This window comes from Leishmania martiniquensis, chromosome 18, assembly GCF_017916325.1.
Source record: "Leishmania martiniquensis isolate LSCM1 chromosome 18, whole genome shotgun sequence".
NCBI lineage: Eukaryota > Euglenozoa > Kinetoplastea > Trypanosomatida > Trypanosomatidae > Leishmania > Leishmania martiniquensis.
This window is the reverse complement of record NC_090153.1, coordinates 352,250-486,409: the sequence shown is the minus strand read 5'-3', so window position 1 is coordinate 486,409 and position 134,160 is coordinate 352,250. Positions and strand designations below refer to the sequence as shown.

Sequence of the window (134,160 nt, the reverse complement as noted above, 5' to 3'; positions counted from 1 at the left end):
TGGCAATGGACGGTGCGGGAGGAATGCGCGACGGCCCGACCTCGAGAGGAAAAAAAGGAGGACGAAAGCGAAGCGCTGCCCGCACGCTCTACTCGCTTCCTTAGCTGCGCACACCCGCAAGGGCTGCAACTCTGATCAAGGGCACCGAGCGGGGAGAAAGGGCTGGGCTACGCCCACGCAAAAGTGGCAGGGGCAGTCTCGCCCGCTTGCGGGAGCAGACGCGTGTGTTCCAGAGAATGCGTGAGGAGGAGGCGGAGAGGAGTGGCGCTCCCCATAAAAGTACTGCCAAACGACAGCGGTTTTGGCGCGACGTGCTGCAGAGAAAGGAAGAGAGAGGAGGCGGCGGTGCTGATGCGTCCCCTCCCCCGCCACACACACACGCGCGGATAAAAAGACTCTATCGGCCCTTCCCCCCTCGCCTGTCCTCTTCAAGAGGCCAAAGTCCCTCCGCGTTTGCCTTTTGTGGGTGTGAATGCGTACTTGTGTAGCTGTCGTGTTGTGTAGCGGACCAGATGCGCAGGCGTGCACCTCTTCGACGCCGGATGCAATAGGGAAGCGCGAAGTGGGAGAGTGAAGATTATGGTGAGTCGTGAAAGGCGCGGCAGTCGTGGATGAGTTGATGGGAAAAGGATGGGAGGTGGTGAAAAAGGTGAAGGTGAGGTGGGGAGAGACGAACTTCAGAGCCACACCCACATCAGAGGAGGACTGCGCGAATGCAGGCAAAATGTTCAGGAGAGGTCCGGTGCAAGCTGCTCGAACAGAGGAGGGCACGCAGAACGCACGCGCACGCGCGCACTACGGCTACAGCTCGCACTGTCATGCATGTGCCCCCGTGAGCACTACCGACTTCTGGACCGCTCTGCGCGAAGAACGCGAGTGAAGAGAGGAAGCAACAAAAAAGTGAAGAGCGCGCGACGGCTAAGGGCAAATCGAACCATCTCTGCGGCTGCGCCGGCGTGTGGCAATCGGCTCGCCCCTCTCTTCCTTGGTCAATGCGGGACCTAGAGGTGAGATTGCGCGTGCGCTTTCGTGTATCCAGGCAACAGGAAAGTGGGACGAAGGGCCCCCTACTCGCAACGTCGCCTCCCCCATCCCCTGCAGGCCTCGATGCCCGCCCCTACACCGCCTTCGCGCTTTTCCCTTATTCGTTCACTCGCCTTTGATATTTCGATCTGTCGACGCGCTCAGCCTCGCCGATTTGCTTTGGAGAGTCATATGTGGAGGAACAGAGCCGAACGGCACAAACACACTCACACATGTAAGAGGGAGGACGAGAGTGGCGGCAAGAGGTCGCTCGCCCGGGGCGTTGTCAGCATGTACGTCGGCATCGAACACAATGAGATCAAAGATGCCCAAGCCGCCGCCGTCACAGCAGCACCGCACAGACAGCCGGCTCTCTCTCTCTCCCGCTCCCCCTCCTCCTACTCCCTTCTTATCTGCCCCCTCAGGCGAAGGCACGCCTCCACAAAAGGGCGCAGCACACGCAAGCGGCAACACTAGGCAGACAACCGGCATACAAACAGAGACGCAGGTGGGCAGACACCCGCAGGTGTGTCCTGTCGCCTGTCGCCATTGACGGTCATTGCCTCTGCCGCTCCGTCCCCCATCCTCATCTTTCCGCCGCAAACAGAACACCATCGACCCCCCCTCCAACCCTCCTGGAGAGAGAAAGAGGGCGGGCGGCATAAGCTAATCACTGCCTCACTGAGAAGCGCCTGCGCAGAGAAGCGCTCCCGCATTCATCAAGACAACTGAGTCCAGACAAGGAAAGAGTGAGAGGAGAGAGCCCCAAAAAGCAGGGCGAAGACATGCGAACACACTGGCATTGGAAGAGGAAACCTCACCGATGCACGCACGCGCACATCTACGCAAGCCCTCCCTCGCTTGTTCCGCCCTCTCTGTCGCCCCCAAGAAAAGGCCGTCGCTTCCAACTCTCCACGGGAGAGGTCATAGAAGAAAAGGGCACATAACCGCGAGACAAGGAAAGGGCAGAGCGCATAGAGAAAAAAGGGGGAGAGCAGGCGGCGAAGGACAGCGCTAAACGAATGCGTGCCCCCTCTCCCGCCCACTCAGCACAGGGCCAGTAGGCTGGTGAATGCGAGGAGAGGGAGTAGAGGGCGATTGCAATGCAGAGGGAGGGGGAGAGACGCGCAGAGCCCTTTTCTTATTCTTCGCGCACGGGTTCAGGACTCGATGAGCCGTCTTACGTTTTCCCTTCGCCCTTCTCACATCCATACACACACACATGCGCACAGACGCACACTCAGAGAAGAAAAAAGGGGGTGCAGAGGGCAGCTGCACGCCCACATCCGCCAGCGCACCCGTCCTTGGGTTTCTCGTGCTGATAATTCTCTTCGTCTAAATCGCTCACAGATGACATGGAGGGGGGAAGGATGAGTCTACGAAAAAAAAAATCAAGTGCATGTGTGTGTTGTGCGTGTGTGTGTGTGTGTGCGGATCTGCGCTCGGTCACACATTGTTCGCTTGCTTATTCGCTGTCCACTTCCCTCTCTGCGTTTCCTTAAATTCAGTGACGCCCTTTTTTCTCCTCTTCAGTTTGGTGTGGAGCCTGTCGACGCGGTTGGTGGCACGAGGAGCCCCTGTATTTCCTCCACATGCTGAGCGTGAAGCAGCGCGACCTTGGCGGCGTCATTACGGCGGAAGTACACGCGGGCGAGGACGGACAAAAAGAGCGTCACCGTGTAGATAATGGCCCCGTTGTAGCACGCCTTTGCCTTCTCTTCTCCGTCCCAGCCGTTCTCTACGGACATAATGGCAAACGAAACAGCCTTCTCGCTGAACATGCGGCCAAACAGCACGAGGTGTACGATGCCCAACAGCGAGAAGATCGCGCAACAAGTGGCACACGAGTCGTACCCCATCTTCGCAGCGATCGCGGTCACCGGTGACTACTGGTCCTCTGTTCCCGCCCGCCAAGACGCAGAGCTTCGACTGCTGTAATACTGTGCTGCCGAAGCGGCGAAACGCCTCGTGGAAGAGTGCGAGATGGCCACGGCAGTGTAAAAGCTGCGCTGGTGCGCACTGCTAGCAGCACAACTGCACAGCAGTGAGACAAGAAAGTAGCGCCACAGGTCAAGAGACAGCCGCAGAGGCGCCCTCCAAGACTCGCTGAAGAGGAAACGAGTATTTCTCCTTTGTTGAGTCGCCCACTCGTTCTCAATTGAGAGACTCCGTGCAATGCGCCGCGAGGGCAAGTCTGCCCCAATTTTCCCCCAAAATGTTTAAAAGAGGCGAAGCAAGTTGTGACGTATTGGCGCCAGTGACGAACACCACAGCATGAGTGCGTGGGTGTGCGAGGCTCCGAGGAGAAGCTGCCGATGACGATATGAAGCGCCATACAGAGAGAAATGGTGGGTGGGACAAAGGAACTGATCAAGGAGTGTTGCGAAGAAGTGTGCAAGGTGCAACGGTAGCGTGCGCTGCGGCCAGCGCGTACATTTCAAGCACGGGATTTCAGGGCAGTGGTCAGGGCCCCACGGCGAGAGTGTACAGCACACACAAAGCATGCAAGGAGCCTGCGTGTTACACCTAGCTGCTTCCCTGAGGTGCCTTGCTTGCCTGCCAGAGCCCCGCCTTTTCTTCCTGTGGGTGGCATCGCCACACTTGGCGCGGCCCACTGCGCTTTAGACACCCTCACCTCTCTCTCCCCAATGCACCTCAAGGGAGAGCGGGTACGCTCGCCGGGTAAATGCGGTGGGCGCCGTTTCCCCCGTCTTTCCGGCGATCAATTTTCAGGCACTTTCAGGAAAAAGGTTGCCACTTGCTCGAGCCTCAGTGCGCTCTTGTTCACGAGCAGCAGAGGCACAGACACATACAGCGTCAGCCCCATCAAGAATGAGCGAACACTATCGTGAGACGAGAGGCAGAGATGCAGAGGCAGAAGCCGGACGAGGACGACCTCAAAAATATCGGAGGAAAACTCACGAGGGCAACGTTCACCCTGCAGAGAGCTGACGGCGTTGATGCAGCATCTCAAATAACACCCTCTTATGCCCAGCCGTACAAGCCGTGAAGAAAAAAAAGGCCTTCGTATCGCATGTATCTCTCGCTGGGTAGGTAGGGCGACCATACAGAGAAAGGACTCGCATTCTTACCCTCTTTCAGTTTCGTGGCTGCCCCTCTACACCTGCTTTCATATGTCAATGGCCACTCTACTCACAGCTCGCCCTCCTGACCCACAACACCACACACAAAATCGCCCGCCTCCCCCCTCCTTAGCCTTGCGTCCCTCTCTCCCTTTGCTCCTGAGAGCCGAAGTTGGCCTCCTCCTCATCCCCGATCTGCACGCACACGCCCACACAGCCCACCCACCCCTCTCGAGGACAACAGCTCAGCCCTACGCCCATCGAGAACGAGCCGCCGAGTCGGCCCATGCGCCACACAGGCCCTTCTCGCACTCCTAGCCCTTCCCCCACATACGCGCCGCGCCATCGGCGCCAGACCGACACAGGCAGACCTCACCCCGCCAACCAGCGCAGGGCAGCACCCAGGGCCCCTCCCGTACGGGTGGCAGGGCAAGGCGCCGGCGCATGCCGCACGAGCCCAGGAAGGACGCGGACCAGCCGCACGCAGGCGACCCCCCTCGCGCATGGTCGCCTCCCGCCCCTGCCGCCATCACCTCCCAGCGCCGAGCGCCGCGCACAGTGCTCGCATTCTGCCGTTGCGGGGCCCGCCTCACGACAACCCGGCTGCCCCGGCAGCTCGCAGGCCTCATCCGCCACCCCCGTCGGCGCCACGCGGGGCGCGTCAGCTGTGCCCTGCACCCCAGCACACAACGGGCCGGCAGCGCCCGTGCGCACATACGCCGCCACGCGCCACCCTCCGTCGCGGCAGGGCCCATGCGCAGCAGCACTCGGGGGGAGGAAGGGGAGGGGAGGGGGGAGCGCGTGGGCCCGCTGCAGCGGCAGTGGCGCTCGCTTTTCGCACGCCACGCGCGCTCCAGCGGCCCCCGCCAGCGCCACCATCGTGCGGCGCCCGTCCTGCGCGCTTTGAAGAGCACGGAGCCCGCTCCACGGGAAGGGCGGCGGGGCTACCGGATGCCGCGCTGGCTTCTGCTGGTGCGCCTGCATGGGCGGCCCGCCATCCCGCCGCGACGCCCACGCCCCGGCCCCTCGCCGATGCAGCGGTGCGCGCAGTCGTTGAAGGCCGGCTGCGCAACTACGGCGCGGCGCGGTTTCCCGTTCGCTTTGTGGAAAGGGCGCGGCCGGTGCCGGTCATCGCTGGCGGCGCCCGGCGGCGAGGCGCCCCCGCCCAGTAGGGACGCCGCGTCACCGCCGCGCCGCGTTCGCCCTCCCAGGCGCTGCCTCCGGGGGGCCCGGGGGTGGGGGCCACACGCCCTATAGGCCCCTGTGGCGGAACAAATCCCTTGTGACATGCGGCGCTGTGTGTGAGAGTCGCCGGGAAAGGCGGCTAGCCAGCACCGCCTGGCTAGCCACCCAGTCGATAGGCGCTTCCCCGCGCGCAGCGGAGGCCGCGGCCCAGGGCTGTTCTCCACCTCGCTGCGGCAAAGTTAGGGTGAAGAAAAAAGAAAGTGGAGCTGCATGTGCACTGGATGGTCGGTGCGATTCGTCATGGGCCGGCGCGGGTGCCATCATGGGCGCGTGCTTCCCCGGTGCGGCACCGACTCGGACCTGCCCAGCCGACGCCGAAAAGCTCTCAGGTCGCGTCTGAGAGCGGTCAACAAGCTGCATGCCGCTCTGCTCACAAAGAGTGTGTGGGCACTGAGCCCCTAGATCCCAGGGTGTCAGTAGCGGCATCATGCAAAGCCCAGAAGCACATAAGCTGGGGAGAGGGGAGGTGTGCATCCTAGAACAGGTCGAGGAGAGGAGGGTTGTGTGTTGATGCTCGGGGGGAAGGATGGCTGGTTGTTTCGTTGGTTGAGGAGGGGAACATCATGTTCACACCGCAGGCACACTTAAACAAGTGCATGCGATATCAGGCTGGCCACTCGCCCCCATATGCACACTTACGCGCTGCCCGTTGGACGATGAGCACAGCAACGGCCACACAAAAAGAAGGCAATAATAAAAACGGGGGGAGAGAGGAGAACGGCACCGGCGAGAAAGGGAACGAAAAGCATCTCTGAAACAAGGGCGAAAGCGAAACACAACAATCGGCTCACACACACACACAGAGGAGAGGAGAGGAGGGGGTGGGAGGGGTGCTGACATATGCGGGTCGTTGGCTAAGGGGCATATGATGGCCGGAGTCATGAGTTGTAGGTACATCACGACACAACTCCTTTTTCCAAACCTCTCTGTTTCCTCTGCATCCCTTTGACCGAGAGGCCCGGCTCAAGTCCTTATGGCTCTTCGTCCGTCACACACACACACGCTCACACGCACGCTCACGTCCCTGTCTGGTCATACCCCTCGCAGTATTGGCGGGGCGTGTGGTGCGCCCGCGTGTGCGTATCCGTGCCTGAGAGTGTGGGCGAAGAAGGATGAAACGAAAAAAAGACAGAGAACAGAAACATCGATAAAGCAATGGCAGCAGCAGCAGCAGCGTCACACATACACGCGCGCTGACAGAGCAACCAGGACAGTCTGGGTGGACGGGGAGCGGGGAACAAGAGGTAAAGAGGGAGAGCAAAGAGGTCACGAAAAGCGAACGCACCTTTCATGTTGTTCTCCCAAACCTGCTTTAGTGTGTGTGTGTGTGTGTGTGTGCATGTATGTGTGTGTCTGTGTCTGTGTGATGATAGTGTGACGAGGCAAGGCTGCAGCAGACACGAAAAAAGGGGAAAGGGGAGCAACAGCAGAACACATCGAGGCTCAACACAGATCCGCAAACAAGCAGCGAGACAACAAAACAGCCGCGAACATTTGCAGAAGCAATAAGGAGAAACAGCGGAGAGGGGCGAGCACAGAATGAAGAGACAGCAAGCACCAGGGAGGGAAGAAGGGAGGGGAGGGGGTGAGAGTTCAACGCAGCACACAGAAAGGGTCAGAAAGGGGGCGAGTGAGGAGGACCCTCGCCACAAAAACACAAGCGCAGAATATTGTACGTCAACACGTGAAAGAGGTATAGAGAGAGAGGCGCACCCGCATGCACACACAAGAAGAGGCAAGCACCTCCGCGAAGCACAAAGGTAACACGAGGAGTTGACCTTCAGCCATTGCCGCGCGCACGCGCACAAGACGCTAGACCGAACGTGTGCACACGTTTGGAAATCGAGGCTTCCGTCGATCCTATTCCTTCTTCTCGGCCACCCAACCCCTTCCCTCTACAGGAGGAGTGCGAGGCTCACCTTTTTTTACGCCGCCTCTACCGCTGCCGCGACCTTTGCGCGGTCCGCGCATCTGTCACGGAAGCCCGAGCCAAGCCGCTTTTTCAGCTCCCGCCCCATCGGCTTCTCTCTCTGTGTGTGTGTGCTTAAGTGCGGTTTGTTTGGTTCGCGCCACCCCTCGAGCCGCTCCAAAGGCAAAGCCGACGGAGGGCATACGGTGGGCAGACAGAGAGAGAAAAAGGACGGGCACAGGGAGAGAGGAAATGTCAAAAAAAAAAAGAGCTGGTGCGCGTGGGACACATGCATACGGGGGCACACACACACACACATGCACACGCACACGCAGAGACAGGTGAGAGAAAGAGAGCCACATATATGGAGTCCTTCACCACAGCACACTGACGCACATACACACGCACACGCGCAGACAAAAAAGAGAAGGCAAACGTTTAGCAAAGCGACAGAGAAGAAACCTAAACACACACACACACACACCATTCTTAGTACACAACAGAAACCCCCAGCACACACACACACATACACACACACACATACACACACACACATATGCAAACGCACTCCGAGAGAGTGCGGCAATGCGGCTAACCCTAAACATAAGCGAAGAGAGCAACGGAAAAAAAACGAGGGAGAGAGAGGGGGAGAGGGAGAGCGAAAAAGTGAAAGAGACCAGAGGAGTGCGTGAGTGGGTATTTGTGTGCTCGTGGGTGGTGATATCGGTCCATCAACAACAACAGGTTGGACAGAGAGACAAAGGGAGAGAGACAGAGAGACGGAAACAAAAACAGAAAGGTAGGGGAAACGAACAGCAATGAAGAGAGAACAACGTAACGTCAGAGATGGGAAAGTACTGGCAGAATGGCGGAAGGGCATCGATGCCTGAAGATCGCACTTGGGGGGAGGGGTCACAAGCACACACAACAAAGAGGCACACAACCGTACACAGTCACAGAGACGCATACACGCAGGACAGAGGAAGGGGAAGAGGGAAAACCCAAAGAGAAAGAGTTTATGTTTGTGTGTGTGAGGGGGGAGACACCGATTTGCCTGATGCGCCAATCTGAGAAAAGATGACGAGGCAGAAAGGTGGCGGACAGAATGCGGCTTCAGCTCAGCTCAGCTAGCCAGTCATGACAGATGCCCTCCTCACCCCACCACCACACGTCCCTCCTCATCATCAATCCTTCCTCATCGTTTCCCTTCTTCGACACCCGCATGCTGGAGCCCGCTGCGAGACGCCCTTGGACTTTCCTCCTTTGTGCGCATGGCACAGGTCTTCACCATACCACGGAGGTCATTTCAGGAGGAAGCAAGGGAAAAGGAAAGGACAGAAGGGGGAGTGAGGTGAGTTGAACAGCGCCCACTGGAATGAAGAGACCATTCCTGTATGTGTGTGGGGGGTCTTTTCCGCTTTGCCCTGCTTTGCTCCCCTCCTCCTCTCGCCTGCCGAGTATTCGTCACATACGGCCGGGTACCAGCAGCGCGTACGTGCGAGCAGCTGGTGAGGGAGCTGGCTGAGAGGTAGGCCTCAGTGTAGGTGTGTCGGTGAGCAGAGCAGCTGACCCTCTCTCCCCTTCCCTGTGGGCGACTTAAGCTGGTGCGAGAGCAGAATGTATGTGGCTGCGTTGGTGCGCGTGGGTGGGTGGGTGTACGAATGCTGCGACGATTATTTTTTTCCTCCAATCAGCACGAACGCGCACACCCAAGCCCTTTGCGCAACCTGCACCGTCTAAATAGAAGGAGGGCCGGCTGCCAGAGAGAGCGAGCGAGGGACCCGGCAGTAGAGGGGCATAACGAAGGGTCTCCAATGGGAATGTATAACAATCTACACCGGTGGCGGAGGGAAGGGAGGGGAGACGAGACGATAGGCGACTTCAGCAGAAGCAAGAGAAACACATGACAGAAATAGAAGCAAAACGTACGCAGGCAAAATTTCGCATGCACGCGAGCCCCCCTCCCTGCCGCATCCCACAAGCACCGAAAAGAGCTGAAAAATGCAAAGTAGCACGTGAAGGAGCGCATGGGAGATGAAGGGCAACGCACGCACACAAATGCAACGTGAAGCGTTCGAGAAGCAGCGAAAAGGGCGAAAACGTAGAGCTCTGAAAAGGGAAAGGAAAGGGGAGGGGGCGCATGCGTGTGTGCATGTGCGCGCCCCGGTAGAGAAGTGAGGCGCTGCTGAAGTCTCGCAGGGCCACCCCCAATCCTCAGCCTCTCCCACTCTCACGCCTTATTTCCCTCTCGCCTTTCCCATGAAGAAAAAAAAGAAAGCCTCGCCCTCGTCCTTACTGTGCGTTACGCCGCCGGTCACCCCCCTTCCCTTCTTCTCTTGCACTATCTCAATCCTATGCCGCCGCAGCAGTGGCGTTGTTGCTCATCGAGGGCATATGCAGCAGCGTCGAAATTGGTGCACGACACACAGGGCATACAGGCTTGTGCTTCAACAGCTGCTCGCCACAGTCCTTGCACATGCACATATGGCGGCACGGCATCACGGCTGTATCCTTGGCGTTTGTCAGGCATATCACGCACAGCCCGTCCTCGTCATCCTCGATTGTCGAGCCGATCATCACGGCACCACCGCTGTTGCCGCTCGCCTGCGCCATACCGTCGTTGTCTGCACCGTAAAGGTTCTCTACTGTGAAGGCACTGCCACCCGCCGTCACAATCTGGCTGATGACGCGACGCTTCGGATTCTCTGCGAGGTCAACAGAGGTGTGCTCCGTGTGCTCCACTTGTATCTCCTCCTCGGCGTTGTTGTCGCGACCGTCGCCATTCCTGCGCAACTCAGTGGCCCTATAGCGGAGCACGATAACGCACGGCATCTGCTTCGGATAGTGCTTGTTGTACACTTTCTCCTTCTCCTCCAGAGAGCTGATGTCAAGCTTCAAGGTAATCTTGCGGTTCTCCTGCGGCCCACGGATTGCCGTCTTGATAGGCTCCAGCTTTGGCTTGTTGGGCCTGTAACACACGCTACCGCCCTGCACGAACTCCTTCACGCCGGTGTGGATCTCGTAGGTCAGTGCGTCGCACAGGCTCGTGATGTAGAACGTGAGCACCTGTGTGGCCGGCACATAGCTCACCGTGGACGCCTCTACAGTGGCCAGCATTTTGACCATCTGACCCTCCTGCACGCCTCCACGCTCGTTGCCGCTGTTGCTGCAGCTGCCGTTGTTCCTCGTGGGGCTGCTGTTCCTATTCGGCTGCTGAGCCTGCTGCGGTGGTGGCGGCGCGCTCTGCGGAGGCTGCACAGCGCTGTTGGTGTTGCCAGACGTCATCATGTTGCGCTGGCGAGGGTTATTACCGTCGTACTGATCCGCTAAATGTGGTGGCATGTTACTAGGAGCCTGCCGCCCTGCTGTCGTGCTGCGCCCGCCAACGCCATTGCGCACCTGCGCTCCCTGGCGCTGCGTGGAGTTCTTTGCTCCCATGGCGCCAATACGTGTGGGCAGTGGCGATGATGCGTGCGATGTGGGGTGTTGGCTGTCCCCGTGGATGATATAGGGCGTGGCGCACCTCGAGCTGCGTGTGCCTCACACACACACACACACAGTCGCAGGGTTGGTGTTGCCACACCGGCAGTTTTGCGTTGGGCTGTGTTGTGAAGGAATGTCGGCGTGGGAGAGGAATTTTCGACGACGGCGACGGTTGCTATGAGGTAAGAGTGGGCGTGATGGTCTCTGTGTGCGTGCGCGCGTGTGCACGTTTAAGCGGCACACCCCGCGTTCAGCGGAAAGGCAATGCGCAGCAAAGGGGAGAAGTATGAAGGAGTAAAGCGAAGCCGAGAGAGAAGGCACGAAGAAGAATGGTCAGCGAAAGGCATACGGCAACGCTCGACTTCGCCCTCCTTTTTTTCTGTTACGTTACCTCCCTTCGTCTCTCGCCATGTACTTCACAGCAGCCCCGCAGTCGCCACCACTCGAGCGCGACAGGGAAAGAAGTCGGTGGCGGCGCCCGCGCCAGCCTTCCAGGTCCGTCCCTTTATGGCTTTTCGTCAGCCCGCCCACAGTGAGGGCACCTCGAGAGAAGCGCAGGGGAGGTCGAATGCGACAGAGAAAATACAAAGAGCACTACGGGGGAAAAAGTACGGCACGGCGCGCCACCCGTCCCCCCTCCCACACGCACACAAGCACACCACCACCACCACAGCCCTTCTTGCAGAACGTTCCAAACGTGGTCCTAGTCACTCAGGCCGTAGTGCCGCACACCCGCGTTGCCCCGGCGAATCACCGCCTGGCCATGTTGGCGCTGTGGCGGCAGCGGCACGCTAGAGGCAGTGCTGAGATGCTTACGAACTGCCTCGATCTCATGCTCTAAAGCAGTCAAGCGGTCCTGTGCCTGCTGCGCCGAGCTAGACTGCAAAGCGGCAGACGAGGAGTGTGGTCCAACGTATCCGCGGGTGGAGTGCACGACAGGCGACTCATTCAGTGCCGATGCCTCGTCGGTGCGTGAGCGGGGCCGCGTCGCGGTCACCGCTGCACCTGCCGCACTCCGCTTGCGAGGCCTCTCTGCTGTATCGTCACCGACAGGAGTGCCCTCCTCTAACGCTTGGAGAGCGGCCGCCAACAGTTGAGGAGATATGCGCACATCATGTGCACTCGCAGCGGGGGCGGTCATCTCGGGCCCGCGCCCCAGACACGCGCTACCGTCGCCGAGACGCAACCGATATGCCTCACGCAGTTGGGCCTTCAGAAGGGAATTGAGGTCTACCAGAGAAGCCTTCTCGGCGCCGAGAGCCACGACGTCCTGTTTGGCGAGCTGCAGCTCCTTCTGGAGGCGGTCGCGCTCACGGAGCACAGCGAGCAGTTGCTGCTCCAGCTGCATGCATCGCTGGCGCCACACCTCCGACTCCTGCAATAGATGCGCAGTCTTGGAGTCGGGAAGTTGCGGCGGCACGGAGGCGGCGGGGGCAGCCGGTCGCTCCACATCTCCTTGTTTGTGATGGTGCTTGGGCTCTTTGGCGTCTTGAGCTGACAAGGAGCCCGCGGATGACGACGAGGTCGCTGACGCAGTGCGCGAACGGCGAGCCGACCTGCGCCGGCGACGCCGCTGTCGGTCCAGCTCGCGCACCATCTCCTCGTATGATTCGCGCATGCGGCTGTACTCCGAGCGCATCTGCTGCTGCTGTCGGTGCAACGCGCGCGAGACATGGTCGCTGAGGGTGGCGGCCCCGATGGCAAGGTGGGTATGCGCGTCCACAGGGGGCGACTCTGTTCCGTCGTTGGCAACGAGCACCTGGACGCGCAGCATTTCGGTTTGCAGCCGCCCCAGCTCCTCCTCTTTGGTCCTCAATGAATCCTGCAACAGCTGCGCCTCTGCCCTGGCATGTGCCAGTTCCTGCTGCAGCGCGACAGCGCGCTGCTGTGTCTCCTTGGCCGCCTTTATGACCGGGTCGTTCTGCAACTCAGCAGCGAAGTTCGCCACCTGCAACCTCACCTCTGCGTTGGTGTGCTCGAGCTCCGCCACGCGCTTCTGCAGCTGCTCCCTCTCCATACGCAGCATCTGAAGCTCATCTCGTTCCTCCCTGAAGTCTTTCTGCAGGTGAAGTCGGTCGTCCAGAGCACGACGCGACGCCTCGCTGGCGTGAAGCTCGCGCGTAAGTCGTATTACCTCGGCCTGTGCCTGCTCCACCGCGGCTTGCTGGGTCTTCTTTGTCTGCTGGACCTCCTCCTGGAGGAGCTGCGCCTGAAGCTCAGCCTGCCGGTACTTCTCCTCCCACGCGGAGCACTCCTGTCGCCCACTCGTCGCCGTCTTGCCTTCCTCAGCCTTCCAGCGATGCACCTCGGACTCGAGGCGCTGCGCCTCTACCCTCCAGTTGCTACACTTCTCATTGGCGGCCACGAGCTCCTTGTGGGCCACCTCTGACGCTTCCTGCGCGCGCTCCACCTCGCGGCGCAGACGCGTTGACTCCTCCGAAGCCAGGCGGCGCTGCTGCTCCAGCTCCCGCTTTGTGTCGTGCAATTCCTGTTCTACCGTGGCAGTGGCCGCCATCGCCTCGTCGCTGCTCTTGAGAAGCTGCTGCCGCTCCTTGGTGAAGCGCGCGACATCCTCGTCGTAGCGTGTGGTGAGATGCTGCAAACGCTCCTGCGCCTCCGCCAACATCGACTGGAGGCGAGTGCGCTCTAACTCCGTGCGCGAAGCACGGCCCGCTTCCTCCCGTGCAGTCGCTTCCGCTGCGAGTACGCGCTTTTCAGCATCGCCGACGACTCGCACAAGTCGCTCCTCCAATTCCTTCTTGGCCAGTGCGGCCTCCTGTACGAAAGCTTCGTGGCGCTGCTGTGACATGGTAGACTCGTGCGCGAGGGCCGAGTTCGCCTCTTCTGCCGCCGCAATACGCCTGTCAGCGTCTGCCTTCTGCTGGCGTGCGTCCTTCAACGCCTGCTGCAGTCCCGATACCTCCGTCTGGAGTCGGGCGATCTGCTGCTTGAAGCGGTCCTCTGCCTCCATGGACACCAAAGCGCTGCGGTCAGCCATGACGGCGCGCTCCTCCTCCAACGCCTTGGCCCGCTCCTTGTACCAAGCGTGCTGCTCCGCCTGCTCCTCCTCGAGCGCCTCCTCCTTTGCGCGCAACGCCTCCGTTAGGTGACGCTCCTTTATCGCGAAGTCTCTCTGCACTTGTCGCACCGCAGAGTCACGCTCTTCCTCCACCTCGCGCACACGCTGTCGAGCTGCCTTGGCATCTTTCTCTGCTGTGTCGATTCTCTTCTCCATGCGGGTCGACTCCTCCGTCAGGCGCTTCAGCTCGCGGTAGAGCCGCTGCAGCTGCCCCGACGCCTCCTCCAACGCGGCATCCCGCTCCGCTATTAGATTGTAGTTGAACTGGTAGTCCTCCTCAAGCTTGCGCAGCCGCGACGAAAGAGTGGCCACCTCCTCATCTCTCAAGGCGAGAGAGCGCTCCAAAGACTGAACGTGGTGCTCCACCGCGTCACGCAGCTCCTTCTGCTTGTGTTCGATCTCGATGAAGTCCACCGTCGAGGTCGGAGAGACGCTGCGGAGTCCCCCAAGCGCAGCAGTCGGCATCGCCGCAGAGGAAGGTGCGGAGGAATCACGCTGAGGAGTGGGATAGGCGTACGGGTATGGGCCGCACGGGGGTGCTGCAGCAGTGGTCGCAGAGACTTGCGGTGCCGGCGGAGGGCGGCCAAGAATGGAGTAGATCGGCCCTTGCGTGCGCCGAGACTGCGTATCGCTCCCAACGGGACATGGATGCGGCGGCGGCGGCTCCGCTGAGGGTTGTTGCTGCTGGACACGTGCAAGCAACGCTTCTGTCGCAACTGCGGTGTCGAAGAGCAGTGAAGCCCGCTGCTGCGCCGGCGGAGACCGCGCAGCTGCGAGAGTGGAAGCACTACCCTTCTGCAATGTAAAGGCGTCACCTGCAAGTGGAAGGGCTTCCTCGTCCTCCTGTCGCCCCGTCCACGAGTGCAGCTCGCCGCCTACGCTGTACAAGGAACAGCCGTCACGATTGTTGGCCGCACTCCCCTTGTCATCATCTGCCGGCGCAACGGCGGCGTCAGCGACTGATGTAATGCGCAAAGACGGTACTGTTGCCTCCGGAGGGGGCGCGCTAGCCCCTGGCTGCTGTGCTACCCGCGCTGCGCTAGCGTCAGGTGCGTCACCAAGACTGGATATCGCAGCACTCGGTGGTGGTCGCTCAGATGCGCTCATTTGGAGGCGCCGTCCTCCAAAGCGGGAGATCGCGGCAGACGACTCCGGGAAGGTGGAAGAGCCTGCGATGGGGTATCGTGTAAGCTCTGCCTATCGCAGTTTGTCGATGCATACGCAAAAAAAAAACGAAGCGCACTGGGAGAGGAGAGGTGCAGATGGAGGGAGAGGGAGCAGAAGTACGCACGTCTGTGAGGTGAAGCAACAAAAGACTACAGAGAAGCAGAAACAACTCTCATCAAAAAGAAAAAAAGGTTAGTTTGCCTTCTCGGCTCCTCTCCTGCTGCCCTCCCTCTTTGTTGCTGATGCCGTTACTTGGCCACTGAAAACTCTCCCAGGTCGTCTTACAGGGGGGCTACAGCAATCTATGTTTCTATCTACGTGACTGGTCAGCAGAGAAGCCAAAAAGAAAAAGGAGCCTGCATGTATGCATGTACGTGTGTGTGTGTATGCCTTAACGATAAGCAGCTCTGCTCCAGTGCGAATCCTCGAGCAATGTGTATAGGGTAGGCCGTGTGAACGTTACCTCACTCTCGAGCGACTCTGTCGGCACGGCCCCTCGCCGTTTCCATTCAAAATCAACGTCGCCCCTGTGCGTATATATATATGTGTGTGTGTGTTTGTGCACAGCCTGAGCTCGGCAACTTGGGTGCATGCCTCAGAGAAGCCCGTGACGGTTTCCCGCGAGTACAAGAGAAAGAGAGCGAAGAAAAAAAGACAAAGCACGTTGGGAAAGCGTCGAAAGAAATCCATGAGCTCCTCTGTACAACACTGCAGAGCGCGCGGAGAAGTGCAGCGCGGCGGCTCTCATCAGCTTCGGTGCAGCGTGCCGTACCGCATCGCTTCCCTCCACCCGCGTGACGCCTTCCGACGTCGCAGCGCACGCGAGAATTATCGGGAAGCGAAAAAAAAGAGGAGACGAGCGAAAGACTGTCTCCTCGACCGGGAAGCAGACGTCGGAGTGCATGAGAGGTACTCAGACGTTTAGCTCCACCACCACCCCCTCTCCTTTCCACTTCTCTACCGCCCTGGCACACTCTTTCCTCAGGGAACGGCTGACAAGTGCTCCCCCGGCAGTGGAGGTGCCTCTTCGCACCCTCTTCCTCCATCGCCTGCTCACGACAGGAGCACGCATGCGCTCCTAGACAGTGTGGAGCCTTGGGGCTTCCTTGCAACTGTCTTCACATTCTACGGCATGGTCACTTCGCCTGTCACACAAACAAAGAAGGCCGCCAACGCAGTACCACCAAGGCACACTCCAAAGCAGTCAGTACGAGAGGAGCAACGCGATGCAGGCGCAAGCACGACAGTCAGCAGAGAGGTGCGCGTCATACTCCATGAATAAAACACTAAAACCAAACGGCAACGAAACGTGAAAACAAGAAAAAACTGAGTTCCCTCGCGCATGCGCCACCGAACAAGCTCGCAGCGCCGGCGACGACGCCAAAGACCCCAAACAGTGCCGCTAAGCACAGAGAACACTTTCGCCCTCACCCAAACACACTCACTGCCCACACATCCAGCCCCCACCACCATCACCGCGTGTGTCCATGCAACTCCACCAGCACCACAGCAAGCGTGTACGCACACACCCACACAGCCCACCCACCCCTCTCGAGGACAACAGCTCAGCCCTACGCCCATCGAGAACGAGCCGCCGAGTCGGCCCATGCGCCACACAGGCCCTTCTCGCACTCCTAGCCCTTCCCCCACATACGCGCCGCGCCATCGGCGCCAGACCGACACAGGCAGACCTCACCCCGCCAACCAGCGCAGGGCAGCACCCAGGGCCCCTCCCGTACGGGTGGCAGGGCAAGGCGCCGGCGCATGCCGCACGAGCCCAGGAAGGACGCGGACCAGCCGCACGCAGGCGACCCCCCTCGCGCATGGTCGCCTCCCGCCCCTGCCGCCATCACCTCCCAGCGCCGAGCGCCGCGCACAGTGCTCGCATTCTGCCGTTGCGGGGCCCGCCTCACGACAACCCGGCTGCCCCGGCAGCTCGCAGGCCTCATCCGCCACCCCCGTCGGCGCCACGCGGGGCGCGTCAGCTGTGCCCTGCACCCCAGCACACAACGGGCCGGCAGCGCCCGTGCGCACATACGCCGCCACGCGCCACCCTCCGTCGCGGCAGGGCCCATGCGCAGCAGCACTCGGGGGGAGGAAGGGGAGGGGAGGGGGGAGCGCGTGGGCCCGCTGCAGCGGCAGTGGCGCTCGCTTTTCGCACGCCACGCGCGCTCCAGCGGCCCCCGCCAGCGCCACCATCGTGCGCCACCGACAACCCGTCCGGTTCCACATCTGTACCACACTGTTTGGGCGCAGCGGCTAACGGTGCTGCGTCAGGAAGGAGGCTCGTCGCACGCCTACCGCAAGCCTCTCTTTGCCGAGAAAGCCGCCCAGCAGCCCAGCCACGAGCGGCTTGCGGAAGTGTGCGCCAGCGCTGGGCCAGAGGTGTGTGTGTGCGGCCTGCCGGGAGGCGCGGAGGCCCACATATATAACTGTGACGCTCAGCAGAGCCGGCTAAAGAACGAAGCCGGGACACCGCCGAATCACCGACACCACAGCACAGGACGAGACGGAGACGAAAGAAGCGCAACGAAAGAACTTCGATAGAGGATCGCCTCTCCGCCATGCAGCGGACGAGCTCAGCTGTACGCCGCTCCCGGCCCTTTCGCAGGCCCATATCGCGCGCTGCGCAGCAGCCCTGCAGAGACGCATGAGAGCCATGCGGCGGCGCAGCATCCACAGCGCGGCACCCGGCTGCCGCTTCCCCCTCCCCCCTCCTCAGGGGGGCCTCAGGCTCCCTACACCACTGGGTGCTGGTCAGGCCCGGGCGAGATGCGTCCGAGCCACGCTGAAGCTCAGCCCGCTATATGTATAGTGTGAGCTTCCTCACTGTCGCAGGTCACTCCAGCGCAGCGCCGCCCAGGGCCTGGCCAACAGCACCCCTAGCGCTGCATCACGTTGCCCCCACACGACCACACGCTGGAGGGCTCGGCTCCGTCACCGGCAGAGGTGCCTCACCTTTGGCAGGGGCACGCGGCCTTGCTTGGCTGCCCCACAGCCCAGGGGACTGCTTCCGATGCAACGCGCCGGGTGCCTCCCTCCCTGCCATCTGACGAGAAAAAGAAGAGAGAGGCGAGAAAGCAGAGAAAGGGCAACTTAAAAGCACACACACGGGCAAGTAGGGGAGCAGAGGCCGAAAGGATGGTGCGCAGATACCCCACAGACGGAGAGACTGAGAATGGGGGGCGAACCCGCAGCTCGCTATTCCCTCAGTCTGCGTGCGGAGAGGAAGGCCGAAGGAGCAGTAGATGCGAGGGCGAAATAAAAGGGGAAAAGCAAACGAAGAAAAGGACCACCGGACATGAACCGGGAGGGGGGTTCGACCAGACCACAGGGCCGCCACATTGGGAGGGAAGCACATACGCACGGAAGCGTTTTGTTTTCTGCATGATCGTTAGGCGTGTATGCCTCCTCTCCACTGTGCGCGCATGCATGCAGAGGCTCACCGTCGAACACCGAAGCCTCTTAATGACGCAGGGAGGAGAAAGGACGAGTCCATACAGCTCTTCGAAGAAAGGTAGTATCGCCAAAAGGAAAAACTAGGGAGAGTGAGACAAAACGAGAAACAGTTTCGTGTGAGCATCACAGAGAGAAGGGTGGGGCAGGAAAGGGCCGATCAAACGAATCAATAGCAGCGCCAGAGGGGAAAAGGTACCAAGCAACAAATCAGCAAGGGCGACTGTAGGAGAATGAATAATAGGTGGGATTGTTCCTTCTTTTCCCCATCGCATCCAGCACCCCCCCCTTCACCCGTCCCACAGCTCCCTCTCTTGCGTGATGGCGGTAACGCTGGGATTGATGTGTGTTTTCGAGCTGCTGCGTGTGTGTGTGTGTGCCGTAATCGTCTCGGTAGCGCGGCGGTCACACTCATAAAATGACAGGAAACACCTCATTGCTTTCTCTTTCTTTTTTGAGCGGCCGTGGAAAACAGAACATAGCGCAAGCATAGACAATACGCCCAGGATCGAGTGGGCAGTGCGTCCTAATCGGAAAGGTGACGTGGGGGAGAAGAAAAGCGGGAAGGAACCGACGGTACGCTTACCACTATCCATCTTGAGCTTTCCCCCACACACCCCACTCAGCCCCTTTGCCTTCCTCTCTCTCTCTCATCTCTGTTTCCCGAGACGCGTGAATGAGTGGAGGGTGGTGGTTCTTCGTTGGATAATGTCGGATGTGATCTGTCTTCATTTGTACTGAACACACGGAATAGCAGTCAAACCTCGGAGACTATCGGTCAGAGGGAAGCCCTACACGCGCGAGACAGAGCACAAGTGCGCAAGAGAGCCTCGGCTCTCCAGTTCGGAAGCCAAGCTCCATTGATACTGGAGACCCCTTTGCTGACAAAACCTCGTGCACGCGCGATGAGATTACCGACGTGTGGCTGCGCGCATGTGGTTCCCTATCTCTAGCGTGGAATCGAGATGGACGAGCACAACTGGAGCGGCAGGGGGGAGACAACAAAAGGAAGCAAAGAGGCGCAAGAGGGGGTCAAGGGGCTGTTCATTTCGTTCTTTTTTCTTGTTTTGAGGGGGAGGAGAGGGGAAGGGGCGCGCCTGTGTGGACGTGTGGCGGTGGCATCGGCACCACAAAGGCGTGACTTCAGAAAAAAAAAGGAGGGAAAAAAAGCACCGCCGTCGCGGCCATCGACAACGTGAGAAAAGCTGAACGCAAAGAGCAAAGCGAAAAAAGGCTAGAGGCAATAAAAGGGAAAAATAAAACGGCTCTCGGCCCGTGGAGTGTGCAGCAGCAAAGCCCACGTCGAGCCGCATGCAGTTGTAACGGGCCCGACGGACGACTCCTCTGCCGTACACCGCTCTCTCTTCCTCCTTCGTTATCTGCATAGGCGCAGGGATCCTCCCACGTCTCTTCGGGCACCGGAGACGAGGAAACGCCCACGAGAAGGAGAGGACGACGGCAACGCAAACATTGTCACCAAGGGGGACAGTCAACAGCACGTGGACTGTGCGGCTGGCTCGTTACCCTGCTCTAAGTGCTCGCCACGCGGTGCAAGCACACCGCCCCGCGCACCTCCAGCAGCCCCGCCCCGGTTGCCCAAGCCTTGATCGAGAAGTTTGCCAGCTAAATCGAGAAACGCCTGCTCGACATTGCTGTTGTCCTTCGCTGAAGTCTCGTAGAAAGCGGCGAGCTGCTCCTCGGCTGCGAGACGCTGGCCATCCTCGAAGGACACCTGGCGCAGAGACTCCAAATCCTTCTTGTTTCCGACGAGCACGATAATGAGCGACGGGTCTGCGTTAGCGCGGAGCTCCTTGATCCAAGTCTGCGCCTTCTTGAGGCTCTCGCTATTCGTGATATCATAAACGACAAGGGCACCGCAGGCGCCGCGGTAGTAAATCGGGGCGAGAGAGCGGAAGCGTTCCTGCCCCGCCGTATCCCAAATTTCATACTTGAGGGCGCGCATCTGCTGCTGAAGAGCGTGGGCAGAGGCGGTACCGCCCGGGGCAGCCGCGGCGCCGCGCGAAGGCGGTATCACCACGGTCTTGGACAGAAAGGCAGCACCAATGGTGGTCTCCTGGTTGGCTAAGAACTCATTGCGCGCAAAGCGCAGCGCGATGGAGCTCTTGCCGGCACCAGACTCACCGAGCATTACTATCTTAGCGGACGTAGCCTCCATCAACTGGGGTGGATGGGCGTTCATTGTGTAGGTGCCACTGTAGTCTGATATCGCGAGTGTGTTTATATGCTCTTTCGAAGCGCGTGGGAACAGCAGAGGGCGTGTATGCGTAAAGAACGCCTCTCCTATATGTGGCGTCCCCTCCTTTGTTATCAGCTGTGTCGCAACGAAGAGTGCAGCGCTGAGTGCCCGCTCAACGAGAATGTCAGCGTCTGTCTGTCTGGCCGTGAGTGTGTGTTGGGGGGGGCGGAGGGGGGGTTAAGAGTCCCTTGGACGAAGCGCGACTTGGTGTACACAGCGCAAAGGAGAGGAGAAGGTCAGCAAATACTGTAAAGCAAAGTTTGGGTGCGCGTGCACCGATGGCGTACAGGAAACACGAACAGAAGAGAAGCGGAGGAAAACGGAAGGCGCCTGCAGAAGTTGCTTGATGGACTAAGTTTTTTTTTCTTGGAGGGAGAGAGGGAGGGAGGGTGCGTGTAAAGGTCGAGGGTGGAAGGATGTGAAACGTTTGCTTTTGAAGCTGGCTGGGCTATTTCCCGAAGCGAGGGCATTCAGCCCCATAAGCGGGAGGCGGGGACGTAAGGAAGGGGAGGAGAGAGAGGGAAAGAGAGAGCGTGAAGTAGAGTGGATCACCTCAGAGGGGACAGTAGCTGAATGCTATCCGAGCACGTCCTTCGAGGCAGGGCAGAGAGGGGCATCCAGCTGCAACAATAAGGATCAATTCAATTCGAGGGTAACCACAAGAGCAGTAAACGAGAGGTTTGCGCCTGGCGAAATGGACGGAGGTGAGCATTTCCTGACGCATGCGATGGATGTCCTGGCAGGTCAGCGAGTGCTCTTTCCTTTTTCTTCTTTAGAGGGAGCAGGCTGGGAAAGGGAGGCGAGGAAAGAAGTGGGAAGCCGAAGTGGGAAGAGGGAGGCGACGATAGGAGGGGGAGCGGCCCGTGCTCTCGGTATAGAAACCAACAGGACTGAGGAAGAGAGTGGATGGCATGCCTCATTCCCCACCCCAGCCCTCACCTCCCCCCTCCCCCTCCCTGCAAACTTTACCCACAACCGCATAGTGACAATAAGAGGTGCCGTTCAATTCGCTTTGTTTCTCTGGGTGAACAGATGTGACCATTAAAGAGCGGGAAGGTATGAAAGAGATTGAGAGAGTACCGCCCCAGGCCTCCCCTTCCCCACCCTCTCCCGGCAATGTCGCTTCCCATGAAGCTGCATCGCCTCCATCGCCCAAAAGAAGGGAGGAGGGAAGGGTGTTGTAGAGAAAATAAAGAGAGCGGGGACAAGTTGGCTTGACCGAAAGCCGACGCCTGCGACGGAGGTCGTGAAGGAAGAAAAAGAGGGGGGAAGGGCGGGACACTGGCCACAGCAGCGAGAGGACGCGCGCGGCGGTGACAGGGAGACGTCAAAGGGGTAAGAAAGGAAACGGACGATCCTGCACGCATTCAAGGGAGCGAAGGGTGGGCAGCCCACAACGAAACGAGCCAGCAAAGGAGGAGGGAGATGAGGGGGGCACCACACACACACGCACACACACAAAGATGAGAACGAAAGAGAAGCAGCGGCAGCACATATACGCCCATACAGATGCCCTCCTCATCTGTCACTCCTTCCCTCTCTCCTCCTCGTCGCTTTCGTTGTCTCATTAAAGCACTTGACACCCTTTACTGGACGATGACGACGGCAGTGCCCCCTTCCTCTCCAAGCTCTGCACCGTCTCCACTACGCATTTGGGCAAGGCTGGAAGCGGCGAGAGGAACAGAATCGCACGCTCCGCCCTGCTAATGACACTTTTTCCTACGACTGTCGAGAGTGGAAGAGGAGGATAGTAGGCGGATTCGGCCTCAGCGTGGATGGGAAATGTAACGGCGAACGAGTTCCATCGCTTTTCGGCGCGCACCGCGGGTGAGTTAATGGCTGCACGATCCACAGCCATGTCGAGGAGGCGGCCTAGTGCCGTGTTCTTGGGCATGAACATGAAGAACGAAGGCACCGGTTCAAACTTGTCGCAGACGATGCTGCCGCCCTGCTGGAAGGCAGGGGTGGGTATGAGGAAACACAGGAGGCACGTCACCATGTCAGAAGGCAGCTCTGTCGCCTTGCCCACCGCCTTTTCTGGGGTGTTGGTGGGGTGGGTGAGCAGGCGTGCTACAGAAGCTGCGCTGCCACCCAGCGGAGACACCAGCGCGCCTGCATTACGCTCTGAAGGAAGGGATGCGAGGGTGATGCGCGTGGCGGCTGCGGCGCGGCAGTTGTGCTGCAGAGGCCCACGGTGCTGAAGGCAGAACATCTGGCCGCACTGCTCACATTTTACCCTCATCTCGGAGGGCTCGTGACAATCTTGAATGCTGCACGGCCGTACCGAGCCGCCCAAGCGGCGACCACCGGGCCGGCCGGGCTGCCCCTTCGACCAGGTGCCCCCGTACAACGAGCCGCTCTGCGGGACATCGCGGCATGCGCGATCAATGTGCCGGGACACTGCCTCGTCCACGTTTTGGCGCGGATACTCCAACGGCACCACGCGATGGCATATGGGGCACGTCCCTACCCGCACATCTGTCACGGCCGTACAGCGATGTGCGCTGTGGGAGAGGTGGTGTGAGCAGAATCGCTTATGGCAATGGGAACACAGGGCAGGCAGTAGATCAATCTCTGTGCACCCCTCATACTGGCACATTTGATCATCTCTGTCATACATGCCAACCTGCATGATGCTGATTACAAAAAGAGCTCAAGGGGAAAAAGGGGGGAGAAAGAGTGGGGGAGGGGGGGCGTAAAGTGGAAGCGCGCAGCTATAGAAGAAAAAGAGAGTCTGCACACCGGATCGGCCTCACCTTTGGACACACGGTCAGACGAGGACGCGAGGAGTAAGGCGGGAATACGCACGAGGCAGCCTCGGGCAGAAGTAAGGAGCAACAATGCAATGTCCAGAGATCAAGAAATTAGTCAAGGAAAAAGCGCCCCGGGAAAAAAGAGCAACAACGACGCGAGACGAAAGGCACGCAGCGGCCCTTTTTTTTTTGCGCAGACTGAAACAGTACAACCGTAGCGAAGGGGGAAAACCAAGAGGAGGAGGCCGACAACCGAGAAGGAACGCCAATAGCAGTGTACAACAATAAATGACGCAGATCCACGAAGATGGTTAAGGCTGGTGCCTCTGCAGATGCTGCTGTGCGCTACAGCTCGATTTCTTTTCGAAGTGGAAAAAAAAGGTGGGCAAAGACAAGATGCCAAGACAGAACCAAACGGGAATCTCGAGAGAAAGAGGGGACGAGAAGAAGAGCGAATTGTCGAAGGTAGTTAGCCTCAAGTACTCACGACTCCGCTCGTCAAGCGTACCGGGAACATGTTCTGGTGCGATGAGGTTCACCTCCACCTCAACCGGCCGTTCGAAGATTAGCCATTGCACGGGGGGGGGAGGCAAAATTGGCCGCGCACTCCGATGCGCGCGTACTCCGCGACGCATACCCTCTCCGAGGTGACCAGATCGGTGAATCGGGCGCACACAGGCATTACGACTCGTCCCAGTGGCTAAAAATTCAGATTGCGCCTCACCTCTCTTTTTTTCGCCCTTAAACACGTAATAGGAGGCTCGTCCGCGGGTCTGCTGCTATTGCTGCTGTGGCGATTGAGCGGCTTAGGTCAGTGAATATGCGCTGTTACTCGCTTCGGAAAGTACGCCAGCAAAACGGAAAAAAATGGCAATGATATCAGTGCGGACTGGCTTCATGACCGTTTCTATGGGCATCGAGCCTGACGTGCGTCTCAATACACCACCACCTCAGTCAAAGCTCAGGAGCCGCGCGACACCACACCATGTGAGGCTTACTGGGCTCATCCCTCCTTTCCTTGATCCTCAGGCGGCTCATCCGCGACCGCACTGCCAGCGTTGTTGCCCGCCTGAGAGGCACGCTCAACATCGTGGATGCCGAAGTATGTCATCAACCCGAAGGCGCGCAGAGAGCCATCAATGGCGAGCTCTAGCTTGTGCCCGCTCAGCGTCGCGCTCATGTACCACGGGCCAGCGGCTGCATCGGCCGGCTCGTCAGATATCACGCCCACTAACACGCACCCCACCTCGACCTGGCTGGTCAGTAGCTCTGCCACATCGGCAGAGGTGGTGGAGACAGGAGTGTCTTGCGCCAGTAACGCCTCGAGCCGGCCGCCAGGCTTGACCAGCGCCTTCGGATTCGCGTTAGCGGCTACAACGGCAGAGTCTCCACCCAACACTGCCCTCCAGTGATCTCGCGTGTAAACGTAACCGTTTCGAAGCAGATCCTCGAGTAGCTGTTTGTGCGTCGAGACGCGGAAGTGCAGCCTTCGGGCAGTAAAACGCGGTGCCAGGAAGGACGCGGACTCGACCACGGCGCGCCACCGGCAGGTCGCGGTGGGCAAGAACTTCCCGTCGTATGCCTCGAAGGCGCGCACACCGACAGACACCACTTCCACCCCAGGGCCCTTGTACGGGTGCGTGCGCAGCACCATATCTGCCAGCGCAGGAGTCGCGAGCACAATGCGGCGCGCAGGCCTACCGTTCGGATTGAGGTGGTACAGAGGCGTGAGGCCCTTCCCGGCCGAAGAGGCAGCGGCGTCATAGTACGCAAAGGTCGCTTCGTTGTGGCGGTCGAATCCGTAGAACGATGATATGTTGGCCCACACCTCATCCTCAACGCCAACCGGTGCCCACAGCTTGCCTTTCGTCCACTGATTCAGCTTGTGGCGGACCACCATCGGCGGCGTCCAGTCTGACGACTTTACTTTTCGGAGCGCCGCCACAAAGAAGCCGCCCGTGTCATCACGATGTGGCAGAACACGCAGAACCTTGTTGCCGTCGTAGGCCGGTGGCAGGGCCGGCTGTTGCAGCCCTTCCAGATTGGGGGAGCGAATGCCTCCTGTGGAGTGCAGGTGAAACCCTTTCTGCTGTAGCACCGCGTTGACGTCGATAAGCTCAACACTGTCGCCGAATAGCTCCAACGCAGCGCAAACCACCTCCTCGTCCTCCTTCGGATTCATACTGCATGTGCTGTACACGAGAATGCCCCCTGTGGCCAAGAGGTCGAGGCCGCGGCATAGCAAGGCACGTTGAGTCGGCACAAGGGACTTCACATAACCCGCCGACCATGTTGCGGAGATGGAACGCTCCTTGCGAATGGTGCCGTCGCCACTGCAAGGGACGTCGCAGATGATGCGGTCAAACTGCCGTTCTTGCGGCTCGCTGCTCGGGTTCGTGGGATCGACGGAGTACAAGCGCGGCCACTGCACACCATCGCAGCGGGTGGTCATCACGTTTGGGGCATGGTAGCGCTTTAACCGCGCCGGCAGCGTCTGCGTCGCCTTCACTCGGTCCTTTTCATTTGCAATGAGTACCCCTCGACAGACGTCTGCAGACCACCCGCCGCTCAGCATGGCGTCGAGCGCCTGCACTGTTTTGCTGCCGGGCGCCGCGCAGAGATCCACAAGACTGTGTTGCGGCTGCACATCCAGCGCGCACACCGGTATTGCCGACACCACCTCCTGAAAGGATACTGCGCTAGCAGTGTGCAGGGTGCGGCAGACGTACTCGACGCGTTTGTGAGTGTGGTAGTCACTATTGCTGCAGGAGTAGAGGCCACAACTGGCCGGAAAAGCAGCCACAGGACGCACGACGGCAGCAATATCAGGAGTGGTGAGCATGCGGGTTGCAATGACTTCCAAAGCACGCTCGCTGCGATGCAGGCGGAGCGCCATAGGGAGTGGCGTGGACATGCTTTGCACGAACGCTGCCCATTCCGAGTCGACACTCTTACTGATGCCGTTGCTTGTAGAGGCAGTCTCAGTATGCCCGCTGTGTTCCGTCGATGCCGCTTTGGCAGCGGCATGCCGAGCTGCAGGAGAGGACGGGTCCTCGCCACGTATAATGGCGTTAAATCGACTGCCCCGGTAGTACTGCAAAAGGGGCGTTTTCTCGTCTAGCGGGCCGAACGCCGCGGCGGCCATGCGACGTCTCTCGTGGACATCAACAGGACCCGAGGCCTGGGAAAGAGCAAAGCACAACTCGGCAACGTTGATTCTATCAGCCGTAGATTGGCTTCGCGGCACGCGGCGAGTGATGCGAAGGACATCGAAAGCTCCATCAGGGCATGCCTCCTCCCCTAGAGCAGCCAGCAGCTTCTCGAGTCCGCTGCCATAGATCCACGCGTCACTCGCATCAGCACCATGCCCATCCCCCTCCGCGGCACACGCTGCATTTGACCCTGCTTCTTCCTTTGCGGTATGGGCAAACTCCCTTGTGAGGTAGCGGCGCACATCTTCGTCGGATGGAATAAGTTTGAGAAGCCTTACCAAGGTGGCGGGTAGCTGCTCGCGTTCCCGCTGCCGGCGCTTCTCGCGACGCTTCATCAAAGGCTACTTTCCAAGGTAAGGTGGTCGGCAGGTAACGCAAAAGTGAAGTGTTGGCGGTAGGGAACAGAGAGTCCATAGGGCGCAACATGGAAAAGAGACGAAGAAAAGGAGGGGGAGGGGGGCGCGCGCACGCAAGAGGAAAACACGTCGATACGGAGATGCACGCAGCGTGTTCGAGTAGGCGTATCATTCAGCAAAGCAACAGGCCGTAGCTTGCAGCAGGGACTTCGAGCAATGCGCAGTGCAGCCACAAGTGGCCGGAGGAGTCTCGCGGCGTAGTTGCGCAAAGAGCATTAGCAAGCACTAAGCTTTCGGAAGCGTGCTGACGCTTTGCCTTTTTTCTCGTGTGTGTGTGTGCGTGGGGGGGGGGGGGCAAACAGCCTCAAAGCGGCAAATCGCATGCGCATGCGCTGCCTTCCCGAGCCTCCTTCCCGACCCACTTCCTTCACTCCCTTCCACGACGCTTATGGGGACCACGTGGGCCATGGCCGCGACGTCGGCTCCTCTCCCTCTTTTTAAGAGGTAGAGGGAAGACGGAGGGGTATCAGAATATGTGATTCAGACCAAAAAGATCCCTGTGTGCTGAAAGTAATGTACGCACCTTCCTCGGGAAGCAGCGACATCTAGGGGGGAGGAAAGAGGGTAAGGAGTGTACGCATTGGGTGATGCTGGGTGGATGCCGCCTGTCGCAAAGCAGCCACGCACAGTAAGCCAAGTCGCTGCCCACCCACCCCCTGGAGAGCAGCAGTGACCCTCTCCCCAGATACTCGACGAGGGCTGCAGCTGGCGACTATCTTTTTCGCTCGCCACCTCTCGTCTGTTCGTCTGCAATGCCTATACCTCCCAGAACGCTTTGCCGTCTGCGTTGCGCAGCTCACGGTCGGCCCCATGGCGCAGGAGGTACCGCCCGATCTCCTCATTGTTATCCATGGAAGCGTAGAAGAGCGCAGAGTCGCCGTGCTTGTCTCGCAGGTCCATCCATGCCCGATGGGCGGCCTTGTTTGTCGCGTTGCTCTTTTCACTTGTCGAGACCAGAAGCTCGACGAGCTCCATGTTACCACGGTTCACCGCGCGATGCAGCGGCGACTGACCCCTACGATTCTGATGCGTCAAATTCGCACCGCTCTCTAGCAGGAAGCGCACAATGTCCAAGTGCCCACGTCCCACAGCCAGAAGCAGGGGTGTTTGCCCCGTCGCATCTTCGGCTTCGAAAAGCATGGCGCTGATAGATGCCGGAGTAGTATTGCCTGGATCTGAAACGCCCAGCATGCCTGACAAGAACGTCGCCGACTTTCCGCCGTTTCTCCCCTGAGAAGGCCCATTCGGGACAACACTACTGCTGTTCTGTCCCTCGGCAGCGGCATGTAGCTGAACCTCCTTTTCCCTCATGTACGAAGAATACTCAGCCACACTTCGGTTCAGAATCTCTCTCAGCAAATCCAGCGGTGCCCCAACGCTGCAGGCGGTAGCAAATGGCGTGCTGCGCTCCTCATCTTCTGTCAGCACAGGTGAACTGTACGGCGCCTGCATCAGTTTGCAAGCTAGGTCAAAGTTCTTCAGCGCAATAGTCCAATGGAGGGCTGTGCGCCCGTCATTGTCCCGATAACTCCACAGTCCATGAAGGCTCGATGGTTCAGTGGCGGCAATCGTGTCGTCGTCCTCGGCTCCCTCCGAATAAGGGGGAGTCGGAGAGGGCTCTAGCGGTGCTACTTGTCGAAGGAAAGCAATAATCGCATCGATATCAGAGTCCCGGCAAAGCTCAGAAAGATGCATGGCTGATGTTTGATTACGTGCGCCTCCGTGCGGGACTGTGAGTCGCCTTGCAGACTCGCCCCCAAGGAAGCCTTAGAAATAATAGAGCTAAACGGGAAAAAAACCAACACGCCGACGAAAGAGACAGTCGCGTGTGCAGAGTGCAGCTCGGCGCTGGAAGGCGCACTATGTAACCGTGTAGTGGCAATCTACTACTGAAACAAAGACGATTGCACTGGCAGAGGCCTGTGGCGAGAGGTGCCCATTAGATGAAAAGCTTGATGCGGATGAAAGCGAAGACAACAGCGGAAAGGACAGCAAAGAAAGCAGCAGGCAGTCAACAGCGATAAACAAATCTTAATAGGGAGGGAATCCCGTGCTCCACGAAGAGAAACTGAAATAGGCAGATATTGGGCCTGGGCACTTGGCAGTGGTGTCAGGGGCGGAGGTGAGTGAGCACCGTCGTGTGCGCCGCGTGGAAATCGGATAACGCGCCGAGGGCAGGCACTGGCGACCTTTGTTGGCGTGCAGATGCTTGAGGCCCTGTTGCTCTGTTTCTTTTACATGTTGTAAAAAGGGGGGAATGGATCAAAGACGAGAAACACCGATGATCACGGGCGGTGACAGAGGAGAAGTTAGAGGGAGAGCTGTTGAAATTGAAAAGGTTACATAGGGAGCGAGCTGTCATTAAGAAGCACGAGATGGGAGCCGTTGCCTGGCTGACGAGTACCATCGGCAGTAGCAAGACCCTTTCGCAGAGGCGCCGTTCGGACATCAGTAAAGCCTCCCATCGGAAAGCATGGGCTCAGCGATAGAAGGCGCAGAGGGAGATGCCACCAATGCTCATCGCTACCTTCACTAGCCCACTCTTTCGCGCTGGCGACGTCTTCCTGCTCACAAGGTAGCAGCCTTTCGCCCCACCACCACCACCACCGCCCTACACACATATACGCACACCATACAGAAACGTAGTAGAGTCCTTGTCGTGAAAACGAGGGGCAGAAGGGTGAAAGCATGTAAGCCCTACTTGCTACCCCACCTCCAAATAACGATCGCCATCTAAGGGGGAGAGGGGGAAAAAAGAAGAGAAGCGCAGGACATGAGCCGTGAACTTCCCTTCTGTTCCACAGAAAGAAGAGGGGCAATATCTCGCGGAGAGGGGGATGGAGTGGGGGTTGGCCGAGAAACTAAAGCCTAGGAGGGAAATAGAAGAGCTATAAATTGTTGAGGTGAAGCAATTAGGCGGGTAAAACAGCAATTTGGACAACAACGTCAACACCAGCGGGAGGGGGAGAAACGCTGGAAGAATCAGCACGAGAGGTTGAAGCAGGCGCACAGTGAGAAAATGAGGTGGCCATGAAGAAAAGGCACAAGCGAAAAAAGAACAACAGAGGCGAACAAGCATATGCGACAGGCTTGTTACGCAGAGAGGCCCACAAACACACACGTACCAGATGGATGTGAGATGGAAAGGCGGAAGCTGAGAAAAGAAAGTGGAAAGGAAGCGGGAGGTGTGGAGTTCATCGTACACCTGGGGTGAACGGTCGCCAACAGGGATACACGAGTCCACCGCTCATGAAGGCAGTCACTCAACAACTTCATGCGAGCGGAAAGGGGAAGGGAAATGAAGTAAACAGAGCAGATGGTTGTCAAAAAAATAAGAGGTAAAGTACATGAATGAGGGTTCCAGTGGATGTTCATCCTTTTTCCTTCTGCTCCATCGCCCCCCTCGTCCTGCGCCCTTTTTTCCTGCTTTCGTTGTGGAAGATGCTGAAAAGGTGCATCAGCAAAACGGGGAATAGCGACAGAGAGAGAGGGATACGCCTTGATACAAGAAACACATCAATACATCGTGGTCCCGTTTCTGGTGAAAACAGCCGGAGTGACTCGGCACGAAGAGGAAACTGTGTGTGTGTGTGTGTGTTTCCCCGCAAAGAGAAAAAAGAGAAAGAGGGCCTTCCAACACAAAAAAGGCGGCGGTGAGGAGACGGGCGGGAAACGAAAGGGGGTCGATGGATTCCCTCTACGAGTCATCGTGGCTAGCCCAGTACGCTTTGTTTTCCTCCACCAGGCCCACCGCGAAGCGCATATCAGGCAGAAGCTCGGCTACCTGTTCAAAGAAGGGGATGATGATGTAATTCATGAAGGCAATCTGGCTCTTCGCAAGGCTTGGTTGCAGGCGATTCATGAAGGGACTGCATTCAAGGCCCAGGTTCCTTTCGCGGTCGCCCTGCTGGTAGAACTCATCCGACACCTTCCATCCCCAACGCAGGTAAATGTCGAGCGGGCGCCCGCAATTTGAAATGTCGGCCACCTTCAGAGCTATGGAAAGGCAGAGAGCCTGCTCGTCGGGTTGGGTGAGGCTGGAGCGCTCCTGCATCTTGCTCTTCAGGCTCGCCACATACTTTCCGTGAGAGCCCATGTCCGTCGCCAACACCATCTCTATCATCGTCTCGCGGATCTCATGGCGCTGCTCATCGCTAAAGTTAGCTAGGATGTTGAAGGTTGGATTCTTCATGAGCTCGAAGGTACTGCTCACATGCAGGTTCTCCAGGACACTTCGATCATTGTACAACGTAGCAAGGTAGCTACGCGTCTTAATATGGAAGTTGTTGTTGATGCCAGGGTGGTCGAAGTCGTGGATCGAGGCAGCCAGCATGGCAGAGAAGACCTGGAGGTCGCTGAGCGCGCACCGCTTCGCCAGGCCTCCCTGTGTGATGATGAAGTGCGTAATCTGCAGCACATCCGCCGCGTGCATCGAGTTGTGATACGGATTGCCGTGGTAGCCCGCCTCCACTGCGCTGATCCAGTTGAGCGCGATTCGCTCGTCGATATTGAACTTCTGCAAGAAGTCGTGCATACACAGCAGTGCATACATGGTAACCAGGAGAGACCCGCCGTGTTTTTGTGTTGCGAGCGACAGGTAGTCGTCGCCGCTCATGGCTTCCTGAACATCAAACACGCGGTAGTTCCATGAGTCGACAAGGTCAAGCGCCTTCCACACAACAGCCCGGCTACCTGAGAGTTGACTTACCTGAATGGCAAGCTCGGTCTTGGAGAACGGCTTCACAACGCGATTTGCAGGCGACAATGGGTCGCACTTCTCCGGAGATAGCCACCGACTCTTGATCATGCGAAACAGCACAAGATCAAAGTCCTTGCAGGTGCGATCCCCGAGCGGGTTCGGTAGCCGCGACTCGTTGTCCTCACCGGCTTCTTTCTGCTGCTTTCTGTGAATCAGCAGCCACGGATTCCCCGTGTTCTCTGTATTGTAACCGCCCAGCTTCTGCAGAAGCTCTGCTTTGCGCTCATTGTACACTTTTTGCTTGTGCTTGTTGCGTGTGAGGTTGTCGCGCAGCGCGACCAGCTCAAGGTCAAGTGCCTCGCGCTTCGTAAGCGCTAGATCCTTGGCCTCGACGGCGTGAGACAACTTCTGCTCGTACTCCTTCGGTTGGTAATACATGTGATGTGCCTGCAGCATGTGCTCCAGAATGTATGTCTGTTGGTCCTCCGTGGTGCGCTTGAGCACAAAGGTGGCACGCCTCCCACCTGACTCCACTACACACTGCACCTCCATTGAGTATGCTAGGCCTTCGGAGTTGGAGGGCGCCGGCGCAGTGGCCGTATCAGCTGCTTGATGCACGTTCGCATGCTGTACGGTTACTTTACCCGTGTTGAATGCCACCCGAATCTCTCGAAAGAATGTACTCCAATCGGCGTTGTCGCAGAGCGAGGTCCTCGCTGTATCAAGGGCGGCCTCGTTCAAGTTGCAGATATAGGAGGCACCCGCTACACTGTCGTACGAGCGGAAAGACAGCTCCTCTGCCGTGTCGCTCATTCCCGCCATCACGGATACAGTGTTGGAGCAGATGGCGTACACACTTGCCTGCTGCTGCAACTGTTCGAGAAAGTCGGGCATGGTCGTTGCTAATAGACCGAGGTACCTCGGGGAGGGGGGAGGGGTACAGCACAAGTTCAGAGGCGTAATTCCTTCATGCACTTGCTGATGGGGCAGGGTGGGGTGCTCGTGTGTTCTTTCGCTTCTGCTTCGTTTGCTTTCCTTTTAAAACGGCAGTCGGACCGTGTCTGTGAGAACCTACGAAAAGGGGAGGGGGAGGACGATTCAAAGGAGAAAAGGAGAAGCGCGTCAGACTTCAGCTTCGATGCAGAGAGGAAAAAAAAACGACCTAGGAAAGGGGGAAGGATGGAGACAGTCGGAGGAGGGTTACCTTGCGAATAGAAGACTGTAGAGTCACGCGCAAGCGATTTGGCTGGGAATGCCGCTGTTCGTGCTCATAATACTGGGCGAAAATGCGCGGTCGCACTTCATAGAAAGCATCGGTAGCACTCTGCATGCAACCGCCACGCTTTCCATCGGCTGCTTGAAGGAGAAGTAAACCGGCGCCTTTGACATTTGCCTGAAGGGAAGCAACCACGATCAGCCCATGGAGCCCATTCGCGGCTTAGAGGTACCTTTTTTTACCTTTCGAAATGTTTGAGAAAGTAGCTTTCAACAGTAGCACATGGAATGTAAAACAGGACGCCACACTCGAACTATTAGTGTGGGTGTAGCTGTATATCAAGGAGGGATGCGGAAACGTGGTCTGTTGCCCCTTCCGAAAAAAGGGGGCAAAGGAGAAGAAAACGGACAAGAGCATGAGAGGGAGAAAGAACAACATGCCTCCTTCGAAAGTGCCGCCTGTGTACGCCAAGGATGAAACAAAGAAAGGGGCTTGTGGGAAAGCACACGCACTACAGTACAGATTCCTCTTACGTCTGATGATCTGTACATCTCTCACAAACAGGATGAGCCCTTCTCATTCCTTCTTTTCTTCCATTGCTGCGTTCGTCCCTCTAGTAACTACTTCATACGTGAATGTAGCATGTACTACATGAAAAAAAAGAGTAGAGATTGGGAGAGTGTCTACCTCACGGCGGGCTGCTGCCTCTGTATACGAGCATATTTTAATGTCTCTTGCCAACTGACTCCCGTCTTGCATGCATAGATGTTGGCCGCCCTTTTATCCTTTCCTTTATCAGGCGCAGGCCATTTCCGTTTTTCTGTTTCGAAATGTTTGCCCCGTATTTTCCTCTCCTCCCTTACTCCTCCTCGTATTATTCGAAGCATGTTTTCCTGTTTTGTTTTGTTTTTGCCTTGAGTTCCCCCCTCTGCGCACTCTCTTTGTCATTTGCGCCCAGTCTCAGAAGAGGCAAAGGAAAAGAGATTGGGGCTCATCACCACCTCTCCATCGTGTACGCGTCGCTGATATATATATATATATATATAACGGTGCATGTACAGAAAGGAAAAACGCGACGGGAAAGAATCGAAAGAAAAGAATGCGAAGAAAAAAAACGCACAAAAGAAAAAAGAGACGGGGGAATCAAGATGTCACGATAAAGCGGCTGAAAGAGGGGGAAGGAGAGACAGGAGGTGGAGTGAAGTAAAGCGGGGAGAGCGAGGAGCGCGGAAGGGGAGAGAGGGAGAGAGAGCCATGGATTAAAGGAGAGAGCAGCCTGAGCGAATAGTGCAAAGAAAAAGTCAAAAAAGGGAGACAAAGCCAAAAGGAGAGGGAAAGAAAAAAGAAAAAACGAATGGCATTAGCATCCGTAGAAAAAGGAACAGAGAGTGAAACAAATAAAAGAGGCCACAATGGGGGGAGGTAGAAGAGATAGAGCAAGTCAAGAACAAAAAGATGTACATATGTACTGAAAGCTATACAGGTAAAGAGAGTAGGTACCCTACTTCCTCGCACGGCACAGAGTTTCGAGAGCGCTCGGTGATGTGAATTACCTTTGTCCCGCTCGCTTGCTCACGGCAGCAACAGGCGCAAGCTACTTCTTAGAATCGTTTGGGTACGAGGAGAGAGGACGCGGGGAAGAGAAGGGTAGCACCTAAAATCACATGAGTGTGTCGCGCATCAATTCCAAGTCAAGGAGAGGCACAATAAGGAGAAGCAAGGGGCACAGGAAAAAAAAAGACGGCGACAGAGAAGCAGCCCCATCAGTTCCATCCAGCATTCGACTTGTCGCACCGGGATACGAGACGATAACAATCAGCCTGGCTACGGCTAGATCGTCTAGAATAAAAACTTCAACGCCGGCCTCCCAAGTCGTTTCATCCTCTTTCACACCCAGCTCTGCCCTTTTTTGGCACCACACACTCCTCTCTGCTTTCCAGCATGGACGCCCAGACATATACCTTTCAACCAGCACCAGCAGGGAGAGAGTAAAGGTGGGAGAAGGCGAGGAGGAAAGCTCTCTCTCATCAGAGGTGTGAAAAAAACGACACCTCTAAGGAAGGCAACGAAAGATCACCGAAGAAACAAAAAGGGGGCCTGTGTGAAGATCGGAGGGGGGCACATATCGCTGCAATCAAATCCTATGCTGGGTGCGCTTCACGCACACATGAATCGCGGAGAGCACATTCTTTCCTCTACACAACCGCTAAAAAGAAATCCATCAGCGCCGACTCGAAAAGATACACAAAAAAAAGAGACGGAAAGCACCTCCGACACCTAACGTGAACCGTGCGACATCACAGTCGGTATTAACCCCTCCTTTGTGTGTGTGCGTGTGTATGTTACATTGTACTTGTGCTTTCGTCAGCACCTACGTTCAAGAGTTTTGAAGTGCGTATACATACATCGTGAAAGCGAGCGGTCACTCTGAGACCTGTACGCGACGCTCCTCCTTTTCTCACCTGCCGAATGAGCACTGAGAAGGTAAGGGGCAGAAACAAATATATATATATGAACAGCCTGAACAAGAGAGAAACAGAGTGACGGCGGCTGCAAAAGAATGTGCAGGCAAGCCGACTCCCTCAAAGGTTTCAGAGAGGTTCTAGTGGCATCTCCGGCGCGGTTGCAACCACCAACATGGCTAACGGGGGGGGGAGGGCAGCACCACTGAACGTGTGAGAGGTCTACGCGTGCTCGTTGCACCTCGACTTCTGCGCTCTAACACCTTGGAGGCAAAGGACGGGACGCTACTCGTCCGTATACTGGCCGTTGCAGAAGTTGGCGAAGCAGTCCTGCTGCGCAGGAGTCAAAGCGCGCAGAGTATTGGGTGGGCTGTCGGGGTACTTGTCGAAATAATGTGTGTCCCCCTCCTTGTGCTGCCGAACCGGAATAGGCGCAGGGATCTTCTTTGCCAGCACTACGTTCCAGTCCACTTCTGCAAAGTACTTGTGGTTCTTGATGTCCTCCGCTCCGCTGGGCAAATTCCCAAGGCGCTTCGTTGGATCGAGGGATAGAAGGCCCTTGATTAAGTCCCGGGCCTTCGAGTCTACCCACCGTGGGAAGAGCACCTTGCCCACAAGGATCTTCTCGTAGATCTTCATCGGGCTGTCGTCGAAAAATGGTGGGTAGCCGACCAGCATTTCGTACAGCAAGATCCCAAGCGCCCACCAGTCGACCGCTTTGTTGTGCCCCTTGCTCTGAATGATCTCGGGGGCTAGGTACTCGGGCGTGCCGCAAAGCGTAAACGTACGCTCCGTCACGCGCTTCGCAAAGCCGAAATCAGTAATCTTTATGTTGCCGTCTTGGTCGAGGAGGATGTTCTCTGGCTTCAGATCACGATAAACGATTGTCTTCTTGTGTAGGTACTCGAATGCTAGGATCACTTCCGCGCAGTAGAACTTCGACACATCATTAGGGAACTTGCCGGCCTTCCGGAGATGCGAGAACAGCTCGCCACCTACCACGTACTCTAGAAGAATGTACAGCCGGTTTTTGTCCATATATCCTCGCAGCATGTTTACAATAAAAGGGTGATCGATCTCCTGGAGAAGACTTGCCTCCGCCATCACGTGGTCGACCTGCTTCATTCGGAGCACCTCCTGCTTCTTGAGGATCTTGAGGGCCGCGTACTTGCCTGTTCCCTTGTGCTTCACCAAGCGCACTCGGCCGAAAGTGCCGGTCCCGACCGTCTCACGCAGCTCCAAGTCGCTCAGCCTCCATTTGGAGGCTTCAGCCTTGGTGATCATGGTCTTCTACTATGACTGATAAGAGTAAGAGTGAAAAAAAAAAACGGAATGTACAAGGAACGAGAAAGGCGGGCAATGGTGGGCAATGTGAATCTCTCACTCTGTGAAGGAACGCGCGCCCAACAGCTGGGCACCCTCTTCGGAGGTGTATGAAGCGGAGGCTTTTATAGCCGGAAGAGCACGAGCGGGGGAGGAAAGGATAGGGAAGAAGCGTACAGCTGTGCCTTTTTAACTCGTTCCTGTCTGAGCAGTTTGTCACCCTTCCTCGCCAATCCATGAAGAGTCGAAACAGCTTTTTCCGGTGTCAGAGGCCAACGAAGGGAGAGAGGAAAAGGCAAGGAGCAAAGTAGAAGGCGCTGAAGTGTGTGGTGGAGGAGCAGTGGTTCCGAGATGAAGTCCCGCATGCAGCTCTCGAGAGAGCCCTTGGTTTCACCCACCTTGGTCATGAAATGGTCGAAGACAGTTAAGCGGTTCGCGGAGACGTTGGAGGGAGTGAAAAGACACGGGAAGCGTACGCCCCCCATTTTATGCCTTCCCCGACCCACCCACCCCACACACACACACACAAACTTTCGACCGGTAGAGAGGGAAGATATCCAATGGCGCCAGCGCATGTCGTGCGCAACTCACCTCCTATGCGCGTGTCAGCGCTCTGCCTTACTCGACGCGAAGTGCAGCGCAGCCTCTACTGAGTGGAGACGAAGAAGACATAACCGTCTCCATCGTGGTGCATCACAGGCTAGGGACTGCCACTCCCGTGAAGGCACTAGAGGAGATACAAAACGTTGTCAGTGAAGCACTAAGAGCTTCTTTGGCAGCAGCAACGAAATATGTTCGAGGTCACCTCGAGAAGGGGGAAACGGAAAGGGAAAAAAAAAAGAAAGGACAGAAAGAGGAATCGATAGTCATGGTTCCAGGAGAGAGAATCAGTACTCAGTCGTTGCTGCTCGCTTCCATTCAAAGACGCAGAACTAAAAGAACTTGGGAAAGCTGATGCCCGCAGCTTGCGGGGGTGTGCTCCAGCCCTCTTCGATCTGGCGCAATGCATCTGCGTTGCCTTTCGCCCGCTCCTTCAACTGCGTTAGCAAATCGGGGTCATTGTTCCGCCTGCAGTCGGCACCGGCACTGAACCAGTCGCTGCACAGCACGTAGTACTCCATCCGCGTCTCGATCTTTGGAATGCGTGCAATGTACTGCTTTGCCTGCTGTGGGCGCTTGTAGGAGAGCAAAGCGGTGACAAAAGCCTCACCGTCTAGCAGCGTCTTCTTGTTGGAAGAGATGCCGCCCATGTCGTCAATAAGGTCCCACTGGCCTGTGCACAAGTACGCACTAAGCATACACCACTGGAACATCTTCTCTGGCACACAAAACGCATTCTTCAACCGCTGCGCCACAGAAACGCGTCCATGCTCGAGGGCGTAGCGGATTGTGTCGGCAGTGCTGGCCTGCAGGAAGCGGGAGTCCTTGTATTCGCTCATGAGCTGGGTCTGCTCGTCGAGGAGGCTGCTCTGCAGCTGCAGAAAGCGCTCCTCGATCATGACAGACGGGAACGGAATCCCGCTACCGGCGATCGGAGAAAAGGGCATGGTGGCCGGCTGCAGGCGTGGACTCTGCTCTACCGCCTTCTTCGTAGAGACGATCGCAGCTTGGATTTCCACGCCTTTGCATTCTTGCAGCATTTCCCAGTTTCCGCCTTCCATGGACTGCGACAGCGCGTGTCTCAGTCTTGTTTCTTCGCGAAAGTAGCTGCGCAGATGAAAGTAGGCCTGAACTCGTGGGTACTTGTTGAAGCACTCGGTCATGAGCTGCTGGCTGCCTCCGCAAATCTCCAGGTACTGCAGTAGCAGGTCACAGGACGTTTTGTACGATGTTAAACTGGGAAGTGCAGCGGCCCCGCGGCTGCGGATCATGTGCACCATAACCGTGAACACCAGGTCCGCGTCAGAGGCGTGAATGGCGCGCTTCAAGGCCATGTCAGGCTCGCCAATGCTGAGCAGCATCGGTACTTGCTGTGAGGGGTTCACTTCCGCATCCAGCAATACCACTGCGGCGGTGCCATGGCCAGCAACCTTAGCCTGCTGCGCCAACTCTGCGAATGCTGTGAAGCTGCACGCTTTCAGCTTCTTGACTATTTTCTTCGCGGCCACCCGCTCCTCATCTTTGTGAGCTGAGACACCCGCCAGCCTGCACATCGCCCAGTCCAGAATGACTGGCTTGGCATCTAGCCCAATCGCCTCTGCCACAGAAAAAGCTACCTGGTGCTCACCGCATAAAGTGAGGCGCTGTAGAAGGCGCGTATCCCCGAGATCAGCGAGCTGCTGGTCAGTCACAATCATTCCCAGCGGCTCGAGACGAAGATGATTGCGCACACGCAGTCGCTTCGACATGGCTACAAATGCACTCGAATCACACAGAGAACAAAACGTGCGGCCGAATGCGGCGATCCGCAGCAGTCGCTTCTGCTGCGCCGCGTCAAACTCAAAGCCCGCCGCGGCAACGCACTCAGCAACCGCTTCCACCAGCGCGCCTGAAGTGTGCTCAAGATTGCGTAGCATTCGCACCGCAGACGCATCGCCGGTCATGAACTCGTCATACGTTGCGACAAGCATCGCCCCAGCAGCACGCGAGCCTACAGAAAAGACGCGCTGAACAGCAAGCGGCGCTATCTGCAAGAAATACAGCATGTCTCTTGAAATTACCCAAGCTCCGTCCTTCTCAGGAAGAAGACAGGCGTCAGCCGGTAAGTCAGAGATGCAGTCAGTGCTCTCGGGCTCGTCGACGTTCATCAAGAACAACGAGCACGAGCACTCCCCATCTTCGCCTGGAGAGCCCCCGTACTGCAGTCGTCGTAAATATGCAACGCACTGACCTCCACACCACGTCATTTGCACAAAACTTGCCGGAGTCACATCGGTGCGCCTAAGCAGCAAAACCTCAGAAAACCTGCTATTTGTCGAGTATACCGACCCATCGAGCATCATGAATGCGACAGTGTGGCCGGTGGGCGAGCGGCACATCTCCAGAACGCGCCCTCCCTCAATGGGCACAGCGAGCTCCAAGAACGACGAATTCGACGCTCCGAAAACGCATCGGCAAATGAATGAGTTCGACAAGCAGGGTGAATAGGAAAGAAAGACCTCTGTCTGCTTGCTGTCAGCGCTTTCGTCGACGGCGACGAGCGCGATAGTGGTCAAGAACTGGCGTATGCTCTGCGGCAGAGAAAGCTTGCGCATCGTGTACTCTTTGCATTCTCCAAATTGCACGAGTACAAGGCTCGTTTCTGTTGCTGTGTCGAGCAGGGCAACAAACCCGTTGCTGCACATCGTACAGACGATTGGTATTTCCATCGGCAACGGTGGCGCTGCTGTTGTGCCGCAATAGTTGTAAAAATGGGCGAAACCTGTGTTCAAAACAACTATCAGGTGATCAGCCGCCTTGTTCCATGTCATGTAGACAACACTTTCAATCGCCTTTAATGGAATACAGGTGCGCTTCTGCAAAGGGTTTCCGGCGAGATGGAAGAGGAAGATAGAGTTCACATTTGCCGAAAAATCACAGGCCTTGGGAGAAAAAAGAGCAACAAGCCCACCGCATCCACTGTGTGCCACCAAAGAATTATCGAACTTGAACGGAAGCGCATTAGAGTAGTCCCCCAGCTCTGAAAAACGAAGAAGAGCATCTCTTCCTAGCGAAATCCATGAACCTACTCGGCTGGTTCGGTCGAAGTGTCGCTTTCGGGGCATTAGCCTCTGAAAGCGAGAAAGAGATGAAAACTAAATCACGTTTCGTATCACAGTTTCTCACCACGAGGGCCCGAAACCTTCAGGGGGGAATAATGAAGGGCTGCATACGAAAAGCGAAAAGGGCTTGGCAGCAGGGGAGAATAAGCAAGAGAGTGGTAGCAAAAGTAGTAGTAGAGAGCCCATTCCATGATAGCTGCCGTGGCCCCATCGATGATGCACTATTTGCAATGCGAAGCATTTTGTGGACGACGTCGGGTGTTCCTCGTCTAGCATGAGCGCACTGAAAAAAAAAGCATTACTCATGGGTCAGCAAAGTTCCAATGCGAGAGCTTCCGTTACGAAGAATATTACTGAGTCGTTTCTTTTTGTTAGATGCTGCCAATAAAGCATGCCTGAGGTCTATGTACATCGTAGCACAGAAGCCGTTTTCGCTCTGATCAGGGTAAAGCGCTCCTTGGAGAAGACCGTGAAATCATAATCAGCGTGACATCGAGCTCCGCAGCAGTAAGGAAGGAGGAAGATGCTTTCACCAACAGCGAGAGTAAGCACCAAGGTGTGTACGCAGACAAGGCTCCTCTCCTGTAAAGTAGAAAAATGCGGGTTGGTTGCATCGACAACGTCGAAGGAAGTACCCTTCCAGCCAAGCACTCCAAGGGGGAAAGGAGGACTGCTGCAACTGGTTTGAGAGAGAGCAAGCACAATAGTGACAGCTTGCCCAGCACCATTCTTGCAAAGTCGAAATACATCGTCTGAAAAACGCTTCCCCTTAAAGAACGTGTTCCACTGTGCTGAAAAGGTCAACGAAGTCATCGTGTCTGGGAGCTGAATCACGTTGACATTTTCCACTGCAGACACTCGAACCCTGAAGCTGCTTGATACACGAGAAGAAAGAGTCATTTGTAGGCGCTCTCTGGGGAGTAGTTTAAAAAAAATAAAGCCCTCGCCTCCTTCAAACATTTCAGACTCAAAAGCTCCATTCTCTTCGCATATATTGTAGCGGCGCGGGGAACCTTCGTCCTTAGCACCGGTGGCCTTGTAAAAAAGACATTTGGTTCCAATTTGCGCATCCGACACGGAAGATGCGAATAACGACACCATAACTGGGGTTGAGTTGTTCCCCTCGTTTTCAATCAAAAAGCTGGGATTCTCGGCGAATCGAGAGGCCGAAAATGAAGAATCTGTCGCCACTCGCAGCTCCAGAGTTGTTTTATAATCTGATACGGCGTCGTCGAAGGGCCACAGTAGAAGGAATGCTCGCTCGAATATAGCGCCAAAGTCTTCGAACGTCAGCCACAAAACACGGTTCCCGTTCACTTCCTCTGTTTTATACATCTCATACTCGAACTCATACTTGAGGGGCTTTCCAGTCGACGGGACGCCAACCTGGATCAAAAAAGCATAGTGAGCTCCATTTTTTCGGCAAACATCCATTTTCAATATCGCGTATGGCATTCTGCAATACACGCCGCTCTCTTCAAGCGACCGCTCCTCAATCAAGGTATCCGGGGTCGCGCATGCGAACATCCTGTGACCATCCTCACTCAATGCTCGCAGCGCGTCGAACGTGGCATAAGAGAATGACCGACTCAGCAAATTGGCTCCAAAACACGTGCATCCCGTCAGGAGTTCGATACAATCACGCAGCGATAATTCTTGGATGTGGCGGTAACCACCGATTACCTTTGCGACGGCCTTCTCGAGAGCTGCAGCATAAAACGGGCTGCTGCACGACTCCAATCCGACAATGATGCACCTCTCATTCACGTGAATGCATGGCAATAAATCATCAACGCACACTTCAAGGGGTGATCCGCCAACAAAAAAACGAAACACGTACAATCCAGATTGACAGCACCGCTTTTGTAGCAAAAATTTGCTAAGGGCATCATAGAGGCGCAGAACATTCAGAGCAGCACATAAATTTTGGTTGTTGTAGTGTGACGATGGCAAAAAAGGCTCTTTCGATTTTTCCAGCTCCGCGTTCTGAGATGAGTGCAATGCGTGAAAAGTATTCCATCGAACGGCTTCTGCCTCTGCTAAAGGATGGTCAAACATATCGGGTTGAAAATCAAAGTCGCTAAAAACGGTTTCGTATGATGCAATGAAACTGTCGACCACTCGTCTCACCACACTAGGCGACGGCCTCAGAGTCGTGCACAAGATGCGATTCTGTCCTCCCTTACAAAGTCTCCACCTCACCGTATTGGAGACATCCTGGCGTGCCCCTGCTGTGCTCATCGAGCGCAGCGATTCCGCGTTCAAACGATTCAAGTCAGCAATTACCATAATTTCGTCGGCTAGAGAAGAAGGAATGTATGTGTCGTTCAGCACAACAGACACTAGGTTCGAGTTTTCGATGCATAGTTGACGAATGATATACGCGCTTGCGGAATCTAGCTTTATCCGTTGCAGACTCACCTTCGACACACAAGAGCGCAGAAGGGACTCTTTCAGCAGGTTTGCCTCCTCAGTAGTAACTTTTGCGCCGTCTAAGATCAGCTCTTCGATGTCGGGGCGCTCCTCGACATATTGCAGCAAGCAGCGAAAGTGCCTCCTTGGCACGTATATTCTGCTGACATCCAGGCTTGCACTGCTGCGCCCCAACTCCTCCAGAAGCTGCTGAAGAGGGGGTTCATTTAACTCTTTGCAGACAGAAAGATATGCCTGCTCTCGCGTTACCGTCATGAGCCCTTACTTTTTTATTGGCTGTACTCTTGTAATGCTTGTCTCTGCATTCTTGTCACCTCTATAGCAGTCTCAAGAGACTTGAAAAGGAACTAAATTGATAAAGTGCATGAATAAAAGGTAGGAGAGAGCTAGAAAACGAGCGGCTTTCAAGAGAACGCGAGATACATGGAAAACGCTTCAGGTTTCACTCTTGCAACCCAGAACGTTGCACACATTGCCTACTCGAGCACTGAACCAACGACGAGCAGAAGGCTGCTTTCAAAAAAAACGCCCTTCACAGTCCCAGAACAGCACTCTATCCTAACAGGGAACGAAGAGGAAAGCAGCTTGCGCTGCTAGAACCCTCCATGACACGCAGGGGCCACTTTGTGGTTATTTCCGTCACATTGGCTGCTCTTCTCTCAGAAGAAACTTCAAAATAACAGCAGGGTGCAGTACGCCACTCTTTGAGAAGATCCAGAAGTCCCTAAACTCCTCTATGCCACATCGCTTTTGGTAGCTGCGGGGGCAATTTGCCTGCAACGCTGGTAAGCCACTGCGTTTTGTTACTACTCATTTCGGTGGCCAGGTAATGAATAAAGTCTAGCTGGATCGAACAGCGGCAGTAAGCAAGTACATTGCCTCCATAGGGATGATAGAAAATTGCCCGAGTGCTGAGGAGCACCCCATAGACTCCCCCGATAATGCTTTCCGAGACTGTATCACTGTGTTGTTTCGTCCTAAGAGCAGGAAATCGCTTTTTCCTCTTCGACCCATCCTAAATTTCACCTTTTCCCTGCCCATCGCCGTAATAAGAAACCAGAAGTTCACCCGCGAAAAGCTAGCCCACCCCACCGATGTTTCAGCATCAAGGGGCCCCTCAACGATCCTACACGATTTCTGCCGATTTGGCCGGTGCCCGGCGGTTTCCTTCCCCCCCCTTACAAACGCCCCCTTTCACTAGACCAAACAAGCCTTTCGAATTTTCCCTCCCTTGCCGATAAGATAGGCAAACATACCGGATTTGCGCGCAGGCCACCGTTCACAGCCAGCCAGCCCCGCACACAACGGCACTTTATCGCAAGACACGAGAGTGCTGTATGAGAAAACCCTTGAACGCCAGACCCCTTTCGCTTGGTCCGCCATTGGGCCCCGGGCCCCTTTCCCGCCGCCAAACGCGCGCCGCGTGGTCCGCCAAACCCCAGCCCCAGCGCGCGCGATGAGGCCGAGACCCCGCAGCCCCACAGCACGCGCCAACACCTCGGCACGGCCGAGCCTTTGCGCAGTCGCAAGCCCGAGAAAAACGCGAAAAAAAACCATTTCGCAGCGAACCACCATCTCCACAAACAGGCTTGAAAAGTTCTACTTCTGAGTTTCATCGCCCGCAGCGGTGGGTATTCCAGTAAGAAGCCGGCGCCCCGAAAAGTTGAAAGCAGGCACCCACCGCTGCACCCGCCCCGCCTTTCACGCAGACGCCGGCAGCCCGCACATAAAGCACACCTTCATCCATAAAGCCCCTGAGCCAACTGCGCCCCAATAAGGGCCCTACCACCAATGCGAAACCTCAATAAAGAACCAGCCGCATACACGACTTCAACGGAGCATAGCCCAAGATAAGAAACAAAACACACCCCCACGGTTTGCATTTCCACAAGTGATCTAGAGAAAAAAGCCTCCCCAAAGCATCCCTTCTCTCCTCCGAGATGCCGCCCCCGCGTCGCCAGATACCACGGAGAACCCACAAGCCCCGCTCCTGCATCGCGTTTTTCTCTGCGCGGAGTTTGGGCATTAAGTATATTTTCAAAGCAATCCGTGAAACCCGACCCGTTTTATCTCCTTGTGAAGCCAACCGCTTACAGCATGCCCCCCTGGCTCAAGATGAAAATCAAGAAGACAGTGCGCACAATCTTCCTTTTTCGGCCGTTGTATCGCCAAAACCCCTCGAAACCAGAGCGCCCCGCTAATGCCCCTCTGCATACCCTGTGCTCATCCCTCTAAAAAAAACTTTCCATGCGCCAGAACACCCCTCAATTATTAGACTTACTGAGTAATTTGCCCAGCTTCTACCTATGACCCTTCCACAGCTCATTATGCATACTTCAAAGGCCCACCTGTGCGATGTTAGGGCGCGTCGGGTAGTGTAGGGTGCGCTTGCCAATCGGACAGCAGAGCTCGATGCGTTTTTTGCCCCGCCAGATGGGGCGGAGGTGAACCGGAGGCCCGGCTCGCCAACCAGGCTGCACTGCACCGGACACGCGTGGACGCCACCTTTTGCGCGGGATGATGACTCTCTCCCTCTGCGTTTCCCACCGTCTCTCCTGCACACGCATGAGTGCTCTGTGCGCAAACGGTTGATACCTGGTGAAGCAGCGAAGCCCTCTCGCCCTCCACGCCACCATCGCCTTTCACACAATAGTTTCGGGGGAAAAAACGCCCACCCGCCCGCCCAGGAGGTTGCTGACAGGCCCCCGGTAGCGGCAGTGAGGGTGCCCGTCGAAGCTGCTGTCTGTCCCGTAACGGTTGGCTGCGCCGTATTCCTAAATAGTTTGTGTCTTTTCGTTGAACTCGTAACTGCAGCCCGGTGCTACACCGTTGCTGCAAACTGTGAGCGTTGATTATTCTGTGAGCGGTTGATTGCTTTCCTTATTCATAAGTAAATATGGCTGCGCCCAGTCAACGTGTTGCCATGCGGCTCCCTAGTTTCCCCCATCCTGTTAGGGAGCAGACGCGCCGACACCTCACCAGCCCCGTGAGTGGTGTTCGGGTGGCACTGCCTACACGGACTGCGCAGCGAGGGGCCCACCACTAAGTATAAGCGCACTCGCGGGCGGAGCCCGTCTGTACCCCTAGCCCGTCCCGCGAGCAGCCTAATGTCTGCGTGTGCTTTCTCCCATAAAACGATAGTGGCGTGCTCTGTCGACCAGCGTCCCCGGCGGTGTGTGCTCCACGCGCCGTGAGGAGGACGAGGGATGGTCCTGGCCAGAAGGCTGCTTACAGGAGAAATGAGACCCGCGAGCGCAGCGAAGCCGCGGCGAGATTTGCTCCCCAAATGTGGAGGAGGGCTCCTCAAGCGCATGCGACGAGCAGGAGCGTCAGCCACCTACATCACGTTCTTCTCCTCCCCTCACGCTTTCTCCTCTTTCATAAAACAATTTTCCGATAGACATCTGTCTTTATCAATTTACCATCACTGCATTTGCGCTTCCGGCGCTTTTCGGCGTCGGCTGGGCAGGTCCGAGTCGGTGCCGCACCGGGGAAGCACGCGCCCATGATGGCACCCGCGCCGGCCCATGACGAATCGCACCGACCATCCAGTGCACATGCAGCTCCACTTTCTTTTTTCTTCACCCTAACTTTGCCGCAGCGAGGTGGAGAACAGCCCTGGGCCGCGGCCTCCGCTGCGCGCGGGGAAGCGCCTATCGACTGGGTGGCTAGCCAGGCGGTGCTGGCTAGCCGCCTTTCCCGGCGACTCTCACACACAGCGCCGCATGTCACAAGGGATTTGTTCCGCCACAGGGGCCTATAGGGCGTGTGGCCCCCACCCCCGGGCCCCCCGGAGGCAGCGCCTGGGAGGGCGAACGCGGCGCGGCGGTGACGCGGCGTCCCTACTGGGCGGGGGCGCCTCGCCGCCGGGCGCCGCCAGCGATGACCGGCACCGGCCGCGCCCTTTCCACAAAGCGAACGGGAAACCGCGCCGCGCCGTAGTTGCGCAGCCGGCCTTCAACGACTGCGCGCACCGCTGCATCGGCGAGGGGCCGGGGCGTGGGCGTCGCGGCGGGATGGCGGGCCGCCCATGCAGGCGCACCAGCAGAAGCTAGCGCGGCATCCGGTAGCCCCGCCGCCCTTCCCGTGGAGCGGGCTCCGTGCTCTTCAAAGCGCGCAGGACGGGCGCCGCACGATGGTGGCGCTGGCGGGGGCCGCTGGAGCGCGCGTGGCGTGCGAAAAGCGAGCGCCACTGCCGCTGCAGCGGGCCCACGCGCTCCCCCTCCCTCCCCTTCCTCCCCCGAGTGCTGCTGCGCATGGGCCCTGCCGCTACGGAGGGTGGCGCGTGGCGGCGTATGTGCGCACGGGCGCTGCCGGCCCGTTGTGTGCTGGGGTGCAGGGCACAGCTGACGCGCCCCGCGTGGCGCCGACGGGGGTGGCGGATGAGGCCTGCGAGCTGCCGGGGCAGCCGGGTTGTCGTGAGGCGGGCCCCGCAACGGCAGAATGCGAGCACTGTGCGCGGCGCTCGGCGCTGGGAGGTGATGGCGGCAGGGGCGGGAGGCGACCATGCGCGAGGGGGGTCGCCTGCGTGCGGCTGGTCCGCGTCCTTCCTGGGCTCGTGCGGCATGCGCCGGCGCCTTGCCCTGCCACCCGTACGGGAGGGGCCCTGGGTGCTGCCCTGCGCTGGTTGGCGGGATGGGGTCTGCCCGGGTCCGCTGGGCGGGCCGTGTAGGGTCGAGAGGGGTGCGGGGCGGGGGCGTTCGTTGCTAGGGCCAGGGGCGGCGCGTTTTCTCGGGTGCGCTGGCGCCCGGGGCGCGGCGGTTTACCGGGGGCTTTGCGGCGGTGGTTCGGGTTCCATGGTGGTGGGGCGGGGCGGACCCGCTTGGTTGGGTGTCTTTTTTTGTTATTGCCAGGAGACATGTACAATGTACTCCGGGTAGCACCTAGCCCAGGGGCAGGGCACCCAGATGGTCGATGTTGGCTCTGGTTGGTTCTCCTGCACCGCAAGTTGGCGCGTCACGAGGTGGCTGCGGCGCTGGGCTGCATAGGGCAGCTGGTTGTACTGCGCTGTGGCCGTGTCAGCGACGCTCTCCGCGGCAGCGAACTCCTCCTCTGTCTCTTCAAGGGTGGTGCCGAGCGCCACGCGGCATACGACACCCCACAACTCTGCGTTTTTGTCGGAGCGGGCATAAGGCGCGCTGAGGAAGAAGGGCGCCATATCGTTCCTGGGTGTGAGCTGCGCCGCATCTCGGCGCAGGGAGCGGAAGCCGTCTTGGCAGCGTTCCCACGCCGCCTCCTCGTGTGCGCACGCGTACCACAGGTAGCGTTCATGTACCTCGCAGTCGTCACTACACAAGAGGATTGGAGGGGTTTGCGCGACGACGGGCGGGAGCATGTGGTTGCCGCGGTGCAGCGTGGCCATCTCGCCCCGACAGCGCCAGTAGGTCTCCCATAGCGAGACATGGCGGTTGTGGTAGACTCGCACTGCGGCCGCGGAGGCCGTCAGAGTGGCTGGAAAGCGGAACGGCATCGCGTCCACAGCGACGAGCTGCACCGGTGGGGCAGCGCCATGGATTGCCCAGGAGGCAGGGAAGGCCACCTGCTTCGAGAAGATGGCGAGGTCACCGGAGCGAAACTGCTGGAAGCGGCGCACAAACTGACGTGCATCTAGCAGCGACCACCGCGGCTCTTCCTTCCCCACAAGGTGAGCCGCGACGGCTTCCATGACGCGCACCATGTCATCCGAGGCTGCGTCCGCCTCCGGCCCGCCATCGCCTCCTCCCGGCGGCTGTCTCGAAGTTGGCGACGAAATCGACGTCGAGGACGGGCCAGTGGCGGAAGGAGGTGGCGTGGCAGAGCTGCTAGGCGCCGTGCTGAGGAGAGGCAGCAGCTCTGTAAGCAACATGATGCCAACGTCAATGACGTCGCAGTGCTGGCGGTCGGCGAGACTCGGCGCTGATGTGGCGGCAGCGCTGGGCTCTTTGAGTGTCGCGGGGCTGACGGAGTTGCGACCTTCCCAGGTGGGGTAAAAGACACCGAGGGCCGTGTTGCCGAAATCGTCATAGGTAAAGGCGCTGAGGCAGATGTGGCCATGTGTCAGCTGGCAGGCGTGCAGACATGCCACGCATTCTAGAACGTCGTGCAACCATCGTAGACCGAGCGGCACCACCTGGCGCCGCACGTCGTTGACAGAACGAAAGCGTTGCTGGGTAGCCCCACGCACGTAGTGCGCAAAAATCTCGTGACGCTGGCGGTTGTAGAAGATGTGTCGGGCCGAGATGACCCGGTCGCTACTGCAGGCGGATGAGACGGCCACCTCCTCGTTCAAGATGCGTTGTGCGAGTGCACAAACGCTCATTACGCCTTCCCTCTTCTGTGCACCATCAAAGGAGTACCGTTTCAGCCAGCACGGCGTGATCTCCCCTGTAAGCGGGTCGCTGTATAGTGCCTGAAGGAGTGCCATTCCGACCCCCTGTGGGCTCACGACCGCGTCCTCGATCTCCTCGTTCGCCTCAAAGCTGCGCAGAAGCGCGCCAATGGCGTCGCTCTCCTCCGCGCTCTCTACCGGCCCCTCCCACTTAGCGCCGTCGGACGGGTCCTGCTGAGGAGGGCGCGATGTGAACGGGTCAAGCGGGTTCACGGGCTCGACCTCGACGCGCGTGTAGTGAAGGAGGGTGCGCTCACGCTCGAAGGCGACAAAGCGCGGTGCCCAGTCGGGCGGTGCCGGGGTCGCCTCAGCAGGGCTCCTCTCACGGCGACTCTCTCTTCGCATTCCGGCGACGCTTTCCACACACGTGGACGGAAGCTGACGCAGCGTCGGCGTGAGCTCCGGGAAGTGGGCTGCGCAGGTGTTGACCCACTCGGACACACCCACATCCACCTCAGCCGTTTGCTTACGAAGCACGAGGAGCTGGGCTTGATACTCGTCGATCCGCTTTGCGGTTTCAGGGTCACAGGGGAGATCAGGCGTCGTAGAAGATGGACTGCCGCCATCGCTCCGCTGCGCACCGCCTCGCAGTGTGGCGTACTCCAGCCGCAGCTCCGCCAGAAGAGCTTGCATTGTGTCCTGCCGTCGACCCCACGCCTTGAAGTACTCGCTGCACTGCTGCTGTACAGAGTCGAAGGCGTGCGCTGCGTATTCGGCCGCGAGGGCGTTGCTCGCTGTCAAACCGACCTCCTTCACGTCCTCCATGAATGACGAAAAACCCGGCACTGTCCGCGTGGCCCACTTTTCCATGCGGTCCTGCCACGGCGCCCTCGCTGCGGTGCCCGCCGCCTCGATCTGCATGTGAATGCGTAGAAGCGCGTCTAGCGTCTGCCGACCCTCGTCCTCGCTGCGACTGGCGGCTGGACGCCCGTCCGCCTCGCGTTGCTGGCAGGCACGGAAGTAGCTCTCCGCCATTGCCTTGGCGGTGCGCCACAGCTCCAACAAGGACGTGAGCTGCCGACTCGTCTCTCGCGTGAAGACGGCGGCGACGATGGCGCCGCGGGCCTCCTCCCGTTTCTCCACCGCCTCCTCCACGGTCGACCAGCTAAAGGTGCGGAAGACATACTGCCTTGTAGCACAGCACGACGTCACCGCCGCACTCTTCTCGTCTTCCGGGGCCTGCGCCTGCAATGAGATGAAGTACTGCAACCGCTGAAAGAGGCTCACATCTCGATGCAGCTGGGCCCACCGATCGGCATCCTCGGAGACCCGAATGAGCCCAGTGAAGGTGATCACTTCGGCAGTGGCCGTGTAGGCCTCTTGTAGGGCACGCAGTACTCGTGTGACGCTACGCTGGCGCACCGCTGCTGCCGCCACGGTATCCTCGTACTCGTCCTCGTCGCTGGCGCTGTCAATATCACCAAGACTTCCGCACTTCTGCGGTGCCGCCTTATCGCCACCGTCGCGTGCCGCGCTGGCATGGGACGAGGAGGAAAGCGCGGCAGTGACGTCGCGGCGGTGCATCTCATCCGGAGTTCCAGCCTCTAAGGTCAGCAGCCCAAACTGGTGCAGGTCGTTGGCGCCGACGCGCGAATCCGTTGTTCGTCGGAAGAGAGAGCGAAGGTAGTCCACGATGACGTTGCCACGGCGACGCCGCGAGGCGCCATCGGCTGGCGCCGCAGTAGCAGGGCTGCGTTGCGCGCTGCTCAGCAGCGATCCGCAGTCGCTGTCCCACCCCTGGCAGAAGGCAAAGAACTCGAAGTCTTTGTTCAGCTGCGCCGCCAGCTCGGTAGACCCGCCGCGGTCCGGGTGATGCACCAGCAGCAGGGCTCGGTAGATCTGCCTACATTGCGCCCGTTCCTTCACAAAGCCCCACTTTCGCTGGAGTTGGACCACAGCAAAGTGCTGCAGAGAGACGGGCATGCGTGTGATGTCGCCTGAGGCCCGGTAGTCGTCCAGGTCGCTTGCGCTTTCCCACCCGCTTGCCACGCGGTAGTCGGCGTAGTGCTGTACAACGCGGCACGTCTCTAGTGTGGAAAGGTCATGGCGACGTTCCATCAGCACTTCAAAGCGGCGGCGTGTGCCGCGCTCATCCATGGGGTACCCATATCGATTGCGAAGCTGGAGACGGACCATGAGGCGATCGACGTAGTGCGTCAGAAGCGTCCCGATGCAGACGCCCAGGCCAACGGAAAGAACCGTCGCCACAGTGAGCTGGCCAGCCACTGGGATCGCGCTGAGACCAATGAGGGCGCCCACGCCGTGACCGATTGCCATACCAAGGCCCATGGTGGCCAGCTCTTTTCCGATGTGGAGCGCAACGTCGCCCTTGGTGGTACGATAGCCTAGGGCGGTGAGGTCGCCGTGGTGGTACGCCTGCACCGCCTTTACCGACTCGTAAACGACGAACGATGCCGAGATGACTGGGTTGAGGACAGCGCTGCTGGAGAGCAGAAAGCCGTCCGCAATGGAGATGCCCACCTTGCCGATGCCGACGGCAATGCGCCGTGCTGTTGGGCTGATCGGGATGAGTGCGGCACTGCTCTTCGCAAGAGTTGAGGGTCTCGCGCTGCTACCTTCTTCCTGCAAGCGGGTCGAAGCTTCCGTTGTCGCTGGTGGCGTTTCTCGCGAGTTGCTGGACGCAATCAGCGGCATATCTTCGCCAGGAGGCTCTGGGGCAGCGCTGTTTCCGGGTGTGTCCGCAGGAGAGCCTGTGCGCCCTGGTACCTGCTCTCGATTGTGTTGTGACATCTGCACGCAGGAGGGGCGGCGGCTTCGTGCTTCACGGATGTCCCCGGGTGGCGGCGGTTCGTCGATCGCCCTGGCTGCGATAAGGGAGCTCCGACCACTAAAAGAACACGCAGCTAGACGTTTCAGAAGAAGCAAGGCGGAGTGGGTTGGGACGCTGGCAAAGAAGAGGGCGAGTGGGCAAAGGAGGCGTATATGACATTGCTGGGGGAGCGGCGAAGAGACAAGGCCAGCTGACGGTGAGCCTTTAGGTGGGGTGCGAGGTGCTTCCTTGGGCAGGTATGCTGCACTGGAGCATACTGTGAAAGCAAGTGGAAGTGCGGTGGCGGTGGAGACGCTGCGGCAGCGTCTGTGAATACCCCTTCGCTGCAGCACAAACAAATTCCTGTCCACTGAGGGCCCGTTTCCTCTCCGCCATGCAGCGGACGAGCTCAGCTGCACGCCGCTCTCGGCCCTTTCGCAGGCTCATATCGCTCGCTGCGCAGCAGCCCTGCAGAGACGCATGAGAGCCATGCGCCGGCGCAGCATCCACAGCGCGGGACCCCCCGCTGTGGCTCCACCCGCCTCACGCGGCACAGGTGGCCCGGCCTGCTGCATCTTCCTCCCCCTCCCCTCAGGGGCGGCCTCAGGCTCCCTACACCAGTGGGTGCTTGCCAGGCCCGGGCGAGGTGCGTCCAAGCCACGCTTCCATTTTGCCCTGATCACAGGATCGGGGCAATTATGTCCAGTATCCCCGGCAGCTCCCCCGCAACGCGACTCAGGGGATCTGACCGACAACACCCCCAGCGATACATCGCTCTGACCCTCCTACGCCGTAGGTGTTGGACCCTGTGTCGCCCGCGGGCAGCAGTTCGATGTGTGTGTCTGTGTGGAAGGGAGGTGAGGGGGCTTTTTGGATCGTCCCTCACCTCCCTTTCTTCCTTCCACACACAAACACACACACAAAAAATAGTCGTGGTACTGCACGCCGGAGACACAACGTGCTGAGCTGTGCTCTCCACCATTGGAGTACACGAGCAGGAGAGAGGAAAAGTGTGTCATGCGCTCCGCTGCTGTGCGTGTGTGTCCCGTGATTTCGCCAGACCGGGCACGGCCGTGCTACTCGTAAACGCTACGGTGCATTTCCTTCGCTTCCCTTCTGTCGTGTGTGTGCTATCGGCATCCTCGTCCTCTCTCACCCGTCGCTGTCGTGCGTGTCCTGCGCGGATGACTTCTGCGCTGTCGGCGTAGCACCCGCCACCGCCGGCAGTGCAGAGGGTGATGATGTCACCCACCTTGACGTCCACAATGTTTTTGCCGCCGATGTTGCGCGGGTGGTAGAGCGGTGTGTGCTCTTCCCTCATCCACGGGCCGCGACCCTCGTCGTGCAGCATGTCGTGCGCGTTCTTCCACGCAGGCGCGCGAGGGGTGGCTGGAGCCGAAGTGAGGACTGGCACATAGAGCATGTTCAAGCCCCGCTCGCCCCTGCCACCACCAAAGAGGCCCTGTGGCTCCAACACGCGCCGCTCCGTCAGCACTACCGCGGTCATGTCACGCAGCGCAAGCACACTGCGCACCACGCCGTCGCCGCCGCGGTAGCGGCCTGCACCACCTGAGCCGCGGCGGATGTGGAAGGTTCGCAGCAGGATCGGGTAGCGCGCCTCGAAGATTTCTGGGTCAGTGAGCCGCGTATTCGTCATGTTTGTGTGCACCGCAGCCGCGCCGGGGAAGGTAGGGCCGGCGCCGCTGCCGCCGCAGATGGTCTCGTAGTAGGCGAAGTCACTGGAGCCCAGAGTGAAGTTGTTCATGCAGCCGTGAGAGTTGGCGACGGCACGCAGCGCCATGAACACCACGTCCGTCACGCGCTGGCTGGTCGTCACATTGCCCGCTACCACTGGGAGGTCCTCGTCGGGGCTCAGGATCGAGTTGGGGGGTACCACTACCGTGATCGGTTTCATGCAGCCCTGGTTTAGCGGTATGTCAGCGTCGACGAGGCAGCGGATGCAGTAGATGATGGAGGAGTACACGACGGCGGTGGGGCAGTTGGTCGAGTTCATTACTTGACTGCCGGACCCGGTAAAATCAAATGTGGCTTCGCCGCTCTCGGGGTGGATGGAGATGCGCAGGCAGATCGGGGTGCCGTCGTCCATGTAGTCCGTTGCCTGCAGAGTTACCAGACCCGTGCCCACGCTGTCGCTATCTGCAGCTTCGCCATACTCACGAGCGATGCGCTGCAGCACCCTGCGTGCTGCGAGCTCGGCGGTGGTTTGGATATGCCCCATGTACGCCTGCACCACCTCCAACGTGTAGGACTCGATCAGGCCCTGCAGCAGCTGAATGCCGCGGTTATTGGCGGCCACCTGCGCACGGAGGTCGGAGACGCTGTCCTCGAGGGTGCGGCACCCGGACATGCCAGGTAGCTTGCCGGGGGCGAGCAGGGCCTCGCGGATGCCATCCTCGTTGAAGACGCCTTGCTGAACCAGCTTCAGTGTCTTGATGGCAGCCCCTTCTTCAATGAGCGCATTGGAGAAGGGCGGCATCGACCCCGGCGTTGTACCGCCCACGTCGGCGTGGTGGCCACGCGAAGCGACATAGAACATGATCTTGCCCTCGTGAAAGAAAGCGGAGATGACGGTAATGTCGGGCAGGTGGCTGCCGCCGCAGGCGGGGTGGTTCGTCAGCATGACGTCGCCTTCCTTCCACTCCGATCCGTAGTGGTCGCGCTGCCAGCGCACCGCAGCCCCCATTGCCCCGAGGTGCACCGGGATGTGCGGTGCGTTAGCGACGAGGTTACCGTCGGAGTCGAAGATGGCGCAGCTGAAGTCCAGGCGCTCTTTGATGTTCGTGGAGATGCTCGTCCGCTGCAGTGCATTGCCCATCTGCTCTGCTATTGACATGAAGCGGTGGGAGAAGATGGAGAGCGGGAGCGGGCGCAGCTTCGTCGTGAACTGCTCCACGACCTGCGCCGTGTGGATTATAACGTTGCCCTTGTCGTTTGTGTACGCCGTGGACTCGTGCTCCAGCAACACACTTGTCCCGTTCATGATGAGCAGCGCGGGGCCACGAAGTGGCCCGTTAGCGGGGTCGACGCTATACACGGGTATTTCCTCCCAGCCAGAGGCGAAGTAGCTGCGCGTCATCGAAAGCGGTCGCGGCGACACCTTCGCCTGGGTGGTGTACGGCGGTTGCAGGAGCTGCCTCCGCGTGGAAGTCGCCTCGCTTGCCGCCTGTGCCTTGCGCTCGGACTGGCTCTGCAGCGTTCCGCGTGCGCGAATGCGCACGCCATCGATGATGATGCGACGGGTGCCGCTCAGGACGAAGCCGTATTGCTGCTGGTACTGCGTGAGGTAGAGGCGCTCGAATTCGGCTGCGCTAAAGGCAGCTGATGCAGCAGTGGACTGGTGATCGCCCTCCGCGATCATCAGGCTCGTGTTGGTGCCCTCGTACTGCATGCTCAGGAAGCGCTCGATGAGAACGTGAGCGTCGTCGAAGCCAAGTCGATGCAGTTGGGCCGTGGCAGAGGCGATGAGGTCCTTGAACTGCTGCTCCACCACCAGCTCTAGCCCCTCCATGCGCAGGTCCAGTCGTACGCTCGCCATGCGCTCCTCAACAACGTCTGTCACACTTGCCCCCACCGCGCTCAGTATGGAGGCGAGGCGATGCACGTAGATCCTGTTCATGCCCAAGGAGCGAGCCATGGCACACGCGTGCTGGCCACCGGCACCGCCAAAGACCGCCAGCGCGTGCTCGGCGCAGCGGTAGCCGTTGGCCTCCGTGATATTACGAATTGGGCGGCACATTGCCTCGTTCGCCACAAGGACAAAGGCAAAGGCTAGCTCCTCGATCGACATGACGGGGCCCGTGCCCGTGCCCCCACTGCTGCAGTCGCGTGCGATCTCGTCGGCCAAGGCCTCGAAGAGCCTCACAGAGGCGCTCTTGTCGAGGGGCTGGTCCGCCTTAGGGCCGAACACCTTGGGAAAGTAGTCCGGGTGCAGGTGACCCAGCACCAGATTTGCGTCCGTCACTGTTAGCGGACCACCCTTGCCGTAGCAGGCAGGGCCAGGGTGCGCGCCGGCGGAGGCGGGTCCGACGTGAAACATTCCGTTTTCCCATCGCAGCAGCGACCCACCGCCAGCGGCGACGGTGTGCACCTGCACCTGCGGGGCCTGCAGGGGCGTGCCCGAAATCTCCGCCTCAACGGTGTGGTGCACTATCTGCCCTTCGCACCTCGAGACGTCCGTGCTGGTGCCGCCCATGTCAAAACCCACAGCCTTCACGGTGGCACCCAGGTCTTCGGCGCAGGTGTGGGCGTACCCCACCACCCCACCAGCCGGGCCGCTAAGGACGGCGCGATAGCCGTAGAAGGTGTCCGCGCTCGTCAGCCCGCCGTCGCTCTGGATAAAGTACAGCCGCACACCGGCCAGGTTGTCCGCGAAGTTTGACTTGAAGGAAGCAATGTAGCTGAGGATGAGGGGGCTCAGGTAGGCGTCCACGGAGGCCGTGATGGAGCGCGGCACGTACTTGATGAGCGCCATGAGCTCACTGGAGAGCGAGATGGAGGAGAAGCCGACTTCCTGCGCGATCTGCTTGACCTGTTGCTCGTGCACGGCATATGCGTACGAGTGGAGAAGACACACAGCCACGCTTCGGATGCCGATGTCGTAGGCTGCCTGCAGCTTCTGCCGGATGTCGTCGGTGTGCAGGGGCTGCAGCACATCCACCACAAAGCTCTCCCCGCAGCGCACCCATGTCGAGGGCCATTCTGCCGGAGACGCGTACGCGGCCTGCTCGTTTTTCGATACAGGTCGAATGCGCTCGTTCGCGCCTACCACCTGCTCCGGGAGCGCCTGTGCCTTCACGATGTTCAGCGCAAACAGGTGCGGCCGCGCCTGGTCGCGAATGGTGAGGATGTCCTCAAAGCCCTCGGTCAGCACCATTGCGCAGCGTTCGCCATTGTGTTCCAGAAGTGCGTTCGTTGCGACCGTTGTGCCCATGCGGACTTCATCCAGGTGTGACACGTCTATCGGTCCAGTTTCGCCCACCGTATCGGAGAGGTACTTACGCAGAATGCGACGAATACCTTCACTCGGGGCATCAGGGTAATGCTGTGGGTCAACCGAAAGCAGCTTCGTGACTTCCTCGATCACTTTGCCGTCTTCCTGAGTGACGTGGGCGACAATGTCGGTGAATGTGCCGCCGCGATCAATGGCGAAGCGGAAAGAGGGGTAACGCTTCTTCTTGGCCGTGACTTTCGTCGACATGGGCGAGGCTCACACAGACACGCAGCAAAGCGGCCGCCCCAAGAGAAAGCGATACACGCTAAGGCACGGCGAGGGAAACACTGAGAAGACTTCTCCTCCTACAGGCGCTAGTTAACACATAAAAAATATATAAATGTGCGTGCGTGCGTGTGTAGTGGTGGTGGTGGTGGTGGGGGCAGCGAAGTGGCGCGGACTACGCACACCCGTGTAATGTCAAGCACTCACTGACACAGAGCGATAGGGAGGGAGCGATATATCTGTGTATGTGTGCGTCTCCAGTAGTTCGAGAAAGCGGCACAGGGGTGTTGACGTACGTGTGCGCATGGAAAAAGGTGCCGTTGCGCTTGTGGGTGACTGTGTTGGAGGGGTGGAGGAGGTGTGGAGAGAGAAAGGGCAGAGAGATGACAGCCAAGGCAGGCAATGGAGGAGGGCAGGGGTGACATGGCTAGCTGAGCTTTGTCAAGGAGAGAAAGGAAGCGGTGGCGGAATAAGTGTAAAGAGGAAAAGGACGACGGCTGTCGGTGCTGGCCACATGTATGCGCAGACGTGTGTGTGCGTGTGTGTAAACTCTGCCCCACTTCTTCGCTCTAGACAAGCTCATGTCTATACATAGATGTATACACTCCCCTCTCTCTGTCCATCGGGTGCGCGCCACCTGGGCAGGGGATGCACGAAGCGCGGGACAACGATGTGGCGGGGCCAGAGATACGTGTCGAGCAAGCGTTTACTTCGTCTCCTCACGGCGAACGAGGGAGAGAAAGCAGCAGCGACACTCCTCTATAACCCGCACAACACACACACGCACACGCACCCCCACACCCACACGCACACCCACACACACACGCACACCCACACCATCACCACCACGAGAAAAACCACAAGCGTGCGGTTTTGGCCGGGCAGAGGAAGAGAGGGAGAGAGAAGGGGGACAAGCGACAGTCAAGGACGACGCAACACCTGTTCATCTCTGCGTTTCCGCACTAGTCAACCGCCTTCTTCTTCCACCACCGCGACACCAGGGCCGCGCAGGGCGGTGTTCCCGGGCTCGAGTGAAGGAGCTTGCCGCCACTGCTGATGCGCTTCCCCAGTAGCGCGGGGCTGCCTCGCGGCCGCTGCATGCACCGATATAGCCTGATCATTAGCAGGAGGAGGGCTGATGCAATGACCAAGATGTCGACAGCCATCATGAGCTTCAGGGTCTCTGGAACAGAGAAGCCGGTGAAGATGTAGTGCTGCAGCTGACGCGCCGACCACGTAATGAGTGGTGCGGGCTCGGTGTTGCTGTAGTGAGCGATGCGCGTCACGGTACCGTTCCTCAGCAGAAGAGGAAACTTCTGCGGTGAGGATGGCGCGTGCGCCCTCCCGCTCTTCGCTGCTTTGCCGTCGCCCTCTCTCGTCGCCACCGGCGATGACCTTGGCGTTTTACGCACGGTCCCGTGCACCGCATCTACGGTTGCCTCGCGGTACGACGCGCCGCGTGCGTAGGTGAGCATGGAGAGAGGAAAATTCAGCCGGTACGCTGGTTGGCCACTATTTGAAATGGAGAAGATGGTGAAAGTGGCGTTGAAGACGTCCTCAACGGCAGCACGGACCTCGCGGCGCCATTGTGGTGTCGGCAGGCGTGCCGCCGACTCGTTCGATGCTTTCCCCGGTGCCATGGAGGCCTCCACTTCAGTCAGGTACGTGCGAATCAAAGGCAGGCGACGAAGGTCTAGCGAGAGCCTCAGCGCACCAAAGTTCTTCCCCACATAGAGGCCGAGGCGCCGTGGGCTGGGAAAGAGCAGTGGCATGAGTCTGGGGAGGAGGTACATGTCCGCGCTGTGCGTCAACCCCGAGCTCGTGGCCTCCACAATCGGGTACCCCAGCACCTCCTCAATAGCGTGTTGGGTGAAGTCGGCGCCCAGCTCACCCATGTGCACATCGCCTGTGATGAAGGCCACACGCTCCACACGGTAGGCTCGCAGTAGCCCGAGGAGACGGTCGCGAGAGCGTGGGAAGGCTGCCCAGCTCTCCGCGGGTTTCTCATCCAGGATAAACTGAACGCCACCCCCTATGAGCACCATGGCGCAGCGCTCCTGCCCGTTTCGCGTCGGGGTCGCGTAGTTCTGCAGCCGCTCTTCGAACCAGTCCCACTGTTCAGTGCCCAGCATGTCGCCGGCGTGGGTCGCGTTCGGGCGGTCGCGGAATGAGCGGACATCCAGGAGGAGGACGCAAAGGGCGTGCTCATAAAGCTGCTGCATCAGGAGCCGCATCGGAGTCCCCCATCCCTTGGCGTCGTCCACGATGACTCGGAAGTCTGTCGTGTATGCCTCATAAACGCCCTCGCTTCGCCAGCGCGGGTCGCTAGGGGGAGCTCGAAAGAAGTCCAGAAAGAAGCGCTGCGTGCTGTTACGGTTGGGGTACTCTCGCCCGCCATCATTCTTGCCCATGTCGTGATCATCCCAGGTGCCCCACACATTGCGACGGGCGCCGGAGGAGGGCGATGAGGAGAGCTCCACTGCGCGCTCAGGATTCTTCGAGGCTGCGGTCGGAGGCGTCTTTCCGGTCGAGCACCGAGTCCACTCAAGATGGTTGCCGCTGGCGACGCAGCTATCGATGAAGGCGTTGTACTCTGGGGCGTCGCGCTGGATTCGCCAGAACCGCCCCACGTCAACCATTGTGTTGACGTGGTAGAACAGGAGAGACTGCCTGTCCTCGCCATCCGCGAGCTTGTCGGCGTAGATGATGTCCCCTAGCCAGATGAGGGCGTCCACCGGAACGGCGGCTGAGTGGGCCGCGCTACTTGGGGCCGCCCGAAGGAAACGCTCGGGCTCGGCGCCTCGGTGGGCCGGGGGAGGAGTCTCATCCAATAGAAGCTGCGGCGGCGGGGTGCGTCGGTGTCGCAGACGCTGCAGCCTGGCCGTAGGAGAATCGTACACGGAGCCGCACGCACCGAGGGGAACCTCTTCTGGCCACGCCCCATCACCCTTGTCTGCCGCGCGGCCATGCAGCCCACCTGAAGGAGCGGCGGCACTGATGGTGTGTAGCCGCGGGGGCATCCCTGCGTATAGCCTCCGGCACGGCGGCGCTGCTGTAGCATTCATCCTGGACAGCATCTCACACTGAGCGGCAACTGCCATGTAGGCCCAGTAGAGTTGACTGACATCATGCCGATTGCAGCTGACGAAGACGATTTGATTCATGGCTACGCTGTGGGAGGGGGGAAGGCTGAGCTTTGACGACTCGAGCAGTGCTCGCTGCCACTTCTCTTCGTTTTCGTTAGAGCTCAGCCAAGCATCGCTCATCGCAAAGTCGCCGGCGGAGGCACCCGTGAGGTTGTCGGCTGCGGCCCACATCCAGATAAACAGAGGGTACACAATGGCGGCCAGTGCTATGGCGAGCAGCAACAGGCCAACGAACGCGCGCCGCCACCATCGGCCTCGCCTGGTGGATGCGGTGCCGTCGACGTGCGACGTGGACACTTCAGTATCAACGACACGCCGCCGCATCGAGACCGAAGCGCAGCAGGACAGCGATAGCCTAAGTAACCAACACCCTTGCTGCACCTGGGCGCTCACACCAAGGCGAGAACGATGACTGGTGTGTAGCTCTGTGTATATGTGGGTGTGCTTGTAACTGCAGAGGTAGTAGGGGGGGGGCGGTGGAGGGGAGAAAGAGGGGCTGGAAGCGTGTGTGGAAGGGACAAGCGGGAGAGGTCGAGTTGACGTGGTATTCGCTGTGGAACCACTTGCCGTATGCCCCTTTCAGGGGTGGCGCGAGTGGCCGTCCCCCCCTCTCCTCTCTCCCGCTCTCTCCGCATACGTGCAAGCACGTATGTCTTTTCCTTTATATGCGCGTGCGCGGGTGCTCACACACCTCCTTGCCGTCCCTTTCGTTGCACCTCGTTCAACGAGCGAGCGGGCAAGGGAGAGGGGGTTGACGGGCGCCGCAGCGAACGTGTCTGTTCTTGTGCTTGAAGAAGTGTATGCTGTGACACCACACACACACAAACACACACGAGAAGGAAAGGGCTTGGCATCACACCCTGACACATACGCAAGGGGGTCGAGGGTGAGGCCGAGAGAGACTCGAAAGGCGTCCCTCTCGGTCTCTCACTTCTTTCGCGCGTGAACGTGCCGTTTCTTCGGCTTCCCCACTTTGCACTTTTTTCGTCTGCATTCAATGAGGGTCGCGCATGCGTATGTATGTGGATAAGGGTCGCGTGCACACAGCACTGCCGATATCACCATTATCACCCACACCCACACCCACGCACACACACACGCCTACGCACACCCGTACACGATGAAGTAGGCGCCACGCAGCCAATCCCCAGTCAGGAGAAAAAGGCTGTCTGCCGGTGTGTGTGTGTGTGTAAGTGTGTGTGGGAAGGGACGTAAACAGACGCAGACACGAAGAGACAGACAGAGGGAGAGAGGGAGGTGACGGCAAAAGAGGGGAAACACAGAGAAGAACGCTGGACAGGTCCACGCGTGCGGTGTGACACACACACGGAGGCTGACGTTTCCCTGCGCTACACTGAGCCGCCCGGTACCCGTGGTCTCGCTGCGGATCAATCTAAACGGCGAAGGCGGAGAGGGGAGAGAGGAAGAGGGGTGGAGGGGAAGGGGGAGAGGAATGGGTGGTGATTGATGAGGTGTGAGTGTGTGTGCGCAGAGATGCAGTGAGGAGGGAGGTGTCACACAGCGCCTTCCCCCGCCCCGCCTCCGTTCCTCTATCTCAGGCACTTTCACAGGATACTTTGATGATGTTCGCGCTGCACCGCATCCTCAGACATGTGCTGCACACGAGCTGCGAACACACACCACACAAATGGATAGCAAGACAGACAGAGAGCAGAGAAAGCAACGAGAGGGGGTGAAAGTATGTGTGCGCTTCAGTTTACAGAAATCGTGCCAGCCTCTTCCCTTACGTTCCATGTGTCTGTGCCTATGCTCCATGCTGCCGCTGCAGTCCTCTTGCACCTGAGCATAGCCCTCCCTCTCCCTCTTGGCCGCCACCAACAACGGGAGAACCGGGACGGTGGTCGAGCCATGAGAGATGAGATGAGAGGGTGAGGGAAGGGACAGACAGTGCGATCGAGCGAAGGGGTGGTGGGGGACACATCAGCTGCACACCTGCACCCACACGCGCATACGCAAGCATAGAAGGTATCCCAAAAGAGGCACCGCAGAGAGCCCACCTCCCGCCACTAGGTCGTCTTGGGCGAAGGCGGAGAAACGAAGCGAAAAAGCGCGAAGAGGTGTAGGCCTTTTCACATGTCGCGACCTTCGAGCACCTCGTTCTTGGCGCGAGCTTCCTCCGCGGCACACTTGCGCTCGCGAATGCGCTTGAGGGCGGCAGCGCGCTTCTGCTGGCGGCTCTTCAGCTCCGCACCTGGCCAGAAGATGTAGCACATCAACGACGCGGAGATGACAGTGACGATGCCGGCCATGACCAGAAGGCCCGCCACGCAGCCCTTACTGCACATCTGATTGTCCACGTTTTCAGTCAGGTCCCCAGGGGCGGCGGAGGCGGGACTGACGTAGGACGCTGCCGCCACTGTGACAGCAGCGAGGAGAGCGCTAATCGCAGACATGACTGTTTTTTCCCCCTTTTGCTTCGCGCTTGCGTGGCGTTGTGCCTTCGACGAAAGGGCGGCGGCGGCGGCAGAGATGTGCGGACCGGAGTACGAGCGAGCGTTTTGGGTGTATGGCCCCTCTGCTTCGTTTTAGGCTCTTGGGGCAAATGTGACCGGAGGTCGGTAGTGGCGGGGCGACGGGGTGTGTACGAAGGAGCGGGTGGGCAGCCTGGCAGCAGCACGGCGCCGCGTGTAACCAGAGCGTTAGTGGAAGGAGGGAGGGAGGGAGTGGAACCGAAAGAGGGGCCAGAGAAATGGAGTGGAGGGGGGGGGCGGGCGGGCGAGAGAGAGAAGTGTGGCGGACTTTGCGCAGCGCTTTACCGCCGTTCTATCGATTCACTCACGCCAGCAGCAGAGGTGAAACGTACGACGCTGCATACTCAGACAGGCGCAGACAAATCTACTTCGCTTCCCCTTGAGCAGCGTGACATCTGCGGCAGCCTTCGTATCAGCTTCGTCAGAGGCTGAATGGCGCATGGGACGCTTTCACGGTTGGGGTATGGGTGAACTTGACTGTGTCTGTCTTGCCGCTCACACCTGCGAAGCCGTGCTGATAGGGAAAGTCGACGCCGCTCTTCCTCCCCCCTCCTCCCCCCCGCCTGACAGGTAGGCAAGAGTAAGGAGGGAGAGGGGCGTGCCGAGGGGCCGTCACGAAGAGTTATTAGGAAGTCGATGCGAAAGGACGTTGTATGCCATTCCAATGCAGTGACCACAGCACATACAGACACCGGGGGGAGGGAGGGAGCGGCAACGCTGCCCATGTATGCGTATGCGTGTGTGTGTGTGGCTGCAGGGTAGGTGCGTACATGGCCTGTATGTTTGATGCGCTCAAGACGAGGCCACACGGTCTGAGATCCACACTGACGCATCACCGCCTCAGATGTTTTGCCGGAATACGCAGAGCACACATACGCACACACACACGTCATCAAGGGATGATGCGTTGAACACCACCGCAACAATGAGGACACAGTGAACGGAAGGGAAAGAGAGAGAGAGCGAGCGTTGGCGACACGCAGAAGTAATTAGCAAAGCCCGGCATTCTCGACGAGCAGACAACCGCATCCTTCATGACGGCAATACGAAGAGGCCATGAGGGTGTGTGGGGGGGGGAGGGGGGAGGGTGACTCTAGTGGATGCAGCGGTAGGGGCACCGCTGCAAACGCTTCCCTCGCTCTCCACCTCATCTCTTTAGGTGTCTCCAACAGCCGCTCTAAAGACATGCGCACGCACAGAGAAGCGTGACGCAATCACGGCTACAGAGACTACGCTCCGACACGCCTAGCCAGACTGGCTCTTCAATGTGGCCTTGTGCCCCTGCCGTCCCCTTTGCCGAGGACTGCCTGCTCCAGTTTGCCGCGGATGGCCTGCCAATCTTTGTTTTCCTGCCGCAGAGATTCGTAAAAGGCGCGGCACTTCCGCACCTTCGCTTCCGCCTCCACGAGCTTAGCGCGATGCTCCGCCGCCGTACTCTGCTGGATGCGCTGCAGCTCGTTCCAGCGGGTGCGAAGCTGAAAGATGTCTTCGTCAACGCGAGCGAGCTCCTCCCGCAGCTCCCAGAACTCACGCTGATGCGCTTCCCGCCGCGCCTGAGCTGCTTGGCGGCGGCGCGCCTCTCCGCCGATGAAGGTGAGGACTACGCGAACAGCGCCATCACTGAGGGGCTTGCGGGTGTGCGCAAAGGGACTCCAGACGTCGGCTGCCATTGGGGTCGCCATGGTCACGCGAGTTGAGGCGGCAAACGCGCTGTCGGATGCCACCACCAACTCGCGGACGTCCTCTACAACCGGGCTTGGAGGGGAAGAGCTGGGGGCTTCGAATTCGCCGACTAGCGCCGACATAGCTCCACATCTAGGGCGGCTGCAACGGTGCCGATGGCTCGTTGCCGAGCGGCGCGATGCGGCGGTACACCCGAAGCTCTGACGCGCCGATGAAGGCATCACTGCACTTGCGCGCTCCCTGCTGCTTCGCCCACTGCACACTGCCGTCGAAGCGCGTGTCGCAGCCGATGCGCGGGCTGTGCAGGATGCACAGGGCGTGCCGCCACTGCAGCGGACCGATGCCGTGGCGATGGGGGTGACGGTGGTGCTCGCAAGGGCCCGCCCCAGCGATGCCGCACGACCTGCAGGGGCAGTGGTGGGGCCGACCACCGTAGCGACGGCGCGGCCCTCTGTCTCTTCCGCCGTGGCGGGAGCGTCTGACTGGTCGAAGAGGCCCTTCATGGGAGAGTATGTGCAGAGCTGCAGTGCGGCGCACGCCTTGGACGACGTTGCTGCCAGAGAGCCATCTGAGCCCGTCGACTGTGCGCTGAGGTAGCCCGGGGCAGAGCGTGGCCTCGCGCTGCTTCGGCGGTGACGCGTGGTAGATGGGCGAGGGTTTCGGCCCGAGTCACACGCGTGCCGATCCGACGGCGGCCGCGACGACACAGGCACCTCTGCTTCACCTTCTCCCTCTGGGCTGCCTCGCTGGAGCGCTGCCGCACAGGCGACTCTCAGTGTTCGTCGGTATACGCGGCGTGGCAGCGGTGTCGCAGCTGCCCCTCTGCGCTGCCAACCGTTCTCGGAGCGCGCTAGCGACGTGCACCGGCTGGTGACGGCATCGCCGTAGCTGTCCTCTCCTTCCTCACCCGCGCATACTTTCTCATTGGCACGGCTGCGGCTGCGGCCCTTTGTAGCGCCACACCGCTGCCTTCCATATGTGGTCTTCTGGAGAGCCACCTCAGCCCCGTCAATCGCGCGCAGCAGTGCAGCGTCGTCGACCGCGTCCTCCTCCTCCTCCTCCTCCCATTGGATGAGGACTGCTTTGACGCCGAGCTCGGCCAGCTGCCTGACAAGCGATGTCTGCTCACGGCGCAAGGCGTCAATGGCGCGGCGCAGAACCGGGGCTACGTATTGCCGGTAGGTGTCGCGTAGCCGCGTGGTGAGCTGCCGCCTGCCCTGCCGCTCTGCTTCGATGGCGGCGGCGTAGTCAGCTTGGATCTGCTGCTGCATCGCGTCCAGGCGCTGGCTCACGGATGCGACGCGGGGGTAGGCGTACACCAACGTCGGCAGCAGAAACGGTGCCGGGGTTGCGCGGTGGTGCAGCAGCGAAGAGGAGGCGGAGAGGGGGGAGCGAGCGGTGCCGTTCGGCATGCGTTGCCCGGCACTGCTGCCGCGGCTGCGCCGGCCGTGCTCCGGTGAGGAAAGTGAGAGCTGATGCGTGGCGTGGTTGGTGGCCGCCGCTGCCGTCGCCATGGCGTCGCTTGGTGAGGCGTCGAAGCTGATTGTGGAATTGAGGACTGATGCACCGTCTGCGCCACTGTCGCAGAGGTATTCCGCCTCCTCTGCTGACGACAGGAGCGCGCGCGCCTTCATCTCTCTGGTGCAGCCCCTTCTGTCAATGCTGCCGCTCAGGCGCTGCGGAGTCTGGGGTTGCTGGGGCCTGACGTCGTACTCGAGGGCGAGGCGGGCCTTGAGATGCTCCTCTTCCTCTTCGGTCGCCAGCTCCCGTGCGCGCAGCTGCAATTCCTCTTCCCGCTCCCACGACGTTCGCGCGAGGCGATCCAGATTGGCCAAGAACGTGGAAAGCGGCTTGGAGTCTAAATGCGCCTCTGTGGCCCCGCCAAAGAAGCTGAAGAAGCCGTTGTTTCCATCGTTCAGACGGCGATTCAGAGCAGTGTAGGTGGGGTGCGACCGTGATGTTTGGGCGCGCTGTGGCCCTTGGTCTGCAGCGCCGCTGCAGTGCTTGGCGGCTTGGAGGCCCGTGTCCTCGCAGCTGGACAAAGCCGCGGCCGATGGGGCGGGGGGCAGCTGAATGCACACCTTTGCTAGCTCTTCCACCTCACCCAGCAGCTCATCGAGAAAATCGCCGACTGCGTTGCACGTGTCAAGCGAGGCGACGGAGCTGGCTGGTGACGGTGGTGCCTCCTCCTCCTGTGGGTCTTCTGCACTACCCGCTGCTTGCGCGACGCCCGCAGCACTTTCGTGAGTTGTCAGCATCGAGAGGCACGGCAGGTGGCTGGCGCCGTCACCTGAAGATTCCTCCGCCGTCGCGCTGTGCAGCAGCCGTAGCTGCTTCCACATGCTTTGGAGCGATAGGAGCTGACTCTGCGCTACCCGCAGGCGATTCTCCTTATCGGACAGCATACTGCACAATAGGCGCACCTCGTCGTGCCCGTGCTGTCGCTCCCGCAAGCGACGGACCTCTCTGTTCGCAATGGCCGCCCGTGACGTGTAGCTTTCAGCTTGGTGCGCTAACACCGCCTGCTCCTCACGAAGCGCTGCCAACTTGGCTTGTCGCGCTGCCACAACTACGTTGAAGCGGGCGAGAAGCTGCTGGACACGAGCGAGCCTCACGCGCGTGTCATGCACGCGTCGGCACAGTCGTTCTCGCTCCACCAGCGTTTCCTCCTCGCAATCAGGTGGACGCTGAGGGAGGGGCTCCTCCGGTTGCCCTTCTGCCGCAGCTTCCGCTTCGGCTGTCGCCTTGGCCATGGGTGTGGGGGCCGCTGCTCGTGCTGGTGCTTCTGTGTCCGACGCCGCGGCAGTGCAGGGAGAGGAGGAGAGTACCGCTGCCACGAGCTCGTGTGCCGTAAGACGCTGGATCGGCATCATCATCATCTGCTGCTGCTGCTGCGCTCCGTCACACGTCCCAATGTCGCCTTGCGTCAGTCGCTCCTCTGCAGTCGGAGAAACGGTCGTGGCTGTCGCCCTTCTCGCTGGACCCACGTGGAGGAACGGCGACGACGCCGTCGCCGCCCCTGTAGCAGAGAGGGCGAAGGGGGTGAAGGGGGTTTCTTCGGTGAGAGAGAGCACCCATCGTGGCACGGAGGATGATGGGGATGAGCCACTCACAGAGCGCCTCGGCGTCTCAGCCCTGCTCAGCCCGCTCGTGGTCCCGTCGCCGCGTTCATGGCACCTTATGATCTCAGGTGAGGCCGCAGGGTAGTAGAAGTACTCCTGCACAAACTCGTAGCTCGCGTCGACGTCGGCGCTGCCGTCGCCGTCGTGGTAGGCGCCAGGAGCTGACTCGATGCGTTCGCATGTGTCCACTGCTTCCTTCGCGACACCCTCAGCGGAATCCTTGCTGATCAGGTCTACCTGTCCGCGGCTGTCGCTGCGGCACCGGTCTACCGTGCCGGCGTTCACTAGGGCAGCGAGGTCGTAGTCGAGGGCAGGCGCTGCTTGTTGCCGCTGGCCATATGGCAGGGGGGTCACGCGGGCCTCCCCTTCCATAGCGTCGCCGTTGTACAAGTCTATGCAGTCGCGCGGGTCAGGCCCAAGCACCGACGATCGACGTCGACACGACGTGCTGCTGCCGCTGCCGCTACTGCGGCTCACTCGATTCCGTTGTGTGCATAATGATGATGGCCGCCGCGGCACCGCTGGCTGAGTGAGACGCTGTTGCTCTTCCTCCTCTACCTCCACGTGCATGGTGATGCCACTGGTCACGCGGCATGAGTTGCCATCCTCCTCCCCGTTGAAGCAAGGCGCAGGGACGGCTGCAAGCGCCCCAGTGCGCCGTTTACTGCAAGAGAACTTTGGTAGCGCGTTCAATGAGTACGCCGACAATGGCCCTGAGGCGCTCGCGATGACGCACATGGGCCCAGTGCGTTCCAAATTGACGGCACCGCCTGGGTGGCGCTGGCTGGTGCCCTGGCAATGCATCGCACCGCGCCGCGCGCGGGACTGCAAGAGAGACGCGAGATCGACTTCACTGGAGGTGGGATCAGTGCTGTTCTCGACGCAGCTCTGCGTACGCTGAGCGCTGTCTCGGAGTAGGGGCGATGGGGGAGAGGACGGCGAGCCGCTGGCCGACCATAATCGATCATTCGAGTGGGTGTCGCCGTGTGCCAGACTATCGCGAGCGTGAGAGCCAGGAAGAGGGGCCCACTCCGTCGCAGGTGGGGATGGAGAGGGCTCCATGAGTCGGTAGTCCTCGAGCTGCGACATAGAGGCGTGCACATACGTGTATGATGTGAGCGCGCCTTCCTGGCTGCCCAAACGCACGCGCACCCCGAGGATGAGCCGGAGGATGAGGGGGGAAAAAGGGGGTGGTGGCGGTGATGGGAGAGCGAGAAAGAGAGGAGAGCGGGGAGTAGCGCGGGAGCACGAGGACTGCTGCGTCGTGCAGAGGAGGGGGGGCGCGGGCAGGAGGGAGCGAGCGAGAGAGAGAGAGGGACGGTGGACGCTGTACCTGTAGGCTGTTGGTGACCCTGATCGCAGGCGAACGCACTCTCCTCTCCGCCCGCAACTGTAGTCTAATATTTATATGTATTCTAAAGTAAGAGGCGGATCGAATGGAAGGCCACAAAGACGTATGTATGTGTGTGGAAAGGGGCTGGGGATGCTTGTGTGTATGAGAGAAGCGCAGGTTCACTAGACATGGACATACACACACACACCCGGGCCTCTCTTTTTCTTTGAACCTCTTATTGGAGTCTTCTAACGAACGACTGTGAGGTGAGGGTTGGATGGGGGCAGCTGTGAGTGAGTGTGTCAGAGGTGGTGATGCACCACGAAGAGGAGGCGGATAGAGGCGGGGGGCGGTAGAGGAAGTGGATCGATTGGAAGCAACAGACATGAGGGCAGAGGGACACGGCAGACAGAAAGGGAGTGATCGGCCAACCGGAGGTACAAACACCGGCGAAAAGCAAGGGAGGGAGAGACGAGTCACGATGAGTGAGCCCCCTTCTGCCCTCATGGGGATGCAACCACCACGACCCTCGAAGCGACACCGCGCACTTGATTCATCCTTCCCCCACTGCCTGCCCTCTTTGCCCTTCTCGGAAAGGACAGCCGCCCACTCTGACCAGTCGTGCCCTCGCCGTTAGAAGGCGTCACTGAGTTTTGGGCGCTCCGGCCCTTTTGCACCGGTGCTGCCCACTTCTCCCCCCCCGCCCCCACGCGCGCACCCTTACGCGTCGAGCATGCTGGGAGTAGAGGTCGGTGGGTGTCAGAAGAGGCCACCCCGTCTCAGTCCACATGCATACATATATATATATATGCACATACGTCTTGGCTTCGCTTTCGCTTACATACACCCCAAAGCTTCTCCCCTCTCCCTCTGTGTGTGTGTGCGCTCCTCGCAAGGAACAGGGCATCCGTTTGAGGAGAGCACAGCACACACACACACACACACATGCAGGCGCACGCAGAGAAGGGAAAAGAGGGGTGGGGCATGCGTGCGCTGTCCCCAGTACACCACGGAAAGACGATAGGCAAAGCAAAAAGCTGAGCAGGAGATTGGCGCGCATGCGTGTGCGGGTGTTATTACCTGCAATGAGGCGCACCGCCATTGCCTCCCTCCCCTCCACATATGATGCGCATGACAATCCCATCCACCCATCTCTTCATCGCACAGCACACGTGTCTACCCGCTCTTCGGCACACAGACGTATGCCCCCCTCCCCCTCCTCCATGTGCGTGCGCGTGCGCTCCTTGATGACACGCACATATTTACATCATAGGGTCTATCCACGCACAGGCCGCCAAGCCAAAGGAGGAAACAATGGAGGGGGAGGAGGCGAACAAGTGCGCGCGTCTCGCAGAGAGCTCGGACACATGCGCTTACCTCTTTGCCTCCTCCTTGTCCACATCGGCATCTTGGATGATGACAAGCATGTATTTGCTATCTGGTGCCACCATGATCTCGTCCTTCTTGGAGCGCAGCCGAATGAGTTGAAGCTCGTTGTTGCTGTCGATTTCATGCAGCACTGTCTTGGCGCTTATCGCCAGTGGCTGGAAAAGCGCCGCGTATTGAACGGCCAGCTCCCGCGATGCCTCCGTGAAGCTGTGACGTATGGCGATACCTTCACTGTTGATGATCAAGAACCCACGCACGCCACGGTGAGAGGTGATGCGCTTTACCAACTCCTCGATATCAGCGCCAGAGCCGGAGACAGCCATTCTGTTTCGGCCTCCTCTGTCTGTCGATGCCTCTCCCTCTCTCTCTCCCTCTGTGGGTGTGTGCGCCGAGGTGGGTGGGTGGGTGGGACGGCGCTTTGGAAGGAAATGCCCCGCTTATGTGGAGGCCCGTGTGACGTCTCTTGCGCAACGCGTTCTCCGCCTCGCTTAGATCTGTGAGCTGTACGTCTCCCTCGACGCTGCCGTGCCTGCCTGCCTTCCCCACGTATATATATATATGTATGTATGCGTATATGTGTATATATACCAGGTGCACTCGCGGGTGCCAGTGGAGAGAGGAGGGGGATGAGGAGGAGGATGGGCGTGGGTGGGTGCGCGTGATGCAAAGACGCGCTTGCCACGGTAGGGGAGGTGATGGGCACGCTCGCACGCAGACAAAAAGCACCAGGGGCAGCGCACCATCTAGAGCATTCGTTGATTTTATCCACATTATTGCCCACACGCGTGCGACGAGGATGCTCCCGTCAAGTACGTGCAGCCGTGCCGGGGGCAGCTACACAGAGGGGCAGCTCTCTCACGCCCCTCCCCCTCTCTGCATGCAAGATATGGTGCCTCTGGTCACCCGCCTGCCCTTTTATTTTCTTCCTTTTCTGTGATTGAACACGTGGTCGCATCAGTGCTGTGTGTGTGTGTGTGTGTGCGGGAGGGGAGGGAGTAGTTTCTGCTTCTTTAGACGATAGTCCCCCACAGAAGGTCTGAGGGACAGCGCCAGGTGCTGCAGCCCCCCATTTGCCCCCCTCTCCTCTTTCCCCCGCCCTGCGACCACCGCAGTCGTCGCGGCTTTCCATGATGATCCTCATACCTTCGAAGACTTGAGAGGGCCGAAGTGGAGCGCCCGAGTAGGTGGGGAGGGAGACGGTGGCGCACGTGAGGGCGGGGACCACTAGTGGCGGCAGCACGCTCGACACAAGCTGAGTTGTCCCGTGCGAAACACTGCGCGTGAAGCTCGTCTGGATCAATCGCAAGACGATACACGCATAGACGCACCCGTGCGACAGCAGTTGCATGCACGTGAAGCTCACGTGAGCGCGTCCATGCCAGTCAGTGAGGATCCAATAGAAAAGGAGGTGACCAGAGAAGACGAGCGGAGGGCGACAGGGGGAGAGGGATGGCCGCGGGAGGGGAGGAGAGCTTCCTCCTCTTCGACACACAGGCACGTACACACACACACACACACAGACATACATCTAAGTGCGCAGATATGGGCACACACCGACTAGGGTCACAGCCACCATCACCTAAACACACTCCAGCGAGATTCCTGCCCCCTCTCGACTCCCTTTACGCGCCTTGAAGCGAGGCGGTTGCCCGTGCGGTTTCTGTCATGCATGGCCGTTGTTGGCTACCCTGTGTGAAGCTTCTCGAGGAACTGAATGTCACTACCGAGCTTCGTGAACTCGAAGAGTAGCGTGAAGATAATGCCATCCAGCACAGCCACGGATATGTTTGCTGGGGCACCTTTGAAGAAGCCTCGCACACCCTCCTTGCGTGCGAGGTCGTTGGCGACGCCGTAGGCATGGCGGAACGGCAGAGATGACTTCCATCTATGCCTCTGCACCGCTGCCGACGATGGGGACGCCGGCCCACCCCCCTTGGCCGCCGCCATCGTCGGCTCCTCCCAAAGCCGCGGTGAAAGGGCTTGCTGACGCGTCTGAACGACCGCAATCGGGTTGAAGAGGAGCGTCGTGCACACACTTGCAATAATGCTCGCCGCTGCGTTCAGCAGCGGGTTGTCTGTTGGGGAGAGGAGCCAATTCTGGCGCCACAAAGGGGCTGCCCTGTTGTCTGACGCCTCCGCCGCCGGCGCGTCGTAGGCCACTGCTGCGGTCCGGCACTCCTGCTCCCACGCGGTAAGTGCCGGCTCAGCAGCAATGTAGAGCGTCTCCTTCGACTTCGTGTAAAGCCCCCACCAGCACCCGCTCGATGGGATGCGCAGCAGACCCGCACCCAGGCCCTGATAGACACCACTCAAGCCACGGCGCACGCGCTCGACGGGCCAGACGTGCCCCGCCGTTGCTGCTTTCTTCTGATGCAGACCCCACACGGTGCGCAAGGTGTGCGGCATGTTCATGTAGGGGTTCGCCGACGCCATACTATACCCCGCCGTCATCTGCCGATTGCACACCATCACGAGAGGACTGACGAGGAGCAGAGCGACGAGGTCCCCACACATTGCCCCCACAGCGGCGGAGTAGCTGCTTGCGGCAAAGATGTTCTCCGAGCGATTGGGTGCGGCTGTCTCCACGTACTCTTTCATCGTTTCCAGCGTGAAAAGGTAGCTGGTCTCGCCCAGCAGGTTGCACAGCAGTGCCGTCCCTACCCCGCGATAGCAGCCTCGAATACCACCCATGCCAAAATCGTACTGACCCTCCGTGCAGGCTGCGCCATACGCTGAGGTGCGACCGCCACGGTAGGACGCTTTCACAAGGCCTATGACCGTCGGCGGCGTGCTCTCGCGCGTCACACGCTTGCGGCTGATCGCGAGCTGTATTGGATGTAGAAGAAGAGTACGGGCCGCGATGTTGGTGGTGAGAAGCGCAAACCACGTTGGCGCGTGGAGGTCGGAGAAGTTGCGCGTCACAGCATTCGTGGAGAGACTGCCCGATGCTGGCCCCTCCGCTGCCGCGACACCGCCCGCGTACAGCGGTGGCGATGAGGCAAGCGTCGTCATCTCAAGTGAAGAGGGCAGAGCACATACAGGACTGCCGCACTTCACACGCACTTTGGCCCACTGTCTTGCACGCTTGCTCGTCTACAGCAGGCGCACGTCGACCGATTTCTTACGTGATGACGCGAGGCGCCCTCTTAGCTTTCTGTGGGGCGATTGTGCGCTGTCTTTGCCCTCGCTGTGCTGTGCAGCGGCGCGTTCTCTGTGACTCGTCGTTTGTGTCGCGCCGCACTGACATATCCACCCGCCTTCCCCCTCCCCCCCCCACACACACTTTAGGATTAGGCGTGTGTGAGTATATGTAAGGGTCGTTTACGCGGATGCGGGCCGCCGGGAACGAGGAGGAGAGGGTACCCTGCAGCAATTGTTTGCACCACCGCCGAAACACTGACGCCCCTACTTAGCGCTGCCCTCGTCCACGGAAAGGCGCGCGAGAAGCACGAGCAAATTGCAGGAGGGAGGGAGGGAGGTGAGGGGTAACAGGCGAAGACGAGAGAGCGATGAGGCGGCGAGAAAGGAGGCACACCCGATACATTAAGGCAACGCCGTCGCTGAGGCGGCGGCAAGGCGTGCACGACCTAACCTGTCGCGCACGGAATACACCCCCTACACACCAGCCCAAACTGGAGTGATCGATGAGCTGAGCGGGACAAGAAATCATGAAGATGATGGATAGAGGTGTATGCCGTTCTCACGGGGAGAAGCATGGCATCGCAACGAGAGGAGAGCATGGCGCGCCGCCATACGTCTACTTGCGCGGGCATACATATGTATGCACATAGATGGACATGAGGCAGATGCAATGACCCTTGGACATGGGTGATACTGCACCGCTTCTCCGAAGCATTTAGCCGGCTTGGTCTGCCGTATTCAGTGTGATGCTGCTTCTTTTCCTTGTCAGCCTGCCAGCTCTTCGCGACCCGATCTCTCTCAAGGCAGCGGCGGCGAAGCCGTTGTGTCGGTCAGTTTCGCGTCATTGGGGGTCACGAACGTCGAGGCGCTGTCTGCGTTTTCGATCGTCACCGTGCCTTTGAGAACGTTACCCGTGCCGAACTGAACAAGCCCCTTCACTGTCACGCGCTTGCACTCGACCAGTGACGGCACACCGTGCTCCACGAGCTTCTCGAAGCCGTCCAGTGTCTTGTAGTGCGCACTGTCGAGGTCGACAACGGGGGGGCAGCCATGGCAGCGGTCGCTGAGGGTCAGCCGGAAGTCGTCCGTCACGACGTAGGCGTCAGATCGCAGAGCGAGGAGGTCGGCGCACGTCTTCACTGGCGCAAAGCGGCTGCGCGGCACGACGATGGCCGACGCCTTCTCAAACATGGAGATGGCGGCGCCCATGGCGGTTTCCAGCTGGTACACTTTGGGTGATGCTGAGTTCGATGGATCGACCGTCTTCTCGTTTCGGATGACCGGCAGCGGTAGTGTGCCGCCGTGCTCCTCCATCGTTGCCAGCAGCGCCGGGAGACGAACCCACAGGTTGTTCGTGTTGAAGAAGGAATACTTGCGGATATCCTGGAATCTGCCCATATCCTCCTTAGGGCACTGGGCAGATTCCCGCAGCAGCAGCACCGTCTTCTCAGCGTCTGGCCGACCGTCTTTGCCCTTTATGCGCATCGTACGTTGGGCCAAGTGACCACCCTTCTTGTCGCTCTCCGTGCGGCGACACACCTCCATGAGGAAGTCGATCCTCCGGTCCTCCATGTACGCCAGCACACGCCTGTCGATGGTGGCGCCGAGGTTGTCGCCGTTGCTGACAAACATGTAACGGTACCCCTTCTGGACGAGTTCTTGTAGCTTGCCGGAGCCGTACAAAGCAGTGTAGATGTCGCCGTGCCCCGGCGGCGCCCACTCGCACTCCGGATCTGCGGCCCACACTGCCGGCTCCAGCGTGTCCTGCAATATTTTGGGCACCTGGTTCTGCATCAGCTCCACCTCTGCGTCGAAGACGTCGTACAGCCAAGGGTAGCGCTCTCTGAGGAACTTTTTGGTGCCAGCGGATGTGTGGAAGCTGTCCATTACCATAAAGCGCAGGTGCTCGCTGCAGTGTTGGCGAAGGTACTGCACCTGCAGTGCCGTAAAGTCCAGAAACGCCTTGCCGTCTTTGACCTCGAGCAGCGTCTTGGCGCAGTGCAGCCCCATACTGGTGCCGAGGCCGCCGTTCAGCTTCATTACGACGGTGCTCTGAAGGACAGCGTTGTCACACTCGGCGGTGAGCTCATCCAGCGCATCGAGGGACTCGATAGGCGTGATGGTGGAGTCAGGAATCGACCCTGTCTCTCCGTTGCTGACCATGGCATGCTGTGCAACGAAGGTGCGGATGAACGCGTCGCTTACTTTGGCGTCGCGCATCTTCTTCACGCACGCCTGAGCGGCGACGCTGATGGGCCTCATGTCGATTTCCATCGATGAGGTCTCGCTGTCTACGTCAGCGGGGGACACCACTGCTCGGCGGGTGGCTCGAGAAGGGAGGGTAGTTCGGCTTTCGTGTAGAATGCAGGGCAGGGGATGTGCGTACACTCTGCAGAGACGGATGCCAAGCCGGCCGATGATGAGGAGAGAAAGGGGAAGGGGTAGGCGGATAGAACGATGGAAAGCGCGAGCGAGAGAGGGAGGGCGATTGCTGGAGGCACTCAAAAGCACAAGTAAGCAGCGAGTCAAGACGTCGCCAGCGGTCTTCTCTGTCCCTCCCCCCTTCCCCTTCCGTTCATCTTCACTCCTTCGCGCGCGCACATATATATATATATATACAGATAGATGGAGAGAGGCGCAACATTTGTTTTAGCTTCACCTCACTCGGATCGTGCCCCCCTTCCCTTCCCTCTCACACCTCGTCCGAGTCTCTCTCTCTCTCCACTTCACCCGCAGAGAGCCCCCGATGTATTCAAGGAGAGTAGACAGAGGGCGGGGGGAAGTGGAGAGGAGGGGGCACTATCGCTTACTCGACCTAGGGCACGCATGAAAGTTGTGCGGTACTGACAGAATCGCGGGGAGGACTGTGATGGTGAAGAGGAGACGGTGTGTGCGTATGAGACTGGCGAGCGTTGGAGAGCGCCTGCCCACCGCCCACAAGCGCTCCACAGCCGCTGTCTCAACAGCAAAGAGAGCGTCTGCGCACCCTTTACATTGCCGCCTCTTTCTTCTTCTTACTCCTCTCCCCTTATCCTGCCGTTCTGCACGCACGAAGCACACAGACTCAGACACACGCAAGAGGAGCAAGAGGACAGGATTCGTAATGTGTGAGAAGGACGTGCAGACGGCCATCACTAGCACCGAGGAGATGGGGAGAGGCGGAAGGGGTGGAAGCCACCGCCGCACAGAACAGGGGAGAGTGGGCAAAGAAAGGAGGGGAAGGGCTTACATTGTCAGGTGTGCGAACATGCGTTGCAGCTCGTCCTCATCAACGTCTTCATCATCCGCGTCGCCAACGTCTTCCCAGTCGGCGTCCTCTTCGTTCATGCCGGCTGCCACGCGTGCCGCACGCACCTTGTCGCGTTCGTCCATCAGGCGCTTCAGCTCCGCCTCCACGTTCGAAAGTTCTGACGCATGCTTCACCTGTTGCTCTTGCTTCAGCTGACGCATGTACTTGGCAAGCTCGCGGCGCTCCATCCTGGCTGTCTCGCCGCGGCGAATGCGGTCCTTGCGGGCCTCAAGGTCCCGCATGTGCTCCTTCAGCACCATCCGCTCTGCCGCTTGCTGTTTCAGCAGTTTACTCTTCTGCCTCTTCAGCGATTCAATGTCTTCAAACCAACTCTTCTGCTTCGTCGCGACACCGTCAACAACACGCACTCGCGCCTCGGCCATCTTCTGCTTCCGGGTCGCCTTCCCGGCACCCGCGCGAGCGGTGGACCCGTCTGCCGAAGATCGTTTCGCCGTTTTCCTCTTCTTCTTGCGCGCCATGCGGTGGCTCTTGGCGAGACGCCTATTCGCCATTTCCCCCTCGCACTGCTTTTATTCCTCTTGCGCCGATGACACACGTGTGTGTGTGTGAGGGGGTAGAAGGGGGGAGGAGAGGAGAGGAGAGGGAGGGAGGAGAGGTTGTCCGCATAGAGAGGATGTACTGCAGGCAGGCAGTCTCGCGAATGCCCAAGACAGAAAGGAGGAGAGGAGTGAAGGGCAGGAGACGATGACGGGCGGTGGAGGAGGCAGCGGAGAGACGCACGCGCATGCAGCGACCCCCCTCTCACTCTCTCTTTCTCCCCCGCTTCCCCACCTTACTCACACACACGCACACAAAGGGTAGCGAGAAACGCCCACCAAAATGGAATTGAACACGGCGCTGTGGAGGGCCACAGCAATTTCCTTCGTGCCACCAAGAGGCGAAGGCATAACGCTTTCGCGCGCATAACAGGTGCGGAGGCCACCAGAGAAACAGGTGCGCATGCGTGCTTACGTGGTAAAGAGAGAGATGTTGGCGCGCGCGCCGTCGACAAGTCTGAGAGGAGGAAGAAGGGGCACGCGGGGAAACAGGAAGGCGCCGAGCGCACGATGGGCGGCATAGGCGGCAGAGGTAAAGAGCAGAAACAGGGCAAGGCATGCAAGGGGACACCGGCCAACGCACGGATGGAGACGCATGCCACCAGTCGCGAGATGGACATGCGCCAGTGAGGATGAGGAGGAAGGGATGCTCCAGAGGTGAGTGGTGGTGGTGGTGGGAAATGGCATGAGGCTTCTCATGACGCCCTGGCTCATCCTCTGCCTCCGCGGCTCATCGCAGGAGCCGTCTTCCTCTTCGTCCGCCACACAAGCTTACATAGACTTATATACATACTTAGCGCACCCAGTCCCTCTGCAGATGTGCTGAGTTCCTGCGTCGCCCCCCCTATACGCAATCGAATGGTGCGTAGAGACTTGCACGTACGCGTGGGTGCGAATCGATTGGGGGCAAATGGGGAGGGGGGGAGAACGCGGGTAAGCCGCCTCTGCCGGGCGCGCTTTTAGAGTACAGGCGGGCCTGTGCCATCTTCAGAGGCAGACGTTCAGGCACCCCAACACATGCAAGCTTATCGCACGGAGAGCGACGGGCATTGCGCTGTGGAGGCGACGGAGGCGGCAACCACACGGGCTGCCAATGATAGCGGCCCCTTGATCGTCGGTGAAACGGCCCATTTGGCATCACTGCTGCGTATCCCACCGCTGCTCACGCCCATCGCGCCAGCTGTGCTGCCGTCGCTGTGGGCTGCAGTAGAGTGCTGAGGTGGACGAGAAGAGGAGCTGAATAATGCCTCTGTAGAAGCAGGGCCGCTGGGTGAGAGAGTGGCGTCCGCGCGATCGGCAGCGCAGGGAGCGACGGCAGGTCTTTCGGGTGGTTCGCTCACGTAATCCGCGGTGTGGCATTGACGCGGAGGCGGCTCGGGTGGATGGCAGCGAGGCGGGGTGGTGGGTGTCAGGTGCCCACCGTCGGCTACCCTCTGTGCCACCGCCGACGCGGATGAGGAAAGCACCGGCGAGGGCGGAAAGTCCACCGCCTCGACGCGGCAGTTCACCAAAGGCGCTGAGACCGGCACCGAGAACACTGCGGAGACTGTGGACGGCGACTGCTGCTGTTGGTGCCTTGGGTGCAGCTCAGTCCTGGCCGCACTGCCACCTGCCTCGGCGCCGCCGTCGCGCAGCTCGCTCCGCACGGACAGGGGTGTTTGGGGTGGAGAGCGGCCGCCGCCGATGGACCACCGTGTCGCGCAGCGGCGATCGGCCACCTCGGCTGCTGCTGCGGCGGCTATGGTGGAGACCGGAAACGCGCCAGCGCCAACAGGGCCCAACAAAATGGGCAGTCGGACGCTGAGCAGTGTGTCCGTACCAGCCAGGTTCGAGCCGACTTGCGGCAGGATGCAAGTGCAGCTCTGCTGACGCGGACAGCGCGGCTCCTCATGCACCGTCGAAGGCGGTGACAGAGGCTCTGGCGGCGCTGCGGTGGCGTGGTGCAGCTTGACCAATGGTACCACCGCTGCCGCCGAAGATCTCGATCTGAGATCGACTTCGCCGGCAGGATGGGTCGGGAGTATGCCATCAAAGAAGTCGGCGCGACTACGCCGCGCTGCGCCGAGAGGGGCGGTCCGCTGAGCAGACCTCGCCGTGCCCACTGCCGCAGCTTTCCTCCCTTCCACTGTTGAAGTCTTTCCAATGGCTGCGAGCATAGCATGCGCGGCATTTATGAAGGAGATTGAGAAAGGCGGCTGCGGCCCACTGTTGCCCTCTCTACTGCCGGGGGTGGGCGTAGCGACGACAGAAACTCGCTGGCGTGGCAGATGCGGTGTGCCGCTGCGTGCGCGGCCGGGGCTACGCAGCAGTTTACGCAGCAGCGGCAGCGGCGGGCCGCGCAGGCGGCGGTGTGGCGACGCGATCGCTGTTCGGCTGTGCGCGTCGCCTCTACCGCGGTGCCAGGTGGCCGCAAAGCCGCTCGTGTGATGGTCGTCCTCGCCCGTCCCCGAAACAACGCTACTGCCCGGCGCGAGCGACTCTGCTGGGCTGCTGGGATAGGCGAGGATGGATGCTGTATTTGACGGGAGAGATGCCGCGCCGGGAGGGTTGGAGCAGCGGTGTACGCACGGCGCCACCTTCACGAGAGCTTGACGTCTGCTTAAAGTCCTGTTTGAGGTCGGCCGCTGTATGGACGGCAACGTCGACCCCATAGCTGGTGGCGGATGGCAACCACCGTCGCCGTGCGTCGGCCCATGCAACAGCGTCGCCCGCCAGGGACTCTGCGCGCCGACAGCGTTGCCGGCGCCAAGCCAAGTCGAAGAGAAATGCGGTGCGCAGGAGGGGGTAGTGCTATGCGCCAGCTTGTTCGTGCTGCTTGCGGGGGCCGCGAGGCGTTTGTAGGCGGCAGTTTCGCGGTAGAAGCCTCGCTCGCTACGCTCCGCGTCACCCCATGGGTCGTCCACGCCGCTCAAGAGCCGCAGGAGGTCACTTAGACGGGCGTTTGCGGCGGGGCTCAACATGGGCCGGCGTAGACATGCGAGCGGCATTGACTCGTACAGGTGAATGACTTCAAAGCGCGCCTTTTGTTCTGCCTTGAAGAGACGAGCGGCCTGGCGCAACGCCACGTCAGAGGGCATGTCCAGCAGCAAAGGCGAGAAGAGCGGTGGCACCTGCATCCTGGCGGTGTAGAGGACAGCCCTGTTCAGCAGCGACGGCCCGCGCAGGAACTCGTGGTGCTCGCCGAGCAACCGGCGCTCCAGCTCCACCCGCTCCGTGACCTCCGTGCGGCAAAGAAGCTGTGCGGAGGCAGCGATGAATTCGTCTTCCGTGGCCATCAGAGTTGACGACGCCGGCGGGCCAGACGCGCCGCCGCGCATCGCCACCAGGCCGCCTTCCCGCTCCTTATGTGTAAGGAATGCCGGCCGCTGCTGTTGCGGCCCAGTGGAGGAATGCGCTGAGCCCTCCCTACTGCTCACGCTCTTTTCTTTGAAAGCGCTGGTGCGAAACAGCTGATGCTCCAGCTGCGCGAAGTCGGCGAGAAACTCGCGCAGCTGCGCCATAGCTGTCGGCCCTGCCCTCGTCAACACCGCTGGACCCGCGTTCGTTGAGCAGATGCGATTTGACCCGCATGGGTCGAGTACAACGCCTGTCAGCGCCGCCACCCCTTCTACCCAGTCCTGCGTACTCACGCACGGCCTCACCTGCAGAGTCGTGGCGCCCTCCTGCACGATCGCGTTCCACTCGATTTGCTCTGCCCGAAACAGGCGCAGGTGCCCTTGCACGCACTGACCCACCACGACGACCCGCTCGTCACGCTGCGCCTGGAGTCCACGGTAGAGGTTCTGCGCCTCCCAGCGTTGCACATAGCGGCGGATGACGGCGAGGGCGTGGACACGCTTCATCTGCTCATACAGGTATCGGTGAAAGGAGCGCACCGCCTCGCCACGAAACACGCGCTGCAGCAGCCGCGCACTCGCTTCCTTTGTTCGATGCAGGCGCTGCAGTCGACGCCGCATCCACGGCACGAGCAGCTGCACGGCAGTTTTCTGCTCCACCCTGCGCAGCTGCAGAAAGCGCCGCCACTTACACTGGATGCGATATGCAGCGGCTGGCGCGATCACCTCTTCGAACCGGCGACTCACGCGAAGGGCATGCACAGGCTTCAGTAGCTTCGCGGCCGCAACGGCCGTCAAGGCAACTCCCGTGAAGGATAGTGCGGCGCCAGGATGCTGTGCGGGCTGGCCTTTCGTGCGTCGTAAGCTGTCGCCCCGCCGACGAGTGCTGTTGCCCCGCTCTGCGGTGGAGTCACGGCTTATGCCGTTGCTGTAACGCTGGTCGCGCGAGGCAGAATTCACACGTTGGATTGTACGCTGTCGACGCGGCGCACGGACACCAACTTGAATGCGACTTCGGAAGGACTGCGCCAGTTCTTGCTGACGGGACGAGAGCGCCTGCGCCTTCGAAAGGCGATCGCGCGCAGAGGCCTCACTGCTCACCAGCGACGACTCCTGCCCAATGGCCGTCATAGGCGGCAGCTTGCTGTTGCCTAAGGCGACAGCACCACTGGTCTTGGAGTTGAGGTCTTCACTGCTATCGGTCTTGTTGGTGCGCCGTGCCGTCTTGCTCGCCATAGAGGGCGGCGGTGGCCGCGCCACCAACGACTCCGAGGACTGCACTGGCTTACCGAAGGCATCACAGGCGTCAGTGGCGAGGAGAGACGCGGCGCCTGAGCACCCATCGGCCTCAGCGCCAAGTGCGTTGTGCCACGCACTCGACGATTCTGCAGTGGCGGCCACCGATGCCGGCGTGCAGGAGCGATCGGGCGGTGAAGGCGGCGGCCTCACTGCTAAATGGGGCGGGACAATGTGCTCGGCCTCCACACCGTCGGCGTTCACAGGGCTTTGCACCTTCACCAGTAAGCTGTCGTGGATGGTGGCGCTGGAGGAGTTGTTGGACGGCTGTGCGGGCGACGTTGCCCCATTAGGGTGAGCGCTGACGTAGGATGGCGGTTTGTTCGCGCCAGAGGCACCGATGCCGTCAACGCTGGCGCCTAGCAAGGCCGCAGAGAAGACTAGGATGCCACTGCTGAGCGATTGGTGCGAAGTGGCCACGTTCGACAGCAAGAAGGGCTTCATGGGGCCAGTGCTTTCCCGGAGTGTGGAGGAGGTGAAGCTGTCCCGACGACCGCTGGCGGTGCTCGCGCTGAGAATATTACTCCCGGCGCCGTCGGCCGTTGAGCAGTCGCTGGTGTGCGCGTGAGGCGGCGCGCGCACGTGACTTTTCGGGTCGTCGAGGCAGCGGAGAAGTGGACGCGGCGGAGTGCGCACACGAGGCGGCGGTAGCGACGAGAAGGGCCCGCCTCTGCTGACCTTGGCGCCTCTCCCTAACAGCAGCTGCACCGGCGGTGGTGGTGGTGGTGGAGGCAGCTCGTCCACCGTCGACATCGTTAATGAAGCCATGGAAAGAGAGCACATTGACACACCCAGCAAGTCGTCGTGCTGCCCGAGCGGCGATACAGTTTGGAGCGGGGCATCACTCACTTCGCTCTCTTGCTGCAGCTGCAGCTGCGGCGGTCGAACAGGGGCCGTCGCCGTTGCACCCTCCATTTCTCTGCTTCCAGCAAGCGGGACAGCCCCTTCGCGACTGTTGACGTCGCTGCGTGCTCTGGCGCCGCTGCCATCGCACCTGCTGGGCGGCTGCAAGGCTGTGACGACGGGTGGGCTCGGAGCACCAGAGGAGACCGAAGAGTCCACAAGCGCCGAATTGCTGTTGGGACTCCAGGTCTCACACTGACCCTCTACGAGTGCCCGTAGGCATTGCCGCCCCTGATGCACAACTGAAAGCGGCGCCAGCGGTTGGGATGTGGAGGCTACCGGCTTTTTCGACGGCACGTCGGGTGCTGGCATGGCAACTGCGGCAGCGAGTACGCACTCTCCTGGTTGCGGCTCAGGGGGCGGTGGCATCCACTGCGTCATGAGCACCGAGAGGGGTGCGAGCGCCGCAGTCGAGGCTGGTGACGACCGAAGCAGGCCTGGATGATGGGGCGCACAAGGCTGCATCTTGCCACCGCTCTGCTGCTGTATCCGAGGTGAGGACGAGTGCACCCACGTAGCCCCCAGCGCATTCGTCGTAGTTTGGTCAGCGCCGTGGGGGCCGTTGTCCGTGTCCACGGCTTCAGAGCCTGGGCTGCCGAGGTGGTGGAGTTGCGGGCCGCTCGAGCGTGCACTGTCGGGTGGGCCGCCGAAGCCGCGTGCGTGCCCCTCTGCAGAGGATGCCATTGCTGCTGTGGTTCGACTGCGCCGACTAACATGCGGAGCGCTAAAGGTAGAATGCTGGGGGTCAGCGGAGAGTGACGCAGTGATGGGGGCGTGGCAGAGATGCGCCGTGCCACCACGTATGCTATGCATGGCGGAGGCAACTCTGGAGGCCACAGGCAGTGATCCAGGGGAGGCGCAAGTGGAGCCCTGAGAGGGGCTACTGCTTCCGTGGCTAATAACGGAGCAGCAACTGCTGGTCGAAAATTCTCCAGAGATCAGAGGCAGGGACAGCATGACGGTGCTGCTCCTTGTGCAGAGGCTCTGGCCGCTTTCTGGGCCTGCGGCTGCCATCACGACCGAGATGGCGATGCTCGCACCCGGATTGCGTTGAGGGGGTGACCCTCCGGCGCCGGCCCTCCTTCGATCGAGGGCTACCACCTTGGCAGTGTGTGAGCGCTTCCGCTTCACCTCTGCACTGTGGAAGAGCCCGTGTTGAAGGTGGTGCCCCGCGTTAGCCTTGATGGAAGGGGTCGAATGCTCTCTGTTGAGGCTGACGTGAGAGTGGCCGTAGACTACGCCGACGCGGCGTTTTCGGTTCGACGAGAAGGCGCGCCGTTTGCCGGCTGTGCCCCTTTGCTGACGTGGGGGGACACGACAGGAAGGGGGGCCCTGGGGGAGGGGAGGCAGGACGTTTCAGTACGGCATTCACTGCCCCAGCAGCAAGCAGTGGCGTCCAAGTCGTGCGATGTATGTGCCCGAACGCGTAGAAAGAGAGAGGTGGAGCACAAGCCACACACACACAAACACACACGTATACGCACAAAGGGTGAAACAGGCACGCGAGCAGCAGCGGTGATCACAAAAAATCACTCGCCAGCACCTGCCAAAGACAGATGCAGAGAATACACGAGGGGGAGGGAGGGGGAGGTGAGGGCGAGTTGGATGAAGAGGAGTACGTCAAGAGAGAGGACAGAAAGCGAAGGTAATGATGCGTGTCGGACGTGCGATGATGATGGCGGCCGTAGTGTACATCTGCTGAAAAAAAAGTCCCCTCACCTGAACACACGCACACACACACAGAGGTCGGAGACAGATGGCGTACTGGCAGCACGAGCACCCTAGGCGCCTACCTCGGAGATGACGTCGCAGCGATTGCTTGAATATGTAAATATATACACATATATACACACATATATATATGTGTGTCTGTGTGTGTGTGTGTGATTTCTGCCGTTTCACGCACGCTAGTTTTACCAATGGCAAGGCAACAGCGCTGGAACACGGGAAGAGCGATGTGAGGTAGCGGAGGGGTGGGGAAGAGGTGACGTGTGTGTGGTGTGTATATATATAGATATATGTCAAGGGGGTCCCGAGAGACGATTGTGTGGGGAAGAGAGAGGCGGTGGAGTGACGCGACAGTTGTGTGGGGAGGAAGCACGTCACTGAGCAAGTGAGCGTGAGAAGAGGGCAGGACAGAAGTGGCAAAGAAGCGGTGAAGAAGAGGACGCATGTAAATGCGGCGCGTACGCCCCCCTTCTCCTCCCCACAGATATGTGTGCGTCTGCGACGCCCTCTTCCAAGCAAAACATTCATGACACCGCGACTTTTCCCGATCCGCCTCAGCGGCTCATGACCTCGAGCACGTGCGACTGCACCCTCCTGCTCCCTCTCTCCCCATCGCTCTTGCTGGCCGCAGCAGGGAGCAGAGCAGAGAGCCTTCATATGGTCGCCAAGAGGCTTCTCCCTTCCCTGTCGCAGGCCCATATCGCGCGCTGCGCAGCAGCCCTGCAGAGACGCATGAGAGCCATGCGCCGGCGCAGCATCCACAGCGCGGGACCCCCCGCTGCGGCTCCACCCGCCTCACACGGCACAGGTCGCCCGGCCTGCCGCATCTTCCTCCGCCCCCTCAGGGGCGGCCTCAGGCTCCCCACACCAGTGGGTGCTTGTCAGGGCGCGATGGGGTGTGGCGACGATTTGCCCGTTATATGGATGGCGCAAACAAGTTCGCTGTCGCAGGTGGCTGCTACGCGGCGCCACCCGGGGACCTGGCCAACAACATCCCTGCCGACAGGCCGCTCTCCTTTCCTGCCGTCGCCGATGATCGGCTCTCTCACCAGGGGAGGCGGCTCAGTATATGACAGAGAATAAGCGGTGGCGATGGGCTGCTCGGCTTCCCTGCGCGGCGCGGAGGATGCCGTACTGCACCCCTGAGATTTCGCGCGCCTCCCACAGCCCCATCATAGGGGAGAGGGAGGGGGAAGGGGGGGCGTGCACAGCAACGGATGAAATATTTCGCCGTCGGCATCGAAAAAAGCGCACGCGCGGTGGTACAGCGATTAGAGCAAAGCTTTGGTACGTACTCAAACAAGTTGCCTGCTGAACACAGCGCAAAGACATGCCGGGTCCAGCAGCTTGGGCCGTGGCGCCCGCTGTGCGAGTGGCAGGGCAAGGCGCCGGCGCATGCCGCACGAGCCCAGGAAGGACGCGGACCAGCCGCACGCAGGCGACCCCCCTCGCGCATGGTCGCCTCCCGCCCCTGCCGCCATCACCTCCCAGCGCCGAGCGCCGCGCACAGTGCTCGCATTCTGCCGTTGCGGGGCCCGCCTCACGACAACCCGGCTGCCCCGGCAGCTCGCAGGCCTCATCCGCCACCCCCGTCGGCGCCACGCGGGGCGCGTCAGCTGTGCCCTGCACCCCAGCACACAACGGGCCGGCAGCGCCCGTGCGCACATACGCCGCCACGCGCCACCCTCCGTAGCGGCAGGGCCCATGCGCAGCAGCACTCGGGGGGAGGAAGGGGAGGGGAGGGGGGAGCGCGTGGGCCCGCTGCAGCGGCAGTGGCGCTCGCTTTTCGCACGCCACGCGCGCTCCAGCGGCCCCCGCCAGCGCCACCATCGTGCGGCGCCCGTCCTGCGCGCTTTGAAGAGCACGGAGCCCGCTCCACGGGAAGGGCGGCGGGGCTACCGGATGCCGCGCTGGCTTCTGCTGGTGCGCCTGCATGGGCGGCCCGCCATCCCGCCGCGACGCCCACGCCCCGGCCCCTCGCCGATGCAGCGGTGCGCGCAGTCGTTGAAGGCCGGCTGCGCAACTACGGCGCGGCGCGGTTTCCCGTTCGCTTTGTGGAAAGGGCGCGGCCGGTGCCGGTCATCGCTGGCGGCGCCCGGCGGCGAGGCGCCCCCGCCCAGTAGGGACGCCGCGTCACCGCCGCGCCGCGTTCGCCCTCCCAGGCGCTGCCTCCGGGGGGCCCGGGGGTGGGGGCCACACGCCCTATAGGCCCCTGTGGCGGAACAAATCCCTTGTGACATGCGGCGCTGTGTGTGAGAGTCGCCGGGAAAGGCGGCTAGCCAGCACCGCCTGGCTAGCCACCCAGTCGATAGGCGCTTCCCCGCGCGCAGCGGAGGCCGCGGCCCAGGGCTGTTCTCCACCTCGCTGCGGCAAAGTTAGGGTGAAGAAAAAAGAAAGTGGAGCTGCATGTGCACTGGATGGTCGGTGCGATTCGTCATGGGCCGGCGCGGGTGCCATCATGGGCGCGTGCTTCCCCGGTGCGGCACCGACTCGGACCTGCCCAGCCGACGCCGAAAAGCTCTCAGGTCGCGTCTGAGAGCGGTCAACAAGCTGCATGCCGCTCTGCTCACAAAGAGTGTGTGGCTTCTCGCCCTCCCTACTCTACATGGGATGCAATGCCGCGGAGCTACCCCGCCGCTCGGCGATAAAGCGTCGTGACGCGGCGGAACAGAGGAATCGGTGTGGTGGTGGTGGGAAAGGCGCCACCTGAGACTGCACGCTTACCAGGGTGTGAAGCAAGTCCGAGCAACGGACTGGGGAGGAAGCGGATGTGGGAAGGAGAGGGCCAAAGAGGGGGGCCCTTCTTGCCCTGCTGCAGAGCGACGACGCTCGCCCCGCGCACGCACAAGGGTCCAAGGAAACTCGATGGTAAAGGAAAGAGCCCCAGCGACGCTACGAGCAGACGCGCCCCCGTTTCTGTAGCGCCTTGCATGTGCCCCTTCCTCGTCTGGCTCTACCTGTGCCTCACTCAAGTCCAGGGAAGGTGGTTGGGGAAGAGAATGCCGCCCGCCATGCCCCACAGGATACACCACAGCAGGATGAACTGACTGGACAAGCTCGTGGGATTCGTTGCAAGCTGCTTGCCAAGCAACCAAAACAGCGCTGGGCTTGCCAGAACAAATCGGTTCGTCACCTGCACGTGCATCACCGTAAGGGCCAGCGTGAGGAGCGCAATGAAATGCATCACATTTGAGGAGCGCACGAGCGGCATTGCGGCCTTGCATGCGTACTGCCACCTCGTGGGACGCGCTCCGGCCGTGGCGGCCGTCGCGGCTTTGAAGTTTGCCCACCCTGGTGCTACGTAGTGGAAGTAGGTACACCGTGTGGCTAGCACTGCCACCGGTAGCGCCAGCACCACGTTTGGAAAGTTCACGAAGGTGTACGCGGAGAAGGGGCTCACTCCCCAGTACTTCTCCTGTAGCATTGGATATAGCTTCCAAAAGGCGCCGCCCAAGCGCACCTGCGTATCGGTGTCGCCCATCTGCAGCACAAAGCGCTGGTAGCCCATGTAGTTCACGAAGAGGTACGGCAGTGTCACACAAATGCACTCCGCCGCCACAATGCACGTGCGAAGCGGGTGCGGTGAGCGCCGCAGCGGTGGGCGCAGGGTTGGGCAGCGCGCCACAAGAGGTGCGCGGCCGCTTCTGGCACCAGCATGCTTTGCAGCCGCAGACATCACCACGCGCGCCGACGCTCCAGCCAGCACCGCCGAGGACTGGGCCTCGTGCAAATCCGGTAGCGCCATTTGCACAAAGAGGGGGAAGCAAATAAACCCCGCGGAGGTGAAGGCGTTAGAGCGGAAGGTGCCTGCCAGCATGAGCAGCAGCACCGCCTCCACCTCTCTAAGACTAAGGAAACTCTGCGCCCACTTCACAGTAATCGCCTCGGGCGCGCCCGGTGTGACGTTGTGCAGTAGCGAGGCGATCCCGGGGATGTGGCCGCTTGCCGCGGCGCCGTTGTGGGTCTTGCTCGCCGCCCAGGGCCACTGCCGAGCGAGAGGAAGAGGGGGCTTGAGCCGCGTCTTCGCCAGTGCTCTTGCACTCGCCGTCGTCGCGGAACCAGGAGTTGTTATGCTGATTATATATGACGCGATGCGCTGCTGCACCGCCCGCGGCAGCGGATCATACGACGCGAGAAGGTACACCCCCGAGATTGTGGTGAGTGCATATAGACTCTCCGTGTACACTGCAACGGTGAACACCATCGCTGGGGTGATGATCCACACCAACACTGCCCCTCCCACGATGCGGCGCCGGCGCAGAACGTCTGCCTTCGCCTCTGCCACGGTGGCGGGGAGCGGGGCATGGATGTCCGGTGCGTCCAGCACTGTGCCGGTCATTCTGCACATAAGGCGGTAGCAGGTGGTAGCCTCCGCCGCGCTCTGCATCGTTGCTTCCGATGCCGTGCTCAGATGCGCCGTGGCTGAGCGCCACTGGCAGGTGCACTGAACCGCCTCGGGCCCCAGAAAGGTTAGGATGGTGAGACGTCGCAGGAGCACACCGGTGAGACAGGAAGCCGTCACGTTTAGGAGGCACACATAAAGGGATACTGGCGCGATGGTGTGCAGGGCAGGGAGGAGCTGCTGCGTGACGTACTCGATGCCGCGGATGACCGCCGGCAAGCCGGGGAAGAAGACGATTTGGTTCTCATATAAGTACCCGTAGTGGGCGATGAAGAACATGTGCACACCGTCCCAGTTGCGGATCATCGAGAGGCGCGCGTCGTCGTACAGCTCCTCCCCCGTGTCGAAGACGAACGAGCCGCCTGGGGCGCGAAAGAGTACCGGTGCGACTGTGCGGCTGAGCCACATTAAGCAGAGGAGAAGAAGCCGTGCAAAGGCAATACTGAAGAAGATCGTCGTGTCGGTGCAGGTGCCCAGGCGATCCAAAAAGTTGAAGGAAAGGCCGGTGTAGGGCACCAGCGCAAAGGCCAGGAAGCGGCGCATTTCCTCGATGGGGTTGTGATCTGAGGGATGAAGAGGGACTGAAGCGAAAGGGAGGAAGGGTGCAAGTGTGTGCGTGATGTGCATGATTCGAAGCAGCGAGTGTCGGTAGCAAGTGGCGCTGCAGCACCCGTCACCTCCTCCGCGGCCTGTGCTCGTCGCTTTCGCTCGCTTGACTTCTCGAGGTTAGAGTGCGCTGCTGTGAAGGGTGCGGAAGGATGAGGAGCAGTGCGCGAGGAGGGGTGGAGGGGAGGGGAGGCGGACATGTGGTGATACAAGTGGAGGATTAGCGGGGGTGACTAGGGGATGAGCAGAGGCAAGGTTGCTTCACGAAGACCCCGGCGGTGATGGTGGCTACGCTGAGAGTACATGACTTGGCCAGTGCACCCGCGAACGCTTTGCTCATCTTCTGTTGCATAATGCCTTTGAGAGGCGTGCTGAGAGGATGTATGAGGGGATGCGCGTGTGTGTGTGTGGGTCCACCTCTCTCGCCTGTGGAAAATACACGCAGGTAACGGTGTACCAGGGGACGGCCCCGCCCCTCTCACACCAACATATACACATACACGCAACAGCGACCGGACACAGACGCACACCGCTCTCACACTTTCTCGTGCGTGTGGTGGTGCACGTACTCCATCATCCACTGCGCACGCGGACTGCGGCACTCTGGGCAGCAAACCGGGTTCTCCTCATACTGGCCTCGACGTCGGCCAACGCTCAGCGTGCGTCTACCAGGCGCAGGACTCTGCAGCAGTCGTGCCTTCTGTGCCTTCTCGTATTCGATGCCGCTTTGCTCCACCTCACCCCCCCACAGCGTTCGCGGGCGAGCCGTGTACACGTGAAAGCAGCGAAGACAGCGGACAAGCTGCGGCGTGCTGCTCTTCACAAGCTCATTTTTCACAACTGCGTTGTGGAGCATCACGGCGGCCTCAGCCATGGCGTGCAGCGAGGATTTTGTGCGATCTGTGTGGGCAAGTGCTTTGAGTGCGGCAACGGGCGCCAGCGGAACGGCAACGATGCGGCTCACCTCTTGCGGGGTCGGCGATCGACCGCGATGAGCCTGACGGAAGGCCCGACATTCTGCACGGTAGACACTGAGGTCTTTGGCTAGACGCACGTTGTGGTGCTGTCGTGCGTGCGTGAAGGCATCGCGGAGGGCTCGCTGCTGCTGCTCTAGCTCAGCAGAGGCACTGGGCAAGGACGAAGGCCCTTCAGCTGCGGCGCTCTGCCTTCCATGTAGCGACCAGGTTTGTTGCCCTTGCTTTGGGCGAGGCGCGCTGACGAATTCGGAGGAGCTTAGGTAAGGTGAAAACTCAGAGGCGGCAGAGTGGTGCGTAGGTGTCGAAAGCGACACCGCCGGTGCAGGTGCTATGAGGACACCACCGGCCGACGCCTTACTTGATTCTGCGGTGCTCGTTCCGCTGTCATCACAGCCGCGGAGCTGCTCGAGCAGCGACCTCCGCTGCACGCCTCCACGAAGACGTGCTTGCTGCGGCTTTATCTTCGCCTGCGCGTGTGCAGTCGACAATACGGTGCGAGGCAGCAGGCTATCGCGGCGCCGACTAAGATGCTCACGTGGGATTCGACGCGAGGAGTAGAAGAGGAGTGAGGATGTTGTCGAGGCGGTGCAGCACGCGGTTGCAGCCACGCGGCGCACGAGAGACCCTCTTCCCCTCCACGAACGCATCATGTGTGGAGAGGGCGACTAGCGCTGTGAGTCAGGCCGTAGAGAAGAGCGAGGAATGCGACTGGTTGTGCGGGTGCGCCCCTCCTCCACTTCTGGAGGAAGACAACCGCACCCCGAAGGGGGTGAGAGAGTATGGGGGGAGGGAGGGAGAAGATGATTGGAGAGGAGGAGAAAGGGGTGAGTGAGGGGGGAAGGCGCAGAAGGAGATTCGGCCAAAAAGGCCCTCGTCAGCATCGCCGCTGACGTCAGCACAGGTCCAGCAGTCCTCTCCACTTCTGCTTCCATTCGCTGGCGTCCTCCGTGAGCACGGCACTTACCACAACAGGGAGTACACCACACTCACGAGCGCATAACCACCACGCAGCATTTCTGGCATCGCCTTCCCCTCTCCCCCACACAACGACCACAGCCGACTCGCAGACCGTCTTCCCTCCCCTACCTCCACGGCACGCAGCTTCTTCCCCCGCCCCCGCGTATGCAGAGGGAGAGAGGTGTTGTCCTGTCACTCGCCCAGGGCGGCCCCGCTCACGCACCTCTCCCATCACTCTACACATGCGCGTACAGCGGCCAGAACGAAAAAAATGGAGACACACCGCCAGACACACACTCCTTAAGAAAAAGTTTGTCAGAGAGAGAGACAGACAGACACAGAGAGAGAGAATTATTTACGCGTTAGAGTTGGCCCAGGCGGTGAGCTTCGTCATTCGTGGCGGTTAAGGGGGAGAGCGAGAGCGATCGACTCAGCCCAACAACGCAGAGGCGAGGGCAATGGGACACACACGACCAGTGACGTACGCAGACACAGTCACACACACAATACATGCATACACGCAGACCGGGCTACTTTGCGGACACCTTCTTGAGCTTTGGGGTCTTCTGCGAGCGCTTCCCTCCCACTGCGGAGGTCGTTGCGGCCGCCATGTCAGGGCCGACTTTTACCGCTGCTTCCTCCTTCGCCCTTTTTGTGCGCGCGCCCTCGACAACCGCGGTGGTCGAGCTGCGTTGCTCCTTGCTGCTGCGACTGCGCTTGCGGGCTGGCTGCGAATGTGGGCGCGCAGCCGCCTTGACCTTCTTGTCCAAAGCGTCTCCGGGGCAGTACGATGCAGCCTTCCCCTGGTGCCGCGCAGGGGCATCGCGATGACGTTGGCTGCCGCCCCTGACGTCCTCATCACCGTTCTCAAGTGGCGGCCTGGTGCGCACAGTGGTGGAGGCACCATGCGCCGTATCCACATCAGGAGTGAACGCGCTCGGCGGCGCCGGGAGAAGCGCGCCTCGCCCCACCTGCAGAATAGCATCGTGCAGCTGCCGGCTCCTTGCAGCTTGCCTCTCGGCACTGACGCTCACCACATAGAGGGAGGACGGAGCGAGCGCGTCATAGAACATCATAGCGCGCTCACGTAGTGCTGCGCGGACGACGCGCACGGCGTGGGCCGCCGGCTCACGCTCCACAAGCTGGTTGATGTACTCTCGCCCGTTTGTGTCGGCATCCAGTTCGTCCAGCTGCCAGATGCGGATGACCATGTTGGCTGCAGCGGCGGCCTCCTCTGCTACCCGTGCGTCCACCTCGCTGAAAGCTGACGTGGCGCCACTCCGATGCGCCGTTTCGGGCTCCCAAGATGCCACCGACGGTGCCGCAGCGCCGATGCTGAGGGTGCGATCAGGCTGCAGCACGAGACGCGGGTGGAGCTGCATCGAAAAGTCGAAGGCGCAGGGGCTGGATGTGAACGCCTCCACCTCACCCGCAGTCGCGTTGTGGCCCTCGAGGTGGCGCAGCAGCACAGTCACAACTGACTGGGCAAGTTGCACAAGACGCCCCATGATCATCAGCCGTGGCGTTAGCACCGTGAATGGGCTTGCGGCTGGTGCGTATGGTGTGGCGATGAACATGCCCTGTTGGTCACCAAGCTTGCGCAACAGCGCCGCCGCCGCAACAGCGGTCTTGTCGCTGTCGTCGTCGGTGAAGGGCAGCACCAGCGGCGTTGACCAGTCATGTGTAGCGAGGAGCTGCAAAAAGCGCAGGAAGCCGCCAGCAGGTGTCTTGGGTGCGTGAGGCGCCGGCTGCAGGTACGCGTGCGCTACGAGCAGCTCGACTGCTTCTGGCTGCACAAACTCGTAGAGATACATAGCGCTCATCCACCGCTTTGCCAGCCTCACCGCGTGCGAAAAGCTGTGGTGCCCAAACGCAATCGTGCGCATAAACTTGGCGTGCTGTGCGGTCCAGTGCAGCTTCATCTCGAGTACGTTCGCCTCCGTGTCGCGCTGCAGCGCACGGAGGAGAGAAACTTCACGGTAGTGAGCGATGTAGACACGGAAGAGGTAGCCGCGGTAGATAATATCGACGGACTGGCTGGTGCACTGGGTGCGTATGGGACTGCGCACAACGTCGCTGCTACTGCTAGTGCTCTCCGCACCCTTTTTGCGACTCTTCCGTGACTGCGTGCCGGTGCTGCTTCTCTCTCCGTAGTGCGCTTGCAGTGTTTTGGCCAACTGGGCGGCAATGGCACCCTTCATCAATGCAATCGCTTCCATTGTGTCCGGAATTTTATGATTATCGTCAATGCTCAGCACGCAGTGAATCGGCTCGATCGTTGGCGCCGTGCTCAGCCCCGCGAAGCTCGCGTCGGCAAGGTCGTCGGTCGTGTAAGTTAGAGCCAAGTGTGGACGGACCGGGAACACCTCGGCGTGGCGCTCACTAGCGGAGATGACGTCGAAGGAGACGATGCGACAGGGCACACTGCCGCGCGGCAGGTTCTGCAGCATGTATTGCACCGCCTTGGTCGCCTCGAGGAGGCTGCGCTGCATCAGCGGAGCAGCGTCACGCCACTCGCCGCCCACCCGCTCCGCGAGGTATCCCTCCAGGCCGCCGAGCAGCACCGACACCTCCGCCTCAGGAGCGACGTGCGCGCGCAGCGCGCACTCGACAACGCGGCGCAGCACCGTCGAGGCGGACAAGCCTACGGTTGTGTGCGTGCCCTGGTCCTCTGGGAAGGTCCACAGCACGCAGCGGTAGATGGCGCCGTCGCTGAATTGGCGCGTTGAGGTGAGGCCGGTGCCCCAGAAGGCGTTGAAGCGGTCGACAGCGCTAGTGTCTTCGATGGGAGGGCCGCGGGTGAGGCGGTTGCGGCCCTCTGCCTCACTGGTTAGCTGCACCACAACGTGCAGACGGTCTGCGTCAATTTGCCAGGCAGTTGTGAAGCTGCATCGCACACCGAGTGCTTCCTTCAGCACCCGCAGCGTGTCCTGGAGTGCCTCGACCTGTGGGGCGCGCCAGACAGCTCTTTTCGTCATTGCCACCGGAGAGCGATCCATCGTCGCCGCTGCAGCTGTGACAGCCCCATGCAGCTGGACTGTGAGGGCCACATCGTAGCGTAGCGGCAGAGGCTGAAAGGCGACGCGGTCAACGACTTCGATGGCTAAGGGGTGCTGCAGGGCCTCCTCCGCGGCAGGGCATACCACATGCGTAAAGAACGCAGTGGAGGTGCGGAAGAGGATGTTGTGCGGCTCGCCGGCGAAGCGCAACACGCACACCTCGCCTTGCTCCTCTGCCACGGGCACCTTGGCAGGGCGAATGACGCCGTTGCCGGCTGCCTCTGATGTGCCAAGGAAGAAGCCACGCGAGAGCTGCACCCACACAGCGCGCACCATATTCTCCAGAGACATGCCCGCCGTCAAGATGCCTTCCTCGAGCAGACGTAGAAGCATGGCAGCAATGATAAACCCGTTCAGCGCCTCTGGATGCCCCGAAGCGGCGGACATGAGGCCACTGTGATGGGCCCAGCACTTGAGGACGACAATGGCGCGGCGAACGCTTGTGCTGGCGATGCACACTTCGTGCAGCTTCTTCAAATAGTGCGGAATGAGGTAGTCTTCCAGAATGCAGTAGCTGTAATAGGGGTGCTTGCGCACCGCCGCCGCGTTTACCGCGTGGGCGGGGAAGACGGAGGGGCGGAAATGGAGGTTGACCAAAAAGGTTTCGTGCGTGTTCGCAGTGACGCGACGGCGGCGAAAGCGGAGCTGCAAAATTTGCTTCTCCCCTAATGCGTAGCACCCGTGCATCGGCACCACGCGCACCTCCATGCGACTGAGCCGCGCGGCGGCGTCCACGCTCATCTCCGCGGCTTCCTTGCCGTGAGAAGACGTCGCGCTGCCCTTCTCCTTGTCCTCATCGCTGCGCTCGAGGGAATCGGCTGCGGTTGCGGTTGCGGCTTCGATGGATGCCCGCTTCCCTGCACCGCTGACGAGCTGCTCCAAGTAGGCATGGATCTCATCCAGAAAAGACTGGCGGCGCTCGAGGTAAAGACCGCTTTTCATATCCGCAGCGGTGCAGCGGTGAGCAGGGATGGAGAGCACCAAGTCAGCCCCGACACCGCGCTGCGCGTGCATGTCAGGAAACGGGGTGTCATGCACACACGTGCGGAGCAAGAAACTACCGGCAGGGCTGACCGCATCCAACGGGACAGCGGCGGCAGCGGATTCCGTGGCGCGTTCCCTTTCATCTCTCGAGCCCGTTGCTGCTGCCTTGGTGGTCGCCACATGGCGCCTCTCCACCTCTGTGTCATAACCGCGGCTCTCGTAGTACTCCAAGAGCGCGCTATGAACATCGCGCAGATGCGTCTCCACCCGATCGATCAGCTGGTCTGACCAGCTAAGGTTGTAGCTCTGCAGTGTCATGGCGATCTCGACTGTGACTGTGGCCGTGCGTGTGTGTCTGGATGTGAGCGCTGCTGGTGACTGCGAAAGAGAAAGAGGATGGAGGAGACGAGAAAGATACAATCATTTACCTTTCCACTGCGGGCCCGTTTCCTCTCCGCCATGCAGCGGACGAGCTCAGTTGCAAGCCGCTCTCGGCCCTTTCGCAGGCCCATATCGCGCGCTGCGCAGCAGCCCTGCAGAGACGCATGAGAGCCATGCGCCGGCGCAGCATCCACAGCGCGGGACCCCCCGCTGCGGCTCCACCCGCCTCACACGGCACAGGTCGCCCGGCCTGCCGCATCTTCCTCCGCCCCCTCAGGGGCGGCCTCAGGCTCCCCACACCAGTGGGTGCTTGTCAGGGCGCGATGGGGTGTGGCGACGATTTGCCCGTTATATGGATGGCGCAAACAAGTTCGCTGTCGCAGGTGGCTGCTACGCGGCGCCACCCGGGGACCTGGCCAACAACATCCCTGCCGACAGGCCGCTCTCCTTTCCTGCCGTCGCCGATGATCGGCTCTCTCACCAGGGGAGGCGGCTCAGTATATGACAGAGAATAAGCGGTGGCGATGGGCTGCTCGGCTTCCCTGCGCGGCGCGGAGGATGCCGTACTGCACCCCTGAGATTTCGCGCGCCTCCCACAGCCCCATCATAGGGGAAAGCGCTCGGGTGCGCGAGAGAGCATAAGACGGTCACGCATTTCTCAGCATTTCAAACCGGGGCAAGGGGAGCGGAACAGTCACACGAGGGCGCGATTCTGTGTATGTCGCCCGGCGCAGATGCGTTGCCTGACCTCCTCGTCTCCGTTCCTCAGCGTCCTAGATCTGTGCTGCAGAGTGCGAGCAGCATTACAATGACGGCTACTCGTAGGTGCGACGACTTGGCGTGTACCCACCCTCTCCAGCGTCGCGCGCATTTGGGGTGCCGCTGCCCAGGGTGCGCGGAGTTGACGCTTGGGGGCTCGCCCGACTGTACGAGTGGGGGCGGCACGCCATAGCCCCGATGCCCTGGCAAGCGGGGAAATGACAATAGTGCGTCTCGCATTCCACATCCGGGCCGCCGACGAAGAGTCGGCGCTCACTGAAAGGTGACGTCGTGGGGTGAGGCGATGGTGGCCCGAGAACGAAGCCGCGCCTGGCAGAGGCGAGGTTGCGGAGACCAGACCAGGCTGCCTGGACGATGCGCGAGGGCTGTGCCGAGTTGACTTGCCGTTGCTTTGTGGGAAGTGGACGGCGCCGACAACGACGGCTGCCGGCTGCCGCTGCTGCTGCACATTGTAGCGCTCCAACTTCCTCTCCACGCGCCGGTGGGCGTCCTGGTGCGCATGCGCGTTCTCGCCCGGGGTGCACTTGCGGTTCTGGGAGAAGTAGACCCTGGGCTTCGTATTGCGCCTGTGCCGCCGCCACCTCTGCCGCTCGAGCGCGGCGGTACTCCTCTACATTCCTTATCACCTGCTGCTGCTGCTGGGGTAGGCGGCTAGCGCCTGAGACACGGCTGCGTAGGCTGGCCCCGCTCCGCCGCGCGCACACCTTCTTGGGGGCTGGAGCGCCTGCCGCACCTGTCGTCTTGAGATCGAAAAGCGGAGTTGGCCACAGACCGTGGAGGCACCGTCAGGCTGCGAGGGCTGCGCGGTGTGGAGCGCTGGACCTCCTCCTCTGCGCGTCTGCTTCCTGTCTCGGGCGGTCGATCGTCCGCGTTGACCCCTCCCGCCTCCCTCTTCAGCACTTGAGGCACGATGTTACCCACACAACACGCGGGTAGCGACGACAGTGGCCGCCCAGCTGCGTCTAAGGACCCTCCTCACCAGGTAGGTTAAACACCGCTGCTGTTGACATGTGCGACACCCTTGCGCAGAGCCGCGACAAAGTCTTCTCCGTCGACGGCGCTGCAAAACTGCAAGGCAAGCGTGGCCTCTTGGGTAAGGCCGAGAGTGACGATAGTGAGCCACCTCACGGCTGCTGCAGTTGCCGACGCTTCGCCTCTCGACTCGGTAGCCGCGAAGGTTGAGCCTTGGAATGACGATGATGCCACCGATGCACCGGGACTACTACCCTCTGAAGTCCCACCAATGTCGTCCTCTGCGCAGTCCGTGCGACCTGAGAGCAGTGTTTTCACTTCCGTCCTGCCTGAGGTGCCGCCGCCAACTGTGAAGACAGAATTGAATGCCGAGATAGGCTTCCCCCTGTGCGGGCTCACCGACGGCGCGGTGGGGCCACGGCTTCCGCTGCCACCGGCAACGGCTCCATCTTTCGACGCCTCAGCGACCTCGTGTTGGCTCAGCGTCACGCGCCCGATGCGGCACACCGCAATGATGCGAGTTATACCCCCCGAGGGCACGCAAACGTAGATGTACGTGTCTGTCACCACAACGAGCCTGGGAAGGCTGCTGCCGTCCGTGCCCAGTTTCAAGACCTGCGCCTTGAAGCGCACTTGCGGGGAGGGCGATGGCGTCGTTGCCGCTGCGGCAGCCGCTTGACCTGCCGCCGGCCCATTCGCATATTCCATGACTGTACAGGCACACACATACACACACGTCGAGGGAAAGGCGAGACGATATTTCTGTGCTTGTGTGCCTGTGTGAGAGAGTAGGGGGAGCGAATTGGCCGTGCACTGCGGTCGACCCTTCCGTAATGCCGCTGACTAAGCGGTGACGCAACTTCAAAGGAACGATGGCTTGGGGGGAGGGGTGTGCACGCGATTGTGTGCGCGCGTGTGTATACGCGCGCCTGAGCGGCCTTTGGTCGCGCCCGCGGGGCCGCCCTAAGGGTCCGGGGAATGACAGGGAGGGAAGAGGGCGGTAGGAGGCAACAACACGGTGACACACATGACACCTGACCCGAGCTCGTAGCTTAGAGCCCCTTTCACGCTCCTTGCAGAGGAGCCTGCCGCAGAGGCACGAAAGTGTACGTGCATAGGTGTGTGTCTCTGTGTGTGTGTGTGCTGTAGCGGATGCCCTCCCCCCCCAAAAAAAATCAGGCGAGTTAAAAAGATTCGCACAGTGGTGGCGAGTGGGCACCGGCGGAGTGGCGCGCGATCGTCTTCCCCATATCCCCCTCTCTTTCCTTCAGAGGGACGCGCCCGCAACCTTGCTCACTCAACACCGGAGACGCGCACCGCTAATTCAAGCGAGGGCCATGTGGTACACACGCCAGAGATGCACGCGACCGTCGTGCCCGGCTGACACGAATGTGGCGTCCACGGAATCCGCTGCAGCGGCCTCCTCGCTCGAAGGGACGCGCACTAGCAAATTAATAGGTGAAGTGTGTGTGGGGAGCTCGGTAATGTGTTGCCGCATGGACGAGTCCGCTGCGTCCTCCGCTGCCGCAGATGCTGCCGTGGCGTTGCCTTGTTCGAACAGGTCGAATGCCTGCTTACGCGCTGACTTGGTCAGCAGCGATCCCCCAAAGGCGACTTGCGGTGCGTCCACGATCGGCGCTAGCTGCCGCTGCACCACAACGACCACGATGCCTTTATGTGCAGCAGCATCAGTTTTCTGCTCCCCGGAGGCGACTAGGCTCCTCCCTCTGTCGCTGGCAGCTACTGATGCCGCTTCACCACGCGGCAGATGCGCCAACGCGCCCACTGCGCTCTGCGTGCTGCCTGCCCGTTGCGCAGCCGCGTGCTGCGGTACCAGCTGCCACGTTCGTTGCCTCTCGATGCCTCGCTGTACCGGCCCTGGGGCCGCTTCGAAGGCGTGCAGACCCCCTTCGAACCCGACTGCCACAAGTACGTCCTCCGAAACGAACTCGCACCGCAGCAGCGGCAGTTGAGAAAGCAAAATCGCCGTGTGCACCGCCTCACGTTTGCCATGACCGCCCGGCTCCATGCTGTGCGACGATGGCGATGGGGATCGTGCAGGGCCCCAGCTCCACACGTGGAGAGCGCTGTCATGCCCCACCACAGCCAGCTGCTGCCCAGACGGGCTCCACGCCAGCCCGTACACCCAGCAAGATAGGAGATGCGATAGGTACACGTGGCTGAACGGCTTCGCCGTGGCGCCGGCGCTGCCGATCCTCACACCTTCTCCCGAGCTCTCCAGCACCCCATCGACGCTCTTACTGTAGGTAGAGAGGACCTGCACTGTGCCATCGAGGCGCGCTACGGCAATCCTTGTGTTGTCGACGGGATGCGCTGCCAGCGCCGTCACAGAGGACGCGCGCGTCGGTGATGGCGCCGCTGTCTCGACGGACGGGCCAACATGCGAGGTGCAGCGGTCCTCGTCGAGGAGTCGGCAGATCCACCACTTCTGCTGCGGGTCGTAGCGCCCCACGGCTACAGTGCCGCCAGCGGTGCCAATACAGAGCTTCGTCCCTTCCGCGCTCCAAGCCACACACGTCGGGCACAGACGCACGTCAGCGCTTAGCATGACGAGCTGCGGCACCGCACAGAACGGAGCATCCGCGGCGTTACTTGAAGAAGGGCACGCGCTTCCACACTCAACAGAGGCAGTACCGAATCCTTCTTCGTTTGACGTTTGCAACGCCGCTTGTGCCGCATCGGCATCCGAGCGCGGCACCCAGACACACGCGCTGCGGTCTGCGCTTACGGAGAGAAGGGCACCTGTGCGTCGGCACCACCCCAGCGCGGTGATGGGTGCATCGTGACTGCTGGCGAGAACTTGCAGCACCGTCCACTGGGCAAATGGAGCGACAGCGGCGCCGGGCGCGCTGGAATTGCTGGATGCAGAGGGCACTGGGGCGTTTGTGCTGGCGATGAAGATACAGCACGCATCCTCGTGCTTGCCACCGTGTCGAAGCGCCTTTCCGCGACGCACGGCGTAGGCTGCTCGCGTGCCGTCATGGCTGAAGGCAAGCGCGACGAGAGGCGGAGCTGGTAGTGAAGCTGCCATCAGCCGAAGCGCCGTGGGCTCCCTGTCGCTCCGCGAACCTGTACTGGTGACACATTGCACGGACGTCATCGCAAGGGGCGAGGGAGAGAGGGGGGAGGAGGCAGAGACGGCTTTCGGCCGAAAAAAAACAAAAAAGGACGGCTCTTTCCGCTGTACCTGTGCGTGCGTGCGTAGTGATGTGCGCGTCATGCCGCCAAACAAATGCATCGCGGTGACCGATGTCAGCGCCAAAAAAAAGGGAAGGGAGCGTAAAAGAGGGGAGGGGAGGGGAGGAGGTGAGCCGGATGAAGGGGAAGCGAGACGACGGCAAACTGCACTAAGTTCGTTGAGATGGAGCAGACGCTCGGCAAACGACAGACGCACCTCACAGACTTCGCCCGCCCTTCCGCTCTCTCTCTGTGTGTGTGACAGGCGCAGGGACCGGATACGCCCTCGAGAGCATAAATGTTTCCTTAGAAAATACAGGGCCGCCCCGCGCACGCGCCGGCACGCCTCCAAAAAAGGGGGAAGGTGGCATGGCCAACGCCTCTCGCACCCCCTTCCCTCCCTCCCTCCCTCCGAGCGCATCACGTACGCCACTGCTCCTTCTGTCTCGCTCACCCGTGCAGAGGAGAAACTGCTCATAGCGTCATTCGTCCTTCAAGAGTGACATGAGGAGGAGTGCGTCGAGGCTGTCTTCGGAGTTCGCGCTGGCGGGTGAGGCCGGCAGAGGCAAAGTAGGGGCTGCAGACAACGTCGACGATGCCGGCGAAAGCTCGATGGATCGCAGCAGCTGCGGCGGCGGCGCCTCTGTTTCGCCCACCGCGATACTCAAGTTCACACTGGCGCTGTTCGCCCATCTCCTCGGGCTGCCGTCGCCCAGCGCAGCCTCCTCCTCCTCTTCCGGAGCAGACGCCAGTCGCAGTGACTTTTGGTAAAGTTGCTTGGCTCCCTCAGCGTCGAGTGCGGAGGTACGACACGCTGACCAGGGACCGTTGCCACCGAGGCCGAAATCGTTGCCGGCCAAAGCCGCCGCATCACTCGCCGCACCTTCTTTGATCTTGTCCTCTCCTCTGATGCGCGTCTCGCTCATGGCAGTTGCAGGCTTGACAGAACCGTGCCTCCTGCTGCCTACTTCACTCCTCAGCTTCTCCTCCGCCTCCTCCTCGGACGCGATGGCTAGGGTGGGCTGAACCCAGTTTGGGTTCGTTCGCGGGTTGTGGTAGGACACTCGACGCAGTGCCGCTCTCAGCCCAGGCGCGCTCTCCAGCGGCCTCACGGCCGCAGCGCCGCCTTTCGTTCGGTCAGCATACGCTTGCTTCAGCGCCACCACGTACCTGCCGCACCGATGGTAGTCCGTAGACACCAGCACAACGGAGGCGTTGGGGTACTGTGCGTACACGCTGCCGCCGCTACGAGGACTGTCGTGCCGCGCGAGATGCAGCGCCGTCACGGCTGCGCGCGCGAACAGGTCCGTCACCCCAACCCCGTATCGGCGTGTTTCGCGGCTCCAGCGCAGCTCCTCTTCTAGTGACACGAGATGAATCACGTCCTTGTACTGCTCCAGAAAGCGTGCAAGGCGACGCCGACGGTGCTCCACCACTGCATCGAATTCTTGTCCTCCTGCCGTCTCTTGCCAGACAATGTCGTACCGGCCCGCCTGGGCACCTTTGGGCATGGCGCCGTCGACGCGGCGCCCACCTCCACTCTGCAGCGACACAAGAGCGGAATAGGAAATGACCAGAACAGAGTAGTGCGAAAGAAGCGGCAGCACCCACTCGTCCACGTTGGCAAGCACGTCGGCTGCCAGGACGGCGATGCAGAGACGCTCCTTGTCAGGGATATGCGTAGGCGACTGCGGTGACATTCCAGTGAAGGCGTTCATGCGCTTTTGGGCAATGCGGATGAGCGGCATCAGATACGGCCTCAGGCGCGTGTCCGTGCTGAAGTCGACGCGCAGCCGCATGAGGGCCTGCTCCATCGCCCGCACGTACAGTGGGTAGCGTTCCAGCAGTATTGGCTCCAGCGCCACGCCATCCGCTGACGAGCTCATCGTCTGCCCGCCGGCGATCGATGCCACGCTGCTACCACGCCCACCACGCGAGCGCTCTGCCACACCCACCATACGCTCGAGTGCCCGCATTACGTCCTCGTGCAGGTCAAACAGCTGCAGCGCTGTGGATACCCCGGCTGGCGACCTCGCCACAGCTTGCACGACATAGGCGTAGGTGTGTGGTGTGGGGGCGATGTGATAGCGCTCCGTCATGAGCTCGACAACTTCTTGCGCTTCCCGTACCGTCACGGCACCAGCAAGGACGGCATGGAAGCTGCCGCGAGAGAGCGGGGCGCCAGCCTCCACCAGCACGTCGAGCGTCCTGCGCGCATCGGCGCCGTAGCCGGCAGACGTGTATGACAGCAGAAGGTTTGTGTACACTTGGGGCGTAAAGCGTGCCACCCCACAGACCTGTCGCGCCTCGTGGTAGAAGGCAAACGCGCGTGTTGGCTCGCGGCTTGAGGCGCAGCAGGCGATCAGCGCTGCGTATGTGTCCGATGTCGGCGTCAGTCCTCCATCACGGAGACGTCGATACATGGCCAAGGCAATGGCCATTCGCTGCGGCTCCTCAACAGCGCGGCTCGCTGCGTCGATGAGGGCCGTGTACAGGGGCACGCTTACAGGCACGACCGCCGCCGCTTCGCTCTCTCCAAGTAACGCTCGCAGCTCCATGAAGTCGGTAGTCGTGCGACTGCTGTGCGCGAGGGCGACCAGTGCATGAGTAAAGTCATCTGCCGTCGCAGCGAAGCGGCCAGCCTCGGCGTGCTGCACGAAGCGGTGGTAGAGGCTGAGAGCCGCACCAAAGTCACGATTATGCTCCTTGGCGCACGCCTGCATGGCACACAGGTGATCCTGCGCCGTGACTGGCTCGACATACTGCTGCGCTGCCGCATCGACAAGCGCGACAGCGTCATCCAGGCTGAAGCTGCTGCCTTCCTCGTCTCCATCCCTTTCCTTGCCTTCATCGCCACTGCGGTGCTGAACGCTTCCGTGCCGCGCTGAGGTACGACGCAGCTGCCATTCCTGCAGTGAGAGGAGGTCGCCCAAGGTGGTCAGGGCAAGCAGACGAGACCCGGCGGCGCTGGCGAGTCGGAGAAGTCCGTGCAATAGGGCGGACTGCGCGGCAACCGGCATTGCCCACGCAGGTGATGCCGCCAACAGTGGGACTGGGGCGGTGGTCGCAGATGGAGAAGGAGCCGTGTGCTCAGGTGCACGAACGCAGGTGTCCACCGCGTTGGCAAGGGCTTCCAGCTGAGCGAGCAGCTCCTCCAAGGCCGAGTGGCTTTTCATATCGCCTACCGTCTGGGCCGCGAGCACCGTATCTCGCACCTCCATCAATGCTGAGTGCAGCACATGCTGAATGTCGCGCGCTCTGCTGAGCGCATTTTGCGCACCCGACTGAGCAAGCGGTGCGGCGGGCGCACACGAATAGGCCGCAGAGAAGGAGCTTGAGGGGAGCTCGCGGTGGCTCACGGATAGCTGCAGCAGGTCTGTCAGCACCTTCAGAGGAGCTGGCGCATAGGCGGCGCGCGTCAGCTCGCGCAGGGACGAGTAGTTGCCGCCCATGAGCCGTGCCCGGTAAGCACGGACGGAGTAGGGGTGGGCTGCTTCGGGCGCCGACGGTTGTGCAGCAGTGTTCACTCGCGCCCCTGCGTCTAGGCTACCCTCCTCGCTGTGGCAGGCAGTCTCGCTACTGACCGGCGTACCCACTGCGGTTCTTGCGGCACCAGCGGATGCCTGGGCGCAACCTACTGCCCCCTTCACGGCAGTCCATTCCCGCTGTGTGTGCGTGGATGCAAAAGCCCGTGGCGCTTCCGGCGCCATGGAGGAGATGAGGCACCATTGATGATGATGAGCGCACCGCCTGTCTCCGGACTGAGTGCGCCCAGCCACTTCGATCCACAACGCATACGGGCCACGACGAAGCCGTGCTGTTAGAGAGTACGGCAGGGCTGACACAGTCAAGACACGCCGCGTTCCTGTGGACATGCTGATGATTTCACCTTTTCAGGCGTATGCGGCTGCTGCTGTTCTCCCGCACCTCTCCCTCCACGGGACTGCTAGGAGGAGGGGGAGGGGGGGAAGGGGGGTGCGGTGCGGACGGTGAATGAACCTTTCAGTGCAGGGCGGCGGCGGCGGGAGGAGGGTAGGGTGCGTGTGTGTGTGTGTTAGGGGAGGGGGGGGCGTATTGGATCGAAGTACGAGGCAGCGGCAGACTGTGAGAGGTGCTCAGTGGTAACGCGCACACTTCAGAAACGGCAGCCTAGCATTCCAAGGGACTGTGGGCGCGTGAGGGGTGGCGGTGGAGGACAGCCATCCTCTGCTTGAGTGTCTCTCCCTCCCTCTTTCTATGCGATACGTCTTGCGGGCAGTCTGCAGCCCCCCACCCCTCCCCACTTGCGCCTGCCCCACTCCGCTCATATACATGCAGACCACTCATGCAGCAAGAGGATACGCAGAGACCGCGTCTGAGAACTCGCACCGACGCCGTGCGGCGAACAGATCAGCGTTGCTATGTGTAGACAAGAGTCTCCAAACAAGCCTGTAATGATGGGAAGGGGAGGAGGGAGGGAAGGGGGGAGCTGCCGTAGCCCACTCCTGTGAACATCAGCGTGGCGAGCACCCTCCCCTTCCCCTCTCGTAATCGCAACATTTGCGCTTGCCCTCTCCCATCACTCCACGCGCGTGTATGCGCATCGATACAGCGCTAAACCACTTGCTTCAGTACTGGGAGGAGCACGTGCCTCCAGTTCTCGTCCCACGTATGCGCGCGCAGTCTTGCCTCGTAGGCTCGCCGCTTCATCACCGGCAGGGGTGTCGGTGGCGACCGTGATAGGCCACCAACGCCGTCGCCGACCTTCTCACTGGTGGAGGGCAGGCCTAAAAAGCTGCTCAGCAAGAACGCGAGATCGGCGCTGCTTTGGAACAACCAGCCTCGCTCGCACTCTTGCAGGGTCGGATGCACGGCCTTCGCGCAGCCGCTGCTGACCTGTGAGGGCCCCTGAGTGTCCGCCGCACGGACGCGCAACCGCGCTGCCTCCGTTGCCAGCACCCGAGTTACATTGCCAATGAGCTCGCCAATGGCGAGGTACGGCATGGCGATGATGGGCAGCCCTGCCCCCACCATGTCCACTCCCTTCATGGGGAGGTCCAGTCCACTGGAGGAGAAGTGCAGACAGAGGCCGACGTCGGCGGCGCCGAGCAGCAGGCTGTACTCCTGATAGGACTGCGCGTAGTATGTGCTCACCACCACGTGCGGTGACAGCTTGGCGGAGCGCACGGCATCCTCGAAGCGTTGGCGGGCTGCTCCCTTTCCAGTTATCAGCACCCACAGATCGGCAGGCCCGCCGCTGGCCCAACTGCTAACACCACTGCTGGCACCTCCATAATGCACCTCGTGGCGAAGGCGGTGGTCTAGTCGCTGAAGGGCTTGGATGAGCACCGAGTAATCGTCGTCCTCCGTCCAGCTGGTTGACCCGACAACCATGATGCCTCGCCGCGACGCTGCCGACATTGTCGCTGGTGCGGCTGCGGGAGTACTGAGGGCAGAGACGGCTGGCGGCTCTGCCGCAGCGTCCGCGTACACCCATGGCGGCGGCCCCGCGATTCCCCACCCCATCTCCTCCAGGTCCTCCCTGCCTACGAGGGCATAGGCGGAGCCATTCGCGCTGGTGCTCGCGGAAGTGGAAGCGAACTTGTGGGAAGGCGACAGGTGGACGGTGTGGTTCCGCTGCAGAAGGCGCTCCAGCACCGCTCGGACACAGAGGCTCCGCTGCACCGGGCGGAAGAAGGAGGGCGCTACGTCGTACAGCACCGTCACTGCACTCGGCGATGCGACTGTCTGGGGCAGTGGTGCCTTGGCCTGCGAGCTTGCAGAGGCAGGCGCAGTACCGTTACCAGGATGCTGCAGCTGCGCCGCCTCGGCGATGGCGGGCCCGCTCCGCAGCCATGGGTACACACACTCCAGAGCGCGGCGCATCGCCTGACTCACCGTCACATTGACGTGACCGGCACACAGGTGCGTCTCGAATAGCTTGTAGAGCTGCACCACCGTGGTGGGCCGGTGGTTCTGCTTGAGTATGGTATGGCCGAAGTTGTGCCAGTCCACCACGATGACGGGGTAGAGAACTAAGCTGCGCGGGCCCGAGAGCGACGCCCGCATGAGTCCGTGCAGGGTCGAAAACGGGCTGCGGCGAACCTTGGCTGAGGGGTCCACCGCGCCGGAAAAGCGCAGAGACTGCAACCGGCATTGCTGTCGTACATCCCGCATCGCGCCTGGGTGCATCCAGGCGGCTGGCACGACCACGCCGTAGTAGAGTAGCATGTTGTACACAAACGCCAAGGGACACACAAAGTACTTGACGAGGAGGACAAAGGGGACTGCCGGCGGTGTCTGAATGAGGATGAGGTCTGTGACTAAGAGCTGGCCATGCTCGTTGATGCGGGTGGCCGTGGCGCACATGGTTTGAAGGGCAAAGAGGCCGGTGAGCGCCACGACACGGTACAGGGTGCAGACCACCCAATGCAGGGAGATCAGGGGGAACGCCGTCTGCAGCCACTCGGGTGGCGACGGTGGTGCTGCCAAATACCGGGTCGACACAATACAGCCGCACCCCGGCCGCAGTTCTGGAGATTCCAGCCGAACCTGCACGTCGTACACGACGTGCTCCATATTTTCCGGTGCGGCTGCGTCATCCCAGGTGACAAAGCGCTCGGGCTGCGGCTCCCCGCTCATCATGAGGTCCTCGCTAAGCTGATTTCCACAATTGAGGCCGATCAGCAGCACCTCGTCGAACAGCCCGCTGCGCGCCAGACTCGCCGCGTGGTACTGCATCCGCGGTGAGCGCGCAAAATCGCCGCCAACCAGAACAACGGCTCGGCGCACCACAGCCCGCGTAGCAATGCGGAGTGCCGCAGGAACCACCACCTGCCGAACGCGCTGCAGATGGCGTGGGGTTGCTCCCACTGCTGCCGTGCCAGCCGCCCCTGATGATGACGCGCGAAGCTGTCCTCCATGCCCTTCCTCCTGGCCACTGCTGCCACTGTATCCGCCCGCGGCTGCGTTCTCTGACCAGACGCTGCCGCAAAGTCGTCGAGAGGGGCGATCGGTGTTGGGAGTAGAGACAAGTGACGGTGACTGTACCACCGACGCCGTCGTTAACACGGGACTCTTCATGATGAGCCTCTCGATGGCGCGACGCGCGTTGGCGCGTCTTCGACGGCCACTGCCGACTCGCACCAGCACAGCAAGATCGAGCGAGAACCAGAGCATGATGGCGCACACCAGCGGGAAGCTGATGAGCCACATGAGGTCCTCATACTGGAACATTAGGTGAAGAGAGGATGGAGGTGAGTTGGGGAAGGCAGACGACACGGGTGACAAAGGGGCTGGTGGATACACGGAGAGGATGGCAGTATATATATATATATATGCATAGATGTATATACCCACACAGACAGACAGACAGACAGACGCACAAGCACGCGAACGTACACGCAGCGAGGTTGAGGAAGACAGAGAGGGCTATCTTCGTGCACGTGTTTGCTGGCCCGATCCCGCTGTGTCTGGCCGATGATTGACGGGGGTCAGGTGGAGGGCGTGCGTATCCGAATGAAACGCTGCGTGCGCACGCGGGCGTGGGCGCGATGCAAAGGAGAGAGAGAGGAAGGGGGGCCGAGAACCACCGCCGCTTGTGAACCTTCGACACAGTGCAGAAAAGAGCAGCAACAAGTGAAGCGAAACAAAAAAAGGGAGGGAGGGAGGGAGAGTAACAGTCAGCGGCAGACGTTGGCGTCTTGTGTGCGCTGCACCGCCCTCCTCCGTGACTTGAACAGTGGCGTCCTGTCTCGTACACGTGTTCAAATCCTACACGTACTGCGCTTCCCCCCTTTGGTGCGCGTATGTGCGGCCGTGAGAGAGATGGTCGGAAAGAGTGAGAGGAGGGGGGAGGGGAGGGGAATCGCGAGGGGGACTCAGTGGGTGGAATGGGGAGACGACGGCATTGTAACCCAAGCATTCAGCTCCTCCGTGACACAAAGGCACACAGGGAAGCGAATCTGTCACCAGGGAGACGTACGAGGAGACGGTGGACGTGCCAGGTGAAGGAAAGGGGGCACATATGCTCGCCGGCCTCTTTTTCTTCTCGACGTGGCGGCCTTCTTCACCGTCAGCGGCATAGATACGTGACGCCGGCACGCGCGCGTGCGACACTCAGATGCACTCACCTGAGAGGGGAGAGATGGGCGGAAGTGGTAGTGGTGGCCGGAAGGGTGCGAGGGGTGGGGTCGGGGGGGGGGAGGGCGAGCGCTGTCATGGCGAGCGGGCACCACGAGAGCGGAAGTGCTTTTTTTTTGCGTGTGCGCGTTGGGGAGGGGATGGAGAGAGGAAGGGGAGGCGTACAGACTTCTCTTTCCGAGTGAATGCTTCCCTATTCCCCTCCTTCCCTGGGCAGAGGTGAGCGACAGCGAAGGGGGACAGACAGACACAGACAGAGACGACACATCGGCGACAAATCGAAAGTGAAACATATACACACACACACACCGGCGACACAGGCCGAGACAGCGGTAAACAAATCAAAGAGGGTTATGGAACCACTGGGACACTCACAGGTGCGGACCGGCCCGCGCACGCTCGACGGGAGGAAGAGCGGGAGGGGGGGGCCGGCGGAGTTGGAGGAGTAGGGGGAGGGAAGCCGCCAAACAGGGCCAAGGCTAGAGAAAGAGCGAGGGCAAGGAGTGATACCGAAGACAGAGCGGCGGGCGCTGTGAGTCCGTGCGTATGATCGTGAAAGAGACTCGTGGCAGCACAGGGGGTATTGAAGAGGGATGAGGAGTGCGCATAAAGGCTGTTGCTACAGCCGCACGCGCGGGCACGCTTGAATTCGATGCGAGTGACTTGTGGCTCCCCCCACTTCTCTTCCTCCCTTCATCTTTTCTCCAACGTTGCATACGGCGCCCAATGAGCCTCCGTGTAAACCCAACTTCCCTTGTAAACGTCCACCGCATCCATACAAGCACACCTGCAGCATCGCCACCGAAGCGAACGGGTACCTCGCCTCGCGCACTAGGCTCGCCGAAGCCCTCGACAAGCACCATCAAAGCGCAGCAACAGAAAGTGGCCCCGCCACAGGGCGAAGCCACTCAGAGAGGGAAAGAGAGAGAGAGGGAGGAAGGTGGGGGGGAGGAGACGGAAAAGAAATGCTCATGCCACTCGGTGACCCATCTCCCTCGGGAACTTCCTCACTCGTACCTCGTCCCCGCCTCGCACTCTGACTCTTGAGCAGCACCGCTTCGCGCACATCGTCACGGCGTACAGCCGCACAGTATGAGTGATGGTGATGACCACACGAAGAGTGCTTGAGGAAGGGAGAGGAGACGGGGGGAGAGAGGGGAGGAGGAGGGGAGTCGCCGTCTTGCGACGGAGGAGGCGGTGAAAGAAAAGACAGCACAGGGAGAAGGCAACGCACACATGTGAGGGGCGAGGAGCCGAACAAAAAAGAAACGTAAATTGAAAAATTCAACACAAGACAAAACGTACGGGAGAATAGAGGACGCCAACTCAGACATCGGAAGTGGGGGGAGGAAAAGGGAGGCGAGGTGGAAAGGGAGGGCATTGCGATCCCTCTCACTACACACAGACACACGCACGGATACACAGGCATGCAGCAGACGTGCTCACCCGCCGCGACCCCAGCCTAGCTGCTTCCCTTTTCCCTCTTCCTCACCCCTCTCCCCCACCTTTGCATGCCCTTACGCCCTAACAGCTGCAGGCAGAGGAGCTGCTTGTTGGTGCGGGCTGCGATTGGCTCAGGTTCACCGTCTGTGGCATTGGTGTTGTCTCTTCGACCGTTGCTTTCTTGGCTAGCGCAAGCTGCGCCACCGCGCGAAAGGCTTCCTCAACGCCGGTGTTCTCCTTTGCGGATGCCTCGAAGTACTTCATCTCCGACGTCGCACTATCGCCCGCACCGGCCCCAGCACTGTTGTGCGCATTAGCTGCCCCCGCGTTCTGCTTCGCGCACCACGCCTGCACGGTCTTAGTGGCCACCTGGCGCCGATCCTCGAGGTCTGTCTTGTTACCCACCAACACGCTGTCACGGCGACCTGCCTGGATGCTGAACTCCTCCAGCCACGAGCCAACGTGCGCAAACGACTCCTGCTGCGTCACGTCGAAGACAAGGATGCAGGCGTCGGCGCCGCGGTAGAAAGCGGAGCCAAGCGACTGAAAGCGCTCCTGCCCGGCGGTGTCCCATATCTGCAGCGTCACCACACTCCCATTCACCTCCACGTCCTTTGAAAGGAAGTCAGCGCCGATGGTGGCTTTGTAGCGACTGTCGAATACGCGGTTGACGTATTGATGCATTAGCGACGTTTTACCGACGCCGCTGTCGCCCAGTATAATGATCTTCAGCAGTTGCCGCTTCATGGACATGACGGTACTTTCCCTCCCCCTCTTTCTCTGTGTGTGTGTGCGTGATGGGTGTATGTGCGCGTGCTCGAGGCCGAGGATGGTGGAGCGGAGTCGCAGCCGAGACCTTCGAGGACAGAACAAAAGATCCGAGACTGTGAGAGTATACGTGCGTGTAGACTCGTGTGTGGATGCGCTTGCGCGTGTTCCTCATGAGCGAAAGGGGAAAGACGTAGAAGACGAGGCGTGCGACGCACATGAGGCGCCGACACCAAACCAATGGAGCAGGGGATGTGCACATGCGTGCACGGGCGCACGCGAGAGGGAGAGGGAGGAGGACGGTGAGGGGTGAAGCGACACGTTTCGAAAGAAAGAAAATGAAGCGGGAGAAGAACGCAAATCACGATGCGCAGAGCCCCCCCGCCCGCCTGTGCACGTAAAGTGACGCGTCCTGACGGCACGGCAACATGCGCTGAGTGCCGGCGTGTGCTGGGCGCCACCGCTCTCTTCTGTCCCTCGATTTCGTCTCCTGTGGTGCCCTCAATGTCCACTTCTCCACTTTCAGCTTTTTCATGTCCACGTTGCGTTCGCGCGCTAGTGCGTGCACGGCGGCAAAGCCGCTCCATGGGGGCAGTATCAGTGTCCCAACCCGCACGCGCGCGCGAGCAGTTGGCGAAGTGCACCTCTTCCTGCGGCAGGCGATGACGGCAGCCTCTACACAGACAGAACATCCACCCGCTCGATCACGATAGGTGAGAGTGGCTTGTCCTCCTCGTCGCGCGCGACCATGCTCATGGCGCGCACCACGTCAAGTCCATCAACCGCGTACCCAAAGACGGTGTGGCGCCCGTTCAGCCACGGCATGGCCTCGCCGCCGGGAACAGTGAAGAAGAACTGCGACCCGTTCGTATTGGGCCCCACGTTTGCCATACACAGCCAGCAGCACAGCGGGTCTGCTGTGTGGGAAAAGAAAGGGAAGAGCGCCAAGCCCTCGTCGATGAACGGCGCCCCTTCAGCGAAGGCACTCTCACCGCCGGTTCCGTCACCACGCGGGCATCCGCCTTGCACAATTGCGGCTGGAATGACCCGGTGGAAGGTAAGCCGGTTGTAATAGCCGCGCCGTGCCAGGCGCACAAAGTTGTCTGTCGCCAGCGGCGCAATGCTGGGGAGCAGGTGCACTCGAATGGGGCCGTAGCCGCGCACGTGCACGAGCATAACAGGCGGTGAGGACGCACTGGGTGGCGAGAGGATGTCCTTTAGCAGAGTGCGCACTGCGGCTTCTTCGTCCGTTATGGGTGCTCCCTCCCGCGGGGTCGCAACTGTCACCAAACTCGTCGCAGTCGCCTCGGCGGCGCTCTTTGGCTGCACCACACCATCGCTGGTGTTGCTGGTCACACCCGCAGAGGCGCGTAGGCTTGTGGGGGTGGCCTCCCTTGCGCCTCTGGGTGCCGCTGCAGTGCCTGCGTTCTCCGGGGCCACAGTAGCCAGCAGGAGTGTTCCGCACGCGTCGTCGCGCCCTCGGCGTAGCTCGCGGAGCGCGTCGACCCAGCTTTCCTGCTGCAGCTGTTCCTGAAGCTGGCGTTCTTCGCCAGTGAGCTGATCCTTGGCCTGCAACGCCTGGGCTTCGGACAGGACTCGCCCCAAGGCGGCACTGCCCCACGGCGGCTCGCTGGAGTACACCAACAGAGCCGCTGAGGAGACGTCCAGGCTTGTAGAGAATAGCAGAGCCTCGCCCGAGGTCGTCCCGCCGACCGCTCCATGAGCACTGAGGGTCACGAAGAGCTGATTGCGCGCTTCCGCCCCTAAGGCAGCACCGACAGGGGAGGCAGCGATTAAGCTCTTCAAGTCCTGTGATATGGTCACCGAGCGACGTAGAAACAACAGCGGTGCGCGGCAGATCGCCAGGCTCGGGGGCATCCTGGCCACCCCCTGCACGCGGCTGAGGGCCTCGTGCCGAGTGCAGTTGCTTTCCTCGACACCCGGCGTGCGCTCGTTAGGGGAGAGGAGGTGCAACACCCCCGCTGTAGTCTGCGAGGTGACCAGCCAGCTCCAGCGCTCGTCTTTCCCGAGATCGGTGGCGCTAGGGTACGATATGGGCTGTGGGTGATCCGCACCCCACCGGACCACCGCCTCCCACTCACCCGGTTCGTGTGGCAGCCGCCGTATGATGGCAGTAGACTGTGTGGTGGTCGGCGATGACGCTGCTGCCTCGATGCTCACCTCGTACACATAAACCACGCGCCCGCCAACTTCTGCCCTTGCCACCTCAGCTGCCTCGTGCAGCACGGCGCCGACGCCAAGAAGCTGCGCTAGCAGCAACTCAGGCATCATGACGTAGAACTGATTGCTGGCCGCTGACGACGGCTCGGCGTGGAGACGCACCGCCAAAAGGCGGCTGCGGAGCTGAATGTACTCCGCCCACTCCGCCGGCCGAAATGTGAGGTCCTCTCTGGCGGAAAAGACGCCGACGGGCTCCGCGTGTTTGCCGATACACATGCCAGTGGCGAACTCTAACAGATGCAGGCATGACTCGACGGTCACATCGTAGCAGCGGCTCGCGGAAGGGATGTGGGAGCTGGGCCGCGGCAACGTTGCTGCCGACGCCGCTGTCGCCCGTCGAAGCCGGAAGCTCCACACCAAGACGTGCCGACCATCCGGCGTGAGTTGCACGGTTGCTGGCAGCACCTGCACATCTGCCGCAGCGATCGCGCCAGCAGCCTTGGCTGCCGTCGTTGACTTCTTGCCCTCTCCGCGTACCTGAATCGCCTCCTGAGCGTCCCGTACAAGACTGAAGAAGCCGGTGCGCTGTCGGCGGTCAAAGCGGATCCACTGGCGCCACACACGCGCCTCGCGCGACGTTGGCGGCACCGCCGCAAGCCCTGCCATCACCTTCAGGGTCAGCCCTCCGGACTTACCCGGAGCGAAGGCGACCGCCTCGATGGTGCAGTAGTCGACAACACCGCTCGCATCAACCAGGACGCATGCAGAGGTGCCAGTCCGCTCGAGGCCCAGTGCTTGCTGCGCGCACGCCACAATTGCGTCTGCAACACTGAGGCGGGTCGGCGTGTAGCTGCGAGCAGCACCCGCTATAGGATCGGGGCGACCGCCAGCCGACGTGGCGGAGGCGAAGCAGGGGCACAGGACAACGCCGTTCCCACCGCGCGCCGCTCCCGGCATCGCCGACGGCGGCGGCGGCAGTGTGACGAAAAAGGCGATATGAGGCGCGTATTGATGCGTCAGGAAGGCTGGCCTCCGAGTGTAAGCGAGAGAGGTGCGAGAGGTCCAACAAGTGACGCCTTGAAGGGGGCGACTGCCATGCGTGTCTTTCGGGCCGCTGCCGCCTATGCGCGGCCCCGTGTCAGCTGCCACGGCCGCTGCAGAGACGACTCGCTGCAGAGGGGCCTGAAAACTGAAGGAGTCACGTGCCTCCACGGTGAGAGTGACCGGGTTGATCTGCCGCGTAAGCACCCGCACTGTCCCCGACATAGTCTGGTGTGTGGGCGCGGCTGCATCGGGGTCGACCTTGGGCTCCTCCTCTTCCACGCAAACAAACACCAGCGTCTGCAGCCCCGTGTAGGCATGCGCCCAATACTGCCGCCTGTGGCAATCATGGCCGGCAGCGGCGCTGTGGGCGGCTGGGAAGACCTTGTCCAGCTCCGTGATGAAGAGGACGCCGCGCGGCAGCTTGCGCCACATACGAACCGTGCCCGCTGCATCAACGGTGGTAATCAGCGCACCGAGGGAGTCCAGATGGACACACACATCATGCACTGCCTGCGCCGCCACACGAGGCACGGCACCCGCAGATGCTGGCGCCGCTGCGGTAAAGGCCTCATGTGCATCTTGTAGCGAAGTGTGCAGAAAGCTGCGTTCATACAGAGGCGCGCCTGGCAGCTGCTGCCGCAGGTATCGCTCCCATGCGGCTGCAGGCGTCTCCGCTACTCTCTCCGTCGCGTCGCCCGCACCTGTCGAAAGCGATGATGACGGTGACGGAGACGCAGCCATGCTGCTCGTTGTTGTCGCGAGGTGCGACCCGCTCTCATCCTTCCTCGCCTTCTTCAACTCGGGCGAAGAGGGGTCGGCGCCGGTTGTTGCTGAGGTGGACGCGGTGGCCGTTGCTCCACCGTTTACCACAGAGGCAGCGATGGCGGCAGAGGGGATGATGGGGCTGAAATCCTCGTCCTCCTCATCGCTGCTCCCGTGCGATGCCATAACGCCAGCAGAAGATCACACACTACACACAGGTGAGGAGATGATGGCACCGTCAGTTACCTCAGGATGGGAGGGGCACGGAGGAATAGAGGCGAGGGGTCGGGTGGGGGGGGATGGGGACATGGAGATGGCATCGGATGAGCAGGATAGAGTGGAGGACGTGCAAAGGCGAGCACGAGGGGCCGCCAGGCGAGCGATGGAGGCGTGATGAAAAAAAGGGGATCGACGCCACTGCCACCCGAGCCATTGCTGCAGGTGTCTTGGCCAACTTGCCGTCGTCGGCAACAGCCACACGAGCTTCGCCCTCTACGCACCAAGGCCGCACGCAGAGACCGCCTTCAGCACCGAGCACTACCGCAAAGAAATGATGCCCCTCCCCGAAGTTTGCTGGAGGATATGCACGGCCGATAGAAGCCCACACGCGGACATACAACACACACCTACACCACACACACACACGCACACACAGAGCACGCCTCTGTACCTGCTCCTCCGCAACAGCGAGAGATCGTCACCACCACAAAAACGTCCCTTCCTCTCCAGTCAGTGGTGCGGAATACGCTTCACATCGGTACAATGCCCCCCCCCAACGCCACCGACGTTGGCTGCCACTAACCCGTTGTCTCTTCAGCACCTTCGGCAGTGTGGGACGTCGTGGCGGCAGCATTCGGTCACGAGTGCATATGCGCGTGACGAAGTGTGTGCGTGTATCAGTGTGTTCAGGCTGAAACGAAGGATCCAGGGGCGGTGCACATCTTCAAGCGCGGCATGCTGACGTTTGAGATACGATTCGCGTCAGGCATGCGAAGCTGGTGAAAGAGCAGAGGGAGTAGGGTGGGGGAGAATTGCGGATGTGTGTGTGTGTGAGGGAGGGGAGAGAAGGGGAAGGGGCGTTGGCCGAGTTGCTATTCGCATGCCGATGAAAGGATCATGAGTGGGTGCCCGCGCACACTACACACACACTTACTTCGTCGTGCGACTGACTATCGCAGTTCAAGTTGGGGAAGTAAGTCGTCCTCGCCGCACCGCGAAAGAAGCGAAGTGCACCGCCCCATGCCTCCCCGCCATCCGAGCGTTCCTCTCTCCCATTCACACGCGCCCCTGTCCTTCTTTCTCCGCCTCCCCTATCCGACGACGTCACCCTCTCGCCAGTACATGTACGCGCCCTCTTCGCAAAGGATTCAGCATGATGCGAGCGTGGGGACGGAGGGTGGTGGCCTGGGGGACGTGTCGCGTGACGCTACAACCGTGACACCGCCACGGGTTGCACAAACCACGTTGTGTAGTGCGCGTATTTCTTCAGCTTCAGCTTCTCGAGCCCCGGAACGACGCAGCGGAAGAGGTGGTCGAGCCGGCTGCGAGGGGCCCAGTTTGGTCGTTCCGCCACGACCTGCAGCTTCTTCACGGATGTGCCGGAGAGAAGCTCATTCACGCTAAATACGAGCTCTACGGTCGGCACGTCTTCGTCGCCAGCTGCCCGCGTGCTGCTGCGGCCCCCGCCTTCCTGAATGCGAGCAGCTTTGTCGATCGCCTTGCGCGCTCGCTCCTCGCGCTTGCGAGCACGACTTGTGGTGTTTGCGGCCGACGCTGCTACTGTTTTTCCAGCACTGCTCATCCGTCCCCGGGCGCTGCTACTACTCCTGCCACTGAGCGATTGGTGACAACATCTGTGTGAGCTACCCCCACCAGTGTTGCCGGTGCTGCTTACAGCGCTGCTAAAGCGATTATCCATGTCGTCGCCGCTATCCGTGGGCTCTGTCTCCGCGTCCTCCTCACCAAAGTTGAGTGCCGGCGGGGCCTGCTCGTAGACCAGCTCTAGCTTCGCGAGCGACTTCGTTGGCGGCGAAAAGGACGCGGTAGGGGCGACAGCGCCGGGCATCTGGTTGCCCTCCATGAATCCTTCCGCCGCCCCCAGGGCGGCGGTGCCGTCTTCGGACACGGCACACATCTCCTCGGACACTGCGCCGATGTCCCACACACACTTGCGTGGCTGGTGGAGGAGTTGCGTAACGCTGCCGACGCCACCAGTGCTGCTGTGATGCAGTCGACAGTGGCGGTTGGGGAGTCGAATGAGCACTCGGGCGCCGTAAACGGGGCGCGCGAACTCCACTTCCATCGTCAGCCGCTGGCCATAGGGTGTCACGCCATCAGACTCGAAAAAACAGCTCCGAACAAAGACGCTCCCGATGCCGCCGCTGCCACCACCTTCGAGCACGCTGGCCGAGGCGACGCACGTGAAGCGGCACAGCACGCCGTCCCCGACGCAGGCCGGCGTGAAGGCGAGCGCGCCCGTGGCATCTGCCTCGTACGCGTCGACGATGTGGTCCACGGAGGTGATGACGAGCGACGGCCCGTGCCGCCGAATGCCGCCGCCGCTGCTGCTGTTGTTGTTGGACGACATTGGAAACCCGCAGGTGTCGCTAAGGGGCGTGGAGTAGGGGCTGTCCACTGCGGCGTTGCTTGCGTGCATGGATAGCACGCGACGCCGCGAACTGCGCAGGCTCGGTTCGGAAAGTTTGGCGTCGAACAAGGAGCTCCTAACGTGGCCGGCCAATTTCAGCAGGAAGCGGTAGCTGTTCATGACACACGTTTCCATCTCTACGGTGCCCTCGACGATGAGACGAAGAGCCGCGCTGCGCTGTGGTGACGGCTGCTGGCGGTCCTGCGCCGCCGTGGTGGGCAGGTGAACCACCTCTGTGATGTAGATGTGTATCTCATTCTTGGAGTAGAGCTGCGCGCCGCGATAGGCGAGGAGACACACGACCACCGCACCAGAAACCTTGGCCGCGAGAGACAGCAACCGCTGCATCGAGGTGGAAGGGCTGTGGCCTGGGGATGGGGGAGGGGAGGGTGTGTGAGGGGAATGGTGCGGGCCCAAGACGGAGGCGAGCACACAATAAAGGGAAAGAGAAACCAACACAGAACGGCCCGCTTTGCTCGCCTGAGGACACGCTTGTCAATATAATGGCGCATGTGTGTGTGTGTGCAGGGGAGGGAGACAGAGTGGGGAGGAGTAGATTTGAGAGAGGCGTACGTGGCGAAGAAGATCGGAGGACCGCGCGAATGGCTTAGGAACACGGCCGCGTGTATCACGTGCACGCGTGCGTCAAGGGGAGGGTGCGGAATAGGTGACCGTTCATGTGCACGCGGTGGACGGCAGTTCTTTCGTGCTTGGCTTCTGCGTATGCCACCGTTCTGGGGCTTGAAGAAGGCGTCACATGGGCTGCGGAGTTCCGGCAGCCCTCACTGTGTTGTTGTGCACGCGGGTACTGAGTTGACGGGTTGGTAAGCAGCACCTCAGGGATGTGCGAGGTGCCAGAGGGGACGCCGCTGCAGTAGGTCAGTGCTGGCGACGATGCGCAAAGAGTTGCTAGGTGCGTGTGCATTAGTTCAAGTGGGTGAGCGGGAGAAACGGCCAAGGACGAGAAGAGCCCAGGAGCTGGGAGAGGGGGGAGGCGCATGCGCGTGGACATCCGAAGCGCGCTACTGCATGGAGGTGGGCGATGGGAGACAGCACAGGAGGCCCCACAGTCCCCTTCCCCCCTTCCCCCCTCGCTTTCGCCGCCCGCCGTGACCACAATAACGCTTCCTGGTGATAGCTGCAGTGTCGCAGGATAGGCTGCGCTCAGTATCCTCCCTCGCACTCTCCTTGTCCGCTCGCTTTGGTGGCACATGGCCTTCCTTCAACTCACACTCTTACAGTCACACCAACAAACATCACAGCCGCGACGTCGTCCTGACTGCTGCACTGGACGCCGTGGGAGCAGCCGCACCGGCAGTATTCACTTCGCTGCGCAGAACGTGTGTGGCGTGCACGCCGGCGCTTTGATCGCTGTCTCCACCAGCGCCCGTCGGTTCATCCGCCGAGCAGCGCACACCGGAGCGCGACGCAGCCCTTTTAGCGAGCGTCCGCACGACGGTCTGCCAGCCGTACCTCAGCCGCGACTCGAGACTCACACCGCCGTCCTGGCTGGAGGCAGAGGGCACAGCCGAGGTGCCCCCGACAATGGCTGGCAACATGGAGGCGCTGGGGTCTGCCGTGGGCACGATTGCCGTCGTCGGTGCCGGGGACAGCGCGACTTGAAAGCGTCCTTGAGCGCGCGCGGGGGATGATGGCGGCGTTGCCTCCTCCGCGCGCTCGTACAGAAATGAGAAGCCCCCGTAGTGATTGGGATGACCATCCAGCATGAAGTATGGGAAGGCGGGTAACTGCTCCTGACACAGTGCCCACGTCAGCGCAAACACGTGACCAAGCACGAGAAACGGCACCCCGCTCACGCTGCTGGTGCTGCCCACAGCACTGGCGTCGGCGTTTAGGTCATCTGTGCGCAGGGAGAGCATGCGAGCGAGCATCAGCTGCTCGACTGCCTCGGCCGCGCCCTTCGTGATGCTTGACGCACTGATGGCATAGTAGCCAGCTCGACACAGCTCCTGCCGCTGTGGATGCGTGGTGGGTGCATCGATCATGGCTCTGCGCTCACCACCGCTACTGGCGCTGCCGCTGTGACCGCGCTCGGCGTCCGCCTCGTTTCCGTAGTTCATAAACAGGCGTACCGGCTGCTGCTGCTGCCACATGGCTCCATCCGCTTCACGGCGCAGGAGTCGGTTGAGTGTTTGGTTGTATTCGGCCGGGATGCCCGAGAGCTGCAGAGGCAGCGCCCATGGCGGATAGGGGGCAGCGGTACTCCCCGTCGGCGGTTGCGACAGCGGCTTGCTCGGCGATCGATCTGGCGACGGCCAATGCGCGTGCACCACGTCCTGCAGAGCCGTGTCGGGCACAGGCGGAACCCGCAGATGCGGGAACACGTCGGCGCAGAAGGGGTGTGTGCAGAGCGTGTAGCCGCAGCTGGACACGTATGCGTCCGCCGCACTGACGACCTTTGCATCTGGCGCGTACGCGCGTCGGAGGCAGTCAACGACCGCGGTGGAGGCTAGAAGCGGGGAGAGGACCCTGTGCGCCTGATGGACGCGGCGGGACAGCACACGATCCATGATCCATCGTTCGTAGGTGTGCAGGTGCGCCGCCACGGCACGGAGAAGATGGCGACGCTCAGCTGCAGGGACGGAAGCACTCATGCGGCGTAGCCGCTGAGGCTGTGTAGCCTGGTGCACCAGGAGGGCCAAAATCGGTGTCCGCACATGACGCGTGATGTACTGAAGCTCCTCCCACCAGGTGCACCGCTGGACGAGGCGCGACGCCGGTGGCAGGGTGGCTGCGCGGGCCGATTCGGCGTGCATTCCTATCCAAAGGGGGCACTCCGCAAGAAATGAGTCCGCCAAAAGCACAAAGGCCGCCTCGGGGGTCGTCACAGTCGTTGTCGTCGGTGATGACGCCCCTGCGGCTGCATCGGCTGGCTGCGTCAGCGACATGGTGAACGGGTAGCACGCATCCGCCATCGTGTAGGACAGATATGGGTTGGTGGCTGCCGGCGCAGTGGGGCCGCCGCTGCCGGCGGGCTCGCCGCACTTGGCTACACCCGCCAGTACAGCACTGGTGGAAGCGCCCGTTGCGTGTGTTCCGAGGGCCTTCGACAGCGGCTCCACGACGAACTCGCAAGGGAGCCGGCAGGCGCGGCAGATCCACAGAATAGCCAAAGCGGCCGGGTCTCCTTGCAACGCGCGTACCTGAAGTACCGCCGTGGACGACGGCGATGGAGCGGTGGCGGTGAAAGGAGGCGTGACGCGGCTGCGACGGGCAAGCTCACGGGCAGTGCTTAGGGCAGCCTCGACCCGGTGAAGCAGCGTCGGATGTGGATACTTCCGCACGAGGGCGATAACCTCGGCGCAGAAGCATTCGGCGGCAACATCGGCAGACAAGCGCCCGCGTAGCGCCTCCCACGCTGAATAGCGGGCGCGCCCGGCAATGTCGAACCACCGCGGCGGTGCCGGGGGCCGCGAGGAGGCGTCTACCACGCTATCGGCGCTACGGGAGGCGGCGCAATCTGGTGATGTGTGCTTTGAAGAGCACCGCACCGCCGTCTCACTCGCTACGTCTACAGCGCCGGCGGAGGTGGTGCCGCCTGCCGTTTTCGAGGCTCTTCGACGCGCAGAAAGCGACACGGGGGCATTGCCGTAGAGCGCCTGCATCCGCAGCGCGTTCAGCCGATGCCGCTCTGCCACCTGCATCTTGGTCCACACGTGCTTGCGGAAGCACGACATGTGCGTCATGTCCGCAAGCGTCCTGACGAGGTAGTCGCCTGCAGACGATAACGGGTGGGCCACCTTCGCCATAACGGCTCTTGTGCAGGATGGGGTGTGAGTGTGTGTATGTGTGGACGGGGGGAGGGGGAGCGCGTGAAGAGGGGTGGTGGGCGTGGGCGTACGGTAAAGGAAATCCGAGCGCAGAGGTGCAGCCTGTCGCGCGTGCGCACGTGATCGAGGCCGGGCGTCCCCCCTCTCTCTTCCTCTCTCTCGCTGTTCTCTACCGCGTTCGGATTGGGCCCCTGCGCCACAAAGGAGGAAGCGACTAAACAGCTGAGATCTGTGCGGGCCGTTTGCACGGACACACACGTGCGTACTCGAGCAGCGAATGATTTCCTTCCGCGAAAAAAATTCACTTTAGAAAGACGATGCCCTCGTCGTTTTTTTTTCAGTACTGACGCGTTTGATGGGGAGAGGCGGCTGTACGATGCAATGCCGATCAGATCAGGGCAAGCCATATGTGTGGTGGGTGTGGTGGGGAGGCCAAGATAGGTGAGAGGGGGTGTCAGGTGGGAAAGAGAAGCAGAGGCAGGCGTCATCACACTGGTGGCACCCGAGGAAGAAGGCGCTGGCAAGAGGATAGGGCGGGGCGGCCAAGTAGGGTGAGAGACTCAGCGCGCCCTTCCACACTCGCCGGTCCCGATTTCGTCTGACCCGTGTGTTCTCTCGCTCGCTCGTGCAGATGCATACGCACAGATAGAGCGATAGGACGGTAGATGCGGCCACGACTGCCACGTCGGCGGCGGAGCCTGTTGGCTTACGGCATGGCTCCGCGTCTTCAGATGGACGCGTGCGTGTGTGTGTATGTATGTATGCGAGTGTGTGAGCGCCTGTGCGCGTGCGTGTCTTCGGATCAGCACGCGGCTCAGGGGAGCGGGGGTGGGGCATATGAAAGGGAAGGGCAGGGGAGGAAAGGGAGCGAGACAAGGTGACGCGAGCACAAAAAAAAGAAGAGGAGCACACACACACACACACAAGCGGGCCAACACCACCGCCACGACAACGACGATCGCCATACAACAGAGCGGCAGAGAGGATGACAGGGGGTGGGGGCGGGGGGATACATCTGAAAACACAGCAGGCAGGCACATAATAGGAGGAAAGGGGATGTGGTGGTGGTGGGCCGTCGTTTTTTATTGGCGAGAAAAAAGATGGGGTGGGGAGACGCAACTTTGATGCCGGGTACGAATGCCATCGAAGAGCAGACCGGCCACAGGTCTCTGGTGCGTGTATACACAAATAACAGCAACGATCAAGACGACCCCCACGCCCGTCCTCCATCCCCAACGCCCTCTCTCTCTGTCTCTCTGACTCGCGATCAGACACTTGCACACGTACATACCAGCACACTACATGCGCACGCGCAGAAGCCGTGCAGAAGAACACGGCGCGGACGCGCAAGCGCAGAGAGCTAATAGGGGGAAGGACCTCGAGAGACAGGCTGGGGGGCAGAGGGTGGGGAGGAGACAGGCAGACAGAGAGGGAGGGGATAGAGCGCACTGCTTCTCTTCCCACAGCCTTTTCCTCGGCGCGCCGCCTCCCTGCCTTTTCTCCTGCTCACCCGTCGTTCGGATACGCAAGTCCGTGCGGGCGCAACTAATCCGTCACGCAGCCGCCCATGATGTACAATCCGCCATCCTCACAGCCACAGCAAACGTAAAAGCCACCATTGGCGTCGAGCCACGTGGCCACACAGTTCACAACGTCCACATGGAGCTGGTTTTGGTGGTGCGAGGGCGGCAGTTTGACCACTGCAGAGGATGCTGACTCATGGGTCGCTGCCGCTGCGACAGATCTCTGTTGCTGCGCGCCACGTCCCTTGGCGTTGAGAGGGAGCATGCCCTCCACCATGGCTTGGGCGCGTACGCTAGCGAGAAGCGACTTCGCCTGGACGCTCGCCATCGACCGCGCCAGCGACGTTGCTGTTATGCTTCCAGTCGCCTGCTGCTGCTGCTGCTGCATATCCAATGCCTGCAGCTCCGCCACGAATTCCTCACGCTGCTGAAGAACGCAGGCGAAGGGCACTGTGCTGCGGGCCTGCAGTCCCGCCTTGGCGCCTCCACGACCCACATCATCGTGCTCGACGTCGTGGCTGCGCGCGGTCGCTCGCCGCACCCTGCCTCCGGATAGGTGCAGCTGCTTCGATGGCGCGGAGGCGCCTTTTCGACCTTCTGGAGGGGACGGGGTTCGGCACCAGATCCATCGTGTGTGACCGATAGACGGCCCAAGAAAAGCCGCGGCGGCTGTGGCCGCCTTGTCGGTCGACAGAGCCCACTGCACAAGCGCGCAGACTGCCGACTGCGGTGCCAGCGAACCCGCCGCTGTCGTCGACGCACAAAACAGGGCCACGTACGCCTGCCAGAGCATTCCCACGTCGTAGTGGCGTAGAAGCCGCTGAAGCAGGCGACACCGACGCTGTCGCCACACGAATCCGTAGGAGGGATACCCAACGCCGGTGGTGCGATGAGGGCTGCCAGCTGCTGCCGCGCCGAGGGCTGCGGTGGAGGATTCGGCAGTGTGCTGCCGTCGGGAATGTGACTCCTCTGAGACGGTAGTCGGCGCAGTGCCGCCCGCCACGCCGAGCAGCGTTTGGTAGAAAAATGTGAATGCCGCGTTCGCAGCCAACGTGGTGAAGGCGGGCGACAGCGACGGCGTCACGGCGCGGTTCACAGCGCCCTGCCCGCGCCCGCTCGCGGCACGGGTGGTGCCGTTTCCTTTCACACGGCCACCACTTACACGCGCCCCCGCTCCGCCCGCCAAGACGCTCTCTGCGCTCCAACGCGCCTCTCGCTCCGTCACCGCGCTCCCGGCGTCGCTTCCGTACAGCGTGGAGGGCTGTGGGTGCTCGTGCACCCACCAGAGAATCCCGCGCAGATGCCACCCGCACAGCTCCGATGGGGCGGCTCTCTGAAGCAGCCACGGCGCTGGTGCACCACTCCGGGCGACCGCCTCAGACATTGCTAAGGCTTCTGCTGCTGCTGCGGCCTGCGTCTCAGAAGTGGTGAGGTGGCTTGGCTGCGCCGTAACGGAGCTGCTTTCACCTGTGCCCGTTTCACGCATCCATGACGGGCATGGGCTGGAGGTGGTGGATGGCCGGTCTGTGATGCCGTCGAAACCTGTGCCACGACCCCACGTCGTGACGGAGACAAGTACGTCTGCCGGCTTCCGAATCGACGCAGGGAGAGCCGGGGAGGCTGCGGTAAGCGGGAGCGACGACGGCGCACCTGGCCTCGCCGCCGCTACGGAAGGTAACACAGCGGCACTGTCTCGCCGCACACCCGCGGACCGCGCGCCTCGAGCTTTGGACCGTGCCTTATCCGACAGTGTGGACGCCTCGTAGGCGGCCGCCGCGGATTCGCCGCAGTGTCGCGCCGTTTCCGCCTCGTGCACGAGACGTCGGCCGCTGAGAGCGTCGAAAACGTAGATACAGTTGCCGAGCCCACCAACCGTGAGCGTGACCACCTCCGTCGGCTCCCCATCCTCCTCGTCGTCCACGACACCTTCGTCGCACAGTGCAGCAGATGGTAAGCCTCTGTCGAACAGCAGCCTCGTCGGCGACTCGTTCGAGTCCGCGCGCGCCCTCGTTGGCGACGACAGACTCGCAACTTTTCCTGCTGTTGCCGTGGCTGCGGATGCGGGGGGCAGAGGTACCACAGTGACGGTGCACGGCAGACGGTAGATCGGCGCTTTGGGATCGCTCTCGTGACGCTCCGACGTCCACATACACTGACCGCGTAGACCGTTGAGCTCCGTCGGGCAAACCGGGATGACGCGCAGCACGGCGCCCGCGTAGACGTCGAACACGACGCTCGCATAGAAGCCAGGCATGTCGCGCAGAGGCTCGCGAGGGTTCACCAGCTTGCGGTACGGACCGACAGAGGCCATGATGCAGAGATACCGACCGTTTCGGGCCGTGGCGGCCAAGCCACGCTGTGATGCAGGCGCACAGCGGCGCCACGCGTCACGAGGGCCCAGGTATCCCCGTACAGCGAGCAACTCCGTCGCAGACCAGCGTGGCTCCGTCGAGCTCCCTGCGTGGCGAGTGTACCATCGCGGCAACACGTCCGCATGGTACGTGGTGGCGAGTACTTCAGACTCCCACTCTGCCCACGCTTCAGCCTTGGCGCCGGCGAGGTGACGAGATGTGCTGAAGTAGTCCTTCCATAGGAGCACGCGAGCCAGCGCGGCTGTTGACCACAGCGTGAGCGGCGCCGATGGCCCGGCAATGGAGTCGGCGCTGGTGTCGCCATCGCCTTGCTGCAGCTGCGTCCCGTCGCGCGCGTCGCCGTGGTCGACCGCCGCGCTGCGTTGAGGGGAGAGGCGCTGCCACGCTTGCGGCGCCCCTGCTTCCTCTGCCTCGCGGCTCCACAGCCGCTGCCCTGCCCGCCATTGCGGCTCCCCGGAGAAGGCCATGGAGAGCAAATGGTGCGTCGCCCCGCCGGGACCCATCTCACTCTGCGTCTGGCGATCTGTGAGGTCGCCAGCGCTGCAGAGAGCCCTTGCGACGCTCCTGTACACGAGGCAGGCGCCACTGGGGTAGTATGCCCGCTGAAGCGGTCCGCGCGCAGGCGTCGGGTGTGCAGCACACTCCAGCACAGGCACCGGTACCCCTTTTGTGGCGGCCGCTGCGGCAGCGGCCGCTTCGCTGGAGATGTGACTGCGCCCCCCCCCGTTCATCACACGCGACGGCAGAGGTCGGCGGGCGCCATCGTCGTCGTCGTCGTAGTCGGCGCCGTTCGTGTACGCGTACTCCCGCTCGGCGCTGTCACAGCTGCCGTGCTCGTCTTCGGAGGAGACGTCTTGTCGACTGCCGCTTGTGCCATACGTGGTACCCTCTTCGTCATGCACGCTGACCGCTGCGCCGCCGCTTGCGCCGTGCAGGCGTGCACGGTGGCGACCACGCGCATCGTAGAGGTTTTCTCGTTCGTCCATCAGCGACGGCTGGTCGCCTTCATCAGCTTCCACCGCCGAGGCCGCCCCAACGGCTGCCGTCTCCTCGTCGCGTTCGTAGAATAGTTCACCTATGTCGGCGGGTGTGGCGGCGCGGGTGTGGCACAGCAGATGGCGTATGAGTCGGCGACCCAACTGCGCATCCCACGGCGTGTGCGCTGCCCATTGATGAGGTAGCAGCCAGCGCAGGTGCCGTGGAAGCGCTGTCCATCCGACGCTGTCGGCGCCCGCCTTCGCCTGGCCGCTGCTTTTCTGGCGAGTGCTTTCCTCTGCCGGTTTTCCTCCCAGGCGCGACTGCGCCACTTCATGCCCCTCTTCATAGTCCTCGTCGTTGTCTGAGAAGCCGCCCTGCACTGCCGCGCCGCTGTCGTAGTAGTACGGATGATGCGGATAGAACGGCGTGTGCGACTGCGATCCTGACATCCCCCTCGACGGGTCCACGAAACGCTGGAACACCGGCGTCACTGGACCCGTATAGTGTGCGGAAGAGCGGTTGGATTGCACCTGATCCGCTGTATCAGGGTCATCCAGTGTGTCACGGCGCAGAGACCGCTCTTGCTGCTGCTGTGACTGTGGTGAGCGCGTTGATGCCGCAGTCGAGTAGTCGTACTGGTGCTGGTGCTGCATGCGGCCGACACGATGAAAGCGCGGGTGGCCTTCCTCCGTCACGGGAAGGACAAGGCGGTGAGCTTGCGTGGTGCTCGGGCTCTTACTGTACATGTCGCATGGGTCTGCGTCTTCACCAGAGCCACAGGGGTGGCCGTCCGTCATGCTGCGCTCATCCCATGCGTCGTACATATAGAGGTCGCCGTTGTCGCTCGCCACGTAGAAGGCAGCCATGAGAGGCGACACGATGATGTCCTGCGCCGGCTCCGTCAAAATGCGCTGCAACACCACCCCGCACGCCGGCAACCAGCGTAGGATGAGGTCATCCATGCCGAGAGAGATGCACTGGTACTCGCTCAGCAGCACGCCAGCTGCCGCGCGCCAACTCTCCGGCATCATCCTGTGCGCCACCGAGTCCTTGGCGGACAAGGCGGTGGTGGTGGTGCTCTTCCCAGCCAAGTCGCCTGCCTTCATACTCTGCAATAGCACTGTGGCCGCCGCGTTCGTGCTGTTCAGCGGCTCGACGGCGCTGTTAGCCCACCGGCTGCGGCGACCGCCTCCCCACCAGCGCGTGTCGACCCAGCGTGCCGACAGACAGGGCCCGTCGTGAGGACAGAAGGTTCCGTAGAGCCGGTCGGTGGTGAGTCCGACCAGGCGACGAAGGCGCTCACGGGCACCGCCGATCGCTGCGGACGCACTGCTGTCGTCCTCCTGCTCGAGATCACCGCGACTCTTACAAGCGGCCTCCTCGCCGTCGTCGCCATCACGATGGAGCGAGTATACGTTGAGCTGCCCAGTGCCTCCATTCGCCGCACGGGCCATCGCACAGGTCGAGTTCGGCTTCAGCTCCACCGCGGCGAACTGTACCGCGGCGAGGAGGAAGCGGCGGCACGGGGAGAAGTGCACGAAGGAGCTCAGCGACTCGTACCACTGCAGCCGCTTTTCGCGTGATGGCATGTTCGGAAGGCTGGTGTCGATAAGCACCTCCTCCTCGTAGTGCCACGTGGAGTCGTGGGCCTGCATTCGAAGCACCATGAGCCGTCCACGCGCCGTGAGCAGTGCGAGCAGCCGCCCATCCGGCGTCGCCTCGACGCACTCCACCTCCTCCTTCATTTCATCTTCGGCACGCTCGTAGTCCATGTCTGCTGAGGACGCCTGGGACCCAACCTCTTCCGCGCCTTCCTCGTCGTCTTCCTCTTCCTGGCCATCGCTCTGCGCCCAGTCGATGCCGTCGTCATCGTCAACGATGGCAGCCGCCTCCTCGTCAGCCTCTTCCAGCTCTTCCTGCGCCTCGTCGCCGTGTAGGTGCCAGCGCTCAAGTTGCGGGTCATCAGCTGCATCCTCGTCTTCGTCCTGCCCTTCGCCATCGCTTCCCCACTGCGGCTCCGGTGAGACGGCCACGGCGGCAGCCGCCACGCCAAAGGCCGAGGAGTCTGTCTCGGCGTCGGCGTGGCTCGTGCTACTACGACTGGACACCGCCTCGGACGGCGCTGGCTGCGGGGGTGATGACTCCAGCTCCGCCGTCCCTGTAGCGGGTTCGGAGGACGGCGCCATTAACGCGTTAGCACGGCGCTCGCCTGCATCCGCCTCTCCGTGCGGACTCGCGCTTCTCTGCCCTTCTGGCGGCCTCGCGCTGGTGGAGGTGGCGGTGGCGACGCGCCCTTCGTTCCCGGACGCGGCCCGATGTGACGCCGTGGGACCATCCGTCGCGGTGGCGGTGGGAGGCCGTCCGAGCGCCGTCGCGGTGGCTGCAGCCAGCATTGAAGTGGCGCTGCGATACCCGCTTGTACTGGTGGTGTTGCTCCAGCCAGCCGTCCGCGCCTGTGAGACTGAGGGTGGTGAAGCAGCACGCCGATCTGTCAACGATGCCGCTAATGCTGGTGCAGTATCCCCACCCCCGCCGTTACTGGCGCTGTTCTCTGCGGGTGCTGCATGGACTTCATCAGACCTCGCCTCTCGAGCCAGTCGACGCCCCACGCGCCGCTGCAGCACACGGGCGTCCTGCAGCGTGGCCAGCTGCAGCACGCACGGCATCTGCTCTACCAAGGAGAGCGAGACGCCGGGGTCCGGGTCGCTGCCGAGGGCGGGGTGGGGCGGATAAACGACACCGCGCGCCCCAACCTGCAGACGTGGCTGCAGCCGAAGAAGCTCTTGTGCATGCCGCAGGGCATCCCTCATGCGAAGGCGCAAACGGTGGTACCGGGAGCCAGGGTACGGGGCCTGCGGCGCGTAATGCTGAGCCTGCCAGCGCCCCGTTGCAATGGTAGCGAGGAGCTGGGTGAAGTGGGGCTTCCATTGGAGGACTTGAGCAGCAGTGCGGGCAGCCTCTAGTGAGTCGGAGATGCTACTGGTGTCGCTGCCAATGCTGCTCTGAGGCGCCTGCTCGGGGGGCGTCGGATGGCCGGTGGCCCCGCGCAAGTCCAAGCCGAACGGGCTTGGCACGCGCACAGTCCACTCAGGGGAGGTGATAGGCGAGCCTTCGCTACCGAGCGTGGGGCTGCTGACGCTGGAGAGAGGGCTAAACACGTCGGCTGCTGCAGAGAGGGGCGAGCTAACTGATATGGCGATGTTCGCCGCAGCGGTGGTGCAACTTTGCAGCACATACCTGTCGAGATGTGCCGCACGAGCATCGTGGGCTTGCTGGAGAGCGTTTATCAAGCGCACGAGAAGGTCGAGCCGGCTGTCCTGCCGTACTGGCGGTGCGATGCATGCGAGCGGACATGCACAGAGCAGCACCTCTTTTGCCAGCGCTTCCAGCTCTTCTCGCAGGGAGTGCACCGCCGCCTCGGACGCGGCAGACAGGGCCTGATGCCGTGATGGCGGAGAGGCCTGCGCAGCAGCAGAGGAGTGGGCGAGGGACGGCGTCAGAATGCTGTTCAGCTGATGCGCGCACTGAACCAGGAATTGTGCCGACATCGCGCTCTGGCGCATCCACCATGAGCGAATACTATCGGCGGCGACATCCTCCAGCACGCAGAGAATGGAGCCTTCGCCGTTGTACAGAAGCGCGCCGATTAAGGTGAGCAGCAGCTTCACGCGCTGCACCGTCATCGCTACCCGAACGGTGATTGGGATGCGGACGGAGGAGAAGAGAGCACACTCATCGCGGGCAACCGCTACCGGGGCGGATTCGATCAGTGAGGCCGCTTCGCTCTTCACCGTTGCCGCCGCTGACCGTGCGATCTCAGCCTCGAGGCACTGCTGGTAGGACGGCGCAGGCGCGGAGGTGTCGGTGGGGAGCCCTAGGATGACATCCTGCAGAGGCTTTAGAAGTGGCGAAGCGGCGCAGCAGCACACCGGGTCAGGCGGGCCCTCCGTGAATGTAGAGGTGGTGCTTGCCTCAAGGCACCGTCGCTTGCGCTGCTGCTGCGCACACGACGACGCTTGCGCAGCCTCTGCTGATATATCAAAAGCGCCCTGGCGGCGTAGCACCCATGCCATGATGCACTCGGCGTTGCGCAGCCAGCCAACGGACTTGCTGTGCAGGCGAGATACGATTGACGAGGCAATCACGACACCCGCAGGGATGGAAGAGGTGCCTGAGGCATCCTGTGGAGGGGCAGACACGCCACGCCGCCGCGCCGCCGCGGCGCCGCAGGTTGTGCGTAGTTCCTGCAACGCCGTCACCAGCTGGCCAGCAACATCCACTAGCTCACATTGGGCCTCGTTCAGTGGCTTCGTAGCGACAGAGTGAGCCGTCGCCGCAGTGGAGGAGTGGGCCAGGTGAACTTCCTGCATGAAGACGAGCTCTGTGATGCGCAGTTCACACCATGCCGCGCGTGCAATAAGAGCCGCGACTTCGAAATCTCTGGCTCGGTGGCTGTGCACCCCGGCCGCCAGAGCAGCGTCGGCCTTCCCAGCGGTTGCGCGATGCGGAAGAGCGGCGCGCCTCTCTGAGTGCCATATATCTGTAAGCGTCTCGACAAGCTGCAGCGGTGTGGTGGTGGCTGCTGTGGAGGCAGGCGACATCGCAAGAAGCGGCTCCACCGCGCTGGCAGCGAGGCCAGTGATCACCTTCGCGCACTGGGAGAGGTGACAGTACGATTGCAGCTTGCGCTGAAGCTCCGCTGCGATGTCGCCAGCAGGGATGGTGCCGGATGACATACGAACGTCGCGCTGCGGCGCCCCCGCCGCGAGCGACGACTGCACGCTACCTGGCAGTGGCTCGACGGAGGAGGATGCTGGGTCTGCGGTTTTACCTTGGGGAGGTGATACGTCTGCTGAACGCGGCGGTGACAGCAGCGCGGCAAGAGAGTTGGGGGATGCTGCTCCGTTTTCATGAGATAACGCTACAAAGATTTCGCTCGCCTGCGACGGCAGGGAAGGAGGCGACGGCAGTGCGACGCGTGACTGCTGCCGCAGGAGTTCCTCACGCAGGGCCTGCGCCGTAGCCGTCAGCCCCAGGTCCTGCAAGAGCGTATAGAGAACGGAGGATGAAGGAGGGGCGACGGGGTCCTCCGGAAACACCGTCGCAACGGCATCGTCGCTCCGCGCGGCTGCCCCACTGCCTTCCGTACTCTGGGGCGTCGAAGTCAGATCGGTGCGGCGCATCAGGGGAGGGGAGGGTATAGAGGAGGGGAGGGGGCGGTGCGGTGCGGTGCGCTTGCGACTCTCTGAGCGAGTACGCGCGGTGTGTGTGTGTGTGCTTGGATGTGTGTAGGCGGGCGATACGAATTCACCACGCTGTGGGGAGAGCCTGAGGATGTGCGTCAGTCACCGCCCGTCGTCTCAGAGCGTGGGAGCAGACAGTGGTACCGGCGTCAGGATCGGCCGATGACGAAGGGGACGAGGATATGCGCCCACGCAGGCCCGCAAAGGCACTGGCAGGCCTGCAGAGCGACAACAACGCCGGCAAAGAGGGAGGCGCAAACGAACCGATCAACAACAAAATCACATATGACGTGCGTCGTGGAGGCCGCGCTGACGGTGTGGACGGGGGGAGCGCCGCGGTTGATGATGAGAGAGAGGGGAGGGGAGGGGTGGCAAAAAACGGGCACGCGTCTGCTGAGGGGAGGGGAGGGAGGTGGAAGAGTGGAAGAAGGGGATTGAATAGTGGAAGACGCGGGGGCGGAAGGTAGCGATGCTCTGATACGTTTGGACACACACACACACACATACAGGCGGGCTCAGAGGGGCGTGCGTGCCACAGCCTCCGCTCTGTCTCTCTCTCTGCGGAACAAAAAGCGATACAACCACGCCCAATCACCACAGCGGCAACGCCAACACGCCCACAGTGCTTGCCCTTACGTGAAGCACACTCAGCAGAGACTGAGGACGATCGGTGGCGAGTTCAGTGCGTGCGTGAGAGGGTGAGCGGCGAGAGAGAGAGGAAGAGAGATAGACGGAGTGAGTAAGCGGTAGAAAGCCTCTAAGAGAGGTGAACGTTGAGGGCAGGACAGACGAGGAGAGGGGGTTCAATAGGTATACACGCGAACGCACATGCGCCCACATCCCCTGGGCGGACACAAGTCAGGCCTTCGACAGTGCAGTTGATGTGTGTGGAGGGTGGCGCTCGTGGGCAGTGCGCTACGCGGGAGAGTGTGGGGAAGAAGAGGACAACCTCCAAAGAAGGGAGGGAAGATGGGGAGCTGAAGGCGAAGCAGAGGAGAGCGCGCCGGACGAACCACCGCTCTTTCGAGGAAGGGATGTAGGACGGTGCGTGGAGGCGGTTGTGGATGGGTGTGTGAGCGTTGCGCACGTCGAGAACTTGGGCCAGTATATATATATATATATGCGTGTCTGCGTGTATAATATGCGAATGGGTGTGTGCGCGCGCTTGGGTTGCATGCCCATCAATGGAAGTCGAGGATGCGGGTGTGTATGAGCGTGTTTGTGTGTGTGCGTGTGTGGACGAGTGAGAGGGAGGGCAGAGGCAGAGGCAGAGGCACCGATGCACGCGAAGCCGCGTAGCTCAAGCGCGTATAGAGTGACTCAGCGAAAGACGCACGGAGTCACAGCAGCGACATTTCTTGTTTTATTATTGGAGCCGGTCCTCCCGTAAGTGAGCGACTACCGTGAAAGGGAGCGCTCTCACCGCCCCCTCTTTCGTGCTCCAAAGGGGAAGGGTGGGGGAGTGACACCGCATGCCGCAGCGTTCTGCGCGTACACGTCTTTCTAGTCGTGCCTTTGGTGTCAGTCACCCCTGTGGGGCTATTGGGCGTTACAACACCCGCAAAATCAGAGGGCAGTCACCCCAGAAGATGCACACCACACACACCACACACACCACACACAGACACACACACCACACACAGACACACACACACACACGCCTCACGCGGTCAACTCTCTGACACATCGCTTTTCGGCTCCGTCTGCGCCGAGACGAGAAATGTCTGCATTTGCCGCAGCAGTCGCAGTGTCGCAAGAAAATCGTCCTTCTCGTGCGCGTTTGCCCACGATGGGATAACCATCGGCACGTACGGCTGCTGCGGTGGCGGTGCAGCCGCTTGAGAGGAGGACGCGGCGGCGGCCGGCCCAGAGTCTACCCCGGCTGCATTCGAGGATGCAGCGACGGAGGTGGTCGGGGCCTGTGTGTTGCCTTGGCGCGCACGCGTCACAGAGAAGCCCCTGCCTGGCGCTGGAGGGGTAGAAGAAGCGCTCCCAGCAGCATGGCTAGCGGCGTTCAGCGAAGAGGCAATATCACCACTGACTTCGGACCCGATCAACACGGCGGGTAGCTCCTCCCATACCGGCCCCTGAATGTGTTCCTCGCCAACATCCACCAAATACGCCGAAACCAGCGCAGCGGCCGTGGCGGTGTCGCGCAAATCGTGGAGGTGTAGGTCGGCGGCGCTCAGCACGAGTGAGGCGTATACAGGGTCGTGCGGCGAGAGGAAGACTTCTGCGTCGTCCAGCGTGCTGAGATACAGCTTTGC

General features: G+C 60.9%; 32 protein-coding genes across 32 annotated transcripts in view; all 32 read right to left on the bottom strand.

The window, feature by feature from the left end:
- Nucleotides 1-2,552: 2,552 nt before the first annotated feature.
- On the bottom strand, nucleotides 2,553-2,882 carry LSCM1_06763 (uncharacterized protein; the record flags this gene model as incomplete). The annotated part of the gene is made up of 1 exon (XM_067324171.1): nucleotides 2,553-2,882. The coding sequence occupies one exon, from the start codon at nucleotides 2,880-2,882 to the stop codon at nucleotides 2,553-2,555; it is 330 nt and encodes a 109-aa protein (XP_067179518.1).
- Nucleotides 2,883-9,612: 6,730 nt separating this feature from the next.
- Nucleotides 9,613-10,698, bottom strand: LSCM1_06762 (uncharacterized protein; the record flags this gene model as incomplete). The annotated part of the gene is made up of 1 exon (XM_067324170.1): nucleotides 9,613-10,698. The coding sequence occupies one exon, from the start codon at nucleotides 10,696-10,698 to the stop codon at nucleotides 9,613-9,615; it is 1,086 nt and encodes a 361-aa protein (XP_067179517.1).
- Nucleotides 10,699-11,446: 748 nt separating this feature from the next.
- LSCM1_06761 (uncharacterized protein) lies at nucleotides 11,447-14,929 on the bottom strand (the record flags this gene model as incomplete). Its single annotated transcript, XM_067324169.1, has 1 exon — nucleotides 11,447-14,929. One exon carries the CDS (start codon nucleotides 14,927-14,929, stop codon nucleotides 11,447-11,449), a length of 3,483 nt encoding a protein of 1,160 aa, XP_067179516.1.
- A 5,005-nt stretch (nucleotides 14,930-19,934) lies between these two features.
- Nucleotides 19,935-20,645, bottom strand: LSCM1_06760 (uncharacterized protein; the record flags this gene model as incomplete). The annotated part of the gene is made up of 1 exon (XM_067324168.1): nucleotides 19,935-20,645. The coding sequence occupies one exon, from the start codon at nucleotides 20,643-20,645 to the stop codon at nucleotides 19,935-19,937; it is 711 nt and encodes a 236-aa protein (XP_067179515.1).
- Nucleotides 20,646-22,269: 1,624 nt separating this feature from the next.
- On the bottom strand, nucleotides 22,270-23,334 carry LSCM1_06759 (uncharacterized protein; the record flags this gene model as incomplete). Its single annotated transcript, XM_067324167.1, has 1 exon — nucleotides 22,270-23,334. One exon carries the CDS (start codon nucleotides 23,332-23,334, stop codon nucleotides 22,270-22,272), a length of 1,065 nt encoding a protein of 354 aa, XP_067179514.1.
- Nucleotides 23,335-24,458: 1,124 nt separating this feature from the next.
- LSCM1_06758 (uncharacterized protein) lies at nucleotides 24,459-27,002 on the bottom strand (the record flags this gene model as incomplete). Its single annotated transcript, XM_067324166.1, has 1 exon — nucleotides 24,459-27,002. The coding sequence occupies one exon, from the start codon at nucleotides 27,000-27,002 to the stop codon at nucleotides 24,459-24,461; it is 2,544 nt and encodes an 847-aa protein (XP_067179513.1).
- Nucleotides 27,003-27,839: 837 nt separating this feature from the next.
- Nucleotides 27,840-28,778, bottom strand: LSCM1_06757 (uncharacterized protein; the record flags this gene model as incomplete). The annotated part of the gene is made up of 1 exon (XM_067324165.1): nucleotides 27,840-28,778. The coding sequence occupies one exon, from the start codon at nucleotides 28,776-28,778 to the stop codon at nucleotides 27,840-27,842; it is 939 nt and encodes a 312-aa protein (XP_067179512.1).
- A 2,002-nt stretch (nucleotides 28,779-30,780) lies between these two features.
- Nucleotides 30,781-32,676, bottom strand: LSCM1_06756 (uncharacterized protein; the record flags this gene model as incomplete). Its single annotated transcript, XM_067324164.1, has 1 exon — nucleotides 30,781-32,676. One exon carries the CDS (start codon nucleotides 32,674-32,676, stop codon nucleotides 30,781-30,783), a length of 1,896 nt encoding a protein of 631 aa, XP_067179511.1.
- A 3,069-nt stretch (nucleotides 32,677-35,745) lies between these two features.
- Nucleotides 35,746-36,744, bottom strand: LSCM1_06755 (uncharacterized protein; the record flags this gene model as incomplete). The annotated part of the gene is made up of 1 exon (XM_067324163.1): nucleotides 35,746-36,744. The coding sequence occupies one exon, from the start codon at nucleotides 36,742-36,744 to the stop codon at nucleotides 35,746-35,748; it is 999 nt and encodes a 332-aa protein (XP_067179510.1).
- A 971-nt stretch (nucleotides 36,745-37,715) lies between these two features.
- On the bottom strand, nucleotides 37,716-40,487 carry LSCM1_06754 (uncharacterized protein; the record flags this gene model as incomplete). Its single annotated transcript, XM_067324162.1, has 1 exon — nucleotides 37,716-40,487. One exon carries the CDS (start codon nucleotides 40,485-40,487, stop codon nucleotides 37,716-37,718), a length of 2,772 nt encoding a protein of 923 aa, XP_067179509.1.
- Nucleotides 40,488-40,886: 399 nt separating this feature from the next.
- On the bottom strand, nucleotides 40,887-43,172 carry LSCM1_06753 (uncharacterized protein; the record flags this gene model as incomplete). The annotated part of the gene is made up of 1 exon (XM_067324161.1): nucleotides 40,887-43,172. The coding sequence occupies one exon, from the start codon at nucleotides 43,170-43,172 to the stop codon at nucleotides 40,887-40,889; it is 2,286 nt and encodes a 761-aa protein (XP_067179508.1).
- A 4,588-nt stretch (nucleotides 43,173-47,760) lies between these two features.
- Nucleotides 47,761-52,035, bottom strand: LSCM1_06752 (uncharacterized protein; the record flags this gene model as incomplete). The annotated part of the gene is made up of 1 exon (XM_067324160.1): nucleotides 47,761-52,035. One exon carries the CDS (start codon nucleotides 52,033-52,035, stop codon nucleotides 47,761-47,763), a length of 4,275 nt encoding a protein of 1,424 aa, XP_067179507.1.
- A 1,034-nt stretch (nucleotides 52,036-53,069) lies between these two features.
- LSCM1_06751 (uncharacterized protein) lies at nucleotides 53,070-57,272 on the bottom strand (the record flags this gene model as incomplete). Its single annotated transcript, XM_067324159.1, has 1 exon — nucleotides 53,070-57,272. One exon carries the CDS (start codon nucleotides 57,270-57,272, stop codon nucleotides 53,070-53,072), a length of 4,203 nt encoding a protein of 1,400 aa, XP_067179506.1.
- Nucleotides 57,273-58,252: 980 nt separating this feature from the next.
- LSCM1_06750 (uncharacterized protein) lies at nucleotides 58,253-60,760 on the bottom strand (the record flags this gene model as incomplete). The annotated part of the gene is made up of 1 exon (XM_067324158.1): nucleotides 58,253-60,760. The coding sequence occupies one exon, from the start codon at nucleotides 60,758-60,760 to the stop codon at nucleotides 58,253-58,255; it is 2,508 nt and encodes an 835-aa protein (XP_067179505.1).
- Nucleotides 60,761-62,526: 1,766 nt separating this feature from the next.
- Nucleotides 62,527-62,850, bottom strand: LSCM1_06749 (uncharacterized protein; the record flags this gene model as incomplete). Its single annotated transcript, XM_067324157.1, has 1 exon — nucleotides 62,527-62,850. The coding sequence occupies one exon, from the start codon at nucleotides 62,848-62,850 to the stop codon at nucleotides 62,527-62,529; it is 324 nt and encodes a 107-aa protein (XP_067179504.1).
- Nucleotides 62,851-64,190: 1,340 nt separating this feature from the next.
- Nucleotides 64,191-68,822, bottom strand: LSCM1_06748 (uncharacterized protein; the record flags this gene model as incomplete). Its single annotated transcript, XM_067324156.1, has 1 exon — nucleotides 64,191-68,822. The coding sequence occupies one exon, from the start codon at nucleotides 68,820-68,822 to the stop codon at nucleotides 64,191-64,193; it is 4,632 nt and encodes a 1,543-aa protein (XP_067179503.1).
- A 1,617-nt stretch (nucleotides 68,823-70,439) lies between these two features.
- On the bottom strand, nucleotides 70,440-70,778 carry LSCM1_06747 (uncharacterized protein; the record flags this gene model as incomplete). Its single annotated transcript, XM_067324155.1, has 1 exon — nucleotides 70,440-70,778. One exon carries the CDS (start codon nucleotides 70,776-70,778, stop codon nucleotides 70,440-70,442), a length of 339 nt encoding a protein of 112 aa, XP_067179502.1.
- Nucleotides 70,779-72,138: 1,360 nt separating this feature from the next.
- On the bottom strand, nucleotides 72,139-73,467 carry LSCM1_06746 (uncharacterized protein; the record flags this gene model as incomplete). The annotated part of the gene is made up of 1 exon (XM_067324154.1): nucleotides 72,139-73,467. One exon carries the CDS (start codon nucleotides 73,465-73,467, stop codon nucleotides 72,139-72,141), a length of 1,329 nt encoding a protein of 442 aa, XP_067179501.1.
- A 927-nt stretch (nucleotides 73,468-74,394) lies between these two features.
- LSCM1_06745 (uncharacterized protein) lies at nucleotides 74,395-75,870 on the bottom strand (the record flags this gene model as incomplete). Its single annotated transcript, XM_067324153.1, has 1 exon — nucleotides 74,395-75,870. The coding sequence occupies one exon, from the start codon at nucleotides 75,868-75,870 to the stop codon at nucleotides 74,395-74,397; it is 1,476 nt and encodes a 491-aa protein (XP_067179500.1).
- Nucleotides 75,871-76,821: 951 nt separating this feature from the next.
- On the bottom strand, nucleotides 76,822-77,397 carry LSCM1_06744 (uncharacterized protein; the record flags this gene model as incomplete). Its single annotated transcript, XM_067324152.1, has 1 exon — nucleotides 76,822-77,397. The coding sequence occupies one exon, from the start codon at nucleotides 77,395-77,397 to the stop codon at nucleotides 76,822-76,824; it is 576 nt and encodes a 191-aa protein (XP_067179499.1).
- Nucleotides 77,398-87,672: 10,275 nt separating this feature from the next.
- LSCM1_06742 (uncharacterized protein) lies at nucleotides 87,673-89,649 on the bottom strand (the record flags this gene model as incomplete). The annotated part of the gene is made up of 1 exon (XM_067324151.1): nucleotides 87,673-89,649. The coding sequence occupies one exon, from the start codon at nucleotides 89,647-89,649 to the stop codon at nucleotides 87,673-87,675; it is 1,977 nt and encodes a 658-aa protein (XP_067179498.1).
- Nucleotides 89,650-90,247: 598 nt separating this feature from the next.
- Nucleotides 90,248-91,336, bottom strand: LSCM1_06741 (uncharacterized protein; the record flags this gene model as incomplete). The annotated part of the gene is made up of 1 exon (XM_067324150.1): nucleotides 90,248-91,336. One exon carries the CDS (start codon nucleotides 91,334-91,336, stop codon nucleotides 90,248-90,250), a length of 1,089 nt encoding a protein of 362 aa, XP_067179497.1.
- An 840-nt stretch (nucleotides 91,337-92,176) lies between these two features.
- Nucleotides 92,177-96,007, bottom strand: LSCM1_06740 (uncharacterized protein; the record flags this gene model as incomplete). Its single annotated transcript, XM_067324149.1, has 1 exon — nucleotides 92,177-96,007. The coding sequence occupies one exon, from the start codon at nucleotides 96,005-96,007 to the stop codon at nucleotides 92,177-92,179; it is 3,831 nt and encodes a 1,276-aa protein (XP_067179496.1).
- A 1,830-nt stretch (nucleotides 96,008-97,837) lies between these two features.
- On the bottom strand, nucleotides 97,838-98,530 carry LSCM1_06739 (uncharacterized protein; the record flags this gene model as incomplete). Its single annotated transcript, XM_067324148.1, has 1 exon — nucleotides 97,838-98,530. The coding sequence occupies one exon, from the start codon at nucleotides 98,528-98,530 to the stop codon at nucleotides 97,838-97,840; it is 693 nt and encodes a 230-aa protein (XP_067179495.1).
- A 616-nt stretch (nucleotides 98,531-99,146) lies between these two features.
- LSCM1_06738 (uncharacterized protein) lies at nucleotides 99,147-100,943 on the bottom strand (the record flags this gene model as incomplete). The annotated part of the gene is made up of 1 exon (XM_067324147.1): nucleotides 99,147-100,943. One exon carries the CDS (start codon nucleotides 100,941-100,943, stop codon nucleotides 99,147-99,149), a length of 1,797 nt encoding a protein of 598 aa, XP_067179494.1.
- A 4,670-nt stretch (nucleotides 100,944-105,613) lies between these two features.
- On the bottom strand, nucleotides 105,614-108,235 carry LSCM1_06736 (uncharacterized protein; the record flags this gene model as incomplete). The annotated part of the gene is made up of 1 exon (XM_067324146.1): nucleotides 105,614-108,235. One exon carries the CDS (start codon nucleotides 108,233-108,235, stop codon nucleotides 105,614-105,616), a length of 2,622 nt encoding a protein of 873 aa, XP_067179493.1.
- A 2,430-nt stretch (nucleotides 108,236-110,665) lies between these two features.
- LSCM1_06735 (uncharacterized protein) lies at nucleotides 110,666-111,337 on the bottom strand (the record flags this gene model as incomplete). Its single annotated transcript, XM_067324145.1, has 1 exon — nucleotides 110,666-111,337. The coding sequence occupies one exon, from the start codon at nucleotides 111,335-111,337 to the stop codon at nucleotides 110,666-110,668; it is 672 nt and encodes a 223-aa protein (XP_067179492.1).
- A 690-nt stretch (nucleotides 111,338-112,027) lies between these two features.
- LSCM1_06734 (uncharacterized protein) lies at nucleotides 112,028-115,525 on the bottom strand (the record flags this gene model as incomplete). The annotated part of the gene is made up of 1 exon (XM_067324144.1): nucleotides 112,028-115,525. The coding sequence occupies one exon, from the start codon at nucleotides 115,523-115,525 to the stop codon at nucleotides 112,028-112,030; it is 3,498 nt and encodes a 1,165-aa protein (XP_067179491.1).
- Nucleotides 115,526-116,765: 1,240 nt separating this feature from the next.
- LSCM1_06733 (uncharacterized protein) lies at nucleotides 116,766-118,334 on the bottom strand (the record flags this gene model as incomplete). The annotated part of the gene is made up of 1 exon (XM_067324143.1): nucleotides 116,766-118,334. The coding sequence occupies one exon, from the start codon at nucleotides 118,332-118,334 to the stop codon at nucleotides 116,766-116,768; it is 1,569 nt and encodes a 522-aa protein (XP_067179490.1).
- A 908-nt stretch (nucleotides 118,335-119,242) lies between these two features.
- LSCM1_06732 (uncharacterized protein) lies at nucleotides 119,243-121,756 on the bottom strand (the record flags this gene model as incomplete). Its single annotated transcript, XM_067324142.1, has 1 exon — nucleotides 119,243-121,756. The coding sequence occupies one exon, from the start codon at nucleotides 121,754-121,756 to the stop codon at nucleotides 119,243-119,245; it is 2,514 nt and encodes an 837-aa protein (XP_067179489.1).
- A 1,566-nt stretch (nucleotides 121,757-123,322) lies between these two features.
- On the bottom strand, nucleotides 123,323-131,833 carry LSCM1_06731 (uncharacterized protein; the record flags this gene model as incomplete). The annotated part of the gene is made up of 1 exon (XM_067324141.1): nucleotides 123,323-131,833. One exon carries the CDS (start codon nucleotides 131,831-131,833, stop codon nucleotides 123,323-123,325), a length of 8,511 nt encoding a protein of 2,836 aa, XP_067179488.1.
- A 1,730-nt stretch (nucleotides 131,834-133,563) lies between these two features.
- The window catches only part of LSCM1_06730 (uncharacterized protein), a gene marked incomplete at both ends in the record, with an annotated part of 6,051 nt that continues 5,454 nt past the window's right edge, over nucleotides 133,564-134,160 (bottom strand). Inside the window, one exon of the mRNA XM_067324140.1 lies at nucleotides 133,564-134,160. This exon is cut by the window's right edge and continues 5,454 nt beyond it. Within this exon, the coding sequence (XP_067179487.1) occupies nucleotides 133,564-134,160 (597 nt within the window).